Genomic DNA, 125,311 nt, shown 5'->3' with positions numbered 1-125,311 from the left:
CTCTGGTCTGATGAGACAAAGATTGAACTCTTTGGCGTGAATGCCAGGCGTCATGTTTGGAGGAAACCAGGCACCGCTCATCACCTGGCCAATACCATCCCTACAGTGAAGCATGGTGGTGGCAGCATCATGCTGTGGGGATGTTTTTCAGCGGCAGGAACTGGGAGACTAGTCAGGTTTGAGGGAAAGATGAATGCAGCAATGTACAGAGACATCCTGGACGAAAACCTGCTCCAGAGCACTCTTGACCTCAGACAATGGTCTGATGGTTCATCTTTCAGCCGGACAACAACCCTAAGCACACAGCCAAGATATCAAAGGAGTGGCTTCAGGACAACTCTGTGAATGTCCTTGAGTGGCCCAGCCAGAGCCCAGACTTGAATCCGATTGAACATCTCTGGAGAGATCTGAAAATGGCTGTGCACCGACGCTCCCCATCCAACCTGATGGAGCTTGAGAGGTGCTGCAAAGAGGAATGGGCGAAACTGCCCAAAGATAGGTGTGCCAAGCTTGTGGCATCATATTCAAAAAGACTTGAGGCTGTAATTGCTGCCAAAGGTGCATCAACAAAGTATTGAGCAAAGGCTGTGAATACTTATGTACATGTGATTTCTTAGTTGTTTTTTTTAAATAAAATTTGCAAAAATTTCAAAAAAAACTTCTTTCATGTTGCCATTATGGGGTGTTGTGTGTAGAATTTTGAGGAAAAAAAAGAATTTATTCCAATTTGGAATAAGGCTGTAACATAACAAAATGTGGGAAAAGTGAAGCGCTGTGAATACTTTCCGGATGCACTGTAAGGATTTAATTGGAACTAGTTGTTACCAATTTAACTTGACCTGATGGGACTTGGCTTGATTTAAACTGGACTGAACTGAAATTCCTCCATTACAAGGCTTTCCTCTCCTACTGACAGCAACTTCACATGTACACACATCCTGGCGTAGGAAACCATCTTATTTCTATTCTCTTATTCTCTTTCCTTTGGCTGAATCCCCCAGCTCTCCAAGCTGATCAAACAATCAAAATGCATTATTTAAAACCTCTTTGTACTGACAGTGGGGGGGGGGGGGGATACAAGGGGAAAAGGTGACTCACAGGCACTCCTCCCTTCCGCTGGCAGAAAATGCTAAATAATGAATGAATAATAAAATATGCATTGTTGCATGACCGTGCCAAAACTGTTCAACAGGAGATTTGTTATGTGAGAGATGCAGATGCAACTTTGACGGCCCAGGAAGGCCTACGCTTATATCAATTTCAAATGGAAGCCACATCATAAAAAATAAAAAAAACGAATTTGGAATTGAAGCCCTTTTGCAAACAGACCATAAAAACACTTTGACTCCAATTACTACAGTAGCCTGTATTTTATCTTTTATTGTGATATAATGCACAGAAGTTTCATTTGTGCACAACCTTTATTCACTTGTGCATCTTAGCCAACTTTAGTCCACCCAGTATAACTCACTGTACTAAAGAAAGGTTGTGGGCTGCCTGAGAGCTTGATTGGCAGGAGTAATGGCTGATGATAGTGATAGTGATTTTAGTAGAAGTGGCAGTTATGGGAATAGCAGCAGCAGTCTGAGAGAAACAATGACTGCAGTACTCTGGTAGTGGTAGCAGTAGGCCACATCATTTGGGATGCTAATTTGTAATTTCTCTCTGCAGATTTCCCATGCTTTTTTCCCCCAAAGGGATTCTTTTTTTTTTAAATCTCTGGTTAACTTCAGCTTGAGAGTTTTATGCATTGTTCAATGTGTAAAGTGATGTGTTGATAGCTCAATGATTAATGTGTAAAATGATGTGTTCATATCTCAGTGGTAAATGTGTAAAATGACATGTTCATATCTCAATGGTAAATGTGTAAAATGACATGTTCATATCTCAATGGTAAATGTGTAAAATCCATCCATCCATCCATCCATCATCACCCGCTTATCCGGAGTCGGGTCGCGGGGGCAGTAGCTCCTCCTGGGGGATCCCGAGGCGTTCCCTGGCCAGGAGAGATATATAATCTCTCCAGCGGGCTCTGGGTCTCCCTCGGGGTCTCCGCCCAGTTGGACGAGCCCGGAAAACCTCCAATGGGAGGTGCCCGGGAGGCATCCTGATCAGATGCCCGAACCACCTCAATTGGCTCCTTTCGACGCGAAGGAGCAGCGGCTCTACTCCGAGCTCCCTCCGGATGCCCGAGCTCCTCACCCTATCTCTAAGGCTGAGCCCGGCCACCCTACGGAGGAAGCTCATATCGGCCGCTTGTATACGCGATCTCGTTCTTTCGGTCACTACCCAAAGCTCGTGACCATAGGTGAGGGTTGGGACGTAGATCGACCAGTAAATCGAGAGCTTCGCCTTCCGGCTCAGCTCCCTCTTCACCACAACGGTCCGGTGCAACGCCCGCATTACTGCTGACGCTGCACCGATCCGCCTGTTGATCTCACGCTCCCTTCTACCCTCACTCATGAACAAGACCCCGAGATACTTGAACTCCTTCACTTGGGGCAAAGACTCGTTCCCAACCCGGAGGGAGCAATCCACCGTTTTCTGGCAGAGAACCATGGCCTCGGACTTGGAGGTGCTGACTGTCATCCCGGCCGCTTCACACTCGGCTGCCAACCGCTCCAGTGCGTGCTGAAGGTCACGGTCCGATGAAGCCAGCAGAACCACATCATCCGCAAAAAGCAGAGATGCGATTCTGAGGTCACCAAACCGGACACTCTCCTCACCTCGGCTGCGCCTTGAGATCCTGTCCATGAATACCACAAACAGGACCGGTGACAAGGGGCAACCTTGGCGGAGTCCAACACCCACCGGAAACGTGCTTGACTTTGTGCCGAGAATGCGGACACAGCTCTCACTTTGGTTATACAGGGACCTGATGGCTCGTAACAACGGCCCCGGTACCCCATACTCCCGCAGTACACCCCACAGGGTTCCCCGGGGGACACGGTCGAAAGCCTTCTCCAAGTCCACAAAGCACATGTGGACTGGATGGGCAAACTCCCATGACCCCGCCAGCAACCCTGCCAAGGTAAAGAGCTGGTCCACCGTTCCACGGCCAGGACGGAAGCCACATTGCTCCTCCTGAATCCGAGGTTCGACCGTCGGTCGGAGCCTCCTTTCCAGTACCCTAGAGTAAGCTTTCCCAGGGAGGCTGAGGAGTGTGATACCCCGGTAATTGGAGCACACCCTCCGGTCCCCCTTCTTGAAAATGGGGACCACCACCCCGGTCTGCCACTCTACAGGTACTGTCCCCGACCTCCACGCGACACTGAAGAGGCGTGTCAGCCAAGACAGCCCAACAATGTCCAGAGCCTTCAGCATCTCAGGGCGAATCTCATCTACACCCGGCGACTTGCCACTGAGGAGCTTTTTGACTACCTCAGCAACTTCCGCCAGGCATATAGGTGCAGATTCCCCTGAGTCTTCAGGCTCTGCCTCTTCCACAGAGGACGTGTTGATCGGGTTCAGGAGCTCCTCGAAGTGCTCTTTCCACCGCCCGACAATATCCCCAGTCCGGGTCAGCAGTTCTCCTCCCCTGCTGAAAACAGCCTGAGACAAGCCCTGCTTTCCCTTTCTGAGTCGTCGGATGGTTTGCCAGAACTTCCTCGAGGCCAACCGAAAGTCCTTCTCCATAGCCTCCCCAAACTCCTCCCATACCCGGGTTTTTGCTTCAGCGACTGCTGAAGCCGCAGCCCTTCTGGCCACCTGGTACCTGTCTGCTGCTTCAGGGGACCCCCGGGCCAGCCAAGCCCGAAAGGCCTCCTTCTTCAGCTTGACGGCCTCCCTCACCGCTGGTGTTCACCAGCGGGTTCTTGGGTTGCCGCCCCGATAGGCACCGATGACCTTCTGGCCACAGCTCCTGCTTGCCGCCTCTGCAATGGAGGCTTTGAACATGGCCCACTCGGACTCCATGTCCCCAGCTTCCCCCGGGATGGGTGAGAAGTTCTTCCGGAGGTGGGAGTTGAAGACCTCGCGAACAGGGGCCTCCGCCAGACGTTCCCAGTTCACCCTCACTACACGTTTGGGTTTACCGGGTCTGTCCGGCAGCCTCCCCGGCCACTTGATCCAACTCACCACCAGGTGGTGATCAGTTGACAGTTCTGCTCCTCTCTTCACCCGAGTGTCCAAGACATACGGCCGCAGGTCTGATGATATGACCACAAAGTCGATCATCGATCTTTGGCCTAAGGTGCTCTGGTACCAAGTACACTTATGAGCTACCCTATGCTCGAACATGGTGTTTGTTATCGACAATCCATGACCAGCACAGAAGTCTAATAACAAAACACCGCTTGGGTTCAGATCAGGCAGGCTGTTCCTCCCAATCACCCCCCTCCAGGTTTCTCCGTCATTGCCCACGTGAGCGTTGAAGTCGCCCAGCAGAACTATGGAGTCTCCGGCACCCTTTCCCCTTAGATCTTTGTTTTCTTCCGTTACAGCGCTACCTGTTGCTGCAGCCATACGGTACTCCAACACGACCGACAACCACTCTGCAGCCATACGGTACTCCAACACGACCGACAACCACTCTAGCTCTAAGTTTAACATACATTTCTTAGATAATAGTATTATGTATTTAAACAGCGCACGTTTATTATCTTCCTTGACGGTGTGCTGTGGACGGGAATGGGGCCGTGAATGAAGCGGTCGCGTGTGAATACAGTCTCTCAGTGTCATTCACGGAGAGGAGACGTTCATCACTCTGGACATTCTGCCAGGGAGAGGCGTTTTTAAAATGGCTCCCCGCTGCGGCACGTGCTGCCAGCTGTCGTTGTTACCCTTCATTCGTGCCGTCTGCGGTGACCTGATACCGCTAACTGGGGTATTCTTAGATGATGGATAACTCCCAGGCCACCTTTCTGTGGGGGGATTATTCCTACTGTACGTGAGAAGCCAGGGTGCGTGCGTGGGTACAAACGGGCTGCCCGTCAAGAGTAAAGATTTGATTTCAAAACCACTCTGACAGTGCCTCAGTAATGTTATGTTGTCTCTCAAGGAAACTCATTTTTCAAACATATACTGTACAGTATACACAGCAAATACAGTATGTATAGATGTAGGCACTTATACTTGTTTTAGAGGCTATGGTGTTAGATACAGTAAAAAACAAAAAAAAAAAGAATTAGCTCTGGTCCTTTGCCTAAACAAACAAATACACATCCAATATAGTATTTTATCTTATGCTTGTTTAGTATAACAGCACAATGTAGAGTACCGTTTATGTAGGAAGAGTCTCATGGGATTTTACCATACCATACGATAAGATGCATACATACTGAAGCACAGCCTGAGATTCTGATTGGCTCAATCCTACCCCAGAAATTGACAATAGTAATAGTAAAGACCTCCAGGGGGTGCTGTTATGCTACATTATTGGCATTTGGCAGACGCTCTTATCCAGAGCGACGTACAGTTGATTAGACTAAGCAGGAGACAATCCTCCCCTGGAGCAATGCAGGGTTAAGGGCCTTGCTAGAGACCTTCATCAAAATTCAATGTCCTGTCTCAAGTAGAGTAGGGTGTATTGTAGCTCTCTGTTCAGAGTGCATAACAGAGACAACCTAAACGATACCTTCCTGACCGATACTGAGACATGTATGTGTGGCAGGAATATGGGCATGTAGCAGTTGAAATTGTACTTCCCTCTAGGGTCTTTCAGTGCACGTATCCCCAAAGAGCATTAGTCTTCTGCCACCAGGAGGAGCGTGGGTGCATTTAGAGGCTTCAGTTTGGTAAGAGGTCTCTTCAGACTTTGGACAAATGCAGGAGAACACAGAAGAACGAGGGCCAGTATATCTTGAGATGTGATGCCTACATTAACTTCTGCTCAGAGCTGGCCATATAAACTTTAGGGCCACAGCCATCCTTGGGCCACTTCGTTCAAAGAAAGAGATTTTTAATGTGATTTTGGCATCAGTGTTGGTCACCAAACCCCTTGGGCCAGCTTACTGATTACTCTTACTGATTAGCCCAATTATTTATTTAATCTACATTTCATAAAGTCATGCGCAACTGGCACTGAAACAACATGCATACCAAGTGTCTACCAAGTAGATGTACTGTGGTGCAGTATGGTAGTGAATCCATACTGAGGCATAAGGAAGTTTAGAAAATTAAGTGAACAGGATTGAACAAAATTTGCAAACGCACTGGCCCTCAGTGGGTTGTGTATCCCTGGACTTGTACATCTAGATGAACCCGGCAGGTGCCACAGGTAGCAGCTCCACACTTTATTATTATGGGGTGAGAAGCACATGCACTGCCAGTCTGCCTAAGCCAAGAGCCAGGAGGACATACGGTTTGTTGTAAATGAACATCTTGTCACCCCGTGGACGGTAAGGAAGATGGTGAAGGAGGCAGATCCCAAACCCTGAGACGCCGTCTCCAGGCCAAGCTCTTTGGAAGAGTTGTACAATGAACAAAACCAACCGTCTGGAGTTTTGGAAATGTCATTGGAATTATGACTGGAAGATGGTACATTGGTCAGATGAGACCAGAATGTGACTTTTTGGCCATATCCACATCATCAAAGTGTAGTGGCAGTGGAGGAATGCGTACAGGGAGAGGCACCTCACAGCTGCTGTCAGATATGGAGGTGGCTCATCAGTGCTGCTGTCAGTGGTCCAGGGGCCCCGCTTAAGATCAATAGCACAATTAATTCAACAATGTACCAGACAATCCAAAATACTGTCCCGCTGGAAAATACACCTATGACTCCAAACCTTAAAATCCACATGGTTAAGTGCAAACAACATTTTCGGCAATGGCCACCTCAGTCTCCAGACTTACATCCCATGAAATATTTGTGGTGTGAACTGAAGAGGGCAGTGTATAAGCACAAACCCAAGAGTAACAACGATCTTGAAGCGTTGTGCATGCCGTGGGCGGTTGCACAGTTTTAAAGAATTAAACCAGGGGTGCCAGTAATTGTGAAACCTGTTTTTTTGGGGAAATACATTTTTCAAATAAAAAAATGTAAGACACTGGTTAAATCCATTGAATCATTAAAAAGCACCCTACTTTAAACATTTTGGAAAATAAAGGTTATCTCAATAAGAATATTATTCTTTGTTCATATTTACCTCGGATGCCAATAATTGTGGACCTGGCTGTATTTGGTGGGCTGCTAGTCTAGTTAATTAATTGGAAATGCTACAAATATGTTTTTAATAAAAGCAAAGGGACACATTGGGGCCAGAGGGGCAGTTGCTTGTGTGCTGCTGGAATGTGAAGCTTCAGCAACATTTAATGGGCAGTGAAAGAGCAAATGTAATCTGTTATTTATATTATAAAAGTTAAGATTGTGGCTTAGCTTTTAATTGAGAGCCTTAAGCATACTCTCAGATCCCAATATTTCACAACCTGAGGCCCTGAAACAGGACACTTTGTCTCATTATCCAGTCGGAGATGTCTGAAACGCGAGGACTAGCTTCCTGCTAAAGATATTCTATATCTTACAAACATTCTAACCTCGTTAAAACATGTGGTAAGACAAGCTCAGTGAACACATGAAGCCCCTTGCTGGCATTTAGAGGATTTATTCAAGAAGGAATGTGGTTAACTTGTGGTATCACTTACAACAGACCGTCTTGGAGCCAATAACATCAGTGGAAAATTAAAGCGAATATTGCTGTTTTTGTTTTCCTAGGACTGCAAATAGCATCATCTAGTTAAATGTTTTAACTAAGTACTGTTACCTTAACTTTTGTGTCAATTGTTTCTGGTCATTTTTGTTGAATGCATGTAATAGAATAAAATGTTTGTAGCCTGTTCAGTTCTTTTCTTCCGTTTGCAGCATCAGCATACTGTGTGGCCTGGAGGTTGGTGTTGATATCCGTATCTGGCCAAGTACAGAACTAGCTTTCTTGTCATCCATAGAGGCCATGGTGGGACATTGGCTCAATTTACAGGCCTTCAGGGCTGTCAGTGGCCTGTATTTACTGGGCATCAGGTATCACCTCGCTGACCGCTAGGCCACTTAAGCCACCCGCACCCAGCCCCATGCCTGCTCCAGTCCTGAAGCCTGGCCCTTATACGGCCCTCTTCCTCCAGGCCTGTGCACGGAGCAGCGTGTAAATAGTAAATAAATTCCTCTTCCCACTCCCAGGATTAGGCGTTGAGTGCTGTGGTGGAATTAATGACGAAAAATAGCTTCACAGGTGGTATGAAGGATAGCCCAGTAACACGATATCACCCATATGTCTGTGTGTTTGCAGTCAGCCCACTTGCTAGCAGGGTACTATGTTTTCCGTTCTGGTTCCTCAGTGGTGGAATGACTTGCCTACCACTGTCAGGACAGCAGAATCCCTCTCCATATTTCGATGCAAACTGAATACACACCTTTTCAGACCATACCTAGTAATGTAATAGTCTTCCTTCCTGATTTTATGTTGATGTTTTTAACTTTTTGCACTTGTAAGTCGCTTCAGATTAAAAGCATCTGCTAAATGACTAAAATGGGTAAAAGTGTCTGCTGAATAAAATGCAATGACACAGACTAAAGTGTTGTATTTGATTTCTATCTTCCAGGCAGTTAGATCTGTAATGTTGTTAACTGTAGGTTACTAGAAGGATTAGAATACTCTTCTAATCCAAATGTATTTCCTATCCAAGAAAGTAAATGCAGACATTTTCTACTAATGATTTTATGAATAGGTCCCTTTGTATTAAAATCTATATCATCACAGTGTAAGAATGTCAATGCTCTTTCAAAATTTACAAGTGAGCAAATTCCGAGGAATTTATTATGTAAGGCGAATACCCTGTGAACGAGTCAGTTATGAGGAAATAACTGCCCTGACGCGAAGCGGAGGGCTGTTTACCACCCTGAAGGCCAGTTATTTCCCCATAACTCCCTCATTATCCACCGTGGGTTACTTGCCAAAGTAATGTAGCTATGGCTAAAATATATTCAGTACACTGATACCTACAAGCAAAAAGAAAACTAGGGGGGAAAAGTCAAACACCTCAGGAGGAACAGGTCGACCAGATAGAAAAATACAAAAGTGTAACAACATGGTGAAAGCCAGGCAGAGATGGCTTAGTGAGTCCCACCCACAGATTCTGTAGTGTTCAGTGACCACAGATCGTGTAGTGCTCAGTGACCACAGATCGTGTAGTGTTCAGTGGCCAGATCGTGTAGTGTTCAGTGGGCACAGATCGTGTAGTGTTCAGTGGGAACAAATCCTGTAGTGTTGAGTGGCCTCAGATCCTGTAGTGTTGAGTGGCCACAGATTGTGCAGTGTTCAGTGGCCACACCAGAAGCAGGATATCGACATTTTTTCTGTGTGTTTCAAGTGCAACCATAGAAAGATGTATTTTTATGTGTTTTCTGTAGATCTGGTTATACCATAGAAATACCAAACAACCTGTTTGATAAAGGTTTTGCATTTAAACTCTAACCAACAGGGAAAAAAGAAACACAAAAAACAACAGTGCACCTACAGGCAGCACCAGCCCAGGTTTATTTCATAAATTAAGCAGGAATTCATCTATGGTGAGGCACTCAGAGACATTCTGATGCTCTGCTCGCTCCACTCCCTCAGAAAGGTGACAATAACTGCACGTTACACAGCGAGCTACATGAATCAAAAAACACAAATTCTCACAAGATCATGCCGTCTCACTACTGGTGGTGCTATGACACACAAGAACACAAACCGCAATATGGCACACTGAATGAATGAACATGAATGAACTGCAATAAAATATTCTTCTGAAAGATCACTTTCATCACGAGGGTGCTCAGGACTCTGTTGCCAGGGAAACTTCTCTCTCTCTCTCATTTCTTTGTATCTTCTTTGGTGACTTGAGCTAAAACGCAATCAGAGTCCTGTTGTGTCATTGTATTCCATACAAAAGCATCAAAATGTGCCAGAGAAGGACAATGCAATCAAAAAACAATGCAATCAAATTATGCCATGGCATCATTTTCACTAATCATCACGAAAAGAGGTCTGTCATTTTTATGTTTTCTTTTCATTTTAATGTCTTGACCTATGATGCTATCGAGTTTAAATAAATTATTATTATTATTATTATTATTATTATTATTCATAATAATATTATTATTATTAGTACTATTATTATTATTGATTGTAAAATCTTCCATCAGATTCTTTCCTTTAATTGTCCTCGTAAGTGAATAAACCAATGAGCTTCCCTTACCAGCTATTCTCATTATCAAAGGCAGGATATTGAACTTTCTGTAAACTGAGTGATCACTTTATTAGGTAAACCTGTACACATGCTTGTTAATGCAAATATTTAATCAGCCAATCATTTGGCAGCAAATAAATGCATAGAAGCATGCAGACGTGGTCAAGAGGTTAAACTGTTTTTCAGACTAAATTTCAGAATGGGGAAGAAATGTGATCTAAGTGACTTTGACTGTGGAATGATTGTTGGTGCCAGACAGGGTGGTTTGAGTACATATCTTCAGTTCATGCGTGAAAGCACAAGACACACGACTGCAGGCCTGTTGGAGGAATGAAGCCTGTTGGAGGAATGAAGCCTGCGTTTCCTTAAGCCTGGAGGTTGGTTCCACCTTGTGACTGTGGCGGTGGCGATGACAGTTCAGTGCTCATCAGTGTACCTACCTTGGCTGGGATGTGCTCTCACACTGAATGCAGGCAGAGGTGATGTGGGATGTTAAACAGAAGGGGAATTATTGTATCAATATTAGATGAGTGATGAGTCCATCCACTAAGGATCAATAAGAATACTTTTATGTATAATAAGTATACATAATTTCACAAGTATTAAACTTGTCGTAAGCTCACTCGGGAAGTTATATGTTTTGCTCGATGCAGATTTCAGGCATTTCAGCCAATGCTATCCCCGGTACAACCAGGGCACCTATTAAGAAAAGAGTGTATTAGGTTTGGGGTAAAGAGAGAATGTTGTTATGATGTAATTTAAAAGGGGTAAGGGGTGGTATGAAAGCATGCCTGTCAGGTGAGGTTAATGAGGGAGAATGGGGGAGCTTACCTCACGGTTATTCAAAAATACGGCCTGGTTACAGAGGAGCTGGCGAGGAAGAGTAGAAAGGCCAGAACGGAGAACAGACAGCAGTGTCACACACACACACACACACACACTCACACACACACAGACACACACACACACAGACACACACGCACATACACACACACACAGACACACACACACACACACACACACACAGACACAGACACACACACGCACTCACATACACACACACACACACAGACACACACACACACACACACACTCACACACACAGACACAAACACACACAGACACTCACACACACACAAAGACACACACACACACAGACAGACACACACACACAGACACAGACACAGACACACACACACACACACACACAGACACACACACACAGACAGACACAGACACACACACGCACACACATACACACACACACACAGACACACACACACACATTAGGACTGATGGACCATTGGGGCATCAACACAGACTATCTATAAACTGACCAGATGATCATCCCCATATTTCTTAGCAATGTTCTGTCTGTTTTCTAAAAGCATTGTAATTTGCTGACTTACAGTATAGAGTAAGTTACTGAAGATACAGACCAGACCAAAAGCTTCTGTTATCACTTGGAACCTTCTAGAATAAGGCCATCTGGTTTGAATATAGAATATCTGTGGTATGATCCAGTCACCCTGTCAAATGCTGTATAACAGGACACTAAGTGCAGAATGAATATACGCACACAGGACTGTAACGTTTTCATATATTCAGTGCACGGTGCATATGCACATGACACCATTGTGCAGTAATGGTACATGGTGCGCTATGCAACGATGCATGCAGGGGAAGGGGGAGAGGAGAAGGGAATTTCATTGACAATGCACTAATTTTTCATGTGTTCACAATTCGCTCTGAGCAAAAAACTATCATTAGGGAAACTTGGGGCTCATCCCAATTGCTTATTTTTCTTTTTTCTTGTTCTTTCTCTTTTTTTCTACTCTAAGCTCCACCCATGGGGAAAGGCTAGGAAAAGAGGAAGAAAAAGAAAGTAAAATGCTGAAATTGAGAAAACGTGAATTAGGCGATCAGTCAGAACCACGTCAGTTACCGATCCACAGATTGAACGTTTATATATCATGCACTTCCTAACTTCTTCTTGCTCCTAGAAGGAACATTTAAGGGGTTGGAATGTCCTTAAATATGGCAGACCCCTATCGATTTCCAGGTAAGGAGCACGGTGAACAAAAAAGGGAAGAATAAGCGATTGGAATGAGCCCAAGGTCCACACAAGAGCTCCAGGTGTGCTCATCTGCTGCTGCAGTCTGTGTTTACACTGCCCACCAGGTGTGCTCATCTGCTGCTGCAGTCTGTGTTTACACACTGCCCACCTGCACTGCCATTCGCTCAGTTTTCCCAGAGAAGAATGTCTGGGTAATCGTCCTGGCACTGGGCAGTCAGACCTACTCACATCGGACTTCCAGCTTGCACTCCACGGCGTCTTCTCCAGACTCGTTGATGGCTTTGCACGTGTACACGCCCCCATCGAAGGGGCATGGCTTGCGGATCTCCAGAGTCAGGACCCCCTGCTTGCTGAACATCCTGTATTTGGCTTCCTGGGAGATGTCCACTTTGTTCTTGTACCAGATCACTTTGGGCTGAGTTTTTTTTTTTTAAAGAGGGATTTGAGTATAAGAGAAATCCTCATATTTGTGAACCGTTTAAGACATCATACTTCATACTTCATAATGTCATAATAGAGGTGTGTTTCACAGGTCATTACATTATATTTACACACACTTTTTTTAAAGCAGCGTAAAAAGCAGTGTACATACAAAGACCATTAGAACAAACTACAGAACATGTATCTGTTTGCATTCAGTTTGCATACAACTATGTCCCTTAATAAGCCCTCAGTAAAGTAAAGCCTGTCCGCTTACTTCTAATGAAAATAGAATTACACTGCATGAAAAGCAATGATTACGCCCTTTGATTAATGTGAACTGTGTGGTTCTATGTCATTTAGTACCACATGCTTTCAGTAGGAGAGACGGTCCTTACCTTCGGGATGCCTCTCACTGAGCAGCTCAAGGTGGCATTGTACCCTGCTATCACTGAACGGCTCACCAGGGGGTGTGTGAACTTTGGGGCCTCCAAGAAGTTGTGCTCTTTGTAGACCGGTGGCTTGTAATCTATTCCTGAGACACAAACAGCACTCACGTTTAACAAGAGTGGACATAAGGAGGAAGACTGCATATGCATAGGTTTATATAGAACAGGCAATGACTGTGCTGGGCTGATTTACAGTTGTTTGGACAGGTGGCGTTCTGATCTGCTAGACTTTAAATTCCTCTAGATTCCTAGGATGTTACTAACCAGAATAATCAAATATTAATCATTAAATATTTCAGAATATTGTGAAAACAGATTATTTACTAACATTAATCTGCAGCATTTCAGCCAGTGTAGGTTAAAGTATAAGTAAATATCCGACCTCTAGAAGGGAATATACCTGTCTTCTGGATGTAGGCACTGTCCTTGGAGCAGCAGGGCTCCGTACTCAGGCCCACCATGTTGGCAGCGTAGACGCGGAATATGTACTCATTGCCCATGATGAGGTCAGAGGCCACGCAGTTAGTGCGCCGATAGTGCTCAAACACATTGAACCACTCCTGAGGACGGACACAAACATGAGCCACCACTCCTGAGGACGGACACAAACATGAGCCACACAGCCAGGACACATAGTTATACCTGGGCTTAGTGAGTGACATTCATTTTAATTTAAATTCAAATAAGTTTAATTAATTCCAATATGCTGGTAAGACTGCTGCATTTTATCATTTCAGTGGCCTTTCATTTACAGTGCTTGACATGAGGTTGAAAGCTGTCGGTTTTTAACAACGCACATCTTGATTTCCTGCTTCGCACTCATAATGGATTAGGCATCGAGAACTTTGTTATTTCAATATGAATACTTCAAGACCAAAATTCTACACTCAAACATGAACAACATTGGAAACCTTAGGGGTTCAAATCTTAAAAAACATTCTGGATAATATACTAAATTCTCACAATACCTGTGTTAATGCAGGGGGACATTTCCCATAGTGCTATATACTGTAGCTGTGAATCAGCAGTAGCAAGAACTATATTTAGTTACAAGTATCTCAAGTCTCTAATCGACTGCCGTTTAACTGTGATAGCTGCATAGCAATACAGCATTCTTGGAGTGACACGGGAATTAGAGTCAGTAGCAAGTCGCATTGCAACCGAATCAAACAGTCCCATGACGCTCTAATAAAATGAGCGGAGATCGTTAGCCATTAGCGGAGATCGTTAGCCGTTAACCTCGCTGCTTTACGGTGGAATGAGGGCGCTCCAAGGCCGGGGGCCGGGGCCCGCTCCCCAGCTGAAGGTCCTGGAGTCGGGCCACAGCGGCCCTGCGGGAATGGCATCCCTGCACAACAGGCATTGTTCAACACGCAGTCACGAGGGGTAAATATATCCCCAGCTAACGCAGGTGCATCCCAGAGCATAGTGAACATAGCCCAGTCAATTATAGATGTACGGTTTGGGCTTTACTGCTTTGCTTCGCCGCGGATGACTTGCCGTAACGTGATGTTCCAACATTTCAAGTATGAGCATGGGAATTATTCACATCTTCCCTGGTGCGAGTTAATGGTGGAAGTGCATACCATGTTTTGGCCATAACCTGCATCTAGCTGTGAGCAGGGCTATGGGACCGTGCCTCTGTCTGCCTGTCCAGACTCCGGAAGACATTGTCTGCCTTTTCCAGGTCAAACAGAATGATGAGGACTTTGAAGGAGACACAGAAAACCTTGAGGCTACCTGAGCACAAGGTCATTCATGATGAGCCGATGAGATGGAACTCAGATTGTGTGACAAGCCATCCGTGCTGTTTTGTCAAAAAAAAAAAAAAGTGGCACCTGACTCCTAAAGAAATTACAACACTAGAGATTGTGAGAGGTCCTTGCCCCTCTAAGCCGCTTCCCGGATGCATTAAGTGGAGAGAAGGACCCGCACATTCTCTTCAGTGATGCCTCTGAAATGGAAAATATTTTCCTGTTTGACAGAGACGGGTGGGGACAGCACTCTTACATGTGACATGAAAGACAAATTAAGAGCCAACTTCACCGCGAGATATGAGAACAGACTTCTGGACACTGTCCTTAACACTGCAGCCGTCCTCAACCCAAGATTTAAGGACACATTTGTAACCATGGAGGAATATTCTTGTATTTACCCTCTGGGGCTACCCTATTGTTTTCTTTCGATGCATGGACCAGGGGCCAGTTCCACAAGGCAGGGGCCAAAGCCGGGGCCAATTCCACAAAGCAGAATTACGGAGCTGCCTGGATAACTTCACAGAGTAAAACCCAGACCCCCTGAATCTGGAAAAATGTCAGTTTCAGGTCTTACTCTGTGCAGTTATCCGGCAAACTCAGTAAGCAGGCTTTCCAGAATAGGCCCCAGATGGTGTTATGTCTGCTAGCCAGCTAGTGTCACCATCCTACGACCAGCTAGGCAGGAAGAATGCGTTGGTATAAATCTAACAAATTTCTTCAGTCAAGTTTCTCAGGGCCAGCTAACAGCCCAAATCACAAATGACAGCCCAGTTTGAAATAGGCTACTCTGAGGCTAATGACAATGACATTGAAAATCAAGTGTTACTGTACGGTAGGGATAGGAAATGGAGTTAGTTACCTGCTGGTAGTCTAATGCAATCGACCACTCATATTTTATTATTAGGAGACAGAGTAGTTGCCTTTTACCACCTGATCATAATATAGACATAATATAGATCAAAATTAAAGTTGTGATCACGCTCTAGCCACCAAGTGGCAGCGTGCACATTATTAAGCACTGTTCTTTGGATTTCTTTAGGTAGGGCTTTTGCTGCTTTGCATGGGGCCCCTCCATATGTATGACAGACTAGCTCTGCACCACCTGGCAACATTTCCTCATCCAAAAAACGACCTCTTTCCTACTTTACTGTGTGTGGCTATATTTTGTTGTTGCAATGCTTCATTAGCTGAATATGCCATGCCAGCAAAATACATATTTCTTCTACAGCTGTTGTATACAGTATGATAGTGCTTTTTCAAGAAACGTTTTGTGAAACTCTGCCTATATCTTCTTTTAAAAAGCATTGGCATTGATACTCAGTACTGGACCATTCTTTCAGACAGTATTGGCAGCGCTTGACATACAGTAAGTGGTACGCTAGTACACATTTGATAAAAATCCCTGGTAAAGATATTTAATATGTAAATAATCACTTTGAGTTTTGACTTTTTACGATTTTAGTCAAATGACCACTGTCAGCCTGGAAGGCACCCATCCTCACCATGGTCTTCTTGTCTGCTTTCTGGATGGTGTAGCCTGTGATGTCACAGTTCCCGTTGTTCTTGGGTGGTTTCCACTCCAGGGCCACATTGAAGCCCCACACGTCCATAATCTTCAGGTCCAGAGGAGGGCCTGGCAAGTCTGGCAAGTGCAGAGAGGTTTAAGTTTAACCAATATTATTATTTTACTATCTTTTCCATCATACTACTCTTATCATCAGAAGCAAATCAAAGATGCATGGGTTCATGGCTCAATAGCTTGCTTCTATACAGTTATAAAATGGACTCAATACAGTTAGACAATTGAATGATTTTGTGTGGCCTATTAACACTAGAAATGCCAGAGGGGACACCATCAACCATCAAGCATTTAGACTTTAAAATGACTCCAACACTGTAAATGCAATAAACAACTTTTCCTAAAATCTGCTTAAAATAACCGTGTTCAATTAGGCCAGGAACTGAAAGGGTTAATAAAAGTTACAGTTGTGCTTCTGTTGAGCTCAGTCAGCTAGCTCGCTGCCTAGACAGCCAAGTCTCCTAATGACCTGACTGGACAGGTTCAGCCTGCCATGGCTGCACTTGTTCAATTAATGGGCGTGCCCACTACAAGTGCTCAGTAAACATATACAGGTAGTTTGGTCATTTTCTTCACAAAAACAAATTGCTTAATCATTCACTGATGAAAACTAATTTCTCACCTCTAATCAAACATTCATTGCAACAGTTTGATGAAGATGATAAAGTATGTAGGCAGGGATGAATAATTGTGTCATAGTTCTTGGCTGAACTCGGTGCCATTGTCGCATTCCCGCCTATTTTGGTAATTAATTCCACTTTGGCAATGATTGGCGATGAGGTAATCAAGGCCCTCGTGCTGACGACTGATTCCAATTGTCTGCCCTGTGTGGGTTGATTGCATCAAGATCAGCTGCGTGCCTCTCTATTTAAACCCTGTTTCTCTGTTTAAGCCCTGTTTCTCTTTGAATCGGGGCTTGTTTGTTGCATTCCCCATAGTATGGTATTTTATTTTGCATTTGTGCATTATGTGAGGTGTGACTGGCGACTGGCGACTCTTAATGACCTGTTGTAACGCAGTCTATGGGAGCTGAACACAGCCATTCTCCGTCACCTTAGGGTATGAGGACAGTCTGTCACTCCTTCACTTTCACGTTTTGTTTGGAGCACAAACATTAGATACCGTGGGAAGATGGGATTCCTCTGGGAGTTTGAGACCCTGTTCATAGCTTCCTACTGTCTAGGCCAAGAGTTAATTATTGCACCCCTTTTCCACACACTTGCTCGCAATGGCTGTTTGTCCACCTAGTTTATTTCCGCCTTGTGTATTATTATTGCCCTAAGGATATATATGCGAGTGTGGAGTTACACTAAGGATATATACGCAAGTGTGGAGTTACACTAAGGATATATACGCCAGTGTGGAGTTACACTAAGGATATATACGCCAGTGTGGAGTTACACTAAGGATATATACGCCAGTGTGGAGTTACACTAAGGATATATACGCCATTGTGAGTTACACTAAGGATATATACGCCAGTGTGGAGTTACACTAAGGATATATATGTATTACCCTACAGATTTATATATGCAAGTGTGGAGTTACACTAAGGATATATATGTATTACCCTACAGATTTATATATGCAAGTGTGGAGTTACACTAAGGATATATATGTATTACCCTACAGATTTATATACGCCAGTGTGGAGTTACACTAAGGATATATATGTATTACCCTACAGATTTATATACGCCAGTGTGGAGTTACACTAAGGATATATATGTATTACCCTACAGATTTATATACGCCAGTGTGGAGTTACACTAAGGATATATATGTATTACCCTACAGATTTATATACGCCAGTGTGGAGTTACACTAAGGATATATATGTATTACCCGGTGTATTAAGACGGTGTGAAGAGCCGATGGCCCAGAGTTCTCTATGGGGGATCTTCGTGGCTGTTTGTGTATTTTTGAATAAATGTATATTTGTCATTAGTGCGTTGAGTTCACAGAGATGAAATGGTCGCGGGAGACCATCCAGGGTGCTGAGTGATATCCTTTGGAGTAAGACTGCTTCCTCAGTCGAATTGTAAATTATTTTGTGTATTCTAGTGTTAGGCTGTGATGGACTGGCGACCTGTCCAGGGTGTATTCCTGCCTTTCGCCCAATGTATGCTGGGATAGGCTCCAGCCCCCCTGCGACCCTGTTCAGGATAAGCGGGTTAGGATAATGAATGAATGAATGAATTCTAGTGTTAGGTAGCCAGTGTTCCCATTTTGTCAGTGGAATAGGAGACGGGATGTCTTGTTTATCTTCTCATATTGTTTCTTTTCCTCGCTGGTATCAGATCAAACTTGTCGACTGGTTTTAATAGATAGTTTTCTTTAAGTCCCTTTATTGTTTACCCCTTCCTCCTCTGGGCGTGTCCCTGGTCTCTAGGGATTGCCCCAGAAAAAGTCAGTGGTTATCTCATGTCTTGTGAGTAGCTTGTAGAACCCAACTTAGTCATGCATGGACCTCCGATCCCGCTCCCTTACAAATTGTGGAGTTTGAATGAAATTTTTTGACATTTTACTACATTTTGTTAATTTTTTAGTGTGTATATATTATATATGCCTTAATATATTGAACAAAACTGCAGTAATGCCGCCACTGGTAGTCCTAGGAAGAGAGAAGCCGTGGCATTATCTCGTGTTGATGCACTATGAATTACCCAGTTAAAGCAGGTGCTTACCTTCACCAGACAAGCAACAAAATATTGGTATATTCTTTCAAAAATGATGTACTGGCATGTCTGGGGCCATGTAATTTGATACCAAAACAAACTGCTTTATCCAATGTTGACATGTGTATTTATTCAATTTAGTCCCAAGGCATCCTCTGCTAAGTGTGACTAGAAAGGTATACAAATAAAATTACTTTTGATTTACACAAAACTCTAGTACTAATCTTCAGTTTTTGTTCACTTGAGAACAGGCCATTCAGCCCAGCAATGCTTGCCTTTTCCTACCACTAAAGTGCATTTAGTGCTTTGTAAATGAAAAGGTATATTGTAAAACCAGTGAACTATTTGATCGTTTCATTAAAATAAAATGAAAATAAAGAAGACTGCCTCACCCACGATCTTTATGGTGACGGTGGCCTTGTCCTCCACGTTCTCGATCTGAACCTGCACCTCGTAGACCCCGGAGTCTTGGTGCTTGGACGTGCGGATGAACAGGATGGAGTCCGTGTCACTGTTCCGGATGCTCACCTGCTTGGGGTCGAGAGGCTCCCCATCCTTAGTCCAGGTAACCTTCGGCCGAGGTTTTCCCTGAGCATGGGAACAAACAGGAAATCCACTCAACTGACCTGGGCCTTGAGATTACAGGAAAACCACTCAACTGACCTGGGCCTTGAGATTATATGAATTGCAGCATGTCTGAATGAAGTAAACCAACGGGACTGATGTCTGAGTGAAGTAACCCAACGGGACTGAAGAGCCAATGCAACTTTGCACGGCAGACATGTTACTTTGCAACAAGTGAAATTGTTTCACCTTTCTTCAGATTTATTGCTCTAGTCTTGGAAAGTGGAATTAGCAGGATTGCCAGGTGCGGTGCACCCATATGAGCAGCCAAGGGGGCTGCCACAGTACCCAAACACAGCCACAGTACCGAAACAGAGCCACAGTACCCAAACACAGCCACTGCCACAGCACTCTAACACAGCCACAGGACCCAAACACAGCACTCTAACACAGCCACAGGACCCAAACACAGCACTCTAACACAGCCACAGCACTCTAACACAGCCACTAACACAGCCACAGTACCCAAACACAGCCACAGCACCCTAACACAGCCAGTAACTTCAGCCAAAATCACGAAAAGTTTAAGGAATGTCGACAAGTAACATTCCACAATGTTCGCATTAGATTTTTGAAATTAAAGTTAATGTTGAATTGTATTGTATCATCAGGATTCACTTTTCTTTTGCATTGTCCTAAACACAAAGCTTAATTTCACTTCTGAGAAGCTTCCAGAGGCTGACAGTAAATGACATGTTTACTGATGATCACTGGCATACAGCTTCAATTATATAGTTCCGGTCCTGGATGCCGACTGGTCAATACTGGGTTTCAGCCATGTTACAGTGTAATCCACAACGTAGTAACACCCTTCATGACGTGACTCACCTGCTCAGCTGTGTATAATATCACTGCATACCTTTCACCAGTGATCGGACCATTGACAGCTGGCTAACGTTATTAGCAGTGAAGCATACCAAAGACATAAGACTGATATAAGAAGAGCCGCTTTGCAGGCACAGTGAGATTTTCTGTTCATCCTCCCCACCCCAGGGCACTCAGTACAGCACTACTGGACTGCCTTTGTCTGGAGGAGTTGCTGTTCAACTTCAATCAGAATTTGAATAGAGGATATTTTCCAAAGATAAAAAATAATTTAATATGACACTGAGATTTTGTAATGGTTTATTCATTTGAACTTTTTTAATACTATGATCTTTCTCTTGCCTCTCATTAGAGGAGGAGCTGCCTCCTCTTGATCACAGTATAGACATTCTTACAAAATGAACTCAATCTGCTCAATCTAGCCCCCTTGCGATCTCTCTGGGATTTTGGGGTAGCACTTTGTGTGGCAGGGGGCTCATCATGGGTAGCTCTGCCCCAGGGTGCACTGCATCACAACAGACCCATTCAGACTGAAATGTGCGGGTGAGAGGGGCCGTGGTCACTTTGGCTCGTTTCCTCTTCTAGTTTTCTAAGCTTCCGATGTGACAGCCTCAAATAAACGGTACTGAAACTCTGACATAGTTACCGACAGCAACTGAGCTGAAACAACAATCAAAGAGGGAACCGAGAAACACCAAGGAACCCTGGGTCTCTCAGACAAGGAAATGCAACGTGCAGTGGGGTGCAAAAAATCTGGGCACCCCTGATTTAAATGTCTGTTACAATGAATCTGCATGTGATCAAAGCAAACCTGAGCTCTAAACGATACAGAGTTAAATATGAGACCTTTCTACACAATTTAAAGCAAGATTGCTTTTGATTAATTTTTTTACTGTTTATTAATTATTAAAAAACTAAGAAAAGGGCTGATGACACAAAGTCTAGATCATGGTGACATAGTGACCGATTCCTGGCCGTGCCTACCTGGAAGGGGATCACTAGGTTTATCGTTTCTCCCACCTTCTTCACCAGAGTCTGACGCAGATTTCGAGGGAGCCAGATTTTGGGGCGCTCTGTAAATAAAAGTGATCTGAAGTTATTAACACATCAAATTCTACCTTTCAGTGCTTCTATGCAAACTGAAATAAAAAATGTTTTGACACCATTGTCAGGGAGAGGACGCAAGCTTATGGCTGCCATACGGCCTCTTAAAACAACATCAACCTGTCAACAGCAGAAGTATATGGGCCTCATTGTGTTTTGAAACCCTTGATTTATCACCTCAAATGAATCTATGCTGAGTGCTGAGAATAGACCCACAGTATCTCAGGTCTGGTGATGGTGACAGTATGTACCATCTTGAGAAGAGACCCACAGTATCTCAGGTCTGGTGATGGTGACAGTATGTACCATCTTGAGAAGAGACCCACAGTATCTCAGGTCTGGTGATGGTGACAGTATGTACCATCTTGAGAAGAGACCTGCAGTATCTCAGGTCTGGTGATGGTGACAGTATGTACCATCTTGAGAAGAGACCTGCAGTATCTCAGGTCTGGTGATGGTGACAGTATGTACCATCTTGAGAAGAGACCCACAGTATCTCGGGTCTGGTGATGGTGACAGTATGTACCATCTTGAGAAGAGACCCACAGTATCTCGGGTCTGGTGATGGTGACAGTATGTACCATCTTGAGAAGAGACCCACAGTATCTCGGGTCTGGTGATGGTGACAGTATGTACCATCTTGAGAAGAGACCCACAGTATCTCAGGTCTGGTGATGGTGACAGTATGTACCATCTTGAGAAGAGACCCACAGTATCTCGGGTCTGGTGATGGTGACAGTATGTACCATCTTGAGAAGAGACCTGCAGTATCTCAGGTCTGGTGATGGTGACAGTATGTACCATCTTGAGAAGAGACCCACAGTATCTCAGGTCTGGTGATGGTGACAGTATGTACCATCTTGTCATTCCTGTGTACCATCTGCAAAATAATACATTTAAGAATGAATTGCTCAACTGAAATTAACTAAATTAACATTGTTGAAATCATCAATTTGGGATGTTTTTACAGTAATTGTAGGCATCATACATGTTCATATCTCATGTATAGATTTTTTCCATGCCAGAAAACCTGTCGATATTCCATGCGTGGACCCCAGTGCATTGAACTTTATATATTCTGGCAGACTCCAATGGTTTAGCACAGGGATTATCTAGACTGGCCCTCAAATCCAAATCCAGTCCAGGTTATTTTCCCCTGGACAACTTCACACCTGACTCTCAGCTGAAGGGAGGGTGGAAACCCAGTAGTTCCTGGGCCTGGAGGACTGATCCGATGATCCCTGGTTCAGCAGATGGGACTTGCCTAGCCTGTGAAGCCACAATAGCCTGTGCTGGCAGTGGGACAGGGAGAGTGCCCTCTCCCTCCCCGGAGGGTCATAGCTCACACCTGACCGGTTGCTTGGGTGAGTACTGAGGGGGTTTTGTTTAGGTTTGGAAGGCCTGATGGAGCTTGTGTGAGCACATTGGCTGTGAACGGCAGGGGCTGCTCCACACGCCAGAGGAAAGCTCCTGCAAGCCCCTCGGCCCTCGGCCCAACAGGTCCTCTTTACCCCAGAGAGCTGAAGGCCTCCTGTACCAGCTGTCTGTGCCTCTGACGTGCCATGGAGCCGAATGGAACAGGTTCCACACATGCCACTCGCTCTGTGACAGGTGCACCACCAGATGAGCTAGAGCTGTGGCCGCTGCTAGCTGCCCTAGTCCTTGACTTTTGCTTCAGATATTGTCCTCCTTTGCTCCCCCTGAAGCATTTGCTATGAATGTTGATGACAGAGGACACAATATCTAATTTTACCTTCCAACAGGCCATGTTACCAGTACTCCTCTCAGCAACCAATTACTCTATTATACCTAAATGCATGATGCATTTTTACATGGACAAAATTTGTCTTATAATAATGCTTGTTATAGCCCTGCTTATGAAATACTAGATAATGTTCCCACCCATGCCCAATACAAGTCGAACAGATGCAAAATGTATTGTGTTTACATATCAGTTACCCAGAGTGACCTCAATGGAACAGTACTAGGTGACCTATTGTTAGGACATATTGTTTTATAAGCTGGTCTGAATTCATGTGTTACTGCATTAGTCAGTTATTGTAAGTTGTCAACATCAAATATTTCCCAGTCAAGCTTGCTAATGCTTGTCCACACCTTATACATGAAATCTGTTTACAACATATTATACTGTATCGCACTATGCCAGAGTGAGTGATAAGCTAAAAGGCAAATGCCATCTGAACATTTCATATCTATGGGATGCCTTGGTAAATGAATTCTTGAGACTGCTGAATATTGAGGCTTTTGTTTTTTTAGGCTATTCCTGATGGTAACAACAAGAAACAACAAGAACAACAAGAAAATGTACTTGAGCTGAGTCACAGGGCACTCTACAGCAGGCTCAAATCTGTCCACATTAAAATCAACTCGCTGTCTCTATTTTACCAATGAAATGAAGGAGAACAGCAAACAGGGGGTGATGTACGTGGGACACTCACGCATGATTTCCTGGATAGTGACGGCCTGGGCCAGACTGGCGGGTTCGCTGGGGCCAGCCTGGTTGTAGGCTCGAACCCGAAACTGCATCCTCTCACCCGTTGGGAGGTCCCGGATGATGGCCGAGTTGCGGTCTGTCAGACCCTCCATGGCCGGGATCCACTCGTCCGCTGCAACCCAAGAGAACGACACACCGTGTCACTCCAATACTTTAATTCCGTTTCTTTTCAGGCGTTCAGATGTTGGATCATTGTCTTGCTACATGACCCAGTTACAATTCAGCTAACGGACTGATGACCAGACACTCTCCTTAAGAGTGTTCTTCTCCCACGGAGAGGCGAGACCACTGTCCTCTGTCCAGCCACTACCTTCTGATGTATGGCCATGAACAGTATTTCAGCACACCATACATGCCAGCTGTTCAGACATATTCTCAGAACTCACTGCCAGAATGCTCTGTGTTTATCTCTCACTTGTGTGCATTGTATTAAAACTGAAATCTTCTCTTGAGAGAAGTTGTCAGCGTGCTCTTCAACATCTTGAATTTGATTCCATGGAGAAGGGCAACATATCCTAACAGTTGTTATCTCCTCCCATATCTTACTCCCTGATGTCATCCAGTTGTGCTCAATGTCAAAGAGACCGATAAACATGAAGACGTGTTATTATTTTTTGTCTGGAGTAACGGCTACATCCATAGGTAACCTAATGAATGAATTTAGGAGTTCCTGAAAGTATCCTGATGGACATTGCACCCAACCCCTGCCCTGACCCTGGGCTGTGGGCAACGCCACCAGGCCTGGCTCTAGGGATGGATCCCAGTTACAGGGCCATCACAGGAAATGCAAAATGGACTGTGCACCCTGGATAAACAGGGTGTGAATAAACCGAATGCATATGAAATATCAATAATCAACATGGAGACTCACAGCCTTCCTTGCAGTACTCGATCCCGTAGCCGTTGAAGGGCGTGGAGCCCATGCGCTCTGGGGCTCTCCACTTCAGGGAGATGGAGGTGTCGCTGATGTCGTCCACACTCAGACCAGTGGGCTCGCTGGTGGGAGCTGGAAGCAGACGGGGCCAAAATGACACCACACACTGCAGGGAAATACGCTCCATTCTCACCACAAACGACATCATATACTACACAAGACAATACTTTTCCAGCAGAAATTACTGTGACATACATGAGTCTACGACCAAAAAAAAAACCACAATTTGAGATTTGCAAGTGATCAATTAAATTGTTAATATCAACAATACTGCCCAAGTACATTTAACATATTACTGCATTATGATCTGATGATACAGTACATTTGTAAAATTGAAACATGGAAAAAAGACAAGCAGATGTACAAAATCATTAACCAGTGAACCAAAGTAGGGAGTTTGCTATGCTCCAACAAAATAAAATGCACTGAAACCAAACATTAAAAACATCTCCCACCATCTCCATTTTCAAGGAACGGTAGCTAAGGTTAGCATTTATTGCAAATACATCAAAAGAAGCTATAGAGTGCTCTTGGTGTAGCCGATATACTAATTGTACAATTTATATAATGTTACTACAAGGAGGGAGAATAAGCTTAATCCCAAGAGCTCTTGGACCCAGCTGCTGTAGGCAATGCACAATGATAATGATAGTTATGAGTTAGCGTCTATGCTGAAAGGACATTTCTTCTTTTTGGGGCTGAAAATATCCACCCACGTGGGATTTCTAAATTCCTAAAATGTGCAGTTATGTTTTGCTCTTTCTACAAACAATTACCTTAGTGTTATGTTCATAATGACTGTCTGCTCCAGTCCTCTTAGTGTCACAATACTTACTTGCTAATTTGTCTGTGAAATAAAATAAAAATGAATCTGAAGTAACTACAGGCTTTTGCCTCAAGTCACTGTCTTACGAAGGAAAACATTTTCAACGGTTACCTGTAATAGCCTTAATGTTTGTGTGGCTATATGGTATATCATCAGGATATTCTGATGCCAACCTCAAGTGAAATAACGTACAGACTGCATATAGCATCCATATGACTAACTAGATAGCTGCCCAGTTATACTGCGAACAGAAGTAACAAACATCGCATAAACATTGTATAGCCTTCCAAAGAACTCCTGTACAGGGACTGTTCCTTGTTTTCCTCAGATTAAATGTTGCCATGGATACTTTTAAAGAGAGCTTACAACCTGTCAGCATGTAGGACCATGACCCACCACACAGAAGGTCATACATGAATCTCACAGAATGACCGGCGTTCGAAACGGAAGGAGGTCGGACTAATGAGGGGACTCTTCAAACGTCCTTCTGTCAAACATTCCTCCTGCGACTGAGCCTGACGCAAGAACATCTCTCAACAAGCAGCATGCGGGTCCCACTGATCCACTGAGCCACTGAGCCACTGAGGCACTCCATCAAGTCCAAACTAAAAGATGACGTGCAGACATAAGACCCACACTTCGACTCACACTCATCCCTGTCACTGTGTCTGCACCAGGGACCTTATTTACGGCATTCCTGAGTCTATCAAAGACAGGAGCAGGGCATTCTCAGGCCAGGTTTGATGCCCTGCACAAGTTACTGGCCCCAGACACTGTCTTCCAGAAAATCAAGTCTGTGCATCAGCCTACTTTTGCAATGGAAGATTAATGAAAACTAAATCCCCACAATATTCAAAAGTCAAAAGTCCTAAATAAAGTCCTCTTATATTTAGCATACTTTATTTTAACCTCAATTAGCCTGAGCAAGAGTTTGCACCAAATTATATTTTAAAATTTCACTTTGCAGGCTCATGAACAAAGCCACAGCTTGTCATTGCTGTTGAAGTACTGTATTCATACTGGATATTACAATTTGAACAGTAAAACATACTACTAAGCACAAAATCAAGTTTTCTCCTAAAACTGTCAACATCATCAACATTGTTTTTAAATGTTTAGAATCATAGAATCAACAAGGCCAAATGATCCTAAATGTGCTTTTGAGTGACAATAAGAAAATAACTGAAATGAGTTGACAGCAAGCTACAGACTTGGATGGTGAAAGATTATGGATGATGAAAGGCTTAAAGATTCCAGTCAAGGATAAAATGTACCTTTGTCTAAAAATGATTTTAAATAGAAAAATTGAAATACTTCTGGAATGAGATTATATATTAGTGGAGAAAACAGTTTACATGAAATTAAAATTGATGCATACTCGACAGCCAAATATACTAAAAAGGTATACATTATTAATACCATTGTATGACATCATTTTCAATGTGATTCTTGTCATTCTGAACATAACCACATAGCTACTTAATATGGATATATCCACAATCTACTGTAACTGCCCAAAAGAAAAAGCAATGAACAGATTTGTAGTATTGACAGCACTGATGCAAAGATAAATCATGGAAATTACATATGGCAGATCCTAATATATTCTCGAACTTGACATAAATGTGGCATCTTTCAGAGGCATCTTGTTTGTGTTGTTGTACCACACACACGAGTACCATCATGAGCAAAGACACATCCCTGCCCACAGCACAGAATTCACCCTGGAACAAACAACCAGTTAAAATGGACGCCTACTGCCTATTGGTTCTGGTTCTGGGACGACCTCTGCTGGAGCGGGGACCTCCTCCCCCGGGGCGGTGAGTGGCCCCTCTGGGACGGGGGCGGCCCCCTCTTCAGCTGGGGGGGCTGCGTCTGCAGCGAGGGGCCCAGCTTCAGGCTCCGGGGTGACATCAGAGACAGGGGGTGCAGGGTCCGTAGCAGGGGGTACAGGGTCCTTCTGAGGTGGGGCGTCCTGCACGGCCATTTTCTCTGCCAGGGACACTGACCCTTCCCTCTTGGTCCCCTGGGGGCTCTCTCCCTTGGGGCTCTCCTCCTGGGCTGCCTCAGGCCCCAGGGGACTCCCTCCCTGGGCTGCCTTGGGTGGCTCTCCCTGGTCCTCTGGCACCTCGAGCGGCTCTCCCTGGTCCCCTGGCACCTCGGGTGGCTCTCCCTGGTCCCCTGGCACCTCAAGCGGCTCTCCCTGGTCCTCTGGCACCTCAAGCGGCTCTCCCTGGTCCTCTGGCACCTCGGGTGGCTCTCCCTGGTCCTCTGGCACCTCAGCCACCACTGGCTTCTTCTCAGCAGTCTTGGGAAGTTTGGGCTTTGTCATGTTCAGAAAGGTGGCGGAGCTGGTCTGTCCTCCAGCCCTGGTGCCGTGTCCCTGGTCGCTCTGCTCCCCTGGGGGGATGCCTGTCAGCAGTGGTGTCCGTGTTCTCCTGTAGCTCCAGCAGTGCCTGTTATCCTCTCCCCGCTGCAGCGTGTCCAAGGCTCCCTGTGCACGGCTGTGTGATTATATATAGAGAGAAATGCTGGGGATGCTTTCCTAATCAGCTGCCTGTCTGACACTAGGGTCTTCCAGATTAGAGACTAGCTAGTTTGGATGCTTCAGTATCCAAACCCACCGTGTCAGGAATCAGGGTGGGGGGAGGGGGAAAAAGAGGAAGGCTGTAAGACCACCCAGCTGGGTTTCTCCAGACTCTGCTTCTCCTCTGCTTCTCCTCTGCTTCGTCTCTCAGCTCACTGCCACGGAGCCAACCCTGAACAGACTCCTGAAGAGCTGAAGGGCTGTCACTCATCAGTAATGAGAGGGACATGTTGGACAAGATGTGCAGGTGCAAAGAGTTATGTTGCAAACCTTCTGCACTTACTGACAGTAAAAATAAAAAGACAATTATAGCCGCCTGACTATAAGAAACATGCAAAATTGAGGGGATTCAAAATAAAAAGTAATCAAGAAAAAAACTAGCCGAGAGACAAGTTAACATTCTGTGACTGGTGAATAGTTATCTCAAATGTTTTCAAAATGTTCAGCTAAGCTACTAAGTAAACTACTCTAATGAAGCAATATACAGCCTTCCAAATTCTGAATACAGAATATTTTTACTTTATTTTTACTTTATTAATTTGATAACTATTACAAAATTGTAATATGAAATTAATTTCAGTGTATTACTAAAGTTGCTATCCCAATGCACAAACAGCTAATAATGTATCATTTGTTTCATAAATGTGTCTGTGTTTAGTGTCAATTTATAACTTTTATTATGCAGTATAATATACACTCGGTGAGCACTTTTAGGACTTATTTGTTTTACTTCTACTGCTGTAGCCTATCCACTTAGAGATATGATGCGTTGTGTTTATAATGTATAATGTATAAAGAAAATAAAAAAAGGATTGAGCCCTGCAGGACACCACAGGACATAGCTGCGGTGGAGGAAACGTGGTCCCCAATAGCTACTGAGAACTTTGAAAGAGATGATAAAAACCACTCCAACACAGTCCCTGAGATACCAACACAGCTTCTCAATCAATTAAAACAACATGAGAAACAGTCCAAGTCATTAATCAAAAGGTAATTTAGGACCCTGAGAAGCAGTTTCTGTACTGTGCTTGCACTTAAAAAGCCATGGACCTCAGTATAGGGCCCAGATGTACGGATCTGGGATCTAATGTTACGAACTGCCGGTCATATGGGAACTAGTGCCATAGTGGTATCAGTTTTAAGTTCTGTAACGGTAACTTCTGCTTTGTCACTTGTCATCCTCCAATAATTCACCTTCAATATTACAGATGCACACCTTGAGTTCACCCAATGTTGGGCTATGATTTAACGTCTCTGTTGAGGCACTTTTGTAAAGATTGTAGCGGGTGAATGAAACTCACCGATTGGCACAAACGGCTGGGAGGCGGGGCTGTGGCATGACATGCCGATGGCGTTCACCGCATAGACCCTCATCTCGTACTCCACGCCCTCGATCATCCTCCTGGCCTCATAGGTGGTCTCCTTATATACATCATAATTCAGCCTCATCCAGCGATAGCTCTTCTTCTTCTTCCTCTCGATAACATAGCCTAACAGGAAGAATGTCCACATAGCATGACACATACAATATATTTACACAAAGAAAGCATTTGTATAATGAATGAATGACATAAATGCTGGCGGATGATGTATGTTAATATTAGCTGTACTAACCCTGGACTGGTTGGCCACCATCAAACAGTGGGGGCTCCCATGTCACCACGCAGGAATCTTCACCGACACTGAGGACTTTAGGGGCCTGGGGGGGGTCGGGTACGTCTGCAGAAGCACAATAAATCACACGGTACAAAAAGGGCTTTGTCCCTGTCACAGACATTCAGCTATGATCAGTTCACTCCTTTCACTTCAGTCCATCTCATGAACCGTCAAGTTTGTTTTTTAAATGAGATTCTTTCATCAAGTGAAGCAAAAGGACATCACACATGGCTTGAATTTCAACACAGCAGTTAAATGGTGTTTTTTGTGAAAATATGAATGGCAATCTGGGTACTAAGTTTGAATATTATGAATCTTTGATCTATGATCTTTTTTTGCAATAATCCAGAGGGATCTCTGAATCCATGAATCCATATAAATTGGTAATTTGAATCAGAAATCTGTCAGGTCAGGTGGCTGGCGGCAGAGACAATGGCTGTGTCTCAAACGGTAAAATGCTGCCTGAGGTGGCAAAGCATGGAGTGCCATCCCATTCAGAAGTGCGCAAAAATGAGCTTCCTAAGGCCCCTTCATTTGGACAATTTTGAAGGCGGCATTGCTACATTCTTTGCTGGGTAGGCTCATCCCATAATTCTTTGCAATTATCCTTTGGCTTCTTACTTCCTTTAAATCAATGGTGGCTAAAAACAGCACCAGAGTTTGCACAGAACTACAGAACTGTAAAAGATCGCCTTTCTGCCTTCAAAGTGTGTCTCATTCGTGTGCTGCCTAAAACACCCTTGAAGACGCCCTTGAAGGACAGTGACTAATTGGGCAGCGAGGAAACAAGATATCAAGGTGACTGCCTTCAGTTTGAGATGCAGCCAATGTGTCCTTCACAACTTGATCACACGGTGTCCTATAGATGACTAAGGGATGCCACAGGCAGGTCGTAAAACATGACAATATGCAGCACTGGGTCAAGGTGTCCTTTGGTGTGCCTGTTTGGAGTCTGCAATGTCCCTCTGGGAGGAAACGATTATACGCCCCTGTCCTGCCTCTCAAATTGAGGATCAGCTCCTTGAAGAAATTGGTAAGCAAACAATGTCCTGGATTAAATCAAAGTCCTTACCCTTGACGCACAATTAAATGCAGTCGTTTGTTTTTGCTGGCAAGAGCAGCAATCACCAAAATTAAAACCACCAAACCGCTTGTGAAGACAGAATGTTTATGCTAGTATTTCATTTAAAGTCAAAGTCATAGATTTTATATATCGATTTAATTCAGCCTTTTCAAGATTCCCTCATTAAAACATAAACTGAGTTGTTTAAGAGAGGAAGCAGCAGAGCACCGTGTATATTTGTTCATTAATTCAACACGTCACAGCTTTTCATTTGTGGAAGAAATGGATGTGGTAGAATAGTACACATTCAGAATATCTGCATGTATTTGGGCACCCTGTATTTATCTTGTTTTGTTGGGCTTGTTTTATCCTACAAATAAAACTGGAAGATGCCTGGAGAAATCCACTGTAACCAGATTGGTGATGTGAATGGAGGCCTTGTTTCATATCATTGTGAAACTGATATGAAACCGATATGAAACCAATGTGAAACTTTGTTGATTCTGGAGGGTAAGCATTAGCAGGCAGGTCCTCCAAAGCCCATGCAACCATCCAGTGTTTCTTTTAAATACGTCCACCTGCTGAGCTGCCCAGGTATAGGGGCCTATATTACATTATAAGGATGTTTTGTTGGTTAACCATAAAGGAATACCCCAACATTTTGGGAAATATACCTTTTTCCAGATTGATGTTCTTGCCTACCTCCTTCAAACTGAAGAGTGGAACCAGCTGAAGACTGAAGGATACAGGCTATAGTTCCAACTAACTTCCGAGAAAATGTCTCTTGTTTAAAAAAATAAAAATACACATGATACCTTGTGTAAATAAGACAGCTTCAGAATTGCTGTAAGGTGTATTTCTTCACTTTGAAGGAGGTAGGCTACTGACTCCTATAGGCTTCAAGTCTTTATGCTAAGCTAACATGTAATGCTAACATGAAAACAGAGCCAGTCAGTGAATGCACAAGAATGAAAATGAAATCGAACATCTCATCCAAGTCTGGGTAAGCCGGGAAAAAAAGGTGTATTTCCCAAAATGTTGGTGTGTTCCTGTAATTAAATCAGATGAAAATTGCAGTTGTGGATGTGATTGTGTTCCGTCTGGTGTCGTCTGCATGGACTGTGGAACGTGACTCACCGACCACTTTGACGGTGATGTCAGCAGTGTCCTCTCCCGCCGGATTCCGCACGATGACGGAGTAGACGCCCTCGTCCTGCCGCTCCGTGCCCTCGATGGTGAAGATGCAGTGGCCCTTTGTGCTCTCCACATGCACCCGGCCGTCAGCGTCTGCAATCACCTGACCCAGGATACGCAGGTTAGATCAGTGTCTGTGATCACCTGACCCAGGATACGCAGGTTAGGACAGTGTCTGTGATCACCTGACCCAGGACACGCAGGTTAGGACAGTGTCTGTGATCACCTGACCCAGGATACGCAGGTTAGGACAGTGTCTGTGATCACCTGACCCAGGATACGCAGGTTAGAACAGTGTCTGTGATCACCTGACCCAGGACACGCAGCTTAGAACAGTGTCTGTGATCACCTGACCCAGGATACACAGGTTAGAACAGTGTCTGTGATCACCTGACCCAGGACACGCAGCTTAGAACAGTGTCTGTGATCACCTGACCCAGGAGAAGCTCATTATGACAGCATGATCACAATGAGCATCTCTTGAGGCCGTTGATCGACAATTAGAACCAATGCAAATTTTGACCAACTTATTGCGCCATCCAATTTGTTTCATATCATATGTTTCTTATATAAAAATAAGATTAGAAATTTAACCGTACACTTCAGTTAAACTGTGTCCCATCTTTCTGGATTGAACTAGCAGTCATTTATATCAGCTAAACCATAATGTTGAGACTATGTGGAAACACATGCACTAGGATAACTTTTTTTAACATTTTGACAGCAATGAATATATAGTAAATGTAAATTGGGTGTATGTTCTCTGCTTTAATGAAAATGAAAGAAAACTAGTATTTTCCAAAATTGCTACCTCAAACCTTTCATCATACTAATGCACCTATGACTTGCACAACATATTCACCCATTTGACAGATAATTACCTCATTCCACCATGAAATGCAGTTCAACTGGCACTCCTGCTGCGGGCTACAGAAACACATAATGCACACGTCATGCAGGACCTCCGTCGCTTTAAAGACCACACTTACTTCCCCGTCCTTCATCAGTTGGGCATTGAACTCCACGTCTGCGGGCTGGTCGCTCCTCGGCTGTCTAGACCTGCCCTACGTGAGCAAAGCAGATCTGTGAAGCTGGTGGAGGCCAGGGCCGTTCCTGTACAAACCCTTATTCCACCCAGATCCTCCCCAGCATTCGTCCTTCTGTCCTTCATCGACGGACCTTACCTTCCAATGTTACATTTTCACATTCATTCCATTCCATTATTCATTTTATTTCATGCACATCAGTGTGAGATTATTACATCTTTATTAAAATGATTACAAATCTTAAAAGCATTTGAGATTTCCCATCACTTTTCTCTGCCATCTTGTTACAGCTTTCAGTCTGCAGGGGCATGACCTGTCATACGTGTTGCATAAGCATTCTAGCAAATGCACATTTCAACCAGGTTAGTTAGGCAGACTAAGCTATTCCATATCTATAAACATTGTCTCATTAATTCTGAGCAACGGTTAATGGAAAGTCCTTACCTGCATGAATGTGATAGCCTAGAGACTTGATTCTCTTACCATATGGTCTTTGTCCAGATCTTTGTAGTGATATAACTGATTGCTATTTTTATGTTGGATTATTGTTTTCAAAGCAAAGCTAAAGGCTCCTCAAGGATAATTGTAGCTTTCTCCTGTTTCCATAAATGCTTTAATTCAAACAAAAAGACTTTAACTAGGGCACTCCAAAACTTTAAATTTTACTTATTTTCAGCCAATCAGATGTGGACTTGCTTTTGTGTTATGTAACATTGCCTCGCTGCATAACACAATCATGCTTCAGCTTCAGCTCACGGACAGATGATCCCTTAAGGATTTTCAGGAGCAGAGTAGAATTCATGGTTCCTTCAATAATGGCAAGGCTAGATATATTGTTGAGCAGAGAATCAAGTCTTCAGGTTGTCCAGACTTTGAACAATGACAAAGACATACTGTCCAGCCTGGAAAGATTTCTCACCAGACACCTGTGCTCCTCTGATTGGCCCAGGCATTCCGCTCCAACCAAGCTATGACGCCGATGAGTTTATTGAGTAAAAGGAAAGTGCTCTACCTTCTCAGACTTGGTCCAGACCACGGTGGGGGCCGGGTCTCCGGTTATAGGCACATCGAGTCGGAGCTTGTTGCCTGCCACCACCACGATGGTGGACTCGGCTGTGTGGCCCACACAGTCCAGGTGGATTTTTGGTGGATCTTCCAAGATAAACAAAAGGGTTATGTTAATATCGGTTTGGTCCTAATTTTAGGGAAAATGACATTAAGGCCTGGCTTAATTTTCGATGTAAACTGGTGTATAGTCGCACACAAATGGCTGCAATTATTGTAGGATTTTTTAAAATAATGTGAATGTAATTACAGTTTACAGATAAAGCGGATCAAATCTTTGTTTGTTTTTGTATTTGAATCATTAACTGTTGCAGTTAGCACAAAACATTCAAACAAAAAGTCACAGAACTGCAAAGGACAAGAAAACAATAATGTAAAACTACATGAAGTGAAAGAAACTTTGAGTTATAGAGAGGTAGAGCTTACCTTGTCGAGGAACATAGTCAATCTTGACCTCTGTAAAAATGAATTAAATGGTTACTATTGAAGCCCACATACATCAGAACACATGGCATTTGTGGTGTATCAGTCTAGTTTTTATTAAGGTCATTCTTGTCCAATGCCCTCTTAAAATGTTTACTTTCTTATGACAACTTCATTTTTTGGGATAAGTGTTCAACAATACCAAGAAAGTTGAGTTTAGCTGAGAGGTTGAATGCATATCCCTCAGGAACAAACGTGTAGTCTCCCTCATCTTCAGGTTTAACATCATCAAAGGCCAACTTATGGATCCTGGAAAGAGATTATTCACACCCTTTCAGTCCTGTATGCGTATATGAGTGTGTCCTATGCTGATTATTGATTGTATTATCAGCATGTGACCAATAGCTCAGAGTCTGGTAATACATTTAATTCCTATCCATTCAATCCCCAATACATAAGAATAGATGGAAATGTTTAGACTGACTTGATATTGCGATGCATTTGATTTCTCAAATTTAGCTGATGTGTGCTGTAATACATGCCATAATAACACCATAGTTTGCAGTCATTCACATATTTACCATGAGAGTCACTTTTAACATAAATATCCACTAACGTAAACGTCGTACGTCGGTAAAAACATAACCGATCGACCAAGTCATCTTCTTATTACAAAATAACTGTCTTAAAGTGAAGAGCAGATCCTGGTTTCCACAGGTCTTGTTCACCCGTGCTGCGTACCTGCCGACATGCGTGATGTGGGTCCTGGCATCGGGTTTCACTTCCACACCATTTTTGTACCAGACGCCCTTCACGGCCTCATCCGAAACTTCACACTTGAACACCGCCTCCTCTTTGGCCTTCACCGTCAGGTCTGCAATGCTCTGATACACCTCCAGCTGTTTCTCTGCGGGTCAGGAAACACAGCAGCCATAAGCCGTACGCATATCCATGCATCTGTGATCCAAGGGGATGAGATTTACTATGCTAGACATTCCATTCAGCCACTTAAACTAAGTTATACAGCCATTGATCTGTTTCATAAGAAAGTGTTACTTTCCATCTTAGCAGTGATCATTATAATTCACAAGTAGTAAACACTCATGGTGTATCGGAAAACCGGATTCCTGAATAAGAACTGCGTGCAAAGAAAACCTTGACAATAGTACATTTGAACACTGACCAATGATCAGTTGGAAATATATTCAAATGAGAAAATGTCTCTGTACAAGAAAAAAATGAGCAAAGTAATCCCCTGCTGTCAGGTCTCACCATAATGCCAACAATGTTAAGTGAACATTAGCACGTTGTGGCTGGCTTCCCTCTGCTTGACTACACAGCCTAAATGCTGGTAACAGAATACTGTAGACAAGAGCCATGTAACTGTGGGTGAAGAACTAGCCTCGATAAATATAATATAACTGGATGTAGAATTTATTTTTATCTTATAGCCCTCATTGCCAAATACAACATGCACTATAGCAACAAAAGCCAGTACTTAGTTACAATACAGAGATTAATTTATTTATAGCGCAGTGTATTCGTAAGGCACTGCTGATAAAGGATAGACAACCCTGGGGAAGAACAGGGGCAGGTGGTTTTAAAACACAGGTCTGCCAAGTTCACTGTCTTAGGAAAAAATATCACAGCCACCTTCTAACTCTGGCTGGCCTCTGGGTTTTATTTGCTCAGTAACCTTGACACAACAGCAGCAGTCTGTGTTGTGTAAGGGATCGTGTTTCCTGTGGGGCAGGGTAGAGTGGGTACTGAGTCAGGTCAGAAATACTTGGTGCTCCCCCTCCAAATAAATGTCACTGCATAGCACTAGGACATACATTTACTGATATTGATTACATCTTTTTTCAAATTTGCCATTTTAAAACCTGCCGAATTTGGAATGTCCAATTCACGAACTATGTTCATGCGTATTCATTCTGACAGTTTGGGAGAACTAAACTCAGGTCCGTAGTTCATAACCAATCTAGTATAAATGGACATATGCGTTCCTACTATTTATTCACTGGAATTTTGGTGGCAATTTCTCCTTGCTGGGAACATGGAGGCTGTTGTGGAGACACTGCCAGAGAGATTTCATAATTCCATACGCTCAACCACCCCAGGTATGCAGACAAATTTACAGGAGAAAAAATATCAAAGCTAAAAATGACATCCCAGGTGAATAGGGCTTAAAAAGAACTAGAACGTTTTTAACTTCCCAGCTTTGAGAATTTTACAGCTTTTGGATCTTCAGCTGCCGGAATTCTTCTTTTGCAGTCTTTGGGTGGAAATGTTCCCATCATGTCCTCTGTCCACTGCCCAGTCTCTCCCATCATGTCCACTGTCCACTGTCCAGTCTCAGCCAGAGCAGGCACTCACCCTGCACCAGCAGTTCAGCCATGGACTCTCCCCCGTTGGTCTTCACCGTGTAGTGACCACAGTCCTCTTTGGTGGCCTCGTTGATAATCAGCACGTGCTTCGTTCCATCCTTCTTGAAGCGGTACTTGAACGCTTCTTCCCTCGTCAGCTCGACACCGTCCTTTTCCCTAAATTTCACAAATAACAAGTGAGTTTCATCTCAGCTCTGTGGGCTTGTCCATGGGGTCTGAGGAGAATGGCCAGACTTGTTCCAGCTGATAGACAGTAGGAAGGGCAGTCACCAGATATGTCTGGTACATCCCCAGTCGAAGGAATATATCAGATATGTGCTGCTAATATAACATTTCCCTTGGACTGATTATACACTGACTGAGCACTTTATTAGGAACACTATACTAATACTTGGTAGGGCCTCCTTTTGCTCTCAAAACGGCCTCAATTATTTGTGACATGGATTCCACAAGAAAGAAAAGTATGAACTGACAGCTATATACTGTTTGGTTTGTTTTGTTTGGCTAGGTAAGCAGTGTTTGGCTAGGTAAGTGGTTTGTTCTTACATTTGTGTGTTGTGGTATTATGATTTTAAAAAAACCACAACAAAAAAAACTAAAAACCTGATGGTCAAATAGGCCCTGGTCCTTATCTTTGTTGTACAGGTAGCAGTTGAAATTGTACTTCCCTCTATGGTCTTTCAGCGCACTTATCCCTGGTTATGGGTATGCACTTTGCACTTTGTTGTACGTCGCTCTGGATAAGAGCGTCTGCAAAATGCCATTAATGTAATGTAATGTAATATACATTAAGCCCTGCTTGTCCTTTTACACACGCATGTCCTGGTTTTTCATCTGCACTGTCATAATTCATATTGACTTTCTTGCTGCGAAGGACAGCGACTCAGACATGTTAACAGGCATGTGTGGCATCTCCTTATGTCAATCAATTATGAGGCTGGAAATATGACCATGGCCACTGGCAGATAGATCTCTCTTGGAACCAATAAAACAAGGTGTGAGAAAACAGATAATGCCATGCATGTGAACTTTGAAAAATGCAAACTGCATTACACAAATACAACAATAAATCATTTGTGACACTCATGTACATATAAATGCTGTAATGCTTTTTTCATAAGACCAAACAACAGAGTCTCCGGAGTATCCAGAGCAACGTACAGTTGATTAAGCCGGAGACAATCCTCTCCTGGAGCAATGTAGGGTTAAGGGCCTTGCTCAAGGGCCCAACGGCTGTGCGGATTTTATGGTGGTCAGATCGAACCACTGACCTTGCGGGTCCCAGTCATGTACCTTAACCACTATGCTAAAATAAAGCAGCGTAATTGAATTTCTATGTCTCAAATCTGTTTTGCATGCAGGAACAACCTGTCACTCATCACAAACTTTGCCATCAAATTTCACGTTGAAAAAAGATAATTTAGGGGGGTTTTCTCTGCTGTTAAACATATTTTTTGACTCTTAAGTCAACACAAGGGTTAAATGAACTGGTATTGTAATGGACCATTGCAGTACATGATCCTATTTAATCTATTAAATAATTTAAAGGGTACTTGTACACACTGTTTCAGCCTGGCTCCGCCTTCTACACAATCATGAAGAAATGCATTCTGGGGTGGGCAGAGTAGGTGTGTCCATCTCATTTGCATAATGTATTCTCTAACCAATCATGGGCTGGCAGTCCTCCGGTCCATGTTGGTCGCTAGCAGCTGGCTGGGCGACTTTGAAAACGAACCATTAAATTAAATTTGTGGGAGTCAATTTTCCAGCTGAATATCTGTATATCTATAAATATCTATATATAACATGACATGGTACAGTGAGCCAAGGTTCACTGTAGATACAAACAAAAATAAGAAATTATTACGGACTTAACTCTATATGTAGTTTACAGAGAATATCAGTGCACTGAATACCCTCTCAGGTTTTGAATATACTCCTGTACGCAGGTTGGCTATGATAACCAGACTACTTACAAGAAGTAGAAATGTATTGCTTAGTAGTTTATATTGCCCGCATTGATACTTGTTGGATATTTTGTGTTCGATCTGTTCTCGTAAGCAAGGTTATATGAAAGTAATCACCACCCACGTCTCAGCCAATCAGAATGCCGTATTTGCAATAGGTGGATGGTTATTTTTCAGTGCCGTGGTATAATGTAAATAATATGCAGTGTTATTATGTGAACCATAATTGATCAGTGTTTTGTGTGATGATATATATACACACAGAAGGTTTTCCTTTCATTTGTTATGGGCTTATTTGAATCTGCTCATACCACAGATCTGCTGTCCTATCATAGTGATGTGTGCCTGTACCTTAAACCTGTCCACTGAGCCCTGACTTTAGGGGACGGACATTTCAGCCCTTTAAACTGGCTGATTGAGACCTGGGCCGATTGGGACCGGGGCTGATTGGGACCGGGGCTGATTGGGACCGGGGCTGATTGGGACCGGGGCTGATTGGGACCGGGGCTGATTGGGACCTGGGCCCATTGAGACCTGGGCTGATTGGGACCGGGGCTGATTGGGACTGGGGCCGATTGGGACTGGGGCCGATTGGGACCGGGGCTGGGGCTGATTGGGACCGGAGCTGATTGTGTGAATGGTGCTGATTGTGTGAATGGTGCTGATTGTGTGAATGGGGCTGATTGTGTGAATGGTTTCTTACCACTTGACAGGGGCGCCCTCCTCAGACACCTCGCACTCAAACTCCACACGCTCTCCCTTCATCACCATCTGGTCCTCCAGGTTACGCACTATGAGGATGGGGGGCTCTGGGATGGAGGGATGGAGGTGCACCGGGGATGAAGGGATGGAGGTGCACAGGGGGATGGAGGGATGGAGGAGCACAGGGATGGAGGGATGCAGAGGAACACATTGTCTTATTAGCTTTAACTTGTGAATAAGTGGGAGAACTTAATTTTGCCAGTTGCTAAATTACCCAAACTGTGTTTGCAAAGCAACACATTTAGAAAGGCAAATCCAGTTTACCGAAGGTAGGGGGGGGTAAGTCTTGCATTTGCATTACACACTAACATAGATTCATTAAAAATGTGCAACTCTTCACTCTACCTACAGTATTCCGCATATTAAGCGTCCTTGATTTACCCTATAAACGCTGCCCCCTTGTGGTTCATCTTGTGAGTCATTGACATCCAAAGTTATTGTTGTGTTCATATTTCTATAATCATATAAACTGCAATGTAACAAAGTGAAAAAATGGCCATGCCAGATTGTTAAAAAGACTCTCCGCTAGCGAGAACAGTAGTTTAGATGCTTATGAGCCTCTTATGTGCAAAACAGGGCAATAAAACTGTAGCCTCTCCCTCGCCGAAGTAACAGTTTACAGTGACAACCTCAGCACAGGCTCAGGGCTTTCACACATGCCTTGTTTAGTGGTGGAAATTCCCAACCGGAGGGGCACATGAGATAAAGTATTGGGGAAATTTCCTTTGAGGTATGAGAAAATGACAGTGAGACAAACAGAAGTAATGAATATGGTCATTAAAAAGTTGCATAAGAGATAAATGTCTTCCCGCTTGATATATTGGGGACATTTCTTATCAAAAAGGTACACTCTTGTACGCAAAAAGGATATATAAGGAATAAGCTTTTAGACCTTAGGATAGTACCTTTGCAGTGAGAAAGCAATCGATTCAACGAACCAACAGCAACTCATCCGCTGTGCAAACTCTACGCATGATGGGGTGCTTTCACATTGAATCGTGGGGCAGCATATTTTGTTTGTAGCATTAGCTACTAGGTAGCTGGAAACAGTGAGAAAGACAACACATCCTACAGAGGTGTCTGGAGGCAGCCTGTTGTCTTGTCAAATGCATCAACACATTGTTTTTGAGATGTTGTCTTGATTCATGTTAAAACTGAATATTCTGATCATATACGGCACAGTCGTACACCATTCAGAGAATCTCAACTCATACAATTATCCACACACACAGCTGCTCCATTTTCCTGCTTTTTTCCCAAAGGAGGAAGACGCATTTCCCGTAATATTCTGACCAAAGAGAGAACAGTTTGCGCGCATGTGAAATTTGTTTACAAGTTCTGGTCCACTGTTAAATAATGCTCAGGTGTGAAAACGCCCTCAATAATTCTAACAACTTGATACCATTTCACTACGTCAAAAATCATTCCCTTTTATGGTCTGGGATTTGGAAGGTTACCTTTGACAAAGAGTTCTGTGAAGCACTTCTCGTCTCCGATCATACAGGTGTAGGCAGCATCATCAGCCAATGAACAGTGATTAATAGTGAGCAGCCGCTTGTTGCCAATGCTTTCAAAGATGTACCTTGAAAATACGAAAATACGTAAAAACGTACAAAAAACAATCAAACTATCAAAAAGTACAGTCCATAAGTTGTCAAATAGTTGAAAGGGAGTAGGGGGGAAAAAATCCCTTTGTCCTATCAAAACATTTTTTGCCAGTTGAATGTACGTTAAATTGTACTTTCATGGCTGTACCTACTTTTGACATAAACTGTCCAGCATATTGGGCAGGGGTGTTGAGAGAAATGCCACTCTCTAACCTGAAGGCCGCTTTTAATTTGAAGCAGAAGTACAGCATTGTTGACCGTAACAGCATGCTTTCTTTTACGAATATTGTCTGCATTATAAAAAAAGTCTTAGCTACTTACTTGCTGTGGATGGACGCCAATGAGTTCAGTGAAGCCCATCAATCGTTTATTTTTAAGGGGAAAATTAAAAAGGAAACAAATTAAAATGCGGTTTGCAAAACAGACTTACACATGCCATGTACGGCATCCATAACTTTGGTAGTTTAGTCTGTCATACAAGTGATCAGGGATAGTGAAGGACAGTACCAGTGTTCAGTGGCCAGTGTTCAGTGTTCCAGTTGTCCATTCCAGGAGTTGTGGAGGGCCTGCTGGTGTTTACTCTGCCATTCAGCCCAGTAATGCTCATCGTTTCCTGCCACTAAAGTGTACCTACTGCTTAGCTTGCTTAAAAGATAGTATCTTACACTGTATCAAGCCTGATCTTGAATACCCCCAGTGTTTCTGCCTCCACTACATTTCCTGGCAAGCAGTGGCCACTCTCTGTGTGAAAAAATACTTCCTAATGTCTGTGCCGAATTTATCCTTTGCTAATTTCCATCTATGACCCCTCGTTATGCTAACAAACTCACCCTGATTAACGCCCTAAGTTCATTTTGTTAATCACTTTAATGAATTTAAATTCAAATCACCCCCCCCCCCCCCATTTCCTTTCACTAAGCTTGAAGATATTAAGCTTATTATGTTTTTCCTCATAGCTTTTATACATGGAATCACTCTGGTTGCCCTTCTTTGAGCCTCTATATCCTCTATATCTTTCTTTCAGTACAGTACAGAACTGAACACACTCAGTGTGGCCTGACAAAGGGATTGTATAACTTCCTTAGATTTATACTCAATACTCTTGGCTATGTATCCCAGCATTCTGCTGCTACTACCCCCACCACTTGAGCACATTACAATTTCGTACCACCCATGAAGTAATCTTATGTAGAACTTTGCATTTAGTTATATTGCTTTTAAAGCTCAGCAAATATGACATAATAATTTGGCAATACAGTGATGTAAATGGTAAATGTAAATGATGTAAATTTCACAATACTTCCCTTCTATTTCTACCTGTCAATTTTATTCGGGTTAATTGCATATATTTTTAAAATATATATAAATTTCACAAAACTGCGTTATATTGTATGCTGTCTGGAGTAACCAAAGTCATTCTTTCAGCTTGCACGGGCATAAATGAGAAGAATCATGAACACATTCATAGGTACTGTACCTCCCACTTGGATGGATTTCCTGACCATTCTTCAACCATTTCACCTCTGCATCCGGGTTGGCCACTTCAATGGAAAGCTTGATTTTGTGACCCTTCTCTACCTGGTAGGCAGGGTCCAACTTCTTCAGAAATGCTGGGATTTTATAAAGATACAGTGCCATGATAAATGATTTGCCCCCTCCATAATTTCCTCTCTTATTGCACATTTGTCACCCTGAATAGTTTAAAATCTTTGGACAAAAATCTATAACAGACTGGGAACCTGAGTAAACACAAAGCACATATAAGTCAGACATAACGGTGCTCATGTCATCCAAAACACATCCAGAGAATCATCAGTTTTCTTATCTGTCCAGAGAACTACTTTATCCCAAACGACTTGGGGGTGATGAAGTTTGTTTTGCAGATGTGAGATGAGGATGTTTCTCTCGGTTAGCAGCAGCTTCCACTTTTGCCCGGTCTCGTGAACACTGATGCTGAACACTGGCCTACAGCGCTCTAGACCTCCCAGATGAATCGTCGCTGCATTTTTGTGCAATGGACCATTTTCATACAAATCAATTTGATCAACCAGGCTTATTCTAATATGTGTGAGGTTAGGTGTATACTGTAGGTGGGGTTGTTGTGTGAGGTTAGATGTATACTTTAGGTGGGGTTGTGGGGTTGTTGTGTGAGGTTAGGCATATACTGTGGGTGGGGTTGTTGTATGAGGCTATGCGTATACTTGAGGTGGGGTTGTTGTATGAGGCTATGCGTATACTGTAGGTGGGGTTGTTGTGTGAGGTTAGGTGTGTTCTGTAGGTGGGGTTGTTGTGTGAGGTTAGGTGTATACTGTAGGTGGGGTTGTTGTGTGAGGCTATGCGTATACTTGAGGTGGGGTTGTTGTATGAGGCTATGCGTATACTGTAGGTGGGGTTGTGTGAGGTTAGGTGTGTTCTGTAGGTGGGGTTGTTGTGTGAGGTTAGGTGTGTTCTGTAGGTGGGGTTGTTGTGTGAGGTTATGCGTATACTGTAGGTGGGGTTGTTGTGTGAGGTTAGGTGTGTGCTGTAGGTGGGGTTGTTGTGTGAGGTTAGGTGTGTGCTGTAGGTGGGGTTGTTGTGTGAGGTTATGCGTATACTGTAGGTGGGGTTGTTGTATGAGGCTATGCGTATACTGTAGGTGGGGTTGTTGTGTGAGGTTAGGTATATACTGTAGGTGGGGTTGTTGTGTGAGGTTAGGTGTATACTGTAGGTGGGGTTGTTGTGTGAGGTTATGCGTATACTGTAGGTGGGGTTGTTGTGTGAGGCTATGTGTATACTGTAGGTGGGGTTGTTGTATGAGGCTATGCATATACTGTAGGTGGGGTTGTTGTGTGAGGTTAGGTGTATACTGTAGGTGGGGTTGTTGTATGAGGCTATGCGTATACTGTAGGTGGGGTTGTTGTGTGAGGCTATGTGTATACTGTAGGTGGGGTTGTTGTGTGAGGTTAGGTGTATACTGTAGGTGGGGTTGTTGTATGAGGCTATGCGTATACTGTAGGTGGGGTTGTTGTGTGAGGCTATGTGTATACTGTAGGTGGGGTTGTTGTGTGAGGTTAGGTGTATACTGTAGGTGGGGTTGTTGTATGAGGCTATGCGTATACTGTAGGTGGGGTTGTTGTGTGAGGTTAGGTATATACTGTAGGTGGGGTTGTTGTGTGAGGTTAGGTGTATACTGTAGGTGGGGTTGTTGTGTGAGGTTAGGTGTATACTGTAGGTGGGGTTGTTGTGTGAGGTTAGGTGTATACTGTAGGTGGGGTTGTTGTGTGAGGTTAGGTGTATACTGTAGGTGGGGTTGTTGTATGAGGCTATGCGTATACTGTAGGTGGGGTTGTTGTGTGAGGTTAGGTATATACTGTAGGTGGGGTTGTTGTGTGAGGTTAGGTGTATACTGTAGGTGGGGTTGTTGTGTGAGGTTAGGTGTATACTGTAGGTGGGGTTGTTGTGTGAGGTTAGGTGTATACTGTAGGTGGGGTTGTTGTGTGAGGCTATGTGTATACTGTAGGTGGGGTTGTTGTGTGAGGTTAGGTGTATACTGTAGGTGGGGTTGTTGTGTGAGGTTAGGTGTATACTGTAGGTGGGGTTGTTGTGTGAGGTTAGGTGTATACTGTAGGTGGGGTTGTTGTGTGAGGTTAGGTGTATACTGTAGGTGGGGTTGTTGTGTGAGGTTAGGTGTATACTGTAGATGGGGTTGTTTCTTCAGGAAACTCACCTTCACTCTTCTTCTCCTCCTTCTTCATCTTCTTCAGTCTCTTCAGCATACCGCGGAGGTCAGTGATGCCATACTGGAAGGCAATCTTCTCGTATTCTGAGGGTGGTGCCTTCTGAAGGATCTCCCAGACGTCCACTTCAGGCGCTGTGTTGACCTGCACAGCTCTGGACCACAGAGAAAGGGCATGTCTTCCAGCAGGCAGGCATATACACAGAACTGAGTTCACAGAGAGCCCTACTCCTCACTGAAAGGCCAAAACACTCCTTGTCTACATTCTATTTCAGCCTTTGATTAGATCAATTAATGGTTTATATTATTCTCTAAGACAATTTAATGGAGAATGAGATCTGTGAATACACGGTACATTAAACACAGGATTTTCATGAAGAAACTGAGTAATTGTAAAACTGCCATTTCCATCCATCCATCCATCCATTATCTGAACCCGCTTATCCTGATCAGGGTCGCAGGGGGGCTGGAGCCTATCCCAGCATACATTGGGCGAAAGGCAGGAATACACCCTGGACAGGTCGCCAGTCTATCGCAGGGCACACACACCATTCACTCACACACTCATACCTATGGGCAATTTAGACTCTCCAATCAGCCTAACGTGCATGTCTTTGGACTGTGGGAGGAAACCGGAGTACCCGGAGGAAACCCACGCAGACACAGGGAGAACATGCAAACTCCACACAGAGAGGCCCCGGCCGACGGGGATTCGAACCCAGGACCTCCTTGCTGTGAGGCGGCAGTGCTACCCACTGCACCATCCGTGCCGCCCTGCCATTTCCAGCTGAGAGAAAATACACTTTAACAGACAGAATGTGTCCAGTACTGACTGAGAAAGGAATGTATTATATGGAAACTAACAAAAGACACGAGACCACAATCAATTTAAAATGACCATTTCACAGTGGAGGGAAAATAACTGCTTCTATCAAACAATATATTTATAATGAACAATAAAAACAATTTAGGCAATGATTTAGTCAATGCATGGGGGAAACGCTATGCTCACAAAACATACTTATGCATAATTAGGCATGGGAGAGTTGCTTACCTAGGCGATGCTTTTAAAAAACTGCTGTACTCATTCAGATGCAGCACCCAAGAGGCAGGCATGACAAGACAAACCAGAACTTGTTAATATGCACACAATAAAACCGAACACTGTCTGCAGGTGTTCCCCGAGGGACACACTCATTTAGTACTTGCAGCACATAACATGCACCGGGATCTAAATCAGCACCTGCTAACCTCTCGAAAAGGTTATGTAAAACAAAAATGGAAAAACTTGAACGTTTTTAAGACACGAAAGACATAATTTATTTAATTGAACATGGATCCATCGTGGCCTTCACAGGCCACTGCAGGATACTGAGCTCTTTTAACACCATCCTTACATCATAAATAAATCAGAAATCACGAACCACACTATAGGACAGTACAGGATTGCAATATAAAGGGTGATCTGATAAATGAGGTGAGGTGTGCAGTAAGATTGTTGATGGGGTGAGGATAATCTACGATGCATTCCAGGGTGGGTGTGGAGCATTCCGTGGGTGATAGCAACACAGTAAATCTTGCTTTATGTGTTTGAATGCAAATCTGTGAAATTTAATTGAAACCATCAATTGAAAGTCTTAATGTCTATATAGACGAAGGTTGTTGTCAATTTTTCATTTTTAGAAACACTTCCTGTTTTAGGCAAAAGTAACAAAGAATAATACAAAGGGGTTCCTGAACTTTTGCAAAGGGCCATTTTCCTTTTTTATAATTTATAAACAATCTTGCTTTCAAATTTGCTTTAAAATATGCAAGCATCTAAAAAATATTTTGTTGGTGTAAATTTCAGCATAAGGTTGTATCAGTTAACAATGTTCTCGATTGAACCAAATTCAATGCAGTCTATCTCTCATGATCATGAATCATCAGTTCATCACAGCCATTTACCTTGTTTTATGTACAAGTGTACAGATAAAAAATAAAAATAAATAAAAACTCATCACACAGACAAATGCACGAGTCCCGCAGGCATGCAGCACTAGCAGGTTAGAACTGGGGACTAGTGAGAGGAACCCCGGCAGGGTACTGAGGGCCACGAGGAGGATGAGACTGGGTCAGGACATGCAGCCAAGCTTCTGGTTACCTTGTTCACTGAGTACTTACTCTCTGCCGAGGGAAACCAGAACACCAGCAGAGTCAAAACGAGGCCAGTCAGTCTAACTGATTCTAAATATGCACTACAATATACAGCTCAACTATGAAACTATAACTATAATCTATCTGTCAAATCTATCTCTCAGAAACTCAACTAAAAAATCCCTACAGCAACCCAAAAAGCAAACTCACATTGAAACTCTTTATGAACTTAGACAGTAATTCATAGTCATTTGACCTTTTTATGCTTGTTCGTTATTTAAGTGCATATTCACAGTGTACTTCATGTATTCATAATTCTTGTACAGCAACATTCACCATGACTGTTATCTATTGTTTCACTACAAATGTTTACAAAAAAATGTATCACTATGATAACTGCTGTTGTAATCAATTACATGTATTATTTTGGTTGTTACTAAAACAGTGAGGTTTACCTTTTCTTCAGTAGAGCGCTGAAGTCCAGCTCCCCTGCTTGCTCACTTCCGTCGAGGCTACTGCAGTGACAGATCGCAGTGCACAAACCATCAGGCCTCTCGCAATGATCAGGCTGCTTATGCCAAAGATAACGCTATGTGATGCTATAAGCAATGGGCAATTTTCTCCCAATTATGCATGAACTAAGTACAACAACATGTCTAAAATACAGTATGTTCTGTACCAGGGGTAAACCAACAGTATGCTGTTGTAAATAGAAGGTATACTTTACCGTGTTTACACTGCCAGAATGGACACAGATGATCTGTTATTATAGATTATCAGTGACACAGTATATATTAAATGACACTTGTATCAGTTGAATCAGATGAACATCTCTCAATTGAGCATAAAGGTCAGTAAAACTGCCTTTATTTTGGCACGAGTCAGACAAACATGAGTCAACTAGAGTAATTTCTTAGCAGGATTGGAACAGTTTGTCAGAAATAAGGTGATATTTTTACTCAGCTCAGTTGTTGGTGTATAGAACATTAATCCCAGCTGGACAGGGGCTACTACACCAGCCAGCATGCAGGGAAAACATTAAATGCTAAATAGTTAAAGCTTATTTGTCTAGTTGATCTGCTCGTGTACAAAAATTATTTGGGCAAATATAATTTAACCCCTAAGTATCGCCCCCTTTCCTTAAGACAAGCTTGAAAATGAAATAAAATGGTTACATAAGAGTCCTCTATCTGTGAAAGAGTTAGTCTGGAATTACTAAATATTACTAAAAACAGAAGTTATATAAGTGAGAGCGGTCTCTGCTCACACAAACTGTAATGTTTCTGTATTTGTTCTGTATGTTTTCATGTTTAGTCTTGTTTATTATTCATTTTTCATAGTTACCTGGTTTATGTTTACCATTACAGTTCTCTATTGTCCTCCTCTGTTATGTCTGCGTCTGAATACCAGTCTAGTCACTCCCCTGTCTGCGTGTCCCACTATTCGGGTGGTTACGGTCGTTTTTCGGGTTTTCAACATTTCTTCTAAAACTCGCGATTCTTACTTCCTGCTTTTTCTTGGTAGTTAAATGTTGTAAAGCACGATTCTTACTAACTACTACTAATCTAGGTTTTGTACAGTACTAATCCGATTAATATACTTACTGTCTGTCTAACTAACTAACTAACAATCACTTTTAGTGGGTAGTTTAGAAATATTCACGTAACTAACTCACTAACGCAATCTCTTAGTATTTCTGCACTGTTCTGTAACTCCGCCTCCCTATGCTATCCCTGATTACTCGTTTAGTTTCAGCGAAGTGTTCGCACCTGTCTCTAACTATCACTACGTCTTCAAACTTTGCAAATGTCTACTCCCTAATCCGGAGCCGTATGTTTTACATGTTTTGTTTCGTGCATCCAGTCCGCGTTTTCGGCTCCCTCCCGTTATTATGTTATTACCCTATTATGTTTCCCCCCCTGTTGTCTATTTGTTTAGCCCACCTTTTTCTCTGCCCAGCCTAGATTGTCACCTTCCCTATTGTATTTAAACCCCATTCTCAGTATGCTTCTTTGTCGGAACATTGATCATAGTAAGTGCTGATTTTGTGTAAGCCTTATTACTGAGATTCTTGATAGACACCCCTTTGCCTTGACGTCCATACCTGCCTTGCCCTCTTGTCTTGTTTGCACTTCTGATTTTCTGGTTTTTTGACGTTTTCGCTTTGTGTTTTTGACTACGAGTTTGTTTTTGCCATTCTGTACCTTCGCCCTGTGATTTTCTGGATTTTGACCTCTTGCTTGTTTTTTCGACCATTCTTTTGCTTTTCTTTTTTGGCTGTGTACTGGATCTCTTGGCTTTTGACTACTGAACATTAAAACTACGATTTTGGATTATCCTGTGGTCTGCGTCTGGGTTCTCTGCACCGTACATAACACAAACAATGGAAGCTGTGCGTTCTCTGTGGAATTGATGTGTCAGAGGAGATGCAGTGTGTGTGTGTGTGTGTGTGTGCTGTGTGTGTGTGTGTGTGTGTGTGAATGAATGGAGAGGAAGAGGAAGGGAGAAACATGCTGAATTGAAGCATGTTGAACGTTTTCTTTTTCTACTTTTGTGTTTTGCCTTGTTACAGATGTTTTCCTTAACCTATATCACAAAGCAAAACCGCTATAATCTAGAAATAAATAATAAATATTCATTTCAAGAAAATCGTTTTGCAACAATCGCTTGTATAATTTCTATCAGTTTAGGCTGCTGTGGGAGGAGAAACAAATCCTGTAACACTGCACAGGCCTGACGCTGTTCTAGGTAGTAGAAAGCTGGCCTTCCTCATGTTAAAGGACTGTTCAGATCAAACCAGAACATCTGGTCACCCCATGTTTAGTTTAATGAATTGATAGCTAATGCTTTCTACTGATCACTACTGGGTATTGGCTCAAAAGGTTTTTGAAAACTCCAATACCAATCATGCTAGCCAACAGCAGCTGGATAACATGTAAGTAGCTGGCTAACCAATTACAGCAGTTTTGTGTTTCGTTTGATGTTTTGCCTACGTGGCAAGAATGCCACTGGCAAGGATAAAATACTTGCAAGGTTCCGAAAGTAGGGGGCAGCCGCGTTGCGTTTCAGCCTGTGGCAGGTGGCGCAGTCATTTGACTGGCAGTGAATAGCACTGCTTCATAACTCATTAGCGAGCGAAATTATTTCAGTATGACTGATGCGCATCAGCAGGGCATTATTACTTCAAGTTAATGCGCTACCACCATATTCCAGGGATCATCAAAGCATGGCCCTCGAGGTCTGAGGACTGCTGGTTCTCCACCCTCCCTTTACCTGGGAGCCAGGTGTGACCACCCTCCCTTTACCTGGGAGTCTGGCCAATCAGTAGAATAAATTGTTCAGCTAATTGCCTGGGAGAAAAGAAAACCAGGGCTGGATTTGGATTTCAGGTCCAGATTTGATGATGGCTGCCATATTCTATTAATGGAAAACCGTTGAGATGAATCTAAAATCACTACAAAGTTATAGTGATACAGGCACTGTTTTGCTCCAAAATGTAAAAGAAAAGGTGCTTATATTTTAGACCTAATATTAAGGATTTATCCTGGGAATTTGAATTATTAGAATCCATTCAAAATTATATTGGGTAATTTCTGAAAAACCTGTACAAATGCTATTCTCCTGTTGGAAAAAAAACCCCGAAACTGACCCATGCTGTCTGACTCTTAATTACAGGAATTCAAATATGGAGCTTATTTCTCCTTTGAAATCCACAAAGCAATCACTCAACAATGAGCATGCATCAACGGTGCCAGTGGGGTTAGTTACAACCTTATTCAGGGGAGATACGTGTGGTAAAGGTGTTCTGTGCACGAGAACTCATCCCCCTCCCATCTGAACTGCATACTCCACATACTCCACATCCAGATCCTTCAATGTGGACTTTCTAGTTTACCTGCTAGTTTAATATATCATCTGTTGATATGTTAACCAATAGGCCAGCGGAATATGGCCCAGGTTTTTACATCTTGTTTTTCATCTTTCGTCGGAAATGTTTACTTCATATGCAATTTTGGTAAGTGTCTTTGGGACAGTCTTCGGTGAAAAGCGCTATGCAAATAAAATAAAGTAAAATAAAATAAATGAATTAAATTGAATGAATTGTGGCTAGTATTCAACGGTCACGCGCAAACCTAAAGCACGTTCATGTATTATAATATCTTTGGAAGATAGTAGAAATTCAGAAACATGCTATACATAAAACATGCTTTAGTAGGAAAAAACTGTATGAAACTAACGGACAATTTAGAGCAATGTACATGTATATACTGACAGCTGTATGACACAAAGACAAAGACTTCCCTATTAATCTCACACTGAGCTCTGGCACCTAATCTCCATGGCACATTTGGGATTAAATAAGAGCCCTCTATCTGTGAGAGTTCTTAAAGGGGATTATGTCATAGGGCTTCTTCTGAAGACCACGGTGGTGGTGAAAGCACGGGCCTGAACACATCCGCTGATTTACAGCAGAGAGGCATTCTCAGAGGGGCCTGTTTGTACAGCTGGCCCCACTGTTTTGACATGCTACAGTGGTGATTTAGAGCAGGGAAGTGCAAAGAGAAAAGCAAACACGCTATCAGCTCTCTTATCATAGGCTCCTGCTGCCCTTTCGGTCCTTGAAGGCTGAGAAGATTTCACTTTTCATTGGCTCAACGTGCTCCTGTTTGCACCGCATTTGTCTGTGAATGGCAAACGCCATCGCGGTCTAACGTCTTCCCCAGTCCTTACATGACATCTTTCTGAAATTCGGTATTAGCTCAGCTGATCGAGTTGAAGAATACAGAATACAGAAGATGCCATGAGACCTGAAGTCTGAAATCACTCAGGGGATTATTGGATATTTCAACGCTTATTTCAATGCTTTCAAAGCATTTTTAAGGCGGGGTCATATTCACATAAGGAAACAGTTTCTGTTTTCCTTAAGAGCAAGGCTGAGACTGGGCATTTAGTGTTTGAATCCTTCCTCAGAAAGAGTCATAGCATGTTTTGCATTGTGCAGGTGAGTTTGGCTCAGTGAATATACCCCACCCGCTGCAGCGAACACAAGACTACCTTCCACCTGCTCCACTCTTCTTCTTTCCTCCTGTGCACATGCTCCTAGCATATCAGCATGGACAGGATTCAGGATCATGATATACACAAAATATACAGAGTGGGCGTACACACGCACGCACACACACACATACACAGTGACAGCATTAACCTCAAAAACATGTGGTAAGTGATATGATCCTCACACACATTGCTGCAGTACTGGTGCAGATGCCTGTTGGTTAAAAATGGCATGTGACTGAGCACTCATTGCCCAATGCATGAGAAAGTATTTCTTCCTGATTTCCTCTGTTATTGTCACCCTGGTTTCAGATCTTTAGACAAAATGTAATATTAGACAAAGGGAACCTGAGTAAACACAAAACACATTTTTAAAGCAAAATTTCCAAAATAACTGCAATGTAATTACTACATCTGTTTAATGGAAAAAGTTATCAAATACCAAAACACCCCTGTGAAAAAGTAATTGCCCCCTTAAAGGTGAGTTAAAAATGAAACTCGGGTGCAGTGGTTTCCTGTATTTGGCAGTTTGCTTCTGCGGTAAGAATTTTGCCGGCTGGGAAAAAATAATTGCGAGTTTCCGACAGGAGAGGCAGTGGCGTTGCATTTCGGCCTGTAACAGGCGGAGAAGTCATTTATAGCAAGATTACCCATAAGCCATCGTGGTTTAGAGTTGGCTTTTCACACAACCACCACCAGGTGGCAAAATCTTCCACCGCAGTACTGGCATGTCTTATATAACATTTAAAGATTTAAATCGATCCTATAGTGGGACTTTTTCTGTTTATAGATGGTGCGACAGACATTTTCTGTGCCATTGACTCTGATCGTTTTACTGACCAAGCACTGTTAAAAAGCAAATTATATGGGTTAGTGCTATTGACTTATGCTAGCTACATCATACTAACCTCATTTGGGGACCAGTAAAGGCCAACAACACTTTAGCACTTCTTGTAAGTTTTATCACCACTGCTGTGAACTGTGAAAAACTATGATTTCTGTGAGAAATGTATTGTTGAGTTCAGCTTGGCTGCTTCGAGATGGCAAAGTCTGTCTTTGAATGCTTTCAGGACTGTCATTACACACAGTACTGAATAATAACTATATAAGCAGTCCAGTAGGTAACAAGTAACAAGTAGTAAGTGAACAAACTAAATAATTCATAGGCATCACAGGTCTGTGCGTCTCACATGAAACACGCCGCTGAGAAACTTACGTGCGCCTGAACGCTGCACGGATATCCACCTCTCCTACGGACGGGCCCTCTGTTGAGTGAGCAGGAGACAGCAGGATATAATTACAGCTTCCCTTGAAAATTGAAGTTGACAATCTCATAATTGCAGTGCATTATTTATACACTGATGAAAATGTAATGTTGAGGGTGTACTTCAATTATCTAAATGATTTAAATGAGCAGAATTAGGCACATGAAGCGCGCAGGCAGCAGGAGGCCTGGCGAGGCAGAGACAGCACTAATCGACCCTCAGTGTGTGAACTTTGGTCAATTCAGCGCAACACATAATCGGCCACACATACAGTTTTAAACAATCGTTTTCACACTTGTCTCAATACCATGTCCACTTTTTCAAAACACTTAACACATTCACCATATCATTAGACTATGTGAACTAAACTGTGGATATTTTTGCATTGCTTTCATACTAAAGGCATTCAATCACCACTTCTTCCAAAATTCATGAATACCTCTCTCAGTCAGTGTTCACTACCAGCAAAAGTTTAGATACTCTGTTCAAAACAGTTAACTTTCAGTTCAAAACCCAATAAAATTCTGATCATTGTGGAAGGAAATATGCTGGATTTTGGCAGATAAATGAAACTATATGCTTGAAATACGAAAGACAGATCATTCTGATTTGAGCAGAAAGTATATTCAGTTTATTCAATTTTTTTTGTTTGCAGCCTTGTTACCATCTATACAAAAGTGATCGTACTTGCATTGAAATGTGCATGTATATAGGCTAAATATTGATGTAGTTGTCCCTGAAGAGATTTTCCACTATTACTGCTGTGTATGTACTGCTGAAACACCTGGCTGTCATTTCAGTGAACAACCTACCCAGGTGTTTGTTGTTTGTGCCCCGTTACCACATATACAAAAGGGGCCACCTTTGGATTGGCATTTGCATTCTTTAGTCTTGGTGGGGAAAATGGATGCCGCCAGAGGTAGAGGAAGAAGACGTCGTGGAAGAGCGAGAACAGTTGTGTCTGATGAAATCAGAGCCACAGTCATTGATCATGTGGTAAATCATGGTCTGTCCCTGAGGGAAGCAGGTTAAGGGTTCAACCAAACTTGCCTAGATCCACAGTGGCTTCAATAGTGAGGATTTTCAGGCAAACCAACAGGTACTATACAGTATTTACAGCATTCTGACTGAAGGAGTTCAATTGATGTGTATATTACAGCAGTGCTGTGATTTGAGAAGTCTCCAGAAAAAGCAGATGTATAAGAGCACATTTGTCTTTGACTCACTACAGGACCCAGCGGTTACCTCACACAGTCACACAGGGGGGAGGGGAATAATGTTTACGCCTCAACAGGAGGATACAATAGTTGGGATGGGCATTGTCAACAACAGCATCAGGCTAAGAGAAATACGCAACAACATAATCGCAGACAACAACATATTTCCAAATATTGACAATGTAAGCACTACAACCATTTCAAGAGTGCTACAGAAACATCAGATCAGGATGAAACAGTTGTACACTGTCCCCTTTGACAGGAACTCTGAGGGTGTCAAGGAACTCAGGTACCAATATGAAGTTTATGAAGGTGTATGTGAAGGTCTAGGACCACCACCCACATGAACAGATGTCACTTCTAGATGCAATTGCTGCTGGGTGTATGGACAGTGGAACACATCCAGGGCTGGATAAGGCACGCAAAAAGATGTTTTCCTCAGTGAGAGATAACATTCGGAGTGATGTTGATGAAAATCTATGGCCAAATGCCATAGGACAGGATGGATGGGCCAGGCCAACAGTAGACTTTTGATACTGATAGGCAGACAATATATGTGCGAATTACTGTATATAGTGAAAATATTGCTTTTTGGGATGTATTTGTTATTGATTGTAATGTATTTTGAGTAATTGATTGTATTGTATTTTTCTTTTCTGGTTGAAGTGCATTTTGCACCAAAGGTTAGCTGATGTGCTCAGGTGCGTGTTTCAAAAGCACACTGTGTGAAGAGTTTTGAAAAAGAGGACATGGTATTGAGACAAGTGTGAAAACGATTGTAAAAAACTGTAATATCTCCTAACTTGCACGATCCTCCCCTAAACACATACGCATTAAGGAGAGAAGTGCACCTTGCGATGACTTGCCTAGATGACATGCATATTTCCTGGACAGAATATGTCATAAGACTGTCGCAAAAGGCTGAGTACTTCTGGCCCTTAGTGGTTTAGCATCAAATTATCCCATAGTATTTTAGCATGTATTTCATTAAATATATTTTTGGATGGATACAGCACTCATAAAATAGGATAAAAACCATATCCACCTGAAGCACTATGAGCAGTGTGTTGGGCACTGAGACTACGCACCGTGCACGGCCAGTTCAAAGTTACAGCTGTCAAATTTATCTCTGGAAGACACTTCACATCTGTATCCGCCGGCGTAGTTGGGCTTGGCTCCGATGATCTGCATCTCAAAGGTGTACACCTGCAACAGAACAGCAGACCAAAGGTGTACACCTGCAACAGAACAGCAGACGAAAGGTGTACACCTGCAACAGAACAGCAGACCGAAGGTGAACACCTGCAACAGAACAGCAGACCAAAGGTGTACACCTGCAACAGAACAGCAGCCTCACAGCCCTGGTATACAGCAAGAGTGGGTTTCATAAGGAAGCTGGTTCTGGTTCTCTCTGAACTGGGCAGTGTGTGTGTGAGTGTGTGCGAGTGTGTGAGTGTGTGTGTGTGAGTGTGTGTGAGTGTGTGTGTGTGAGTGTGTGTGTGTGTGTGTGAGTGTGTGTGTGTGTGTGTGTGTGAGTGTGTGAGTGTGTGTGTGTGAGTGTGTGTGAGTGTGAGTGTGTGAGTGTGTGCGTGTGTGAGTGTGTGTGTGTGTGTGTGTGAGTGTGTGAGTGTGTGTGTGTGAGTGTGTGAGTGTGTGTGAGTGTGTGTATGTGTGTGAGTGTGTGAGTGTGTGAGTGTGTGAGTGTGTGTGTGAATCTCAGGTTTACCTTGGTGTTGCGGTCATACAGTTCCTTCAGCTGCAGGTGTTTGCCAGCCTTGCTGGCCAGGTCCATCCACTTCCCCTTGAACCAGCGGACCGTGGGCTTCTTCAGCAGGGTGGAGGAACACACCCTGGCCGTGAATGTGATGTTTCGACCTGGACATGGTGAGAAAAGAGAGGAAGGCCTGGCATCAGGTCTGTCAATCACACCAACCATGTGAAGACGCTTACAACTGTCCTGCTCAGGCTGCTATACGTTATATTGGGTCAACCAACAAAACAACCAAACAAACCAATATATGGTTCATTTGCAAATCTAGCTATTTTAACAATCGACACCCTCGTTTACCGTTGGCACTCTGAAAACTGAACACAAGTGCATAAACTGTTAAAACTCTTCACTTACCCAATATGTCAAATACATTTCTTCAATTTAATTTGATAATTATTCCCAAAAGATATCAAATATCAAAAAGAGCGCCTAATTCATTGATAGGCAGAGCAACCTGTTTTATCAAAAAGTCATGATGAATAAAGTTTAGAGCTTTATTAAGTTACACAATAATCAATGTCTAATTCTAAAGACAAGGGTCAACTACCTTAGACAACATTGACCAGTTTCTGCTCCTTTTCTCATCTGCAGACCACTGGCCAAATGGTGAATGAGAAATTAGTGGAAAAAAGACAAAGCTCTGTAGTAGCCATTGATCCATTTCCCTTTTAAATATTTACTATAAAATTGTAGCAAAGGTTTTAATCCCTACGTGTTTTGACATTGTAAATTCCCTGTAATCCCCTTTTCCTTACAGGAATAAGAACTGTGGGATGGAAAAAAATGGTACAATTTACAGCTGAGTTCATGATATTTTTGCATTAGTTGGATTCTTTTTTTCAGGGGACATAATTATTTCAGAAAACAGTCCTCACCTAGTCACCTTCCCACTCTGGAGGGTCTCCTTACCTGCTTCTTCTCACCTGACCTCCTGCGTATCCCTCTTACCTACATTCACCTCCCCGCTCTGTGGTTTCTCCATGAAGAGTCCAGTCAGGTCCTGCCTCGTGTCTGGCAGCTGGTTCTCTGACAAATCTGGGGAAGGTTGAGGAAAGTGGGTGAGTAACGTAAGACTACTGTAGGGACTACAACTTCCACATTCCCACAGGAAAATTCCGCGACGTCCACCACGAATGACGTCTAACTTGGTTCAGCCAATCCCGTAATGGCGGGAGCAATAAACGGTCTCGTATAAGAGCAAGACACGTTCGTGGGATCTCTCTTCTGCTTCTTCTGCCTCTTCTGCTTCTTCTCTTCGACGCACCCTTTGTGGCCATTCGCTTCAGCTCATCTGCTCCGAGACTCGGACAGAGGCTGAATGCTGCACAGCGCACTACCAGGCCTACGGACACACCCAGTTACCTCGCAATAACTTCGTGGCCTATAGCGAGTGGAAACTGGTGTACGCCGAACGCTACATCAGTTTACCCCTGCAAAGCTCACCAAAAAACAACAGCAACGAACTTTCCACCCGGAAAAGGGACCAACGAACATCCTTCCAGCAACCGAGCGGACCAGACGACAACGCGCGGCTAAGACGCCCCAGCCTGCGCATCTCTCCGGGACACACATTCACAGCACCATCGCGGCTCCTACAAGGACAGCACGTCTTTTGGATCCAATGGGTATGGACTCAGTAAGAGAACAAACATTCAGGCATAGCCAGTGTTTAGTTTAGTCTGAACTGTTTTTCTGAATCTGTGTTTCCATATTTGCCGCCTTATCATTGGAATGTATTTTGTTAGCTATATATGTACGTGAATTGATTCGCCGTCTTTTGCGCATATATAGAGTAAACTACGCAAGTAGTCTTCTCGCAGCTAACAATAACTAACACACCCAGAACTCTAGCTTACCCAAGCTAGCTACTCCCACTTTTACCTTTCCTTTGTTCAAGCGTCACGGGCGCTTGCGCGCGCCACACACACGCACACACACATACCCAACTAAATTTCCTTACTAACTTCCCGTTAGTTTATCTGTTATGTGTTTTACGTTTGTTTAATAAATATATTTTATTAAACCCCGGTGTCCGTTTTGGAATCACATAGACATGAGAGCCGAGTTAAAGCAGTCTTTCGAAGAACTTCCAACCTTCAGGTTATCGGTATGTTTAATCATTAATATTGGTTATTTTAATTATTAATTAAAATACTAAATTTGTGGTTAGATATTTCTGATAATAGTAATTTTATGAGACTGATTACTTTTTGCAGTTATACTGCTACACAACGTTTAACTGGCGCCCCGGTTTAGTAGAGGGTAAAATCCCTGCGTTATTTGGCGGCCCGTGCGAGGACCCTACATAATTTGGAGTCCCGTGCGAGGACCCCTACATATTTTGGCGCCCCGTGTGAGGAAGACTGGCTTTGGCTCAAATTTCATGTCTTGTGACTTCATAACGGATTCCCCTTCCTAATTTGGAGCTCTGCGTGAGAAAGACGAGCTTTGGCTCATATCATGTCACGTGACTCCAGAACGAATTCTCGGCATTTGGCTTTCTCAGCTAAATAGCCACAAGTGCAATTTTCTGAAACGACCACTAGATGTCACCCTTGTACCATTTTTGAAAGCCTGCATGAGCCTCTTTCTCAATACACTGCCCCCTCGTGTAACATTGTGGCATTACATTCTTACACGGTAGTTTGTTGATTTGCATTTATTTTCCGGTTTAATACGTATTATCAATAATAGTATTATTAGCCGTACTTTATTCATTATAATTACTCTATCAAAGTAATTTTAATAATTAATTGAATGTTACTTTTAAATTCTAATTTCATTGTAATTTCAATTTCTGGTATTTAGGATTAATGTGATGAGCATCAGTTCCTATTTTACGGTCTGAATATCCGCCATATGTTCGGTCATTTTGCTGTTGTTGCATTGCAGTACCGCTAGTGCAACGCGAGTCCCTGTGTGATGCTATAGCTACCTTGTGCTATAGTTAGAGAATATTCAAAGAGCGTTTTAAATTCTTTATCCTTCATCACAACTTGTATGTTGGATTATTTTGGTGAACAATTCATTGCCAACTTTTAGGAGCTCAAGGCCCTTGTGAAATAGTTAACTTCAAGAGTACCCTCTTAAGTTACTGATTCAGCTTTTAGCTTTATTTGGCTTGAGATATGGAACCCATATCTATTGATGAGTACCTTTCCTTTTTAGCCCATGGTTTAGCACCTGGCTACATAGCTTTCCTCAATCAGATGAACCTCACTGATTGTAGGAAAGAAATGTTCTCATTAATCAACGAGAAAGGTCACTCCCCCAACCATTCAAAAGACCCAATTCTAAGTTGTCTGGTCTTGAATTTTGCCAGACGGATTAGTCTTGCTCTTCAGAGCAACAAAAACTTAGAATCAGAGATGGCATACCTCAAAGGACAACACACCAGTGTTTTACTTGAGCTTCAAACTGTTGGCAAGAAAGCAGTACAATACTTGCGTGATCTGCATTCAGCCGAATCAGATCTTTGTTCCTACAGAGAGGAATTATTTCAGTTGAAGAGTGGATGCCACAAGCTACCACATCCACTCTCTTCTGTAAGCCTGCTTTCTCAGGCTTGCCCAACTCCAGCTTCTCCTGCTTCCTCCTTACACCACAAGGCGGGGGAAGGGGGGTCACAAATTGATTCGGGTTTGTCAGATCCCGGTTCCACAGCTTGCTCTGATGGAGACTCGTCAGTCTCCTCAGATTGCAGTGCTGTTGACCACCCATGCAATGGTTTGCCCACCTCTTCCCTGGAGAGGGAAAGGGGGGACTCCATCCCAACGGTGGTCCATCTCCGTAAGGGAGAAACAGTCAGGCAAGTACAGGACTGCACCTTCCATGCCCACCCCTCTCGTGAGGAGGTCAGGGAACCCTCCCGTGGACACGGTAGAGGAGATTCTGCGTTATTAATTGGGCACACAAAAAGCAACGCTAATCCCGCTAGCTTTCCCTTTATAACTGAGAGGATAGGTGACAGCTCTGTACAGTACACTGACAGCGACAATTCATCCGCCGTCGAGCTCCGCATGAAACGCGTTCACATTCAAATGTGATTTCAGTCTCTCCTTCACCAAACAGGCAGACTAGTTCAACTTCACATGGTCTTTGCTTTGAGGAGCTAGAGGCCATGGCGAAGTATGTCCACACGTTTGACCCCAAGGACTCTGAATTTAACATTCAGAGTTACTTGAGAGAAGTTGACTACTGTCTCTCGGATCTGCCCAGGGCAATCGATCGAGAAAACAAGACTTGTATGGAAAACCTCTACCAGAGAGATCCATACATTTATGGAACAACTTCCACCACAGGTTCGTTCCAGCTATTCCAAGGTTTGTGAAGCGTTGGTAGCTGAGTACCTGCCATGGTTTGATCAGGCCACAGCCATGATCAAATCTGTGGAGGTTAAACATAGCCGTACAGAATGACCAAAAGACTTTTACCAACGACTTAAACATGCATTTTTCCAGGGCAGAAACGGACCAGGCTTAGATGAAGATCAAGCCTTCAAATCCCTTTTTGTGCACAACCTGCACCCCTGCATCCAAACTCATGTTTCACTGTTCTCAAGGGGCCAACACTCAGCCCTTGAATTAAGAAATGAAGCCCAAATGGTCTGGGACACTTTAAGGATTGTGCCCAGGAACGAGGTATTGGAAACAGCTAAGCACGTTGTTCCAACCAAGCCCGCCGGCACTTCCCAAGTTGCCCCATTAAAGTCTAAAGGCTCAAAACAACGGCATGTGAGTAAGTTCCCGGTTAAGAGCCACCGTGGTCGCTTCTCGCACTCTGATTCCAGCCGGAATTGGAGAGATGACCGACCCGGTAGGCCCAAGCCTCAGAGTCACCAGCATGACTCTGATAGGGAAGATACCTTGTCTGAAGAGAGCTTCTTCAGTTCCTCTGAGGACAACTAAAGCCTCTAATCTTTGTTCAGTAGTGTGTATGCCTTGAGTAACCACTCCAAAGAGCTATCTGGTCTTGTTCAACCGCCATCAAAAGACTGAATAAGACTGATCTATAGCCGTGGTCTCCTCACAGGCAGATTCCCAGCTGAAGCTTTGACCACTTTCTTTTGCACACCTTTCCTACCAAAGGGGGGTGGCAAAATAAACAGGTAGTTTATAGCAGCCACTTAGATTTGCATGTAGCAGCAGCAAACGCAGATCGTAAGTAGGTGCTGTAGAATCAAATCCGACACCTGTCATAACTCGTAAACATTCATTGCTTCTTTCTACACCTACTGAACCATCGTAAAGTATTGCATGTAGAAACTACAGTGTAATCTTTACAAGTATATTGCCACACCCCAGTGTGCCTTACTCCACCTCTTCCCCAAGCAAGACAAGACCACTTGTGAGCTTACCACATCATTTAGAAATGAGACCACCTCTCCATTTCCTTCCTGATGACACAGCCATAAGGTTAAGCTTGGATACAGAAAGCTGCCCTAATTTGAAAATGTCCCCACATATTTCAGATGACAACCCTCGTCAGCAACCTGACTGTAGGGACTAGAACAATTGGTCAGTCTGAACAAGACTTCCAAAAAGGCTACAGCCTCTCCAGCTAGACCCCTACATCATCTGAACATTTTCATGGCTGGGTCATTCCTGTTGGTGCTCCACCTTCTGGACACCATCCAATAACTAACAAAACACCTGAACTAACAAAACGACTAACCCTTTCACCAAGGTTTCTTATGTTTTGTGACAATGTATTCACTGTTCGACCTTAGTGTTTCACATTGTTTGTATCATGTGTTTTAGACCAGTTTAGTTAATTGTTGATAAATGCCTGGATGTTTGTCAGTCAATTGTGAACTGTGTTACCGACCAAATGTACTTGATCTGTGGACTGTGAACTGACTTTTGTGCTCTCAAGGAACACTGGCTTCAGCCGCATCCTGAGACCACAGGGGGGATGTAGGGACTACAACTTCCACATTCCCACAGGAAAATTCCACGACGTCCACCACGAATGACGTCTAACTTGGTTCAGCCAATCCCGTAATGGCGGGAGCAATAAACGGTCCCGTATAAGAGCAAGACACGTTCTTGGGATCTCTCTTCTGCTTCTTCTGCCTCTTCTGCTTCTTCTCTTCGACGCACCCTTTTTGGCCATTCGCTTCAGCTCATCTGCTCCGAGACTCGGACAGAGGCTGAATGCTGCACAGCGCACTACCAGGCCTACGGACACTACCACATAAAACAGACTGCCAGAGAAAGGCCCAAAGACCCTCAATCTAACCACCAATCACAGCCAGCCCTCAATGTAACCACCAATCACAGCCAGCCCTCAATCTTTCCACCAATCACACCCAGCATCGACAGTACTTACTCTATTTCTTTGTTTTGATCATTTCATAAACAAATATCCAAGCATTACATTCAAGGACATTGTCACCAGAAGTAAATCAAATGCCTATTTGAAATAACTTTCAATTCTGGTCAGATTTGCAAACCCCTCTGCAGATAATGGATTCTCTGTGAAAAAGTAATGTTTCCTGTAAAACTTTAGGCAAACAGCAGGAATTATACAGATTCAGGGCCCCCAGATCAGTCCACAGTGACGTAGTTGACTTATTTGATGCAGAATGAGTTGGCTCAATGCTGAGAGTAATGCTGGGGGATGGGACATACGGCACCAGTGTAATCTGTACGGAATACTCACGCTCTGGAGCTGCACTCTCCTGCTGTCCCACAGCTGGAGCAGGGGCTGGAGCTGGCTCTACACCAGGGTCTCCTGCAGGAGCTGGAGATGGAGCAGGTTGTTCTGCTGGAGGTGGAGCAGGTTCTTCTGCTGGTGGTGGAGCAGGTTGTTCTGCTGGAGGTGGAGCAGGTTTTTCTGCTGGTGGTGGAGCAGGTTCTTCTGCTGGTGGTGGAGCAGGTTTTTCTGCTGGTGGTGGAGCAGGTTCTTCTGCTGGAGGTGGAGCAGGTTGTTCTGTTGGAGATGGAGCAGGTTCTTCTGCTGGAGGTGGAGCAGGTTCTTCTGCTGGAGCAGGTGGTGGATCTTGAATGCCACTGCAGCCATTTTCCGCTTGCTCTGAAAAGAGCGTGGAGAGAAAGTGACTGGAACATTCACACTCGGTGACTGTAAATAGTAGCCTAATTCAATTTTTTATACATCGTTTCACATTTTATTATCGTTAAGTCTGATCTCCATTACACCTGTTTGCTGGTTCTCGACCCTCACCTATTTATTCTGCATTGCAGTTAATAAATACTATGAACTTCACTTTTGTGAAGCTATTGGGTTCATGTTTCTGAAGCCTGACAGAAAATAAAATAAGATCAGAAAAACTGCGGGTACTTCCAGAAACATGAATCTGGGTTTTGTTTTCTGTTGAAAATGAGGTCTATGGTTAATGTAAGCTTTACATACTGTTACATCCCTGGCTAGCATTGCACTGCTTAACCCTGTCCTCAAACACAAATTGAAGCCATTCAAATTTCCATATAATTATAGAAAATATTTATTTGTATTGTATTTTGTTATTTTGCTGCTCGTTTGGGCATCTGGTAAGGCTTGGTCCCAGTTGCCTTACTCATTGCCCCAGGACATCAATTACTCTGTACTGAAATATTACAATGGCCCACCCTGAATCCTGCCCACACCACCACCATATTACAACCAGCAGAAGGTCAGTTTACAAGGTTTATATTAGTGCACCTCACTCCAGTCCAATCCAGAGCGTGTGAGCTGTTATCATGTTTTAACAGTCTGCATGCCTGTGATAGCCTTACAAGCATACTTTAGCAAGCATACTTTAGCATAGCGTACATATTTGGCAGCTGACAAAAAGTGCAGCCAAACACCAACCTCCGTGTTCCTTGACCTTGAGCTCAAATTTGACCTTTGAACTGGCAGCGATCACAGCGTAAACTGCACCGTCTTCCTTGGTGATGTTTCTGATGGTGAGCGAGTGCCTATTCCCATCAATGCCGATGACGTATTTATCACCGTTGGTGATGTCTGCGGAGTCCTTCTGCCATTTCACCTTGGCGGCTGGCTTCTCCGTCTCTGCGTTGAACACAGCGTCTCCTCCGATCAGGGCCTCAGTCGTCTTCGGTTTCTTCTTGAAGGCAGAGGCTGGGGACACAGACGGCCAAACTGCTTAACCACAGCTCGCCCAGTCATGCTCTGTTTGGCCTATTCATACGGTATACAAACAGCATCACATCTGCTAATGATGCCTATCCTTAAAGGCATAATGCACTGCTTACGGGCTAGATTTACATACAAGAAATTCGTAGCAGAAAAGGCGGCATGACGAGGGTGTATAGGTGCAGTCGCAGTCTATCAGAAATTTATGAATGTCTTATGTCTTATGAAGGCTACTGTTCATTATGCAGTCAATGAACAGGACTGCCTACTGATCACATTTTGCGATTGAGGTAGATATTAAGATATTACACGGCGCAGTTAAAACACCTGTTAATCTTCACTGCATGTGGCGATATCTGTGTATCTGGTGCCCTGTAAAACTTCATCCAGCGCAGGACAGAATGTGTAGATAATCCAGCTGTTGTGGCAGTTGTCGTTTGAATAAATACAGTGAGATGTAACGTGAGCTTCACTATTGCTGGCGTAGAATGGGATTGTTGTGTGGAAGGTTCCAGAACATCTTTTATTTCTCTATTTAACTCGCAGCATTAAAAACACCAACATAAGCAGGCGGAAGGCCAATTATTTTAATTACTTGCCCCTTTGTAATAATTTCAATGAAGGTGTTTGTAATTGGCCTGACTGTAAATGTTCCCATATTTGCAGTGTATGCATGGGTCCTCACCCAAAAGCAACACCCATCTACTACAGTGTATATCTCCGCTCTCTCCCTGGCTCTAACTGATTCAGTATTCATAGATGATCTCATTACCAGTCTTTCACCGGGGTTTCGGTGGGCATTCTTACCTCTATAATCAAAACTCTCTGAAACAGAAATCTCCAGTCAGCAGTAGCTGAACCTGACATAGTTAGAGGTCTAATCTAAATGAAGACTATTTTATTGGCCGCTTCTCCGCAATCGTGAATAGGAACAACGGAACACATTTTTGTCATGAAGGAAGAGATGACATGTCTTCACTCGGGGCCTGACCTCCCCTGACCGCATGATTCCCTTCGGACTGTTTTCATTCAGCTGTATGACACCACAGTCCATATGACCCACCGTGTCAGGCAATAATCAACGCTCAGCATTCCACCGGTGTTTGAGGTGTCAACATGGCCTCAGTTGGTTTCATTGTACCTTCCAAGTGATCAGAGTGGCAAGCGTCACGATTATGAGAGTACATTTGCCAAGCTGGCAAGCCTTCACAGATGATGAAAGTATCTGACTCACGTCCACTAGCAGTGGTTCACGACTGGTTTTAGCGACCAGCACGCCCCCTTGTCAAGGTATCCATTACACAGTAATGGCGCAACAGAGGTATACTACAATGGCAATTCTCTCAATATCTCAATATCTGTCATTCTTCTCATTGTGATTATGCGTACTGTTGCCCTGTACTGCCTTAGTTAAGCCTAATCATGTTTGTTTCGATTGCAATTATGAATATGCATCTTTTTTCAGTCATTCAGAATTTTTATCTATTGTTTAAAAATTGTTATTTGTGTGATGGGAACAGGCAAACATCAATAGAAAAGAGATACATGCGGGCATGCCTGGGGAAAAAATCATAAACTAAACAAAAACCAAAAAACTAAGTAAGTGGCAAGGACATAGGCTATGAGATGCCCCCAGATCATATTGTCTGTAACAAACAATCTGACAGATCACAAGCTTATAGCCTGAAGTAAATGTGTGGAGAATGTGCCCACAGTCAAAGTAAGAATGAATGCCTGTGGAAGGGGAATACAACTGCCATTCTGCTGGCACCAACTTTTCCCTTGAATGGCATTTTGACCATGTACCCCTTTTGGTGTTTATGTTGTCTTTCCGATGCTGCAACGTTTGGCATGAATCTGGGCCCATGTTAGCTGGCTAGCAGTGGTCATGGTCATGGTCATGGTCGGTGTTGGTGTTGGTGTTGATGTGGTCTGAGTTAGCTGCTGTAACATTAGCCATTAGCTCTGGGTTCTCACTGCTCAGGTAGACCGGATAATGTCCTGGCAGCAGTAGACATGAAACAGCCAATCAGATTAGGGATCTTTTTTTGTGAATCTTATCCTTGCTGCATTTTCAGACGTTCTCGTGTCCGACATACTTTTTCTTGTGTCACTGCACTCTACTCACTCCTGTCTGTGTGGAGTGTGCATGTGTAGCATGGTTAGCTCAGCTAGTTCGCTAGTAAGCACGGATGGTGCAGTGAAAGCGAAGGCTGGTAGCAGGTTATCGCGACAACACTCCCCGGTGACATAACCCTCAAATTCAAAAGAACGTTGTTGCCCTTGGCTAGAGGCGAGTTTGTCTTTAGCTGACTGGTAACGCGTTCGTTCAACAAATATTTGGACAAGTGAGAGGCCGGGGTTCAAATCCCACCTCGGACTCAGGCAATTTCTTCACCGGTTACACATGTTCTCCACATGGGTATTCCAGGTATTCACGCAGCAGCACGGTAGTGATTTCTTAGAGGTAAACGAGGCAAATAACTTGATCATATGGCAACTTATTTGTGTACAGGAGCTTTAGATCAGCAAGTGTCTAAACAGTTGGAAACAATAATATGTTTCCATGAATCTAACTAGACATAGTAAGCTATCAATAATGGATTGGTTCAAGCATTCCATTATCTTCCCACAACTGGAGGCTTTGACTCACCACAGTCCCTGCACTTCTTAAAGGAATGAAATGCTTAGGACTCCTTACAAAAACATTGGCTGTGCTACAACAAGGAGCGCTACAACCAGGCAGTTCATTACAAACTATACAGCCCATTTCTTATCTGTAGGAGGCCTACTAAACATACCCTCACCCATCCTATTTATAGTTGTGGAGCTTGACACGTGCAATAACTTCAAAGGCAGCCTAGAATCAAGACTAGATGCTGGAAGCTTTCTTATACCTGCACTATGGAAGCGATTGAATACACATGACTAGACAGAAAGTGCTGAGATTGTTCATTTCCGGTCCCCTAAAATGGATGTAATTCCGACATGGGTGACACCCAATAACCTTAAATTAAAGGTGACAGTCTGCACTTTAACCTCATATTCAACCCTATTTCATTTCAAATCCAATTACAGAGCCAAAAGAGCATAAAATGTCCACTATCCACCACTGTCCAAATACTTACAGAGTGCACTGTAAGATTAAATTAATTCCATATTCACCAAAATTCACATTGCATATGATTGCATACTCAAGTTAGTAAAGTAGGAAATTCCAGTACATTTATGAGATTCAACTCTGTGATTCCTCATAGGTATGATTCTTTATGACACACCAACCTGCAACACCAATTCAAGGGACCACCATTCTTATGTGTTATGTCCACATCATAGACTGTAGAGCAGATATGGTCAAAGTGACTATGAAGTCACCCTTTGACTTTCCATGGGTTTGTGAAAGGCTTTTAGAATTAATCCACAGAAGTGTGTTTGCACCTTGTGATGTACAAAATGTACACGTGCATGAACACTGCACGGAGGCAAAAGGATATGAAATTGCACATTATCAGACTCCGTTTCATCACTGGAGCAAGAAGGTGCCTGTTACACAGTCTCACTTTCCTCACTCCCCAGACACTGCCAAGGTGAGAAAGGCTTGGCTGGGCAGCAGTGCAGCTGATGAAAGCTTCAGATTTAGCGGAATGGTAATATCCAAAACAGCTAGTGTTTATTTGTCAGTTCAACATTCAGACAGCTCTGGTTCACTGACATCTGATCCGTTTAGGAAAGCACTACCCATCCAGGCTCCCCTTCATTAAATCCGCTCTCAAACCTGGCAAACAATATTCCACATATTCGTTTCTTCGACGACAGCTCTCATGAGAACCACCCCTCATCTGATGTTTCTCTACTTCTCTACTTGAATGAAATAAAACAGAAAGATGGTCTAGAATGATGGTAGCGTTGCCATGGCTAATGCTGAGCTGATTTAGGCATATTGCTGATAGTGATACTGCAACATGCTAAGAATGGCACTGGGATTAACACGGCCATGAAAATTCTCAGCTGACAAAGTGCATTGAGTAACCTGAGCTGGGGTTTACGCTTTAGTCCTGGACAGACTGCACTTTCCTTTGGAAAGAAAACGTAGACAATGACCAGTAATTCACATTCAGTAACTCACATCCAGGCCCCTTAACGTTCATCTATATGACTGAGCTTTATTTTTGAAGATGTTTTAAATATTCCTACATTAGCATGTTTAAAACTGTCCTGCCACCTTTTACCGAGAGACAGAAACAGAAAGAGAGAGAGACAGGGAGAGCTCATGATATTATGTATAAGTTCCATATATTTGGGTTGTATATACACAGTTGTAGTGTTTGGTAATACTTTAATTGGATTTAATCCCATTAAGCATTATTAAAGAACATTGTCACAGGATATTAACACATTAGTCATGTTTAGAATCACATTTTTCCAAAATGAAAGACATTAAATCAAAGCACTGATTAAATGTTTCAAAGTAGATAGTTTTAAGCCACTGGCCAAAGTCTGAAAAAGTCAAGTGAAGATACTTGGAGCCGAGACTTTCTACTTTCGAGGACAGCTTTCAGAAGACCTCCAGGTCAACAGGGTATCTCCACCCTTGGAGGTTCTGGTAAATACAAAAAGCAACGCATATCCCTTTTGGCAGTTCAACAAAAGCTAACCCAATCCACATTTGCTTACCTGGTTTTTTGAGTGGCTCCGGCATGTTTATTGAGTCCTTCTGTGTCTTGAAAGACAGAATTTACAGCCCACGGTCTGTGGCGTTAATAAACCTCTCGACCCCTCTCCCAAAGTGAGGCTGGAGTATCCACCCACCCCTTTTATTTCCCAGTGTGATGGTGCACACCCTGGCTCTCTGCACACTACCATATTTCAGCAGTTTCCTTCCTCAGGCACTTCACCCCATGACAGAGCCCAGGATGGTGGAGTTATATTTAGAAAATGAGAATGACAATGTCCCTCACGCTCTTCAGATTTGACCCCTACCCCATCCTAACCGCCCACCTACGCCCACCCTCCACCCATCCAGCCTGACAAGAACGGGGTGAAGGGAACGAATGCCTCACTACTCCTGGTGAAATAGACCCTTTATCAGCTGGGCACTGCAGTCAAATGGCCCAACTACTTGAGCACTTCCAGGAATACTTCTACGGTGTGTGCGAAAGGGGGGCACCCTATAACATTTTCATATGGGTTCACTGCATCAAAAAATCACTTTCCAAGTGCTGTGATTCCTGACTTGGCAATAAAGAAGCCAAAATAACTTGTTTGAACAATGCTGGCCTTTCCCATAAAAAACAATGTAACATTAAGAGTGGCAGTTCTTATTTTGTCTTCATTGTGGGTATAATTAACCCCAGCCCAGTGGTTCCCAAACTCACAGTCCATCATGCTAGTCTCAGGGTACATGCCAGGCACTCAAGGTGACTTACCCTTTCTCATGAAAAGCTGAATTAAGATAGGCTCACAAATACGGAATTGAAATGTTTATAACACATGACAAAACAACGGCATGTACCCTGAGCCTAACGTGATCCATATAGCACAGTATTCAATTTGACCTGTGTGAATGTGTATGTATATAAAGTTTGTAATAACAATAATTTAAAACAAGTAACGTAAAACTATTTTTTCACATGTGTCCTAAGATCAAACCCACATGTGGGTCCTGACCCACAGTTTGGAAATCAGTGTGTATTGGAGATGTTAGCTCCCCGGCTGGCTGGCGCATAGCAGTGAGGATGTGACAGGAGAGGTGGAGTAAAAGTTAAAGAGAGTGTTTACTGCGGTTTGCAGCCGAGCCTCTCTCTGTGCTCCCTGAGTCCTGCCCTGCTCTGCCTCGCCCACACCACACACACCCTCCTGTCAGCCATCTTGTCCCTGGCCCAACACCAGGAGTGCCTTTTGTGCCGGGGTGGGTTAGGAGGATTCCAACAGGGGCCCTCGGAACACATCAGAACATAGCAATATCTGGAGTGATGGGGCCAAAGTGAGATCGTTTCATGGAGCCCAAAATCCCTGGTGGCCCCTCTGTCAAAGACATCTGCTGTTCTTTTTCTCTTTGCCAATCCGCTTGTTCTGAGCAAGGTTTCGACTGCGTCCTCTGCAGCACACGGCTCACGCTCATGGCCCTGTCACCGTCCAGAGTTATGGAGGCTCTGTCATGTGGATTTCACACCAGCATACCAGCCATTGTGAAACCGTAATAGCACTTGGTTTTTGAGAGGCTGCAGTAGGCCTATAAACAACACAGTCACCTTAATGTCTATATTTTCTCATTTAGGGCCTGTGTTGGCACACCTGACTGAGACTGTGGGAGGTTTTCCTAAATGCATAATGCCGGGAAATGGTGTGATGAGTCTGACTGATCCAAGCGGCACATTAACACCACGAAGTGACGATCGAGGTCATCAGCTGTAAGATGCATTCATGGGATAGCGCCTCGACCCACACAGAGAGCAAACCTTTTCATTATATCGGAAGGCAAATCCATGTTTGGGTCATTCTTTCACTGAAGACAGCTGCTATCTGTAACTGTAACCTGCGGTCCAGGGCCACAGTATTGAAACTGAAACTGTTCTTGAGCCCCTTTGCTGTGATATTCTGGTGTTCCAAATGTAAAACTTGCTCAGAATGTTCCAAACGCCTTTTATGAAAAATGTAATCTTCGGATTTTATATGTGCGTAAAGTTCACTTCCTTACTTTTCCGTAAACACTTGGTAGAAGACACCTGTGTGATCCATCTCACCACTCCTGTTCCAGGGTGGGTGGATAACTTTTTTCATTGAGGGAAAAGTTGAATCTTTAAAAAATTGACATGAATTTCAGAATTATATATTATGTTCCCCTTTTGCTTTAATAGCAATGTGCACTCAAGCGGGCATGGACTCCACACATCAAAATCTGATGATCCATGTTATCCCAGCATTATTTGACAATCTTGTAATGTTACTGAATGCTTGGCTTTTGTCAGTCTTCAAGACTCCCCATAGATGTTCAGTGGGGTTGAGGTCAGGTGACTGTGGATTGTGCAGTACTCCTTGCTCTTCTTTGGTCTTTGAGTAGTTATTTCAAAGCTATGAAGTAACTTTAATTTGTTTAACATTTTAAAATTCTGTTTATTTCCAGGATTATGTGAAAAATCCCAGATTTTCAATGTGACTTCTGGACCCCACTGTATTTTTACTGACGTGGTATGATGAGATAATAATGAATTTAGTGAATATCTAACTGGACGCACCAGGAACCCTTTGGCCTACTTCTTGCAGTGGAATAAGAGATAAATTTATCTCTGCATTAATATGAAATGTCATGGCAAGACATCCTGCAAACCATTAATTCCTCCTTCCCTGCCACTAAACAAACTCCAAACAATTGTGAGAACAGATGGTACAAAGTACTTTCCACGGCATGCAAGGAGATTTAGAATTATTACCTAAATAGACCTCTGGGCTTATTTGGCTCTCCTCCTAACCTGCAGGTGGAGGTCACCCTGAGCCGCACAGTGAGGCTGCAGAGATTTCAGGCTCGTCTCATGTCTCTCTGTGTGGCACTGTGGGTGCCAAAGACCCTGCTCTCCTGAACGTGAGGGAGCCACCTTTTGAATAATAACAGACACAGCATATGCGGGTTCACATAAGTTTAATACTGGCACTCTCTACAACTGGTTAAGCAGATCTCTGGCCTCATTAACAGACATATTGGGGTGGTACCATATGAAATTGCTCAGCAGGTTTTACATATTGCCTGTGACTGAGTTTAGGTGAACATTACTGGATGAATGACATGGAGGGCTCTCAAGCTGAGGCTTCTTATTTTAATGTTCCATACTGACGTAGTTCGGCACTAACAACAATTTAGCCAATGTTCAGTCATTAGTACACTAATTAGGCACTAAATGAGTTTTAAGCCCAGTAAAGTTCTACATGTGCATCAAAGCAAGACTTTAAATGTTATACTTGCAGCGCACACTGCACAAAACCGACAGTCCAGTACCTGGTACTGAACCTATGGTCCCAGACCAAATACCAAATGGTTTTGTTACGAATACGTGTACTGTTACAGCCCTAGATACACCCCGTGGTAATAAATCACATTTTAATGTAAAGATTTTTTATTTAATAAATAGTTCATGAATTACATTCCAAGGAACATTATTACATGTATTCAGCCACTGTATGCCTTAACAATAATAATAATAATATAATAATAATTAGTAGAGAGATATTATACCAAAAACACTATTCAATTACAACTTTACAGTTTTTAAATGAAAATAATTGAACTGATATATTTGTCAAAATGTTCTTGAATTGCCCTCATTGCTACTAAAATGCACTGTGGTCAACACCTTAGTGTGAAGTTGACGATATGGCAGTGTGTATTGTAGGGATGATTCACACCCTTCACGTAGATGAACAGAAAATACAAAAATACAATAATTCAGCTTTATGTCAACTAGAAAATGTGGAAAATATAATGATTAAATTACAATTCAATGGAATGAACCAAAACAACACTTCTCAAGTAATACATTTATTTCCCAGGAAAGCCACACCCCTGTGTTCAGTACTTCAATAGGATAACAAAATATACACTCAGTGTGCACTTTATTAGGTATTTATTCAACTTTCTTTTCTTTTTTTTTACATATTGCTGCTATAGCCTATCCACTCAGGTTTGACACATTGTGTGGTCAGAGATGCTCTTCTGTGTGTTGTAATGTGTGGTTATTTGCATTGCTGTCACTTTCCTGTCAGCTTTGACCAATAAGGCCTTTTTCCTCTGACCTCAGTGACAAGGCATTTTTGGTGCTACTCACTGGATCTCTTTCATTTTTCATGCCATTCTCTGTAAACTCGAGAGACTGTTGTGCATGAGAATCCCAGGAGATCAGCAGTTTCTGAGATATTCAAACCATCCTGTCTAGCACCAACAATCATTCCACGATCAAAGTCACTTAGATCACATTTCTTCCCCATTATGACATTTGGTCTGAAAAACAGCTGAACTTATTGACCATGTCTGCATGCTTTTATGCATTTAGTTGCTGCCACATTATTGGCTGATTCAATATTTGCATTAACAAGCTGGTGTACAGGTGTACCTAATGAAGTGCTCACTGAGTGTATATTGCTTGTTGAACAACATATTTTTCCCTGAGCAATTGTATTTTCATAAAATAAAATAAAATAATAAAAATGACCATTTTAGTCATAGCACATGACCTGCGCCTGTAAGTTAAAACTCCTTTTTATAAAAATGCATTTAGTTGATCTCATCTGTTTTTGTAATAATCTTTTATTTACAATTATAATTACTCATTTGTAACTTCTTTATACTTTTTTTAAATTTTCATTATAATTTAATGTATTATACAATTAGTTACAATTTGTTACAACCATGGTACCATGCCTGTTTTGAATTGCATTTTTCTTTTCTATCATGTACACATTATTATTATTATTATTATTATTATTATTATTATTATTATTATTTTATACTGACTTTGCTCATCTTTGTCAAGGATGCAAATCATTTTGGAGGGCACTATAAATACAGTGTATGAACTTACTATGTCTGTTTTCAGCACTGCTGCAGTGTGCTTTTAATGCACTAATATTTTCAATGATATATCAATAAACAGATTCATTCATTCAATACTCCAAAGAAATTAAGACGGTAGCCTTGTCTGCATGCATGTTTTGCTTTCATTGAGTCGGGGAACTTTCTCTTTCGTTGAGTAATGTCGGGGAACGTTCTCTCAATCCTATCTTTTTTCACCCAAAAGCACACTCCATAATGGGTTTGGCGAAAACAAATACCAAATACTACCTAGCTTAGTATAAATTCAGTGCAGAACTTCTCAGGACGACTCAATTGTACGACAGTTATGTTTAACCAGGTGGGGGCAGTATAAAGATGGATATCGTGCTGTGGCAGACTGAACCATGAGGCTGTGTGAGGCTGTGTCATTTTCACTTCTCTTTTTCATCTTCAGCCATTTCCCATGGTGCACTGCTACATCTTACTCTTACTATACGCGACACGAACCATGGGTCTTCAGTTGTCACAGAATTAATGCTATTTACAATATTTTAACAGAAGAAAAGACAGTATTGCATTACAGAAATATGAATGGTACCACAAAATATTTAGATCAGTAACTCTTTGAAATAATAACCGCCAATTCTGCTAATGATCACTGGGGCGAATCAATTGCAGGGAATTTGCAGCCAATGATTTTAAAGTGCTGCTGTGGTTTCTGTGTTAGCTGGCCTCTCCGCTGGCAGTGACGTGCAGGTGTGGACTCTGCTGGGCCTCACAGGTGCGGATAGATCTTCCTCTCGCTGGACCCCTTCCCCAGCACCTCCCCGCTGAACTGGTAGGTCAGCTTCTTCTTTACCTTCTTCACCTCACCTGTCTTGCCGTAGTTCCGCAGGGCCCGGGCCATCTTCTGATATGTCATCTTCTTGCGGTTGCCTTTCTGCACGCCCCAGCGGTTTGCCAGGGCCTCCTTGTGCTTGGAGGAGAACTGGAAGGTGCCCTTGTCCTTGTCCACCCACCAGATGCTGTCCTTCATGTCCCCGTTCCGCAGGAGGTCCAGCAGGAACTGGTACAGCCGGATCTTCTTCTTGTTGCCTGCGCAGACAGTGCTGCCTGTTACCACTACTGCACTTCCATAAAGACAACATGGAGTTGAGGTTTCTAACACTCAAATGTGTTATGTGTGTGTTTGGTGTGGGACAACAATGCTCAAATCCTCCCATGTAGCAAACAAGCGATTTAATCAGTTTACACTGTGCAGTATCATATAAAGCATAGTATTTCTGTCAGGTACTGATTCATTACATTACATTACATTACATTAATGGCATTTGGCAGATGCTCTTATCCAGAGCGACGTACAGTTGATTAGACTAAGCAGGAGACAATCCACCCCTGGAGCAATGCAGGGTTAAGGGCCTTGTTCAAGGGCCCAACGGCTGTGCGGATCTTATTGTGGCTACACCGGGATTAGAACCACCGACCTTGTGTGTCCCAGTCATGTACCTTAACATTTACAGGCCGCCCGATTCATTTAACGACATGAAATGAACAATATTGTAAAATAAGTTTACACTGTATGGAAATAGATGAATAGTCTGTCGATGATTATCACAGCGCTGGAGCTGTGTATGGGGGCTGTCAGGGTTGCTCACCTGACTCTATCCCGGAGGTGCAGGGGATGCGGTCCACCAGCTCCTCTCCATCCGAGACCTCGAAGGGGGGGCTGTGGCCCCCGGGGTCCTCCTCGTCCGTGCTCCGCTGGGCCGGGGACGGATGGGGGTAGCACAGGTTACGAGAGAAATACGGCATCTGGGGGGTTCACACAGCAGCATCTACGGTTAACAGTGCATCTGGGGGGTTCACACAGCAGCATCTACGGTTAACAGTGCATCTGGGGGGTTCACACATCAGCACCTACGGTTAACAGTGCATCTGGGGGGTTCACACATCAGCATCTACGGTTAACAGTGCATCTGGGGGGTTCACACAGCAGCATCTACGGTTAACAGTGCATCTGGGGGGTTCACACAGCAGCATCTACGGTTAACAGTGCATCTGGGGGGTTCACACAGCAGCATCTACGGTTAACAGTGCATCTGGGGGGTTCACACATCAGCATCTACGGTTAACAGTGCATCTGGGGGGTTCACACAGCAGCATCTACGGTTAACAGTGCATCTGGGGGGTTCACACATCAGCATCTACGGTTAACAGTGCATCTGGGGGGTTCACACAGCAGCATCTACGGTTAACAGTGCATCTGGGGGGTTCACACAGCAGCATCTACGGTTAACAGTGCATCTGGGGGGTTCACACAGCCGCATCTACGGTTAACAGTGCATCTGGGGGGTTCACACAGCAGCATCTACGGTTAACAGTGCATCTGGGGGGTTCACACAGCAGCATCTACGGTTAACAGTGCATCTGGCCACAATGTCCTAACATTCTCCAGTAGCTCTCCTCTCTGTCATCATTATGATTTGGTTTTTGTTACAGACTCTTCACATACACTCAGTGAGCATGTTATTTTTTGGGACTTATTGGTCTTCTGTTGCTGTAGCCTATCCACTTAAGTGGTTTGACGTGTTGTGTGTTCAGAGATGCTCTTCTGCATACCACTGTTGTAATGTGTGGTTATTTGCGTGACTGTCACCTTCCTGTCAGCTTTGACCAGTCTGGCCCTTCTCCTCTGACCTCTCTCAGGCTTTAGCCTGAACTGCTGCTCACTGGATGTTTTTTATTTTTCGCGCCAATCTCTGTAAACTCTAGAGACAGTTGTGCGTGAATATCGCAGGAGAGCAGCAGTTTCTGAGATACTCAATCCACCCTGTCTGGCACCAATAATCATTCCCCCGCAAAGTCCCTTAGATCACACTTCTGCCCCATTCTGACATTTGGTCTGAAAAACAGCTGATCCTCTTGACTACATCTGCATGCTTTTATGCATGTAGTTGCGGCCACATGATTGGCAGATTAAATATTTGCATTAACAAGCTGGTGTACAGGTCTGCCTAATAACGTGGTCAGTGAGTGTATTATCGTAATCATTCAAGCATACTATGGCTTTGCATGAAATGGCACCATCTGTGAATTTATAAGATCGCTTCATGTTTCTTTATATTTCGTATATTTTCTCATTTACTTGTCTGCTGGTAACTTTTTGAGATTTGCCAAACAGTAGGACGAAAAAGCATTTTGTGAACATATCTTAAAATACTGAAATGTGTGACTTTGGAGACCGCAGGCATGCACTGCACTGAAAGAGGAAGTCCATGCTATGCATGTACATGCTGTGAAAAATAAAGACAAAAAACATTGTGGGTAACGCTAAATTAGCAAAGACCTAACTATATACTGTATATGAGAAATGGAAAGCAGAAACAAAGTACAATTCATGAAAGTCAGTTGAACATGCATACCGTCAGTAAACAGCCCATCAGCTATAAAAGTCACTCATAATAAACATTTCTAAGAACATAATTCATGCAATGAATATGTAAATACTGTACATGATAGCCTTTCTCTTTCAGATACCTTATTTTGTTATGGTGTACATTATTTTACATATGCATATGTCATCAGGCACTTGCATATACAGTAAATCATGCGGTACATGAATTGTAAATAAAATATTTAAACAGTAAACCTAATGTTCAAGGCACTGTCCATTGCTGAGGTTACATGGTGACATGTAGTGGTAATTTCATGTGTTTGTAATGTTACAGAACTCTGTGAGAAGCAGAGGCAATGTGCAAGCTGTTCAGAGCCTCAAACCTCTAGTTTTGCAATTCTGGTCAGAAATGGTGACTGTCTTTGGTGTCTAACCCAAGATGGCAGCGTCAGAATTACCACTGCGTTAGAGATTTTATAGTCTGTCTGTCAGTCTGGTTGTTGTATGAAAAGTAGTCGTGTTCACTGCTTATTTTACATCATTGTTGTATATGTACATATTTCACATTTATAGTCATAATTCGTTTTTTTTAATATATAAAACTCTTTTGACAAATCAGCACCAAACAATTGATTCAGTAATGAAAGCAGTTTTTAGAAATGAGTTTGAATAGTTTCAATATTTTATGCAACAAACAATAAAAAGGATTCACAAATAAAAAATACTTTTTGCACATGAACATTGTGACTGCAATCCCCTTGAAGCTATGTGAGGTTATACATCTTCAGCATTGGCTGCTCTGCATCATTTTCCTGTACAAAAGTGCACAAAATGAACATTGCAACTCCCAATAAATTGAACTATGGTTTAGAGTTTTTCTCTGTAGATATTGAGGTTGGGGAAGTCTTTAGTTAGACGTGTGTCTCTTTCTTTCTGGTGGCCACCTGCAGCTGCCCTCCACTCCCTCTCTGCTGGAGCGTATGTCCCAATAGGGAGCAGTTAAGTTGGGTAAATGAGGTGAGTCCACAGCCCAGCGGTTGGTGATTCTGCACAATCTCGCCGCATCCCAGGAGGATGCGTCGTAGCTTCTGTCCACAGTCAGGAAAAGTCTGCATTGAGCAATCCGCCTCGCACAGACCCACAAACCGGTCCGTTCCCAGCTCTGACACTCCCACTCTACTTCCTGCAGCATCTGTTTTTCAATTGTCTGTTAATAAATGTTTTATTTTTATCTCTGCAGTCTCCCTTCGTACAGTATTTGCACATTTCTGACCATCTGTGTTAGATCGTCTGGCAGGCCGTTTGTTTTCAGACCAGGGGGATGAAGACTACAGCTGGTATGAACGCGATAATGCTTCTATTGAAACGATAAACAGAAAAGGCTGTTCTTTATCCAACCTCCTCTATTTCACTTTGCTGTCGTATTTTTATTAAGAAATGTGCAAAAGTTAGTACTTTCATGACAATTAAGTAAGAAAGTGGAATTCGCAAGGTAAAGATGTTTTGTGGGTCTGTGCTGTAAGCCAACAGGGCATTTTCTGTGGCATTCCTTACAGTGTGTTCTTTTTTATGGCTTTCTCAAATTGTTCCTTATGTTTCTAAAATTGTTCCAACTGTGCTTTTAAAGGACAATAGAACTGAAAATCATCAGAAATGTGCTCATTTGGGTCGGTCAAATGTTAAGCAACTATAAAGGTTGTACGCTTCCTGCAATATTAGTCACATGGATATGAGTGTGAGAAACCCTGGGCCATGTGATCATGTTTGTGTGTGTGTGTTTGTGTGTGTGTGTGTGTGTGTCAATAAACAGGGGCTGGACAAAATAATGGACAAAACGTTGAGCTACTTCAATCACAATTACAAAGGCAACTACACATGTGAGTCATATTAGGCTGAATGGCAATGAGTATGAAAGTATAAAAATGTCAGCTAAAAGAGGCCTGACAATTGGCATCATGGTATATGAGTTTACAAAGCAGCTAGAGGCAGCTAGCAGAGTTCCAATGAGGCCAAGATCTTAATATCCGAACAGCCAAATTGTGTGGCAGCAGTGCAATGCATACAGTCATGTAGATACAGGTCAGGAGCTTCAGTTAATGTTCACATCAACCATCAGAATGGAGGAAACATGTGATCTAACTGACTTTGACCGTGGAATGATGGTTGGTGGCAGACAGTGTGGTTTGAGTATCTCAGAAACTGCTGATCTCCTGGGATTTTCACGCACACTAGTCTCTAGAGTTTGCAAAGAATGGTGCAAATACCAAAAATAAAATCCAGAAACAGCAGGGCCACTATTCACAAACCTAATTCACGAACCTTGCACGTCTTCCCCGACCATGACCGCTTATGAAGAACACGCCCATAGGCACTTCATATAAATTAAAGAATAGTCTAGAAATATTAAGAGTGGCTTCATGAAAAAAATTCATTTCTTCCATGGCTTCCTCAATCACCAGATCTAGAGCAGTGTGTGAAGTAGATTTTCCATCCCCTTCATCCCTCAAACGACTACAAGTTTTCATTCCTTTCTTTCCTATCCCAATATACATGTATGAGACCATTCCACAAAGACCCTGCCGTATGGGTATTAATACGTTTTTATGTGAAGCAGATTGGCTACAGCAGCAGAAGACTACACCGGGTTCCACCCCAGTCAGTTAAGAACAAGAAGATAAGGCCATGATTGGCATGTGATCACTAAAGCTGCATGCTTGCAGATTTGAAAAATGTTGCATGGTCTGATGAATTTTGCTTTCTGTTGTTACATGAAGATGGTATGGTAGGGTCAGGCTTTGGTGTAAACAGGATGAAAGCGTGGATCCATCCTGCCTTGTGTCAACAATGCAAGTTTCTGCTGATGGCGTAATGCTGTGGAGAATGTCGGCATGCATTAGTCCCAGTAATACCATCTGACTGCTGCAGCAAACCCAAGCATTGCTGCTGACTATGTCTTCCCTTTATGGTACAATCCACCCTTGGATGGCAACTGACAATGGATATTTCCAGCCGATTTGTCTCTAGAAAACTTGCTTTTAAATAAACAGAGTTGCACAATGCAGCCTGGTCTTATGCTGTCTGACTCGATCATGAATCATAAACTCAATGCTGCGGATGCCACAAAATGTTATTGCTACCATAATACACTACAGCTTGGTAACCAAACTGTCTGTATTAATACTTAACACAAAATAATGTTTATCATTAATATGAAATATTAAAATATGAAATGAAGGTAAAATATTTTGAGCATCCTATGATCTCACATTTTATATGTACATGTCGTGCTTTTTTATGACAGTGTTACATGTGTGATAAAAATATATGACTGAAGCACAAGGACTAGTAAATTCAAGTTTTCTCCGCATCAACAGTTCTTAAAACCTGCAGAAGATTCTGGAAATAAGCACATTCAATGTTCAGTAGGTGGTGAGAAGCACAACCCATCCGTGACCAACACAAGGCCTACCAGCCTGTAAGCACACAGCAAACTAAGGCAGTTTGGGCTTTATCTTCTTCTATATCTGAGACATATGATATGATATTTTTTTACATAATACATATATTATGAACTGGTGTTGTTTCAGATAAAAAATAAAAATAATTAAAGCAACTCTGAATAATCATGCATAATGAATATAGTTCCTGATTGTTGTCATACATTATTAATTTGACGCTATTAAGCTTAACTTTTGTTTAAAATACAATTTTAAAAATGTGAAATAGACTATAAAGGATATTTGGTTTCTTTATATGAATGTGGTAGATATATGCAAAATGGACTCTTATTGTTGTCCTTTTTAAAGGTCTGGCTAAACATAGAATACTTTTGAATAAAACAGAAGTAGATTACATTTTGCTTTTTAAACGTATAATTTTGTAATTTCATTTGTAATTAATACATTTCTTTTTGAATTAAACATGAAAGCCTTAGCCTAAAAAACAACTTTTGAATATGATTTTATATATTTTTTGCATATGATTTTGGATTGAATTATATATTTTTTTTTAATGGAAACTTTTGTATATTATGTAAGAATCATATGTTGCAAAGCACAGAGAGCAGCTCAGACAGGGTCATAAAATAGATCAACTGTAGGGTGACCAGGTTCCCTTGAGGAATGTGTATACCATGCAATGAGAACATACAATAATGGCAAATAGAATAGAAACAGCAATATAAAAGCCCATTAAAATATACATTGAAATATAGTAAGATATATGTTGTCTCAAAATAAGCTGGACACATGCAATGGGCTGAAATACAGAGCTGTCTGGTCACCCTAATTGACAGGTTCACACCGAAAATAAAAGAAACAAACATTAGCCAAGCACATCACATGTAGTTTTGTCGCAAAATGGACTCCTCCTCAAGTCAAGCTACTGCACACGCAGCATTCACAGCTGTGCCTGTGACCTACACAACCTGGAGGAACCTCAGCTGTGGGGCAGGTTTGGTGGGGGGATTACGGAGGGGGTGGGAAAAAAAGAGGAATTGGTGAATTACCTGCGGGGGTAATGCCAGGTGATGAGGCCCAAGGCCAGGGTCTATGGTGGAGTGCATGGGCTCCATATCTGTATACCGGTGCAGGGGGATGTGTAAGGGTTGCACACTCTGCAGTTCTGTGAAGTGGGTTTGTTGGGGGGTCTCAAACTCGCCGTGGGGCATGTGATGGGGGTCCCAGCCGTAATCTGGGGCAGAGCAGGGGAACGGGAAACTCTGTCAGAGAACTGAAGCAGAAGCTCAAACCATCTCTAAGCATTAGGCTTACACTCTAATGTTGAATCTTGCCTGAAGGTAAGGACTACAATATGTTAATATAAAAATGTTACCAGAAGCTAGAGAAAAAATTATGAAATATTGGCAGCAGCGTGACTTCACTCTGCCTAAAACGAACATTAAAACAAAACCTTGTCACTGTGTACGTATTACTTATGTACAATGTACCCCATACTGTACAGGCTAAACAAAGGTTCCAGCAATGTCTTATTTTTATTGCTATTTTCATACCAGCCAGAATATGCTTCAGCCTTAAGCTTCAGCTTTCAGTAACAATCCTGCGTTGTTTGTTTCATTTGAAGGAACTGATGACGCTTTTTGCCAAAAACAAGAGCATATTTATTACTTATCTTCCTACTGACCAAATTTTGAAAGCAATGAAATATAAAACAATTAAACTAATCAATCCAAAAGCACAGGCATGTGATTCATTTATATTTCACGCACCACTGTCCTGTTTTCTCAAGTCTTCCAATTAAAACATTCTGAAACAAAAATGTATCATTCTTAAAAAATATATTCCTGTATCGTACAATTTTTTCACATGGATACAGTACCATGTAGTTAAAAAAAACTACTGCATAGCAATAAGGCGTGCCGAGGAATAGCTTAAAACATTAAAGGTAAAAAAAAAATCATTGATGTCCTTAAATCCACCTGTGATTGCACATCCAGCATACTGCACACACAGAAATAAACAACAATAAACATAAATTATTATTATTCCTCCAAAAGTGAATATGTGTTAAATTCAGTCAAATAAGGATCAATTGCACTCTAGCGTACTGCTCAAACGGACAGTGTCCAATTACAATAAAAATAAAAATGTAAAAATCATGTAAAAATCTGTAGAACAATGTTAACAAGGGATAACTTTTTTATCTGATCCGTTTTCTTCGATCCTTGTACTACAGGACCAGTCCACTTACTGTTATGCCATTTGCAATCAGAGTACTTCAGAATAAAATCCGTTTATCTTAATAGAATAGATCTGTTTATTTTACCAGGGCAAAATGTGCCTGGAACAAACGTGAAGACATGGGTCAGGATTCAGTATATTCCTGCACATCTTACCACTTCTCTACCATTACAAAATCAACTCTGAAGACAGGAATTATAAGTACGGTAAAACTGATACAACAACTAATACTACTCCTACTACTACTACTACTACTACTACTACTAATAATAATAATAATAATAATAATAATAATAATAATAATAATAATGTTACTATTTGTCTGTAGAAAACTTGAACTTACCTCCATGACTTTCTCCATCACTGTTGGAGTATGGATAATATTCTAAAGGTGGTCGATAGATGTCTGGGTCATAGGGAATCATTTCTTCTAATGGCTTTAAAACAACAGAAGTAGATATGTATTCATAAATCATATGCAACATGTGGGAAAAAAAGTACATGTGGCAAACATACTTTACATTTACATGACATTATTATCATATTATGATAATGGATCAGCTTTTGTACTGTATACTGTATTTGTGTCTTCATTTTCATTGTGGATGTGAATGGCATATTATTGCACAGTCTTCAGAATTTAATAGCAGAGATATGCAAATAGATAACTATGTTTAAAATATTATTCAAGAGAGAAACATTTTTAAATACCTATAATTACAAATTCAGCTGAAGAATGACCATGTCGTGTGCATGGGGAAACAGACCAGTACTATTTTATAAAACAATTAGGATGTAGGACACTCATCTCTTTCCTTCTGTTCTTTTTAATTTTGTATAATTCTCTCCTTATCCATAACATCTCTCAAATTTCACTTTCAAATTCTAAACTGGTAAATGTTCGGTAAACAACATCCGCCACTGAATTAGTTGAATATTCATTTTACAAATTCCCTAACTGTCAACCAGGCCTGCTGAAATGCCTTTAAAATACAGACATAGAGCTGTGTTGGAACACATTGAGTGTATACTTACAGGTGGAATGAGGTACCCCTCCATCCTGTATGCATGGAGCATTAAGTCTTCTCTGTGAAATATACCGCGCTTGCAGGGCTTCTGAGTCTTTCAAAATTTTGCCAAGGCCATTGCATAACTAAGAAAATTTCCTCTACAAATGAACGCTGAAGGGTCTCCTTTGCCCTATTGCAGACTGCTCACCACTGGACAGCCGAAACGCAGAGCTCCAACATACCTTCAGCAGACTACATGTGTTATTAGCAACACAGTGGCAGTGGTGAAAGAGGGCCTTTTAAATTTTACTTCTTTTTTTGTGCTGTTCCTGATTGTGTGTGATTTGTCAGGTGGAGATACAGTACAGCATGACTCTTCAGATCTGCCAGTGGCCAATCACATCAAAGCCCATTGTTTTACTTAGCCAGTCTTTTCTTATATGTTTTCATATATTCATTGTTACTTATTTTAATAAAAATTGATTCTGTCTGTCTGCACGCTCTTACGCACGATTTGAATGCCTAGTCCAAGCACTTTTTTTTTATACTAAAAACTGCCTGTTTCGTTATGCATGACTGGATGGTATACAAATGCATGCAGCCTTTCAGCTGTCTAAAGATAGTTACATTGTACTGTAGATTATTAGCACACAGAGCAAGGAAAACATATACTTTTTTTTCAGTTTTTATTTGAAATGTTAAAGGTTGTCACTCTGTAATTCATGTTTCAAAGAGGAAAATATTTGTCCCCAGTTTGCAATGTATGTAAAAATGTATTATTTTTACACACATGCATTTTAACACTTCATTGCATTCACATAATAGGTACTGGATAATATTTTTGTATTGCAGTGAACTTAAGGACAAGTAATTATTTTCTGTATGAGCATGTACTCTGATGGTTGCAGAACAACATTATCATATTTGAAACATAAAGTGAAGTTATGAGAAAGGTTTGTTCCCTTTTCGATCAAAGACTGGCTCTGTGACATTAGTTATGAGGAAGTCATTTCTGAATGGCTCAGGTGGGAAACATTCCTTGCTCAGTAAATGCATGGATACATAAATCAGCCATTTCTTTATTCAGTTTAAAAAAGCGTTAGATCACAGTTTCATTTGCTAAACCGGTTTAATAATGATTATCTAATTCATCAAATTGTAGATATTGAGATATGGAAGTACTGTACATCTGTAGTACATTTCTTTTCAGAAATGGGTGAGAAAATGGTATGTTAAAATAAAGAAATATGATAATATGATTATAAAGGTTAAGGTGATTTCAGTTCATTGTGTAAGTATTTGGAGGGTAGAGGTGGTGGGCTGAAGATGTTCATTATTGTTATGAAGATGCTAAGATATCTACTGTACAAGAAAGATATTTGAGTCCTTTGGATTTGGCACACGAATGTATATGAAGATAGACATTTTTTTAAATTCATGGCAAGGTATTCAACTGGACTCCTTTTCTGGTAGTCTGTTGACAGAAGGTCTCGTAGATAAGATGGTTAGCAAGATTGCAGTACTTCCTTTGAGCAATCACTCAGCTGGCCTGCAGAGAGTACACACTGAAATCGGAGGCCAATGATGTTTAAAATACTTCAAAAGAAACCTACATTAGAAGGGTTCCAGTAAACAGACCACAATGAATTTAACACAAGAAAACAATATCACGGAAAATGTTTTATTCTTCATCAACATGTTTAAAATGTTACCACTTGAAGGAAAACAAAGTTCTAAATGTGGAGCTGCTGATAAAGAAGGGTTGATGGGTTTTCCGCTGAATTGAAAAGTCACTTTCTATTTGTCTCATGTGTTAGAAGCACAGTAATCCGTTCACAATGCTCCCCAATGTTTGTGTACGTTCATAAAGATGTGTCAGGTGCCTATATGACACATTTTATCCCAGTATGAGCGATGGCTCCCTGCTGCAGTACGTATGGACCGTGGAGTACATCTCTGGTATGAGTCCATGCAGTCCCACAGCTCTGTGGTTCTTCTCAATGGGAAATCCAATCTGGGAAGAAAAAATAACAAGTCGTAACTTGTTCAGTCAAGCTCAGAGTATATTTTATTCAAATGCATTGAAGTGTTTTAGAGAATATACTTCCCAGGTATGCATAGGGTTGATCCATGTGACCAATCCCAAGCCCCAAGCAAGTGCATGTCAATTTAAATGATATATAGGAAGGGACTCCCTATATACTACCTGACCTGGTGACAAACAGGTGAAATCAACAGGCCAAATGTGATGTTACATTACAATAACATAGCAGGCACTCTTATCCAGCTAACTCAGTAATCCTACCTCCTAATATACTCCCAGAAAAGTGGCATGGTTCGGCATGATTAACATATACAGTGGGCTGCAGAAATGTTGGCAGCCCTGACTGTCAATGCACAACAAAATAAAATAACAAAACATACTTATTGAGATAAGTTCAAAAAGCCAGCATGTGAAAAATACTGTAATTATTTTTATTTTCCCAATGGAACCAACCAAATTCAAACATTCATTGAATAAGAAATTGATTCCAACCAAAGAACAATTTCATAATTACTGGCACCCCTGGTTTATTACTTGGTGTATTTTCCTGTAATGGTAAAGGTAAAGGAGGTAAAGGAGCACATTTGGAGGGATATTGGATCATTCCTCCATGCAGATCCTTGCAGGTTTGCATTCATCAACAGCGGAATCCATTATACCCCTGGGCTTAATCTGTGCCCCTGGACCTCTGGAGTTAAAGCAGCCCCAAAACATTACTGACCCCCTGTAATATTTCAGCGTGGGGTATGAGGTGCCTCTCCTTTTATGCATCTCTGCTTCAACGTCAAACATGCCGATGCTGTATCTGAACAAAATGTTCAATTTCGTCTTATCTGACCACAGCACCTTGGGTCAATCATAAATTAAATGACCAAATTAGACCAGATGAGATGAAAATCGACTGTTTTGACAGTAGTATAAATACAGCCTCTTTGTAGCCAGGGCTCCTCTGCACTCATCATTACATCTGCACACGACAAACAATAGATACTATTACAATAGATAATGTATAACACTGGAAAAGTAGATAATACTTGGCTTCAGTAATACTTTCAGTATCTATCTTGATTATTGGCTTCTGATTGCCTTTGGAGTCTGGCATTTGTCAACAGGAGGACCAGAGTTGTGCCAATGAAAGTCAAGGAAGCCATTATTAGGCAGAGAAATAAGACAAAAACAGTCAGAGATAGGCCAAACAATAGGCCTACTGAAAAGAGAAGAAAGATTAGGCACTCTCTTCCAGTGACAATTCCAATGTGTATTGTGCTCAGTAAGGACTGTTTTTGTGCCTTCCAAAGAGTTGTTTGGTATGGAGGTGCCATTTTATGGCTCTTCTAGGGTACCCAAAGATGAAAATTGCTAATTTCCAGGAAGAATCATTTATTTTAATTCTAAACATTGCCTTTCCTTTATGACTTTGTTAATTGGACATTGGTGCAGTTGTGCTGATTTCAGGAGATATCTACATTAAGCCTGCTAGTGCAACGGCACATTTAATAACGTTTGCACTGTGACATATTAAATTAAATGAAATTAAATTAATAATAATAGATATTAAATTATTGCTGTGAGTCATTAGATGTCATATAATACAACAGTATTATAACAGTAAGGAATCCAGCTTAAAGCTCTTTAACAAAGCGACATTGACTCCATCCAAACAGAACATTTTTAGTCTTTCTGGATTTTCAGCTTTTTCTAACTTCTCACATTCCTAATGATTCTGCCAGATTCTGGGTTGTGTGTGCTCCCAAGGACATCCTGTGGCAGTCTTGAATGTAGCCAAATTTGGAGAAGGTCCATTCTGCATCAGCTGATCCAGCTGGGACACTCAGGATTCCAGAGGAGTGACTGCGTGGCTATCTGGGGCTGTACTCTCCAGGAACGCGTGGAATTCCTCCTCCAGATTTTCCTCATTTTCATTTTGAGCCATGAATGGAAGCGTGATCTTCACATAATCTTTGAACCGCTTTGCGATGTGGATCAAACAGCTCGATAACTCTCCAGAATGAGAACTCGTTGTGAAATGCTTCCTTTGACAAGTTCCGAACCATGGCTGCCTGCCGTTTTTGTAACAGTTCTTTGTGGAAACTCTGAGATGCTTCTTGATCGTTGATGTTCAACATGGAATTATAACCGCTGAACACACATGTATCATTCAGTTTTCCGCTGGTTTAACGCAGTGATCTGCGCAACTAGAGCTAGATACATGTGTGTTCATGAAGGATACATTCAAGGCTTATAGTTCCAACCGTCTAACTTCTCTGAAAATAACGTCTCTCGTTTTTACCATTTTTCGTAATACACATGATAGCTTGTGTATAGAAGCCTGCTTTGGAGTTGCTGTAAGGTGTATTTCTTCACTTTGAAGGAGGTTGGCTACTGACTCCTACAGGCTTCAAGTCTTTATGCTAAGCTAACACGTTAAGCTAACATGGAAACCAAGCCAGTGAATGCACAAATGAACATCTGGTCTAAGTCTGGGTAAGTCAGAAAAAAAGGTATATTTCCCCAAATTTTGGTGTATTCCTTTAATTACATTATAGACATAGGAATCTTCATAGATGTGCTAGATGTGCTAAATGTGCTAGATGTGCTAAATGTGCTAGATATCTTCTTCGGTGTCACTGGAGTATGTTATTGATCAGATTCAGGACAGATCAGATTTTAGCTAACGTTAAAACCAATATCTCTGATATATCCACTGGTAATGCGTTGTTCCTAGCAGGTTGTTGTATAGTCGAATCTCATGGTTACGTGGGTATAGCATATATGCAACCCGCAGACTCGCTTCGAATATGCTAAGAAATGGCAAGGCCTAGATGGAGTCGGGTTAGCTTACTTTTCTGTGTTGTAATACAGTCCATTTTCATTTTACTAATTACTCAGCGAGTTTGGGACCACGGTCAATACAGAGGCACAGTCAATTTAAAAACACGAACAAACGCTTTTAGCTTGCATCTACAAATGGACCACAAACGGTAATTTAGCTATGCTTTTGATTTCTTTTAAAATCAGTTTTTAAGCCTACAAGTTCTGAAAAAGTGAAAGATTTTTGCAGTTTGTCAACCTTGGAGCTCCGTTATCTTTGAGGGGTTCATTTGCGAATGAGGCTTAGTTTTTGTTGTTTATCCAGCCTACAGCCTACAGCCTACAGACTACAGCCTGCAGCCTACAGACTTTTCTTTGTTTGATCTGGTTTTGGGAACAGGAGAATCACATCCTCCTCTTAACTCTTCTGTTCACAAAACTTCTGCAAGTTCCCCATGCCGCCATCTTCCTATGTCCATGATCACAATAAACCGTGACATAAAGACGATGCACGTGCATCTTGTCAAACATTAGTAGCAGACGGCACCATCCGGCTGCCAGAAGCACACCGGTGATGTGACGTTCCTGTCAACTATTTGTGAAATTATATTATGTGTATTATATTAAATTATGGGATGCATCCCAACCCCCAAACTCATTTGTCCCAGAAAGTGACATGATGTTTGCTTGATTTTTCCCTATAATACACATTATTTAATATAATACACATAATATAATTTCAACGCTATTTCACTGCTGATATATATGTAAATACGCACACACACATACACACACACACACACACTCACACACACACACACACACACACACACACACACACACTCACACACACATACACACACACTCACATACACACACAAATACACACACACACACACACACACACACAGTAGTATAGATACATCATTGAAGTTTTGTATGAATATATTCTTTGCAACGCCCTATCTAAGTAAAGATATGCTCTGATTCCCAGAGCTGCGTGTGTTGCCGTTTTTAACTTGTTCTTTGCTCTTTCAGTCTCCTGTGACAGTACCAGTGAGGGACCACGAACAGGTGTCAAAGTTGATGAACCCACAAGCCCACACAGTAAAATAGTGCTCTGCTTTCAGTGGTGAGACCCACTCTTTTATTGTGGGTCACTGTATCATGTAAGTTAAAATAGTTTTTTTTGTGTTTTTTTTTACAATTGCTAACAAACATTTTTTCATACCAAGTTTATGTGTTCGGAACTCTTCACGCAGTTAGCACAACAAACTGTGAATATTTTTGTCATTACTTTGACAAAAAATGCCTTCGATGACCTCAATTTATAGGCTACAATTTGAGTGGATTGCAATTCACTGACCCACAAATACTATGCTGAAATGCATTTAAAACTTTATAAAAGGAACAGCAAGGTCAATTCCTCTGTTTTTGCTCTACACTGAAGAGAATTGAGTTTGAGGTCAAAAGATGTACAAGAGATGACAGATACGAATTTCAGCTTTTATTTCTTGATATAATTGTGTAGATTTGTTAAACAACAGAACATATCACTTTTTGTATCAGACCACCCTATTTTTAGGTGAGCAAAAGTATTGGAACATGTGACTGACAGGTGTTTCTTGTGGCCCAGATGTGTGCAGTTAGATTGATTGATTAAACAATAAATAGCTCTGAATGTCTAGGTTTTAGCCTTTGGTTTTGCCTCTGAAAACTGCATTTGTGTTAGAAATGATAAACCAACATTAAGACCAAAGAGCTGACTTTGGGAGAAAAGCAGCCATTTTGAAGCTTAGAAAAGAGTGGAAATCTGATAAATCAGAGCCAGTGCACAGGCATTGGGGATAGAGCTTGTACAACAACTTGGAATGTCCTGAAAAGGAAAGAATCCATTGGCATACAGGTTGAAAAGGAAAACAACAGCAGTTGATGACAGAAACAATGTGAGAGCTGTGAAGAAAAACCCCAAAACATCAGTCAGTGACATCACAAACAATCTCCACAGGGCAGGGGTGAAGGTATCTCAATAAACCGTTCTAAATGAACAAGCTGCATGTTGCTGCAGAGGGTTGTATGAAGAGGTTTGAAAAACTCAGCATTGGAGAATGCTGAGTAGCAATTATCAGAGCAGGTACATACAAAACCATATGTTTTTCATAGCTTAGCACTGAATCTCAATTTCTAAGTCAAGGACCAACCCAGAAATACTTTATATTTCTTGATGTCACCTTCTGCTCAAAATATGGTAAAGACATCAACAAGCATTCAAACTCCACGTGGGTTTTCCCTAAACTGAACCCAGATGTCCTCAAATCTCTTGAATACAAAATATATTTTTGTCCAGGCACCTGAATGATCAGAAAAGCTTATTTTACTATTCAAACAGATTTTATGATACAAAATGTAAACATATCTGAGAGAGAGTATGTTTTTATAAAGCATGCCCAAAGTGTCCAAAAAGCTCTCAAGAAAGGATTACTAACCCTAATGCTTCCTAACCAAACTCCATCACAATTAAAATAGAACTTTATTTTAAAATTAGGTTAACCAGAGCCCCGTTTGCCAGTACAGTTATAGGTTTATCTACAGCAAGTCTAAATCCTGTAATTATGCATGTCTGTATATTCATTCTGCATAACATGTGAATGTAGTGATATTCCTCACCTGAATATGACACATTACACCTTGATGGAAAGGGTAGGAAACCCTGTACAAGAAGCTTACCATGTTTTACATTAGTTTGGTATTGAAATGACCTAGCAATGCATTTACCCAACAATAACTGAAACGACAGTTCAACACAGCAATCGCTTAGGTATAGTCAAAGCAAAAATATAGTTCTCGAAATTGACTGAGCAGATTACTGAATAAACTGCAACGTTAGTCAGAAAACAGTTGTAGCTTCATAACCAGGTGGGATATTTTGTTCCATAAATATGTATCGAATAATTTGCAAAACAAACGTATATTTCTACCAAACTGGAAAGATGTTTGGTAGAATGTTTGGAATGAAAGTGAGCTTGTGATTGAGTTGCTGTTTTTTCAGGCAACTTCCTAATTATATATTTTTGTTCTCATGTTGGAACATGATTTTTTTACATAGAGAAATGGTATCAAGAATTGCTAGAATATGCCTTTTATTGTCTGAGTCTGAGGTGGGAGTTGTACACCATAAGCATGGCATAGGAGAGGCTGCAGTTGTATTGCCCTGCTTCACAAATAAGAGGCTGATGAGCATCTAAACTGCTGTTCTCGCTAGTGGAGTCTTTTTAATAATCTGGCATGGCCATTTTGCAGTTTTATTATGTCACACTTTTTTGTATGATATAATTATGAGCCATAAGAATGAAGAAGAATGATATGAGGAGATGGACGAATGATATGAGGAGATGGACGAAGGCCAAGCCTGCCACAGATAGTCTCTGTGGGAGCGGCTGGTGGTGGTTCCTCTGAAGAACAGCTCTCTGAAGAAGAGCCATGAACTCTGGAGGAAGGAGAGCAGGAGGCCCTGACAGAGGAGCAGGTGACAGGTGCGGTGGAATGGTAACACTGGACACCTGTTCAGCGACAATATAAACAGCCACATAAACCACACACACCATTGTTCTGTCTAATAGGCACAGACCTGTTTCACTGTTGCTTAGACATGCGTACAATAGCCTTTCCTGCTACTTTGCATTTAATTCTACATATGCATCTTAACCAAAATCATGAGCGAAATGCAATGTAATGAGTGCATGTATCGGTAAAGATGGAAATGGAGCCAGTGCCTACATTTAGGCATCTCTAGAACCTTCCATAAGGCTAGTGCAGAGCCAAACGTTCCAGCAGCCCCGTCTTTGAGATGGCCTCCTCAGCCCTGCTGTTCAGAGAGGCAGCAGCCCCGTCTTTGAGATGGCCTCCTCAGCCCTGCTGTTCAGAGAGGCAGCAGCCGCTGCTGTAGGACATGCATACTAAAAATGAACGAGAACTCAGAATGAAATTTGGAGATACTTTCTGCAGTTAATGAACTTGTTGTAAAACCTGTCAACAAGAGTAGCAACCTTATCCGAGCTTTCAGAAATGTGGCTGACAAAGTCTGATGAAGCACTCAAAATGATACATTGTGGTGTTGATAAACAACATCCCATATTTTCAGTTCACTAGTTCATCACAGTCAGATTGCCAAACTTTCGGTTTTCTGTTTCGGCCGTGGACTGAGACTGTGGATGTGCGTATGTTTTCTCTGAGCCACTGTTAGTGGACCACTGGAGTGCAGATTTGTAAAATCTAGTTCAATTAAGAAATTCTGTTCTATGAAGCTTGTATATGATCAATAAATATATAGCTCGTATGAGCTAATAGTACCAGCCTACAAAAAATGGTTTTGTTCAAATAATGATACTATGGCCTGGATTTACAAGTGCAAATCAGGTTCTTTATTTGTTCTTGCCTTCAGAGCCAATCTTTTATCGAGGGGCTCATTTCACCAAAGGGATTTGCGATGGACATGTGCAATTTGTTCATGAAGTTAGTGAGAGCCAGAGAGAGGCTTTTACAAACTGCACTTCACTTCTTATATGTACATATTCATTAGTGCAGACTACCCTGACAATATGTATTTTTGTAAGGGAGGAAGACACTGTCTAATACGGTGACAGTGTCTTAAAATACAGTGAGGTTTTGAGTTCTCAATAAGGCTAAAACTCACTGCGATTGTTAAACTGTAGGTTAGAGATAAAAACCAACAAAATGTTTTGAATCCTCAAACGTTACTTTGCACATGCAATCTCAAAAATAAAGCAACAGACAGTGGAGGTACATTTTTGTAATTCAGGGATCAATTGATCAATTGTTCCATTCGTTTTTTCTTTGTACTTTCCAGAAGTAAATGGTTTAAAAATAATGAAAGTCTACCACTTTAAGATGCAGATCTTAGAATAAATTGTATTCTTTCTGGAACCTGTCTCTGCAGCCTATCTGCACTATTAGAGGAAATTGCATATTGCGAGGGAGAAAATGGGCTTTGCGAGAGGTATGCAGTTTTATTTGTGATTCGCAAGTGACGAATGTTCGTGAAACGTGTTTTGAGAAGATATTGCGATCTGCGGGTAAAAATCCTGGTCCCTGGCTGTTGAAACACAAAGTTGTCCGTTCAAATCCCAAAGATGCCATTTCCAGAGATGTTTATGACCCCATACATGGAAAAGTAATTGTCACACTAAATATTAATCACAATCCCACTGCATGTCCTTCATTCCTAAATATGACAAAAGGTCAACACAAAATGATCCATAACATACTGTACCAACTGCCTGTCCGATCAAAACCTTTACCAATGTGTCTATCTTATTTGAGTTCCATAAGATTTTCTCTGTCTATTTTTGCAATATGTGTTTGGAATCCTATAATTGCTGCTTGCAGCTAAATATTCTTTTTTTCCACAGAAGAGCCAGTGCCAGCTGTTTGAGCTCAGCCTCTAAATTAAGACTGGTTTCAAGCCACAAAAACAGGGTCAGCTTCAGCTGCAGAAATAAAGACTAGAGATATTTATAAGAGAACAGGATTTCTCCTGGAGAAATACTTTTCTAGCTTGCATTTGTTAATCAACACATTTGTGGGGACAAATAATTTTATTAAAAATACCATCTCTTTCGGGTTTATGCCAAAAAAAAAAAATTGTTTTCCCTTCTGTGGAAACATCCACATTGAGGTCCATGGGGGAAACGGGTTGATGTTGATTTGTGGGCAGCATTCTCCAGCTGATGGACCCTTTAGTAAGAGAGGGCACTTACAGAACTACAGCTACAGCTTTGACAAGGTGCTCAATCAGCCCGTCATCAAGTGCTGTCATGACCGACCTCAGATCTCAGCCTAAACCCCCAACCCGCCAAAACGTATTGCTATAGCTAGATAATGCAGGTCAGTATTCGAAATATGGCGCTATCTCTTTAAAATGGAACATGGGAAATGGTTTGGGATTGGGCAATTCCGCGTAAATAACCAAATTATGCAATAATCCGTTATGCAATTAATTGTAGGCTACATCAAACAAATCCTACAAAGAGTTACATGAAGGCCCAAACCATGACCCTACACCCGAACCCTTTCACAGTGCTGCGCTCTGAATCATGGACTGACCCTTCCACAGTGCTCTGGATCATGGACTGACCCTTTCACAGTGCTGCTCTCTGGATCATAGACTGACCCTTCCACAGTGCTGCCCTCTGGATCATGGACTGACCCTTCCACAGTGCTCTGGATCATGGACTGACCCTTTCACAGTGCTGTGCTCTGGATCATGGACTGACCCTTCCACAGTGCTGCCCTCTGGATCATGGACTGACCCTTCCACAGTGCTCTGGATCATGGACTGACCCTTTCACAGTGCTGTGCTCTGGATCATGGACTGACCCTTCCACAGTGCTCTGGATCATAGACTGACCCTTCCACAGTGCTCTGGATCATGGACTGACCCTTTCACAGTGCTGCCCTCTGGATCATGGACTGTCGCTTCCTTTCTCTACATTTTTGGCTAAAGGTTTGTTTTGGTAATCGCCATTGGCAACGCATATGAATGGGAACTGAAAAGACAGCCAGATACAACCCGGCGCATGTTATTACGAAATGAACTTGTTAGAACCATTTGCAAAACAAACTTTTCCAGAAATATTTCAGCCCGACATGGAATAAAAGTGAGCCAAGAAAAAAAAAAGAAAAAAGAAGTTTATTCATGCAACTTTTGAATTGTTCAGAAATGGTATCAAGGATCGTTAGTATATGATAACATAAAGGTAAATAATGTATATAACTGCCCTATGCTGACACTGGAAACACACAGACTGAAGAAAAACAAAAACATTGACACAAACAGGGAGATTTAGGAACCGAAGGCCCATTGGTTATATGTCCTAACTTGTTCTTGAATGTGTTTCTGTTCGGGTCTTAAGGTATGGACTTGAGTGAGTATGAATAAAGATGAATAAATGGTGATAAAGTATGCATGACTTGAAAAACGTACTTCATCTTTCTTTAATTCTTCCCTTATTCCTCCTGCCTGGTCTGCATGCTGCACGGAAGGAAGCCAGTCAAACCTTTTTCCATTTTTATTGACTGAGGCTCATTCTGTAAAATCTATCCAATTCACAATAACTTTTCTTAGTTTTAACTTTCTTTTTTGAATACAGAACATGCATTACATGTAATCTGTAACAACCGTTGTGTATTCAGACTCCATGGCCTTTGGACGTGTTTTTGCAGTAAACAGTCACCCAAAGTCACGAGCTACCCTACAGTTTCTTTGGTTTTATTTGAGCTGAAGCTTTAATAGAGCTGTGAAAGCTTAACACCGTTTTAATACAAGTGCTGATATGAAACCACATGGTCTGCATTGTGGCTGCTGTGTTAATCACAGCCGTCTGTGCACACCCAAAACTGATGACATTTAATGTTTTCCGAGTGTATTTATACAGCATACAGTGTTTTACCCACCTCAGCAGAGTTTTCTATTTAAAGAGTAGCAGAAAACAGCAGCGCATTTTTTCTCCGACTCTTCTCGAAATCTGCTGTTTATTAGAGAACAGCCGCATTTCCAGTTCAAACTAGATTCCAATACATGAAAAAGAAATTGAATCAAAAAACATATATATATTTTTTTTAAGTTAAAAGGCCTTAAAATAATGAATTGAGGACTTTCAAAAACAAGCAGCTGTGTGTTGTAGCCCAATGCTGGCCTGCCTGCCCAGTGCAGCCCAATGCAGCCAGAGCAGCACAGAATGCTGGGTGTTATACTGCTCCTATGGAACGACACGCAGGCGAGTGGTGGAATGGCAATGGGAGGAAACGCACACAGGGTGCTGTAAAGCACTGTGTATCATCACCACGAGAGTCCAGGATCTTTCTACTCCATACAAACATAATTGTTAACATTTTTTAAAATGGGTTTGGAAGTGATGTTTAAATGGGTTTGAGACTACACAAATATATTGAGAGTTGTTTAACTTTCTTATGGCCATGTAATTTAGTAAATCTACATTTACATCTCAAAATCTTTTGCTCACCTACATCTGTATATATGAGCTTTAACAACAAATTTAAGGAAAAGTTATTTCTGTGCCTAATAATTTAGGGCTGTCATCAGTGTGTCTAATGGTGGATTACTTCTGACTTATGATTTCCAACCTTCCTTACACTATTTCCTGGTAATATTTGCCTAAGATTGTCTTAGGGAGGAACTGCATTAGGATTATTTCCCTGATCACCGGAGGGTAATGGAAGAAATCCCCGTCCCAGGGTAATCAGTAAGCCCAACATGAGCACTGTGGCTGTGGAATGGTCAGGGCCCAAAAACAAGCAACATTGTGTGCACCCATAAAAAGCCAGGACTTTCACTTCTGCCTTTTAATGAATAGATCTACACAAAAAGAGGTTGTTTTCTCCAGGCAAAGGGACACAGAAAGCTGAATGAAACTGGAGCAAATAAGATGGCTTGGACCTTATTAATTTGCGTTGCTGTAAATGTGTAGAGTGAGGTCAGGCACTGAGGTGTCCCAAATGACCTGAATTCACCGTACGTGGGGAGAAGGTTTGATAAGCCTAAAGTTTGGCTTATGTTTACATTTTTCCTGTTCCTGGCTTCCTTGACTTTCATTGGTAAATCTTAAAAATGGTTAATTCTCTTACAGTCACTATTTTGGGGATTCTAGATCAGCCCAAACCAGAGTAGAGCGGAAGCCAGAGTGCCCCTACTGTCTTCATAACTTAGTTTAATTACTGATCTAGTCTCTCCACAGAGTGGTCACAAACATTTCATTAATAGCCATAGTTGTAACTCCCAAAAGTATTTTCTTTGCTAACAGTAGGCAATCAGACTACATGCACCCCCATTACCATGGACTCCAGTGCCTGCAGATGCAGAAGTGGTGGGAGCAGGATAGCCCCCGGGCCTACCCATGGCATCCTGACGTGGAAAGGCAGACGCAGGACACTACTGATGCCATGACTGATGCCATGACGGCGATCAGTGAGGTGTCCTGTACACCAGGAGAATCCGGCGGACACTGCGTCTTCCTTGGTCGGCCCCGGGGAGGCCCCAGACTGCGCAGGCAGAAGTGGGGTGCCCCGTAGGGTCCACTTGATGTTAGTTAAAATGCAATTCAGAAATATTAAACTAAAACTTTTAAACTAACTTTTCTAACATTTTAGGGAGTAATTCGTTTCAAGGTAACTAGGCATTAACGTGCTAAAAGTGGGTTAGGTGTCTGCTTTTGGTGAACACATTTCAGTTTCCATGACTCTATGACGATTCTTAACTTACAGGTTACAATGCTTTCATTTTTGAGAATGCTAGCAGTTTTTTTTGCTAGCAGCAGTCAGCTAAAGACTAAAGTCAAATACTATTGTGCTGTGTCTTTTGGAAAGCCGACATAGAAAAATAACAACTGAGTTGCATTTTCATAAATAAATATGAGAATCACATTTAATTTGTGTACCATGCAATACTGATAGAATGGATTTAGCTGAGGCAGTTGAAGTGGAAAAGGCCCTTTGAGCAGTTGTGTAAGATACAGCGCATCTGCAGATGTAACGGACTTCCTGAGCTGACAGGAAAGACTGCAACACACTGTTGGGAAAATAAGAGCGTAGGCACGCATTACATGCAGCGTTAAGTTTGAAATAACAACAACGTCTGCATTTCTGAATGTATGGCTACCTCTTCCATATAAAACCTGCGGCCAGTTAAACCATTACTTCAATAAATCCTAAGCTAAATCCTAAAATATAATGTGTCTGTACTTTAAATAATTGTCCTGGATTCTATGGAATGTTCATGGAGGAGACACTATTGGTAAGAAAAGTGACACAGAATTTCTAATTCTAATTCTAATTCTATTTCTAAGTTTTGACTGAATGAGTTTAATGAGTTTAGGCATGGCCAATAACAACCTTGCATAATCCCAGAGCAAACTGAGATGTTCTGTCAAAACAACATGATCCCATGATCCCATGATGGCCAGCCCAAATCCCATAGAGTGAAATGACGACATTAGAGCATTATGTCACACTATAGCAACTGCATCAAGCCTGCGACCCATTGACATCACCAAACTGTTGCATTCTTCTTTTGTGATCCATTACATTACATACATTAATGGCATTTGGCAGACGCTCTTATCCAGAGCGACGAACAGTTGATTTAGACTAAGCAGGAGACAATCCTCCCCTGGAGCAATGCAGGGTTAAGGGCCTTGCTCAAGGGCCCAACAGCTGTGTGGATCTTATTGTGGATTAGAACCACCGACCTTGCGTGTGCCAGTCATTTACTTTAACCACTACGCCACCACAGGCCGCCCTTGATCCTTCAATCTCCTCTTCAGGAGGTGAAATGCATGCTCAATTTGGTTAAGGTCTGGTGATTGACCGGTCTAAAACCTTCCACTTTTTCTCCCTGATGAAGTCCTTTGTTGTGCTGGCAGTGTGTTTTGGGTCATTGTCTTGATGAAGTTCCTCCCAATTAGTTTGGACGCATTTCTCTGTAAGTTGGCAGACAAAATATTTTTGTAGACTTCTGAATTCATCCTACTGCTACCATCATGAGTTACATCATCAATAAAGATTAGAGAGCCCACTCCAGAAGCAGCCATGCAAGCCCAAACCATGACACTTCCTCCACCATGCTTCATAGATGAGCTTGTATGTTTTGGATCATGAGCAGATCCCTTCTTTCTCCACACTTTGGCCTTTCCATCACTCCATCCATTACAATCCAGTTCCAGAACTTTTGTGGCTCATCTCGTACTTCTTTGCCAATTGTAATCTCGCCTTGCCATTCTTACTACTGATGAGTGGTTTGCATCATGTTGTAGAGGATCTCTAAGTCTTCTTCGAATGGTTGATTGAGATACCTTGACCCCTGCCCTGTGGATATTGTTTGTGATGTCACTGACTGATGTTTTGGGGTTTTTCTTCACAGCTCTCACAATGTTTCTGTCATCAACTGCTGTTGTTCTCTTTGGTCGACCTGTTTGGTGGCGGTTTCACTTGCTCAGGACATTTCCAAGTTGTTTCTAACCCCAATGCTTGTGCAGTGGCTCTGACTGATTTGCCCTTTGCCATAACAGCTTGCTTTTCTCTCAAAGACAGCTCTCTGGTCTTCATGTTGGTTTATCTTTTCTCACACAAACGCAGTCTTCACAGGAACAACCCAAGGCTAATACCAAAAGTAGACATTCAGAACTATTTATTGTTTAACCACTCAATCTAACAGGACACATCTGGGCAACAAGAAACACCTGTCAGTCACATGTTCCAATACATTACATTTTTACTTGCAATACTTTTGCTCACCTAAGAATTGGGTGGTCTGATACAAATGGTGATATGTTCTAAGTTGTTTAACAAATCTAGATAGAAAATACCAGGAAATAAAAGCAGAAAACCTTAAACTCAATTATACACATCAGTGCATAGTGAAACCAAAAAAATGGACCTTGCTGTTCCGCTACTTTTGGACGGGACTAATCAGTAAATGGAAGAGATGTCATCCAATTTGCAGGAGAGGATGGCTCATTCATGGGTGTAATACTACGGACTGCAGCACAACAGTATGCTCAATCCAAGGTGATTCGCCCTTTTCATTTCACATTACAGGCATTCAGCAGACACTGTCCAAGGAGTGTCCTGTACAAACAATGCTGAAGAGAAATCATTTTTAATTCTAAAGTAATTTTTTCAATATTATAGAGTAACATATCAAAAGTGCCCAAGCATTGTAGATTCTGTCCTTGTTTACCTATATTGGTAAATATTGGTAAAGAAAAAAAAAAAAGAATCAGCATCCAGTTTCAGGTTTCAAGATATTTTTTAAAACTACTTTCTCCTCCTATTTAGCACCTATGATTGCTTTCTATTGTACCGCACACATGCATTTCTCAGTCCCCTAGGCCCCAATAGCTATAGCAGTGTTTAACTCTCCTGTGTGCTGCTGACCGATGTATTTTCCTGCCTGTTCTCAGAAGAAGCCCTGTGCTTTCGTCTGGGAAGCAAGCTGATCTTTCTCCCCTGCTCCCTCCCCATGGTGTCTCTGAGCTTGGCCGGGCCCAATATTTCGTGTCAAATGCGCAGACCAGCAAGAGTCATTCACAGGCACCCGATGGGGAACTGAATCTGAAAGAGAGTTTCCTAGTTCCCCATTTTTTTGTGTGCCACTCTGTTGCATTGTGTATGCTAGTGCAGGGTTTGTGTGTGTGTGTGAGTGTGTGTGTGTGTGTGTTTGTGTGAATGTGTACGTGCGCTCTAAATTGTGTCAAAGTAACAATTGTTTCATATAAACATGAAATGTAGTTTAGAATATACCCAACAAAAATGTCAAATGTTGGGAACATGTTGTTTGTGAGCAAGTACTACCAATAGAGTACAGTTTACTGATTCTATTAATTTTCCTCTCTAATCTTAAAATTAACTACTATAACAAAGTACAGGCAAATAAACATACACTGAAGTGGCATTAACAGGATTGTATTAATCCATTTATTTTTTTAAAGGTATCATATTATCCACATGTACTTGTGTATAATCTGCATTAGACACACAATTGGCATTTCCAGTGTCTTGGGCAAGCCATTAACTTAAAGCTACTACAGATATGACCTCTACAGTATCTTACACAAATTACTTCTAAGGGCGTTAAATAACGAAGCAAATATCTTTAAACATGCATTCTGCTCCACATCAACAGAATGGGTATGTTGATCATATTTATTGAGCATTACATAGAAAATAGTGCTGAAGGACAATTTCAAGAGCTGATGCTTATATGCATTTCTTTTTTTAATAAATGATTATTCTGAACCCAAAATGCACCTGTTTCTCTTTCGGTCTTGGACAGAGGCCTTCATGCATGCACAGGAAGCGCTTCTACTCCCCCGACAGCCACCTCACCCATCGACAGGAAGTGCCTCAGAGTCGACCTCCCATCCGTACGGGGTCCTGAGGCTCAAGAAGACGTCTGTGTGAACGAAGATAAAACACAAACTAACACAGGCAGACCTGGACTGTATCACAGGCCATGAAACAGCCCTTATTAGCACACATTAATCATTGGTGTGAACATCAACCCAGACACTGCCTCAGTATCCCTTTATTAAAACACCCAACACAGTGTGGCCCCATTCATTTCTCACGATTAACCTGCACAAAATCTTTTAAGGCAATGACTAACTGAAGCTAATAGCAAGGCATTATGCACAACACAAACATGTCTATTTACATTTCTGTGGTTAATCATTAAAGGAGCACTGTCATTGTAGCCCTAAATAGGAGGCAAAACTTCTCAAAACAAACACATCCAGTGACATCACTGTGTTACCCAGAAGGTAACGGGCGCTCAAACTCCACCCTTGAACGCAGAGAATGGTTTATGGACGGCCACCCATCCAGGCAATCACATGACTCTTCAACGAAAATACGGTAATGTTAGCATGCAGATATCACAGATTCTTCAATGGATTCTTCAGAATCAGATTGTCAAACTTGTTAATCATGGGGGAAAAAAAGGCCAGAACCAATATTCAGCTTAAGGGTATGTTTTTTGGCTAATCAATTTTGAGCTCAGAAACCATCATTGGTCATTTGTACTCCACGCCTGAGTTCATAATTCACATAAAAATGGCGGATATCTCTAACGCCCTTCAGAAGGAGGCCAGGAGGCTGGCCCTCTCGCTGTGTCACGCTGAGATGACATTCACCTCTAAAGAACAGTTGCAAGCATCGGCTAGTGTGCCCACCCACAGGACAAAACAGGAAACAGAAAGAACCTCAACAGGAAAGCTTGCACATTTTTGCCTATTTCTTTTTTTTTTTACCAAAGCTTTTGCAGATTGATGTCAAACTGATGTCTCCTGCCATCTCAAAAGTCTCAAATCAAAATGACCAGAGGACATTAATTTATGGGTCCCACAGAGCATTACCTGAATAACATAACATCATTTCAGTAAAATTCCCTGACTGCTTAATTTTTTTTTACGTATAAGATTCATGTTTTGCAGATGCTCGCCAAATATCTTTTTGTTTATTATTTGCTTTTCTTTGTGTCCTTACCTTCCAAATGTGAGTGGGATACCCCAGTGATGTCATGGCATTCCAATCCTCGCTCAACACTTCCTGATTTGGCGGTGCATTTCGATACGGCTCTCTCGTCTTCAGGTTGCCGTAGGTCCATGATCTCCGTGACATGCTGCCATAAAAGAGGCTGGACCTGGCTCCAGATTCGGGCGTACCCACACACAGGGACCCGCAGCGCACCGTTCAGCCCAGAGGTGAGGTACCGCACACGCGGCAGGCTGGAGACAGGCTCAACATCCTCTGTGCCGGGCTGTGACAACCTCTTTAAACCAAGTTGCAACAGAGAAGCAAATCAGGGCCGTCGTAAATCAACCTAAAACTTCCTTTATTTACACTTTCTGCTTGGTATTAGACGGTTTTCTTCTTCTTTGATAGGAACCAGACCATAACTCACAGACTTCCCCAAAAGTACACATTGATTTACGGCAGACGGAAAGGAAGGAATCACGGTGTCTGAACTGAGTCAGAGGGGTTTAGAGTCACTTAGGTCCTGTCGTTTTTGCCCACTTTTGCCACCATTTTGCTAGAACCAAATATACTATAGAACCAAACAATATAATTAATCCATATTTAATAAATTATCATAAGGGATCATAAGATCATAAGATTGCTGTGATTGGCTGAGGTCAAACATTACCTGTTCTGTGTCAGCAAGGATAATTTATTGGGGTGACAGATTGCACAAAATGAAGGTACATTGAAATTCATGCAAGAAATACTCTTTTTGGTAAGGACTATACAAGGTGACACAGAATAGAAAACTAGGCCAAGACCTCGATAAAAAGGTTCAGTTTAAACCTCTTATGCCTTGAAAATGTGGCCAGCCCCATTCCCTGGTTTTCTGAGATTTGGTTTCCATGAATGTGATTTATTGTTATTGTGGGTGTTTTCTATTTGAATGTATTTTAAATTTTAAGGGAGACCTGGAAAAACAGAGTAATAGTTTTCACAGCAAATAACACTATACACAACAAAACAATACAATACATACAATAAAGGCAATATAAAATATGATATTCAAAGGGGGACAAATCTGAGAAGCACTTGCATTCTTCAACAAAATTACCATTGAGCTGGTTTTTGATTACAGTACAATAAGGGAATCAGTTTATCTAGTTTATAGTTTTGTGGCCAAGACACTGAAAGCCCAATTATGGCTTGACTCAAATGAAAAACATTATTTATGCTTATTTTGAAGTAAAGGAAGATAACTGTAATTGACATTTTTTGCATGATTATCAAGGCGCTATTGTATTAAAGTCGATTAACGGGGAGACAATGCTATGTCTCGCTTAATGCATGTTCAATGAAATTCATGACCTGAAGGAACACATGTTCAGCTCTGAATCACAAAAACAGAAGAAGATAATATTTAAACATTTAACTGAGGATTCATCAGGTACTCAAAAACTTAAGCAAGTGTGGGCAAATTAGCACAAAGTTATTTTAACATGCAGGGTTCTCCCTATTAGGGGAAGAACGTAGGCTGACTTCCATATTTTAGTGATTGTATAACTCATTTCATAGCCACACTGGCTCATAGATCTCATAATAAATATTTCGAAACTGTAGTGGAATATTAAGGATTTGACACCAAGTAGGCAATTCCTCAGTAGCAGGTCACCATTTACATTATTATATTTTATATGCATTAACATTATTGATATTAGATTCACATTAGCACATCCATTAATTCAGGACATAAGTGGAACCTTAATACATGAAAACAAATGTAAATAAATTAGTTGTGACTAATAGAAAAATTAATTCAACTTCATGCAACACACAACTTCAAGGTATGCAGTTTGTCGCATTCAAACAAACATATTTGTTGATGGACATTTGTAATTTTAATACCAAAGCATGTTGTGTACACTCTTCTGTACATGTGCATGTCCAATTTCTACTTAAGCAATAACTCAGGCAGTGGCATATTGTCATTTTATCACAGTGAAGGGGCATTGTTTATAGCTGTGATAAAATTACAATATACTACGTCCTGGTGTGAGTTATTGCTTTCATAAAACTGTTACCAAATATGAAGATACAGATATTATAGACACAATCCAATTAAAATCACTTTTTTAATTAACAGTGTCATTACAAGAATAATTTAAGAAAATAGTTCCTGTTGCCCCACATAGTTGCTGGGCGGTTGCTATGCAATGTTAGTGAACTCTAACGTTGGTCTGCCAAACTCGCTAGCTAGTTAGCCTGCAAGCTACCATGAGAGAGGAAACCAGAGTTTATGCCTTATTGATGTTTATATATATGCTCCCATTGTGCAAACACTGGGAAACTGTCCAGCATCAGTTGGGGCGCGTTGCGTAGGCCTAATCATTATATTACTTGGAGAAGGCTCTGCATGGCGGGTGCTGCTGTGATTTCTCCTGTTTCCTTCGCCTGACAGAACTTCAGCCCACTTATGGACACAAAAATCTCCTGCAGATCTAGACTCGCATTGGATAGTTTCTCCCTGCTGGCTTACACATCCTGGGCAACACTATGCAAGATGATTGATGTGCATTGGCTAGCATGTGACACTTTTTCATTCTGACTTGAATTACTGCTTCGCCGTGGAGTGATAATTCAAAACTGTAAACAAGCATTAGAATTCATAGCAGCGATATATAGTTATTTTATCACAGCGATTAACCAATCAGATTGTGAGATTAGTCCTGCCCGTTTTATAAACACATGTATGCACCTATGATTACTGTAAAGACGGGAAATGTTGATGTCTTGTCAGATATATAATTAGATCACCAGAACTCTCAAATCCCAAGTCTGTCTGGAATATCATGGGTTTGAAACAAAGGCTTACACCCACAGAGAACACTCTTGTTTCCTGCATATCGGCTCACAGTAGGTTTCTGTGGCAATCTGCCTCTTTCACAATGACACAGATAGGCGTCTGAAAAAACTTCTGGGGATGCAAACTTCTCACTTCTTATTCCCGATTCCTCATTTTGTCCTATTCAACATGCATTTGGGCGTGAGCTCTGAAACATCCCACGGACCATTGAAGACCATATCCAGGTAAAGAACTGCACTTGTCAGACAGGTGTTGATGAAATGGCCCTGTGATTCAGACTGGCCCATTCTTTTCTCCATTTGTGCGTCTGCTCTGCACTCATCTCGTACAGTACAGAGCGAAAACAGGAGTCCACCTACTCATGCGTATTCTGAGGATGTTATTTATCAGCGCACATTTACGCTGCTTTACAATGCTTATTCCCGCTTTTGTGTGACCTGTCAAATGGAAGTTGTTTTCATAATATGGTATATAAGATATACTTTATTTGGTAGTTATTTGACTTTATTTTAGACGTATTAGGTCTCCTGCTGCTGTAACCTATCCACTGAGAGGTTTGATGTGTTGTGTGTTCACAGATGCTCTTCTGCTGTTCTCTTAGGTCACTGATACCTTCCTGTCACCAGTCTCGCCCTTCTCCTCTGACCTCTTTCATTAACAATGCATTTATGCCCACAGAACTGCTGCCCACTGGAGGCTTTTTCTTTTTAGCACCATTCTCTGCACACTCTAGAGACTGTTGCCTGTCACAATCCCAGGAGATCAGCAGTTACAGAGATACTCAAACCACCCTGTCTGGCACCAACAATCATTCACTGGTCAAAGTCACTTAGATCATTTCTTCCCTATTCTGACAATTGTGTCTGAAAAACAGCTGAACCTCTTGACTTCTTGGTCTGCATGCTTTTATGCATTTAGTTGCTGCCACATGATTGGCTGATTACATATTTGCATTAACGAGCCATTGTGCAGGTCTACTTAATAAAGAGGCCACTGACTGTATAATTGCTTATCATTTGCATACCATTGAAATATTATCCATTATCATCAGTGAATTATTCAGTTGTATCTGACCGCAATGTTTGGTTCAATTCAAATGAAAAAAACATTTTCAAGAATAATTTTTAAACCATATTGGTGAATGCTTTGCATACAATAAAAATGAATACATTTTATTACTATGTTTAAATCTGTCCCTGAATGTACATGGAGAGAATCTATCCCCAAACCACTCACCTTGATGATATCTCTATGGGATAATCACACATAGAACAGCATCATACTATTTTCCTGTCCAATAAACTAAATTCTGCAAATTGTCCAGTTTACTTAATTTACTTTTTTTGCCAGTTGGCAGCTGACATGCAGGGGAACCCACATTAGCTGGATGTCCAGTTACCTATAGGCCTATATATAATTTTAGATCTAGAATTGCTACATACCTTGGCGTGTGCTCCCAAATTATTGTAAACTGAAAGATACATTTAGCGAATGATGAAAACTCCATAATTCGTGCAACAGTATCAGTTTTAGGATTGACTAACATTTCCTGTCTTCTCATTTTAAAGAACTGAAAACTACTACAGGATTGCGGTGCTACCCGAGAATAGCTAGTAATAAATTGGAGATGGATGTAATAACAAACAGTTCAACATTTGTCATATCAAGTGTGCTTCTGCATGTTGTAAAAGCATAAGCAAACAGTTATTTGAATCCATACTGAAATGCACAAGTCACACGCACGCACGCACGCACACACACACACACACACACATGTGCGCATGCGAGCACACACACGTACACACACGTACACACACTCGCTCACACGCACACGTTGCCTCAGCAGCCTGAGACATGAGACTGACCACATGGCATTGATGTGGTGCAGGTCGCCCCGTGTTGTCTAACAGTCCGTCGCTCGGGCCGGCTGCAGGCCTTTATCAAGCAGCGCACACTTCCTGCCCGTGCCCCGCCACAGCAGCCGCAAGAGCAGGAACAGGAGAGGCCTGACCCAGCAGGGAGAGGGGGAGAGGGCTCGCCCAGCAGGGAGAGGGGGAGAGGCCTGACCCAGCAGGGAGAGGGGGAGAGGGCTCGCCCAGCAGGGAGAGGGGGAGAGGCCTGACCCAGCAGGGAGTGGGGGAGAGGCCTGACCCAGCAGGGAGAGGGGGAGAGGCCTGACCCAGCAGGGAGAGGGGAAGAGGCCTGACCCAGCAGGGAGTGGGGGAGAGGGGGAGAGGCCTGACCCAGCAGGGAGTGGGGGAGAGGGGGAGAGGCCTGACCCAGCAGGGAGTGGGGGAGAGGGGGAGAGGCCTGACCCAGCAGGGAGAGGGGGAGAGGGGAAGAGGCCTGACCCAGTAGGGAGTGGGGGAGAGGCCTGACCCAGCAGGGAGAGGGGGAGAGGCCTGACCCAGCAGGGAGAGGGGGAGAGGCCTGACCCAGCAGGGAGTGGGGGAGAGGGGGAGAGGCCTGACCCAGCAGGGAGTGGGGGAGAGGGGGAGAGGCCTGACCCAGCAGGGAGAGGGGGAGAGGGCTCGCCCAGCAGGGAGAGGGGGAGAGGGGGAGAGGCCTGACCCAGCAGGGAGAGGGGGAGAGGGGGAGAGGCGTGACCCAGTAGGGAGTGGGGGAGAGGCCTGACCCAGCAGGGAGAGGGGGAGAGGCCTGACCCAGCAGGGAGAGGGGGAGAGGCCTGACCCAGCAGGGAGTGGGGGAGAGGGGGAGAGGCCTGACCCAGTAGGGAGTGGGGGAGAGGCCTGACCCAGCAGGGAGAGGGGGAGAGGCCTGACCCAGCAGGGAGTGGGGGAGAGGCCTGACCCAGCAGGGAGTGGGGGAGAGGGGGAGAGGCCTGACCCAGCAGGGAGTGGGGGAGAGGGGGAGAGGCCTGACCCAGCAGGGAGAGGGGGAGAGGGGGAGAGGCCTGACCCAGTAGGGAGTGGGGGAGAGGCCTGACCCAGCAGGGAGAGGGGGAGAGGCCTGACCCAGCAGGGAGAGGGGGAGAGGCCTGACCCAGCAGGGAGTGGGGGAGAGGGGGAGAGGCCTGACCCAGTAGGGAGTGGGGGAGAGGCCTGACCCAGCAGGGAGAGGGGGAGAGGCCTGACCCAGCAGGGAGAGGGGGAGAGGCCTGACCCAGCAGGGAGTGGGGGAGAGGGGGAGAGGCCTGACCCAGCAGGGAGTGGGGGAGAGGGGGAGAGGCCTGACCCAGTAGGGAGTGGGGGAGAGGCCTGACCCAGCAGGGAGAGGGGGAGAGGCCTGACCCAGCAGGGAGAGGGGGAGAGGCCTGACCCAGCAGGGAGTGGGGGAGAGGGGGAGAGGCCTGACCCAGCAGGGAGAGGGGGAGAGGGGGAGAGGCCTGACCCAGTAGGGAGTGGGGGAGAGGCCTGACCCAGCAGGGAGAGGGGGAGAGGCCTGACCCAGCAGGGAGTGGGGGAGAGGGGGAGAGGCCTGACCCAGCAGGGAGAGGGGGAGAGGGCTCGCCCAGCAGGGAGAGGGGGAGAGGGGGAGAGGCCTGACCCAGCAGGGAGAGGGGGAGAGGGGGAGAGGCCTGACCCAGTAGGGAGTGGGGGAGAGGCCTGACCCAGCAGGGAGAGGGGGAGAGGCCTGACCCAGCAGGGAGAGGGGGAGAGGCCTGACCCAGCAGGGAGTGGGGGAGAGGGGGAGAGGCCTGACCCAGCAGGGAGTGGGGGAGAGGCCTGACCCAGCAGGGAGAGGGGGAGAGGCCTGACCCAGCAGGGAGAGGGGGAGAGGCCTGACCCAGCAGGGAGTGGGGGAGAGGGGGAGAGGCCTGACCCAGCAGGGAGTGGGGGAGAGGCCTGACCCAGCAGGGAGTGGGGGAGAGGCCTGACCCAGCAGGGAGAGGGGGAGAGGCCTGACCCAGCAGGGAGAGGGGGAGAGGCCTGACCCAGCAGGGAGAGGGGGAGAGGGGGAGAGGCCTGACCCAGCTGGGAGAGGGGAGAGGGCTCGCCCAGCAGGGAGAGGGGGAGAGGCCTGACCCAGCAGGGAGTGGGGGAGAGGGGGAGAGGCCTGACCCAGCAGGGAGAGGGGAGAGGGCTCGCCCAGCAGGGAGAGGGGGAGAGGCCTGACCCAGCAGGGAGTGGAGGAGAGGGGGAGAGGCCTGACCCAGCAGGGAGAGGGGGAGAGGCAGTGTAGTGTAATGTCATGTAGTGTAATGTAGTGTAATGTAATGTAGTGTAGTGTAGTGTAATGTAGTGTAATATCATGTAATTTATGCCACAGAGACAGAGGGAAAGACACCTGGCCCCAATAAAACCAGAGCAAAGTGAAGAAGTAGTTTGGAAAAGTGAAAGAGTGGATTCTTAAAAAGAACAATGGACTCAGGCCAGGAACCTTCATCAGGGAGACATACGACCTGCTCGTGGCAGATTGCGTAGTTAGGTTACGTCCGCATGAGCCTCATATCCGAGGGGCTTATACTTTCCTTCTTAGTGCAGGTCTGTTTTATGTATTACATTAAGGTTAACTACACGTGTGGTGGAGTTGACGCCCCTCTCGGCGGAGGGCGGTGTGAATGAGATGGTGAATGTTTTCTTCTGTATTCTAGTGTTATGGCCAGTATTCCTGCAGTGGAATCAGAGACGTGATGTTTTATGTGTCTCTCGTTATCACTTTGCCATCCAGGTCCTAGGTCAGCTATAACACAGCCTAGGTCTCCCTTGTGCTATAGGTGTACCTATGCTGGGGCCTGTAGCGTAGTGGTTAAGGTAAATGACTGGGACACACAAGGTCGGTGGTTCTAATCCCAATGTAGCCACAATAAGATCCACACAGCCGTTGGGCCCTTGAGCAAGGCCCTTAACCCTGCACTGCTCCAGGGGAGGATTGTCACCTGCTTAGTCTAATCAACTGTATGTCGCTCTGGATAAGAGCGTCTGCCAAATGCCAGTAATGTAATGTCATGTAATGTTTATTCTACTCGCCTCGTCTTACTACCACTGTAATCTGTAGGATGTGAAGTTGAGTTTCCCTGCCATCTGTGTGCTCACTCGACTCAGGTTAAATTTGTTAATCTGGTTGTTTTATTGGTTGGCTAATAGCTGGAGAGTTATTTATTCCCTTTCTTGTTTTCCCTCTTACTCCTCTGGGGCATATCCCTTGTCTCAAGGGACGCCCCCAGAAAATCTCAGTGATTGTGTGACGTCTTGTGGGAAACTTTTAGAACTCGACTCGATCACATTTGGTCCTCTGACCCCGCTCCCTTACATCGAGTGGCTACATCTTGTTAGTTCTAGAAATTATTTCATTGTGGCTTTAAATCCTACTACAGTCATTCGAAATGTTATCCTAGTAGTACTCACGGTTTGATTTTGTATTACTAATGCTACCTTTTTTTCTATTTTTCAAAGGCCTGGGACACTCCATATGAGACAGCTGGGGCAAAAATGGTTCTGCCTTGTTGGGGGAATATAGTTTGTAAGTAGTGGTAAATGTTTTTTGATAAAATGGTAAATGTTGCAGGTAAATAGTTTTCTATGACCTTTTTCAATTTGTTGAAAAATGTAACAATAAATAAAATGGTAAAAACACAAGTTCTAAATAAATAAGCAAACCAATGAATGAGAATTAAAAAATAATTCAAACGGTGAACATTATCAAACACACACTAAAATCAAATGAAACTACAGCCTTCCAGGAATGTACCCTGTGTACTGTCCATGCGGATCAGGGAAGGTGCCCCTGACCCACCACCAGCAGACTCTGTGCCCATGCCCCAGGGAGCTGTCCTGCCAGAGAACGTGCCGTCTGCATGCTGCATGACGGAAATCTTTCTGATCCTGGTTGTCAGCAAGTGCCAGAATGTTGTTCCTGTACATTGTGGCCAGCCGTAAGCCCCCCTCATTACCAATATTCAGGGACATGTGAGGCAGTCTGCTACCACCTATCTGAGTCCATGGCACAGCATTTCTCCTCTAGATCCGTGGGCGTCTCTCTGCAGAGGCCACAGCACCACCGCGGCGGGCCGTGGCCTCTGCAGGCGTAGGACAGAGCGGACGCCTGGCTGTCGCTGTAGTTCTTTCTGGAGCTCAGGCCCCGCGGGCCGGCGGGCCTGCGATGCACTGGCGGAAGCCCTGGGGTGAGAGGATCGCTAGAAACCAAAATGGCTGAAGCACAGTTTTACAGATGTCAGTTTTAAACCGTGCTCGTCGACAAAGTGGCAGGATGCTCATGTGTCACAACAGGACAAGCAGCATAACATTACACCACTCACAGCGGTCCATGCGCCTCTGCTCTACCCCTGCTCTACCCCTGCTCTACCCCTGCTCTACCCCTGCTCTACCCCTGCTCTACCCCTGCTGGGAAAGCTGGGACATGGGCTGCTTTCTGAGTGACAGCTGCGTGGGTTTCTCAAACCACCCCAGCCCACACAAGCAGACGTTCACACACAATGTACAAGAGAACAAGGTTTGTCACATGCTTGACTCAGGGGAATTTCCAGTAGTCCGACATGCTCATGGTAACAGTGTACACAAGAATAAATACCGCCCCATCTTGACAGTCATACTGTTTTTATCTAAATTTGGTGGTATATAGCTCTATTTGTAAGTAGGCTATAAGACATATTCCCTTCAAGGGCAATATACAGTACCTATTCATTTATATTTTATTATTTATTATAAATAAATAATAGACATTTTAAAATCTGTGAAAAAGCACATTTCATGTAGGTTGGGTGGTACATAGTTAAATTTTCAAGTATACAACACATTCCCTGCAAGGGCAATACACTTTTATGTTTATACAGTCATTTATTATTTACCCTATAGACATTTTTAAATCTGAAAAATATCCTATTTCAATGTGAAACTAAAACCCATTTTCACATAACTCAGTGAAACTACATTAATGGGGACAATAACTCAGTGAAACTACGTTCATGGGGACAATAACTCAGTGAAACTACATTAATGGGGACAATAACTCAGTGAAACTACATTAATGGGGACAATAACTCAGTGAATCTACGTTATTGGGGACAATAACTCAGTGAAACTACGTTCATGGGGACAATAACTCAGTGAAACTACGTTAATGGGGACAATAACTCAGTGAATCTACGTTATTGGGGACAATAACTCAGTGAAACTACGTTCATGGGGACAATAACTCAGTGAAACTACGTTCATGGGGACAATAACTCAGTGAAACTACGTTAATGGGGACAATAACTCAGTGAAACTACATTAATGGGGACAATAACTCAGTGAAACTACGTTAATGGGGACAATAACTCAGTGAATACGTCAGTGGGGACAATATTTGTTTTGGAAGATGTTACAGGGCCCAACATTATGTTGCTGTGACTCAGTGTTTAGATTGCTCAAAAAGGAAGAGAAGTGTGATGGTAATGTGCTGGCTTGCACCACAGAGGAAGAGGTGGAGAGTGCTTTACATATAGATATAGCTGCCCCAAGAGTACCCACATTGCATATGGGTAACACAATCTACTCATCTGCACCAAGGTCATTTTAAGGGATCTCACCACACTTTAGTATGCCTAGCTTTAATGAATGGACACTTAAAATGTGACATTGTTATGCTTTATCTTTACTTGATGACAGGCAGAAAACAAAGGACTATTATCACTGTCTGACAAAACACTACGGTCATGTGGGCATGAGGTGTGTTGGCCCTGAGGAGATAAAACTGTGGTCAGATGATACCCAGGTTTCAAGGTGTGGAGGAAGATTATAAAAGCTACACTGTCAATGATGAAACTAACTTGGAGCTATTTATTCCTGACAAAATAAACATAATAAAATTAAACCTGTGCTTGAAAGGCAAAGCACTGCTAGAATATAATAAAATACATTGACAATGCGAATGAAACCAGTTCTGAATTATGTCATGGATATCCAAGGGGAAATGGGATTCTGCTAACTTTGCAATCTTCTGAGTTTCAAAAACATTATGGTTGACGTGAAAAAAATCTCTTGAGTGAGGTCAATGTACTCATTGTTTTTTGAATGATTTTCAGTTGCCATGTAAGTATTTTTGCAATCAGCCTACGGTCAAAGTTACTTAAACATTTGCATTTTTCCCCATTCTGACGGTTGATGTGAACATTAACTGAAGCTCCTGAACTGTACCTGCATGATTTTGGCTGATTAGATAATTGTATGAATGAGTAGGTTCTACTGTTCCCAATAAAGTGCTCGGTGAGTGTATATATGTTTTAATGCATATGTACAGTAGTGTGCAGGAATGTGGCACCCCTGGTCAAATAGCCTTTTGTGTTGAGGTTGTTCTTTCTGGCAACTCTGCCATGTCAGTCTTTTGTTGTTTAAAGTGCGTTCTATTGATGTCCTGAAAACCACTAGACCTGTGTTAGCTACTCTTTTTTGGCAGATCTTTTGCAGTGATGTGTGGGTTCATCTGAGCATTTCTCACCAGGTCTCGGGCCATTCTGTCTGAAATCTTTCTTCGTCTTCCAGACCTTGCCTTGACTTCAACTGTTCCATTATCTTTCACTTTCTAATAATATGACTGACGGGGGAAACAGGTTTGAAACACTGAGAGTTTTTGTTGCCGTCTTCATTCTGAAGCACTTGGACAGTTTATTGTTTATTTGTTAACACCAGACAGAGCAGACACTGCAGTCGAATACTTTAGCAGGCACGGAGTTATTTCAGAATAAAGGTTCAGCCCTGGAATTATATTCACCTCAATGAAGCCCTAAAAAGTAAATCACCTGGGTCTGGGCCTTAGTATTTTTTTTTTTTTAAGTAACAAAGAAAAATCCAAAAGGGTTCCCAAACTTTTGCACAGGACCCTTTTCTTTCCTTTTTTGTATAAACAGTAATCAGTAAAAAATAAACAGTAAAAAATGAATATAAGAAGCAATCTTGCTTTAAAATTTGCAGAAAGGTCTAACTTATTTAGAGTTCAGGTTTGCTTTCGATCACACAGACTCATTGTAACAGATTTAAACCAGGGGCCCACATTATTACCCCCCACCCCACCCCACTGCACATGCTCCCCCCTTCTTCCCTCTTTCCTTGTAAAATCTAAAAAGATAAAAATGCTGAGTGTGAAGAGGAAAAACATGATTTGCATCCATTTAAAATAGAATTGAATTGTCTTGGAAACTCAGTGAAGCAGTAAAACATGCAGGCTCATATGACCCTCTGTGAGCAGGCCAGCCGCAGTGTTAACTGCACTCATTCCTGTTCTGTCAGCATTGAGGGTAAATGTGCGTGAACTGCAGTTTGGCTTGACGACACTCCTCATACTGTCTTTCTCAGACGTTCAGGTTAAGACCCCCCAATACAGACAGCATCAGCATGAGAATCAACATGCTGGCAGAAAATGCCTGCATTAATAATCCCTTCTGTGCAGAGGCTGCTGAGGAACAGATGGGGGTTACCTACGATACTGATACAGTGTTGGCGAAACAGGTACGGGAATTGAAGTGAAATGGATATGGACACACACACACACACACGCACACACACACAGTCACACACACACTCACACACACACGCACGCACACACTACACACACACACACTCACACATGCACACACACACTACACACACACTCTCTCACACACACACACACACACACACACACACAGACACACTCACACACACTCTCTCTCACTCACACACACACACACACACACACACACACACACACACACACACAGTGAGAACATTTTTTGAGTGTCCCTTAAGCTCCTGACCAAAAGTTCCCCTTTCTATATTCATTGCCTAAGTCAGTCTGAAGATGACTCACATTGGCCAGGGCAGTTTTTTGTCTTGTTTGTGCATTGTGTTAACCCCTGCGCCACCTACACTAAGCAAATGTTTCCAAACCAGGCTTTGTCACGTTGTTGTAATCTGTGAGTATTCCATGTTCTCAACAGCAAAAAAGGCAAACAGACAAAAAAAAGATGAGGCCTTTGCCCTGTAGGCTATGTCTTAGTTCAGACTGAACAATTTTCTATTCAAATCTTTTTCATGTATTTTCCCTTTAAAGTCAAGCTATAGCACTTTGAGTGTATGTCACAAATTGTACCTCTCCATGTTTGACAGACAGACATTTGATGGACTGAAGAAGTTTAATTCAGTAGCACAGTCCGCCTCAATACATTATTTGAGTGAGAAGTGTTTTATGATGAACTCTGACACCTTGTGGCTGGTTTTGGAATTGAACGACTGCTGTCTGTTCAGGCCCCACAGTGGTGGAATGACCTTCCTGTGGATGTCAGAACAGTGACCACTTTCAAGCGCAGCCTGAATACTCACCTCTGTGTGTGTGTGTGTGTGTGTGTGTGTGTGTGACTTTTTTGGCTGTCCCCCTTCCCGTTTCTTTTCCGCGATTGTTTTGGAGGATAACTAATCAAAACAAACACACACTCTTTCCATGATGGACAAAAGCGATTAAAAACAGCATATTATTGAATTTAGCCTACTCTTATTTTTTACGAGGGGCAACACTGATTTTTAAAAACTTCAGATACTGTCACTGGATTTCAGACACTTCCCGCTGCTTCACATGCGATAGCCTATTGGTTCTTGTTATAGATATTTTCTGTGACAAACACTCAGCCTTAATTATTGCTTGATTGCAATCATTAATTAATATTTACTATTAATAATCTGTTTGTTTGCTCTGGGGGTTGAAATAGTGTGATTCTTTCAGTGCATCTTCGAAGCCTAGATCTGTGTCTGTCTTGTGCCTCGGTTTACGCCTCTTCTTTAGAGGCAGAGAAATGTCATGCACAACTCGACCCACGTTAAAAACTTTAGTACATTCAACGGAAAACATAATCAGCCACACTTATATCTCCGCCCTTTATTTGTGCAATCCACCCTTAAACGCATCTGCATTAAGGACATAAGCGCATCTTGCATTGACTTAAGACAGCTGAGACAGCTGATTCTACTCATCAAGGTCTTGATTAAAGACCACGATTAGTTCATTAGTATAATCAGGTGTGTCACTACTGGGTTAAAATAAAAACTTGCACCCACACCGGCCCTTTTAGGATAAGATTGGACACCTCTGACTTAAGTAGATCACACGCATACTGCGGTTCTTGCCCTCTGCACCAGTTTCATACATATGGCGCATGTTTCCTGGGCAGAATGCGTCATATGTGCTCCAGGAAATCTTCACAAATGGCTCAATACATCTGGCACCAAGTATAAATGTGTCATGAACACAAAAAACTTAAACTGTATACAAAGTTACGTACAGATTTATGAATTGATAATTTGTTTCATCAGCACAAAAAATGTATTACTAAAAATGATGGGTGATACAATGGTTAAAACTACAGCGAACCATAATAAAACATTCACTACTTCACAATTCATTTATTGTACTGCTAAAGTCACATTTTAATGTTCATATCATATTGATTGAAAATTATAAAGGATTCATGAGCACAAAGAAAATTTAACTTCAGAAAATATAAGATATAGACAACTATATACAGACATTTAGAAACTATGTACAAATGTGCAAATTGAGATTTCACTGCTTTGCTAACTGTATTCCTAAATTTGCAGTTTAAATCTTTATTTCAAACATATTGATTATTTTAATGGGAAAGTTGTAAATGATTCATGAGCACATTATATTTATTAAATACTATTGCTCATTGTCTCATTGTCATTTCTGGTCAGTTGATTTAATGACAGCCACAACCACTTTATTTGGTTTTTCTTTCCAAAGGCCCTTCACCTACAATAACAGAACAACAGTAATCAGTGAATATCATATGTCATGTAATAATGTATCAGTGTAAACAGCTGAGTAATCAGTGAATATCATATGTCATGTAATAATGTATCAGTGTAAACAGCTGAGTAATCAGTGAATATCATATGTCATGTAATAATGTATCAGTGTAAGAATAGTTGAGTAATCAGTGAATATCATAGGTCTGATACAGGTCAGATCCAAAACGCAATCCAGAAACAGCCAATCGTCAAAATCCAGGTAGACTGGTACATACAAGGCACGCAGAAGAAGGGTCGGATGACAGGCAGAATTCAAAAACAGGAAGGCGGTCCACACAGACAAAGGCACAAAAACAGGATCCAAAAACAAAGTTGAAAGCCAGGCAGGGATCAAACCAGGAAAATCCAAAAAAACAGACCAGACCAGACCAGAATACAGGAGTGAAGGCATGGTGTATAGGAGGCTAGAACCTGGGACAGGAAAATACAGGGACAGACTCAGGATACAGGGTAACTGAACTGAAAACGACAGGCTTAAATACACAGGGGATGGACAGACAATGAGACACAGGTGAGCTGAATGACAAAAGACAGGAAGGAAGTACATATAAGGAGTGGGGAGGCGGAGACATGAAATGTAACACAGGTGGAACAAACAAATGAGGGAATGGAGCAGGAAACAGACGACGGAAGGCACAGAGGGAACAAAAGGCAAAAACGCAGGGGAAGACAGAAAATCAGGAAACAGAAAACACAGAACCTGACAAGGTCATGTAATAATGTATCAGCGTAATAACAGCTGTGGTACGCCTCTGAAGGCGGACTGTAGTCCTCACTTGTGGGCTGATTTTCTGCCCTCCACATGCATGTCATCCTCGTCAGTTTTCACGCTAGCCCTTTCTCTTGGAACAGGAACCCGGTGAGGAGCTGTGTAAAACTTGGACTTGGTGGCTGGGGTTTTTTTGGGCCCGTCTTGGCCCAAGCAGCATGGAGCTGGCTGATGTCCTGTGGATTCAGAGGTTTTAGGAACAGCTGTTCAGAGATGTTCTGAATGACGTGCTCGATGTACCTCCCCGCAGGGAGTTGTACGTCTCCCTGATGAAGGTTCCTGGCCTGAGTCCATTGTTCTTTTTAAGAATCCACTCTTTCACTTTTCCAAACTACTTCTTCACTTTGCTCTGGTTTTATTGGGGCTAGGTGTCTTTCCCTCTGTCTCTGTGGCAAACATTACACTACACTACATTACATTACACTACATTACACTACATTACACTACATTACATTACATTACATCACATTACACTACACTACACTACACTACACTACATTACATTACATTAATGGCATTTGGCAGACGCTCTTATCCAGAGCAACATACAGTTGATTAGACTAAGCAGGAGACATTCCTCCCCTGGGTTAAGGGCCTTGCTCAAGGGCCCAACGGCTATGCTGATCTTATTGTGGCTACACTAGGGGTTGAACCACCAACCTTGCGGGTCCTAGTCATGTACCTTAACCACTACACTACAGGCCGCCTACATACCTTCTCAAATCTCCCAACAAGTGGGAAGATCGACAGATACGGTTCAAAGAGGGCATCGACAATGCCAGGACAAAAATATGGATCTTCATCATTCTTCATTTCATTCTTCACCCCGTCTCTTCATTTTCCCACTGAAACAGCCTCTCTCTGAGTTGTTTGTTTTCTTCGAGGTTGGGGTACTTGGACATGGTAAGTAAGCTTTCAATCGTGCTTACATTGTCTTGGACAGTTCTGGTGTTGTGTGTTGCAATCAACACTGTGCAGAGTGCTTTGAAAATGTCCATTGCTGCCATAAATGAGGAGCAATTCTGCAGCCTTGCAAATGCAAAAGTTCCAACTCTTTCCGGCCAAGACCTCAGGTGTCGTTTGCAATGTTTCTTTATGTATGGTCCTGGCAATCATCCCCCGTATTATGTTTGATGCTGGTCTGAATTTTATCTCACTTTTATCACGTGAAATTTCTCAACTCCGTATCACAGTTATGTTGATGTGGTGATGTCTGTTACAACCCAACCTCTCCCATGGAGCATGGGGGCACAGATGGACCGCAACCCATTTAACCAAAGCCCAATAAAAAACCACATTGCAAACAAAAACATGGCGTAAAATACTTAACTGAAACTATTAAATACACCAGTCTCCAAAAGGCACCTTCAAAACCAACTCTTCACAAAATCTCTTCAATAAGTCTCTCTCCTAACTGCAGAAATGTCCACCCTTTATTCTTTTGGGGCAGCTGAACATAATTGCCAATCAACCACCTGGCTGCACCTGAAGGATCCGGCCACATGCATGCAGGGGGAGCTAGCAATGTCCCATTGGTTTCTCCTTATTTGAAAAGTGTATTTTGCTGTACAGGATGGGACAGGAACTGCTTTCATGTGCAAATATGGAAAGTGCTTCTTTCTGCTGTGCTTACTCTTGACATGATGATACTAAATGCAAGTGCACAGTCGGGATTTCTTCTTCTGAAGCCGTCGTACAGCAGAGTCCATGGTCGCTAGTTTCCTGGAACCCTTTCGTGGTGCGATTCTGTTCCATTTTTGTCCATTCAGTGTCATTAGAAATGCCTTACCTCCAGGAGGCACCTTCCTCCATACCTGATTTTTGGTTCCTTTCCTGATCACTCTTTCTTCTGTTGCTCTTGCAGCACACACTTCAGTATCTCTGTGTCTCACAGGGGACCGCTCTGCTCTGGCACCTCCACTCTGTGTGTCTCCCAGGGGACCGCTCTGCTCTGGCACCTCCACTCTGTGTGTCTCCCAGGGGACCGCTCTGCTCTGGCACCTCCACTCTGTGTGTCTCCCAGGGGACCGCTCTGCTCTGGCACCTCCTCTCTGTGTGTCTCACAGGGGACCGCTCTGGCACCTCCACTCTGTGTGTCTCACAGGGGACTGCTCTGGCACCTCCTCTCTGTGTGTCTCCCAGGGGACCGCTCTGCTGCTCTGGCACCTCCACTCTGTGTGTCTCCCAGGGGACCGCTCTGCTGCTCTGGCACCTCCACTCTGTGTGTCTCCCAGGGGACCGCTCTGCTCTGGCACCTCCACTCTGTGTGTCTCCCAGGGGACCGCTCTGCTCTGGCACCTCCACTCTGTGTGTCTCCCAGGGGACCGCTCTGCTCTGGCACCTCCTCTCTGTGTGTCTCACAGGGGACCGCTCTGCTCTGGAACCTCCACTCTGTGTGTCACAGACTCTGCCTCACCTCTCTGTGTCAGTGTCTCTCACAGGGGACTGCTCTGTCTGTGTACTCATCCTATCCCTCACCCCCTTTGGTTACTGCTCCATATGACCCACATCCAGTGTTGATTGTTCTTATTGTCTTCTTCAAATAATTTTGTGGAAAGACTGAGCAGACCCATGATTTATAAGTTGTGTCTCTCTTTGAAACATCAGATGTTTGAAACAGCTTCCACTCCTCCAGGCATTGCCCACAAGTCCTTCCCTGAAATCTTTCCTTTTTTAATATTCTTGTCTGTATATTGACAAAACAATGCATTTCATTCATGAAAGATGATCAGAATTCAAGATTTAATCGCTTTAGTTACTTTAAAAGCTTAAACACTGAGAAATGTTCAATTCATCTACAATCATTAGCCTTTGAATGTGAACATTTTATACCATGTTTGTCAAGGCTCTGTTAGGCATAAACATGTTGCACTCACACAAGCTTACCCAAGAAAATCTAATCCCTGTTTGGGGAGAGATGAGGTAAAAACATGAATAGGTCCAAACAGCCCACATTGCCCATCTCAGAACATCTCAGGGCAAGAGAGAAAGACAGGGAGCAGAAGGAACCAATCCTAACTCTCGCCCTAAGTAAGGAGAGTTCCTGAATTTATAGTCATTTTAACAGAAAATCAGTCTTTCAACTACTTTACTGGCTCTGTGCTTCTGTCAGAATGAGACAATACATGGCGGAGCAGAGCATAAATCAACCTTAAATAGGGTTGCAGCACCTGTAGTAAATACAGGGTAATTAGATGTGCCAATCGCAGGGACCAGAGCATGACCAGAGTGCCCTCTGGTGGCCCTGAGAGGCAACACCCACAAACATCCACATCAGATGTTGGAAACAATATTGACAAAATTATATCTGAATCCTACCCAGTGAACATGGCAAATTTGGATGGCATCAATTTGCATTTTATTCAAAGATATACACTGCGTACATAATTAGTATGCAAATGTGTTTTCGGCTTTTAAAATAATATAATAGATACAACATTAAAAGTGATCCCAATTCATACAGATTTTTATGTTACAAGAGGAAAATAGAATATTTGGAATGTTTTTTCAATTTATTCCATAAACAAACAACAAAAAAGTTTTTTTTTACATTTTTATTATTCTTTTTATAAATAATAATTATGAAATAAAGCAACAAAATCAGTAGTTTAACATCTAACAAAAACATTTCTACTCTGGGAAATATGTTTATTTGCCAATATAGCCACCTTTCTTTTCTAAAAGTCCGTTTTTTAATGTGATCGCACCCGATTTTAGCTGAAGAGAGAGATGCCCACAGGATGTTCAGTGCACTGCATTCCTGGGCTGTATTTGTCCCCTTAGGAGGGCTCACAGGATGTTCAGTGCACTGCATTCCTGGGCTGTATTTGTCCCCTTAGGAGGGCTCACAGGATGTTCAGTGCACTGCATTCCTGGGCTGTATTTGTCCCCTTAGGAGGGCTCACAGGATGTTCAGTGCACTGCATTCCTGGGCTGTATTTGTCCCCTTAGGAGGGCTCACAGGATGTTCAGTGCAGTGCATTCCTGGGCTGTATTTGTCCCCTTAGGAGGGCTCACAGGATGTTCAGTGCAGTGCATTCCTGGGCTGTATTTGTCCCCTTAGGAGGGCTCACAGGATGTTCAGTGCACTGCATTCCTGGGCTGTATTTGTCCCCTTAGGAGGGCTCACAGGATGTTCAGTGCACTGCATTCCTGGGCTGTATTTGTCCCCTTAGGAGGGCTCACAGGATGTTCAGTGCACTGCATTCCTGGGCTGTATTTGTCCCCTTAGGAGGGCTCACAGGATGTTCAGTGCACTGCATTCCTGGGCTGTATTTGTCCCCTTAGGAGGGCTCACAGGATGTTCAGTGCACTGCATTCCTGGGCTGTATTTGTCCCCTTAGGAGGGCTCACAGGATGTTCAGTGCACTGCATTCCTGGGCTGTATTTGTCCCCTTAGGAGGGCCCACAGGATGTTCAGTGCACTGCATTCCTGGGCTGTATTTGTCCCCTTAGGAGGGCTCACAGGATGTTCAGTGCACTGCATTCCTGGGCTGTATTTGTCCCCTTAGGAGGGCTCACAGGATGTTCAGTGCACTGCATTCCTGGGCTGTATTTGTCCCCTTAGGAGGGCTCACCGGTTTCTGAACCCAAGTAAATGTATCCATGCAGCTGTCATTTCTGTCTACAGATGTGTCACCTGTACAAAATATCTAAAAAAAAATTTTTTATGTATATTAGCTAGTATGTTGATCCCCAGGACTTGAGAAAATGTCCTTTAGGGACATCATGTGGAGCAGAAGAACAATTACACGATCACTGTTGAAGCTTATATAAAATAGAAAAGACCATTTAAGGTGTTAGTGCACAAGTGCGTGATTAGAATGTTCTTAACATCTTTCATCACTGGCAATTGAATTAAAGCAATGGAGTATCTAGAATTGTCTCTGCAGAAATAATCTATCTTATTGGAGGCCAGAAGTATCACACTGAGCATGAACAAACCAGGAATATATTTAAGGATTCAACGGACTCAAATTTAGCTCAACAAGGCTTCTTTAGCAAGACAGGAAATATCGAGCGTTGCGAATGCATTACATAAAAATGACATTCAATTCAAAATATAAGTACAGTAGCACAAAATACAACTCACTGCCACTAGAGGGCAGAATAATGTTTTTTAAAGGTGGAATGGGAGAGCAGTGTTGCCCCTTGTTGCCCACAGCACACAGCAGGTAGGAGGAGCTAACAGGGGTCTGCAGGCCTGATCCAGGTGTGTGGCTCTGCTGGTTTTCACTCTCTGCACCTATGATACATCTGCACTGGTCTGCTCTCCCATGTGAAACAGAATAGAATGGCCTCATCAGTGCTCTGAATTACAGATCTGGTTCAGATATGGTGGAGGTTGTAAGAGGTCAATATTACATTTTTGGCTGCATCTGAATTTGTCATAATGCTTTTGCTGGACACTGGAATAGAACGGCAAAGTGCTAAACTACAGTTAACACCAAAGTTCTGTTCTGTACTGCATCCAAGCCATATCGGATCATCTCAAGTGGATCCATGCCGCATCTGATATCAGCAGTTTTAGGCAAGAATCAGCCAAGATTCAGCCCAGAATCGCTTGATATATGGGAAAATATTGACCGAGCTGGACGCCCCGGTATTGGCCTGGGTTCTGAAGGGACACCGGCCCAGCTCCGTTTTCCAGAACTGGAGGAGGAGTGTAGCTCACCCAGGCCGGGTCAGAACTGGAGGAGGAGTGTAGCTCTGCAAGGGTCAGAACTGGAGGAGGAGTGTAGCTCACCCAGGCCGGGTCAGAACTGGAGGAGGAGTGTAGCTCTGCAAGGGTCAGTCACCTTCTATCTGGGCTGTAACATGCTCTCTAAAGATTCTATAAACCTGGGACTTGATTTCTTTCTTAAAATAATCATTCATTCTGAACAGGGTCACAGGAGCCTATCCCAGCATACATTGGGTGAAAGGCAGGAATACACCCTGGACAGGTCGCCAGTCCATCGCAGGGCACACACACCATTCACTCACACACTCATACACTCATACACTCATACACTCATACCCACAGGCAATTTAGACTCTCCAATCAGCCTAACCTGCATGTCTTTGGACTGTGGGAGGAAACCGGAGTACCCGGAGGAAACCCACGCAAACACGGGGAGAACATGCAAACTCCACACAGAGAGACCCCGGCCAACCGGGATTCAAACCCAGGACCTCCTTGCTGTGAGGCGGTAGTGCTACCCACTGCACCATCCGTGCCCCCCAACTGCACCATCCGTGCTGCCCTAAAATAAACATGCCAACATTAATAGTAAATAAATAATTCATCAACCCTCTGCATCCTCTGTAGGACTGGGTCGCTAGCTGTACTTAGGTTCAAACATAGTTATAACTTAAATTCCTACTAAATTTTGATTTATACGTTATTTACAAGTCGGTAA

At 42.8% G+C, this 125,311-nt stretch overlaps 2 protein-coding genes and 1 long non-coding RNA gene across 5 annotated transcripts; all 3 read right to left on the bottom strand.

Annotated features, from left to right (window-relative positions):
- Positions 1-9,561: 9,561 nt before the first annotated feature.
- mybpc3 (myosin binding protein C3) lies at positions 9,562-69,809 on the bottom strand. Its single transcript, XM_061244782.1, has 32 exons — positions 69,637-69,809; positions 64,678-64,947; positions 63,529-63,900; positions 57,814-57,900; positions 56,821-56,969; positions 56,183-56,300; positions 53,829-53,877; positions 48,013-48,072; positions 47,585-47,587; positions 46,476-46,499; positions 45,413-45,576; positions 43,184-43,316; positions 42,028-42,030; positions 41,557-41,681; positions 40,041-40,146; positions 37,360-37,526; positions 35,725-35,890; positions 35,186-35,292; positions 34,987-35,016; positions 34,508-34,647; positions 32,393-32,552; positions 30,151-30,255; positions 29,838-30,026; positions 25,061-25,195; positions 24,134-24,301; positions 21,555-21,643; positions 19,514-19,709; positions 16,367-16,506; positions 13,508-13,667; positions 13,057-13,193; positions 12,467-12,653; positions 9,562-9,816 (listed from the first exon to the last, which is right to left on the bottom strand). The coding sequence occupies exons 1-32, from the start codon at positions 69,659-69,661 to the stop codon at positions 9,785-9,787; spliced, it is 3,996 nt and encodes a 1,331-aa protein (XP_061100766.1). The 5' UTR covers positions 69,662-69,809; the 3' UTR covers positions 9,562-9,784.
- Positions 69,810-72,581: 2,772 nt separating this feature from the next.
- On the bottom strand, positions 72,582-85,066 carry LOC133130608 (transcription factor PU.1-like). The gene is made up of 5 exons (XM_061245293.1): positions 84,632-85,066; positions 83,940-84,033; positions 82,405-82,589; positions 76,159-76,315; positions 72,582-75,598 (listed from the first exon to the last, which is right to left on the bottom strand). Exons 1-5 carry the CDS (start codon positions 84,671-84,673, stop codon positions 75,279-75,281), a joined length of 798 nt encoding a protein of 265 aa, XP_061101277.1. The 5' UTR covers positions 84,674-85,066; the 3' UTR covers positions 72,582-75,278.
- Positions 85,067-86,273: 1,207 nt separating this feature from the next.
- On the bottom strand, positions 86,274-107,861 carry LOC133130990 (uncharacterized). Of its 3 annotated transcripts, none has more exons than XR_009708981.1 (3): positions 103,541-103,939; positions 102,305-102,449; positions 86,274-86,620 (listed from the first exon to the last, which is right to left on the bottom strand). It is a non-coding gene; the product is annotated as an uncharacterized LOC133130990 (long non-coding RNA). The 3 variants fall into 3 exon arrangements; XR_009708980.1 differs by lacking the exon at positions 86,274-86,620 and adding an exon at positions 107,822-107,861 and having other exon boundaries at positions 100,666-102,449; positions 103,541-103,826; XR_009708979.1 differs by lacking the exon at positions 86,274-86,620 and having other exon boundaries at positions 100,666-102,449; positions 103,541-103,959.
- Between the last annotated feature and the right edge of the window lie 17,450 nt (positions 107,862-125,311).

The sequence above is a fragment of the Conger conger genome, chromosome 6 (genome assembly GCF_963514075.1).
Source record: "Conger conger chromosome 6, fConCon1.1, whole genome shotgun sequence".
NCBI lineage: Eukaryota > Metazoa > Chordata > Actinopteri > Anguilliformes > Congridae > Conger > Conger conger.
This window is presented reverse-complemented; position numbering and strand designations above follow the sequence as displayed.

What these genes read in the sequence shown, in the direction of transcription:
- mybpc3 (XM_061244782.1), bottom strand. Translation starts at nt 69,661, where the DNA reads ATGCCGGAGCCACTCAAAAAACCAG. An exon ending in GGAGAGTGCAGCTCCAGAGC is followed by an intron (nt 57,901 to 63,528) that starts GTGAGTATTCCG and finishes AACCTTCCCCAG; the next exon opens with ATTTGTCAGAGAACCAGCTG. An exon ending in TCTGGACCAAGTCTGAGAAG is followed by an intron (nt 32,553 to 34,507) that starts GTAGAGCACTTT and finishes ATCCTGGGTCAG; the next exon opens with GTGATTGCAGACGCTGACGG.
- LOC133130608 (XM_061245293.1), bottom strand. Translation starts at nt 84,673, where the DNA reads ATGCTCCATGCATACAGGATGGAGGGGTACCTCATTCCACCT. An exon ending in AGGGGTACCTCATTCCACCT is followed by an intron (nt 84,034 to 84,631) that starts GTAAGTATACAC and finishes GTTGTTTTAAAG; the next exon opens with CCATTAGAAGAAATGATTCC. An exon ending in CACCTCCGGGATAGAGTCAG is followed by an intron (nt 75,599 to 76,158) that starts GTGAGCAACCCT and finishes CTGTCTGCGCAG; the next exon opens with GCAACAAGAAGAAGATCCGG.